This window comes from Pagrus major, chromosome 22, assembly GCF_040436345.1.
Source record: "Pagrus major chromosome 22, Pma_NU_1.0".
Taxonomy (NCBI): domain Eukaryota; kingdom Metazoa; phylum Chordata; class Actinopteri; order Spariformes; family Sparidae; genus Pagrus; species Pagrus major.
This window is the reverse complement of record NC_133236.1, coordinates 10,044,693-10,188,871: the sequence shown is the minus strand read 5'-3', so window position 1 is coordinate 10,188,871 and position 144,179 is coordinate 10,044,693. Positions and strand designations below refer to the sequence as shown.

The 144,179-nt window shown below is 39.9% G+C and overlaps 5 protein-coding genes and 2 long non-coding RNA genes across 7 annotated transcripts; all 7 read right to left on the bottom strand.

Moving 5' to 3' along the window:
• Positions 1 to 19,885: 19,885 nt before the first annotated feature.
• On the bottom strand, positions 19,886 to 51,546 carry clvs2 (clavesin 2). The gene is made up of 5 exons (XM_073492226.1): positions 51,158 to 51,546; positions 48,905 to 49,079; positions 22,263 to 22,373; positions 21,141 to 21,373; positions 19,886 to 19,979 (listed from the first exon to the last, which is right to left on the bottom strand). Exons 1-5 carry the CDS (start codon positions 51,544 to 51,546, stop codon positions 19,886 to 19,888), a joined length of 1,002 nt encoding a protein of 333 aa, XP_073348327.1.
• Positions 51,547 to 68,448: 16,902 nt separating this feature from the next.
• Positions 68,449 to 80,238, bottom strand: smpdl3a (sphingomyelin phosphodiesterase acid like 3A). Its single transcript, XM_073492536.1, has 8 exons — positions 80,014 to 80,238; positions 77,412 to 77,625; positions 73,965 to 74,109; positions 73,335 to 73,431; positions 72,507 to 72,670; positions 72,227 to 72,407; positions 71,570 to 71,694; positions 68,449 to 70,755 (listed from the first exon to the last, which is right to left on the bottom strand). The coding sequence occupies exons 1-8, from the start codon at positions 80,108 to 80,110 to the stop codon at positions 70,447 to 70,449; spliced, it is 1,332 nt and encodes a 443-aa protein (XP_073348637.1). The 5' UTR covers positions 80,111 to 80,238; the 3' UTR covers positions 68,449 to 70,446.
• Positions 80,239 to 83,493: 3,255 nt separating this feature from the next.
• Positions 83,494 to 85,139, bottom strand: LOC141017795 (fatty acid-binding protein, brain). Its single transcript, XM_073492537.1, has 4 exons — positions 85,067 to 85,139; positions 84,728 to 84,900; positions 84,229 to 84,330; positions 83,494 to 83,544 (listed from the first exon to the last, which is right to left on the bottom strand). Exons 1-4 carry the CDS (start codon positions 85,137 to 85,139, stop codon positions 83,494 to 83,496), a joined length of 399 nt encoding a protein of 132 aa, XP_073348638.1.
• Positions 85,140 to 92,986: 7,847 nt separating this feature from the next.
• Positions 92,987 to 95,740, bottom strand: LOC141018493 (uncharacterized). Its single transcript, XM_073493486.1, has 7 exons — positions 95,644 to 95,740; positions 95,077 to 95,415; positions 94,693 to 94,944; positions 94,511 to 94,552; positions 93,720 to 93,821; positions 93,586 to 93,629; positions 92,987 to 93,306 (listed from the first exon to the last, which is right to left on the bottom strand). Exons 1-7 carry the CDS (start codon positions 95,705 to 95,707, stop codon positions 93,223 to 93,225), a joined length of 927 nt encoding a protein of 308 aa, XP_073349587.1. The 5' UTR covers positions 95,708 to 95,740; the 3' UTR covers positions 92,987 to 93,222.
• Positions 95,741 to 99,237: 3,497 nt separating this feature from the next.
• Positions 99,238 to 100,710, bottom strand: LOC141017675 (uncharacterized). The gene is made up of 3 exons (XR_012180670.1): positions 100,636 to 100,710; positions 100,517 to 100,545; positions 99,238 to 99,348 (listed from the first exon to the last, which is right to left on the bottom strand). It is a non-coding gene; the product is annotated as an uncharacterized lncRNA (long non-coding RNA).
• A 9,186-nt stretch (positions 100,711 to 109,896) lies between these two features.
• LOC141018436 (uncharacterized) lies at positions 109,897 to 111,236 on the bottom strand. The gene is made up of 3 exons (XR_012180723.1): positions 111,141 to 111,236; positions 111,007 to 111,050; positions 109,897 to 110,689 (listed from the first exon to the last, which is right to left on the bottom strand). It is a non-coding gene; the product is annotated as an uncharacterized lncRNA (long non-coding RNA).
• A 29,368-nt stretch (positions 111,237 to 140,604) lies between these two features.
• LOC141017696 (uncharacterized) lies at positions 140,605 to 143,480 on the bottom strand. Its single transcript, XM_073492429.1, has 7 exons — positions 143,429 to 143,480; positions 142,990 to 143,322; positions 142,616 to 142,876; positions 142,468 to 142,518; positions 141,562 to 141,648; positions 141,446 to 141,474; positions 140,605 to 141,026 (listed from the first exon to the last, which is right to left on the bottom strand). The coding sequence occupies exons 1-7, from the start codon at positions 143,478 to 143,480 to the stop codon at positions 140,979 to 140,981; spliced, it is 861 nt and encodes a 286-aa protein (XP_073348530.1). The 3' UTR covers positions 140,605 to 140,978.
• Positions 143,481 to 144,179: the final 699 nt, after the last annotated feature.

Sequence of the window (144,179 nt, the reverse complement as noted above, 5' to 3'; positions counted from 1 at the left end):
ATCAAACCTTGTTTGAACACGCCCACACAGCCCTGAGGAGACATTACCAAGGCGAAATAAATAAAAACACCTGTGCGGGCGGACTTCAGGTGTAGGGGCTTCATGATGATGCCTTGTAGCTGCATATGAATGTCCCACCAGTCAATAGAAGTGATAATTGAATGAATGGAGAAACATGTTCAAGATTAAAACAATAAATTGAACTTGTATAACTTAAGCCTTCTATTCTGTCATAAAGCCGTGTTTGTTTACAGTCATGTTTGATAAATGATGCTTCTCGTTCATAGAGAATGGAAAGAGAGCGTCGCGTAAAGCCTGAGGTATTCAGTTAATTTCCACCATCTTTCCACGGGTTAACTCAATACGAACAGACATTCACTTTTAATGACATTAGCACCATAAGTGATTAGGATTTAATGAGATGAAGTGATTGAGAAGAGATTACTGGCCTTTCGAGCCGCCTTGAGTCATCGGAAGAGATTATGGCCTTTGATGAATAGAGCAACAATAATACTTAGCTGGATTGATTAAATCCATGAACCAGAACCCATTAAATTGGGGGTATTAGTGTTCTGTTCTTATTGAGTCATCCAGTGGAGTATAAACACCTCCCCCACTGCCCCGAGTGACTCCACACTTTCCAAATATTAATGTCTGACGCTGTAGCTTCTTTTTTTTTAAGCGTGTGATCAGAAATAGTTTGATTTTTCTGGCCTTCATCGCAGAAAAATGTATTTAAATGTTTTCTGTTTGTTAATGACATACATGAAGGAGATATATGTTGATTTGTAGAAAAAATATAACTTCACATTGTCTTTAACAGGTGAATGGAAACATAGACAGAACATCTCTGCGTGTTGTTTGAATGACACTTTTTCTCCTCTTTCCAGGCTGTCTTTCTTCCTACTTACATGCATGTGGACACTCATCATTTTCTCTTCTTTCTCTCTCACACAGACACACACTCACATACCGACAATATATAAATATATTTTAACCTATTTTTTGCAGAAGAGCCCCAGTCTGAAGACAATACTACAGAAAAGAAGAAACCTGGTAAGAGTTGCTGAAATTTCTTCGGACATTGTTTGAAAAGTTTTAATTGTAAGTGATGGGTTGTTACTGAGGGCAAGAAGCATCTGAATAGGCCCTGATGACTACTAATGACACTGTAATGACAGTAACACAACTAAGTAGTGGTTTCGTATAAAACATTTTCAAACCCTTATCAAAAATGGACTTAGGTGCATAACTTTTTTCATCGATTATCATTATTATTTGCTTTTATTGGATAGCTGACAGTTTCGGTGTGTTTTTGGCGGCCTTGCTGGCTTATAATAAAGCCACAACCATCCCCTCCACCTCCTGCTGCGACAGGTGGCTTATAATCATATAATGTGAACATGATATACCACGCTTGGTACTCATGACAACCTTTGACGTATCTGTGGTTTGCAGAAACGTTAACTGCTAACATTATATCCTGGAGACTGGGGTGACTTTCTTTTCCAGAGCAACCAGAAGTTTAGTTAAATTGTTAATATCTTGTTTAACTGTTATTATCTTGCTTAATACCAGTGTTAGTTTGGGTTAGGGTTCAGTTTAGACTCCATTCTCCTCTTTACTATCAGTATAGTCAGCCATCATCCCCTTTTATTTGAAACCATCCTGTTAACAGTCATGTATCCATCTCCTGCTGTTTTCACAGGACAGAGATACTTCCAGTGCATTTACGTCCCAGGTAAAAATGCACAGTACCCCTTACGACCTTTCACCCCAGCCATGTCCCCCGCCATGATGCCCCCTGCACTCAGGTCCATGCTGGAGCAGCAGAGAGCAGGGAGGACGTCGGGCCAATAGGACAACCTGAACTCTCACCTTATGTCTACATAGCACTGCATCTCCCAGTCCAGCAGGGAGCGATGTTTTAAATCTGTGAACTCCCTCAATTCTGAGGAAAACCACAGATAAGAGAATAAGAGTGGACAGAACTATTTTGTCTTTAATTTATTTGTATGTTTTTTTTCTCTCTGTGTGGTCGAGCTCCTGGGGTTCCTGTTCATATTTCACGATTTCCTTTCAGCTGATGCTTCACTAGTCGTCACTGCTTCACCTTGCTTGTGTCTGAGATATAATATAATCACCAACATCCAATATGTGAATATTCTTAACTCATTATGTAAATAATGCATATATTTGTAATTTAGGCTGAAATAAACATACACACCTTTGGCATGTTGTTTTTCACTTCACACAATCAAAGTCCAATTTAATACACACTCTATTTGATTTAAAATGTATACTTTAAGGCACTAGCACTGACAAAACAACTGTGCACAGTTAAACACATTATTTTTGGGGTTTTTAAAAGATACCTTTTTAAAGTTGCACATCATATGTGGAAAAAGAAAATAGTCTCATAAATAGGGTATCAAATGTTAATAAAAATTATTGAGAAATGAGAATAACAAATGGTTTTTAATGCGATTAAGTATTACTTGAATGGACATGTTGCAAATTTCAGCTTCGGTTACACTTATTAATAACCACCATCAATAAATGGGGAATTAACTGTTAATTAAACATTAGTTAACAGTTATTATGACTGGTGTTTATAGTACTAAATAGTAGTAAATACTGTGTAGTTCTATAAACATTGTTTGAATGGCCATTATAAAGTTGCAACCGATGTTTATAAACCTTTACAACTGTTTAATAAATGGTTTATAAAGATAACTATTAACTAAAGACTAATTAACTATAAATATACCTTTTTTTTTTTAGCTATTAGGGTTAGGGTTATAGCAATGCAGATAATAACATTCATACCCTGAGTTGTAACTTGAAAAGGTTTATTTCTACCCATAGATTTAAATCTGTGTATCATAACAAGTCAGTTGTGTTTTGCTGCTTCGCTGCATCTGCAACAGATTAGAATGTTAATATTTGGGGGTCAAATCCCAGGAGCTCCCACCGTTAATCCAAGCAGCCTCCCTGTCTCTGATCATAAACATCCATCAGTCTCATCAACATGTTGAATGTTGAGTGATGAATAATGACGAGATGTCTTAGATGATCTCATATCAGGCTCATTTCAGCAGTGTCAGCATGAAACTGCAGGACATGCGACTGTATGTAAAATCACCTTAACATGCCTCATTTAAAATAAAGGCACTGTGTTTTCTTATTTTAAAGACATAACTTTGACATGTTAAGTGTAATTGTTGGACTTTTTTCATTCCCAGACACTGAGACGTTTTGTTTTAATGTCTGTCTGTAGAAGAAGTCGCTAATTTAAAAGTGTCCTTAACTTCAAACAGGGCAAAATAAGGGCTTGAAGTTAAAGTTTACAGTATATGATCTTGATATCTGATACTTGAATTCTGTTATGTTTATAGAATTGGACCTTTGTTTCTAACCTGACGTGCCAGATGGTTTGTTACACAGAACAATCTGGAAAGGCACCATGAGAGACTGTTTAAAAAAAGGCAGGAACTTTCAAAAAATACTTTGCACTTGATTGGACGAACCATCTGTACATCACTGTCTAATTTCAACCAATCACATCGGTACTATGAGAAACTCTTGTCTTATTCCATCGAGAACCTTCAGTGCCGTTCTTTGCTCGTCTTTCAATGAAATAAACTCTCCAGTTCTGATATAACTGACACTAGCAGCAGCTATGCCAACCTCCTAAGGAGCGGCCATTGTTGTTTTCAAACGAACAGTCGCTTCTCTCACAGGTCGTCACATCTTAACCTGTAGCTGCCAGTAGTTCCTCATGAGATATTGATTGGTAACAAGTGCATAGCGTGAAGCCTGGCAAGATGGATTTACAAGATCTCGTGACTTTGTTCATTTTTACATGTAAACTCTTAAACCTGAAAAGTCCTTGATGACAAGACAGTTTCTTGAAGTGCAGTTCATGGCATCAGTGGATTAAACGTCATTTTTCTGCATGTTTGATCACATTGGCTATCAAACTGTCTTATTTTAACTAGTTCGGAGACAGGGAGCCTGTACAGAATGACTATGATGTGACCAACTAATGAGACGCTGTGATGTCTGCTACAGTGGATAAATGTCATTTTTTATCATCAGCTTATTTACTAAGCCTGATACTTTGTCATATTTTCAGTTACCTCACTCGCTCTGGTTTTGTACCTGACCAACAAGGCCTGATGACTTGTTGTTGTTGCAAAATGGCAATTTGCTGTTGTCTTACTGAATGAAAACTTCAGATGAAAAGAACCAAAAGGGGTTTTCACTCTGGGCTTAATCCTGGGATAAGACCCACATTAGTCCAGGGCCAGCTGTAGTGTTTATTCACTTACAGTCCCTAAGCAGTGGATAATCCCAGAGGTGTCCTGCTGTTAATTCCTCCATGTTTTTATAGTTCACTTTCACCTGAAAGTGACATGGTAACACAGAGTAAAGCACTTGAACAGTTTCCTAAAGTTATACCAATACCTTGTAAACTGACTTAGAGCTGTTAACTAACTGTAGACTGATGTTTGAGGTGTGGCAATAATGTCGGGGTACCACACCTTTAGTAGTCCTTGTTGTACTGCAGGTCTCTCCCCAGGAAGTCTTAAAGGTGTGTTCAGACTGAACCCTTGAACTGAACTTTCACAAGTGATGGACATGCAAAGTCAATGGAAAGATGTCAGTTGATATGACCTGCATCATTTCATCTAGGTATTGTAAACTAAGGTTTGGATGCATCTTAAAATGCTTCCACCAAAGGCAAAGTATCCTGCCAACACGTCCTTATACCTATACGATTGAACAGGTCGATTGCCAGTGACCTCCAAAACAACATACATGACAGCTGGACAGTACCAGCGACATGCGTACTGGACCTTTGTCATACTGTTGCAGTTTGGATAGTGTCCTGACACACCAGGTGATGCGTGTCTTTGGCCCTAGTTGTTGCAGTGCATCCTGCACCATTGACACTCGTCGGCCCTTGTCGGTGGCTTTTCGGCTGACTGAGGGTTGAATCGGTGGCAGAGCTGTTCAGCTAAGTGAATCAATGCACGAGTACAGTAACAGAAAAAGAAAGGGATGTCTTCTGTAACTCTTGATCTGAAACATCCTCTATTAAGGTGCTATATTAGTGAGAATGGTGTGAAAATCTTCTGGGTCCCCTTCTTGAACAATTATTACATTCTGCCACCACCTTGGGTTACAGAGAGTCGTACCTTATCATGCAGGCACAGAACCTATGAGCTCATTGGCTGCGGACTGTGGTCTTCGCGGTGTGTTTAAGGGCAGCTTTTTGGCTGAGACATACGTGGCAGCAGTTGGCTTTCTTCGCTGCAGGTTCTATGATGTCGGTTTGATGTGTATGGGCCAACAAGACTACTTGGTTAGGTTGAGGAAAGCATTGTGGTTTGGCTTAAAATAAATCTGTTACTTAAGTACCTTCAGTTACATCCATAACTCAGGTTACCTTATATACATGACATAAGTTAAGTACTTTATATAACTCACCATTAACTTATAGTTTCACATTTACTTCACCTGACTTCCTCCTTTGCTGCAGTAATAATTACTCTGGCCACTAGAGGTTGCCATCTAGACAAGAAACATAAATATGGGTCGTAATAAGCTGTTTGCATGGTTGACCTCGGTGATCATTTTGTAGTTGCATGTTCACTCTGAATGCACCTTTAAAGTCACTGGTGTGAATCTGGGTGAGAACCAACTGCAGTCCAATCAAATCTGAGTCAGTTCATTGCAGTTAGCATACTGAGCATTCTAACTACAGGCTTGGCTTTTTGATTTTTGAGTGTGAATATTTAACCCGAGGCTTGATGTGAACTCTGGGTTGATAAGTCTGAGTGTGAAATGAGGTTAACTAGACCCGGGCTTTCTGTCGGCCTGCAGGGTTTAGTTCAACAGGCCTAAGAAATCTAAGTGTGAAGAGTCCTCATGTTTCATGAATGAGATCAAATGAGTCCTGACAACCATTCACAGTAGCAACCTACTGTGTGTGTGGTTGCTGGAGTGGCATTTATAAAGACATCTGGTGTTGGTGTTTACTTCAGGTGTTGAACCTTTTGTTTGTCGATGAAAAATGTTTAAAATCAATCATATTCCAGTGGGGAGAGGCAGCAGTCGGTTTCTGCTCTGGAGGCCTCCAATGCCTGACATCAACAGACATTAATTACACCATACAGCTGGAGCTGTGCACTGTAATTATGCTCTTACTTTATCTAATCAGAGCTCACTAGATTGTACACAAGACGTTTCATAGCCTGTGTGAGATCCTAAAAAAAGTGGAATATTGGGTGAACTCTTCACTGCATCTGTGATTACGCCTTCTAAATATTGAACATTAGTTTGTGAAATGCTGTTGAGAGCAAGTCATTTTATTTCCTGCATGATGTCGCTGTACTGCAGCAGTTTTAAAGGGTACAGTGTATGCAGTTGAAGCAAAAATGTACTTCTCAGTATGTTTCTCTTCAGTTTTTCAGTAGTTTTAAGATTCACTGAACCACAGTTACAGAGGCCTTGTTATATTTGTTGATTTGTGCCTTCTCCTCAGAAACATTTTGGACTGGGTTTCCTGTATTTGTTGGTCAGTGACTTAGTATTTTTTTGTATTTTGATAATTGTTGTATGTTATCCACAAGTACCACATAGACTAATACTCTAAAAGACATGCTGCCATTAAAGGTTTCTTGTGGAGTTTTTGACCACTAGTGGTGCTGTAGAGCAAAGTTTCAGGGAGCTGGTCCCAGAGGAGGACGTACAAATAAACCTTCACATAATCACGGTAACAACAGCTGGCGGTGGTAAAGAGGTTACAAATCTAGAATTGCTGTACAAAGCATCTTTAACATACAAACAAGACTAGTCTGTTTTTGAACTTTCTTATTCATCTGCATCTGAATCTGAGATGGGACATTTTTGTTATTGTTCTTTTGAGCATTTAGAAAAATGTTCAACACTTTGACTCAACTTGCCGTTGAGCAATGTGCTTTATAGAAAGAGATAAAAGAATATGAATTTAAGTCAAATTTATTGACAAAATATAACAACACATCCTCATACTTAAACGACTCTATGGGTCAATTTGCCAGTGACTCCCAAAATGACATATCACTGTTCCCAAAGCGACACAACTGTTAAAGCGTACCAGCGACAGGTGTACTGGACCTTTGTCATACACTTAAAGTTTGGTTACGCTTAGGAAAACATTGTGGTTTGGGTTAAATTAACTATGTTCCTTATATAACCTAAATTACATGGGTTACATAGGTAGTTTCAGTTATGTTATGTATGTGTTGTAACTTAACTATGTTATTTTGTTAAAATAACTCACCATTGAATTTTTGTTGATGAATGTCTTGTGCTTGTTTTACCCGACCGTCCAAGCCGACCTCCTCTCTATGTTGACTATGCCGCTCTTTTTACTACTCCTCCTCACTTCCTCCTTTGCTGCTGTAATAATTAATACAGCCACTAGAGGTCACCACCGAACACGAAACATAAATATGGGTCGTAATAATTTGCTCGCACAGTCGACTTACATTGTTGTTTCTCTGATGAGGACGGGCTGCACAATAATGAAGTACACTAGAAAGCTATGTTAAAAGAGGCGAACCAGCAGTAAATGTTGGATGGTATCAGATTATATGGATCCTAATTTGCCTGAGCAGAATTCAGGTGATTTAGAACCAGGTTTATGTCTGGAGGAAGTTTCATACCTGCTGCAGTATTTCCAGTATTTGCAGTAAATGTTGTGAAAATACCTTTTAAAGCATTTGGGATGTTACTTCAAATACACCGATGTTTACTTACCAAACAGTATGATAGCCCTGGACTTGTTTTTGTGACTAAAACCTTGTCTGAAGGTTCAAGATTTAAAGTCAGTTGGAAATATGATGATTGAGTTGTAATTTCAACAATAACAGCAACAATAATTGCTACATTAATTTTGTTCTTGGAACATTTTATCTGCTGAACAAATATGGTTTGAGGGTGTTTGGTATTTTAGGGAGATCAATTATTTATTGTACATGATTTCTTATGTAATTTGCATGATGGTGTAATTTAAAAGGAAGATTGCACCACGTTTTTGAGTTTTCATTCAGGTCCACAAAAGAATCCCTCTCCAGTGTAAAATACACATCAAACAACAGTCAGTCAGATTGTGTATAAAGACTGTAGATTACTATGTTTATGTGTTAAACTCTGGAGACTGATCACCTCATCAGGTCTCACAGTGAAAGAGACAAACTGGTTACACATACACTGGTTTGCTCACAAAAGGATGTGTTTTGTGTTGTTCAGTCTCATTAAGTTTTTAAATATGTTATACAATGTAAACTACCTGTTGCATGTATTATAAAGCAGAGGTGTAAGTTGTTATCACACGATAAGGCTAGCAGCCTAAACCAATCAGTTTTAAGCATTTTAGGAGACAAATGTCATAAGTGACGGTTCAGGCTGCTCAAGTGGCACTGAAGGACTCTAGTGAGAATGTCTGCTGTGGTAAAATGTAGAACACAATCACCAAAATGCATTTTGTGAGTCATAATTTCAATAAATATTTGCAGAAAGTTGTGAGGTCATTGTTTCTTTCTTTATATGTATTACAAAATGGAGTAATTAGCAAAATGCCCTCACAGGTTGTATTCAATTTTGTTAAGAGATTTGGGGTTATGACAATATGGGATTAGAATTATTTTCATATCATGGAACAAAATCTCTCAATTATCAAATAAAACTAACTCTAGTCCCAATAGGGACTCACCCCTGTGTATATATTGCTCTTGAGGTAATTTGTCCTCTTTGCTGTTTCTGTTTCTGTGTTTGACTGTTTTTGAACAAAAGCTCTGAAGTATAGAATTATGATAATGAAACAAAAGAATGACCCAAAAAGCAAAAATACAAATTAAAATTTAATTCATAAGTCTCTTTTGACTACAACATGCCCCACTCTCATTTCAAGAGATATGACTCATTCTTTTCATTTACTGTGGTACTGCAGCACCGAGAACAAGCAACATTTATTTATAAAATGTTGTCTTTCTAGTTCCCTTTCATGCTGTCTTTGACAGCTGCCTCACTTCCAAGACACAGGTGATGGTGTTGATTTCCTGCATCTGCAGTTGATATTGTTACAGATATAATATGTAACATTTCTTCATTTAAATCACTAAAATGTCTAGACCCTTTGTTATATAAGTGTTCTAAGTGTGTTTAACTTACATTGTTATAAATGTGACAATGTTCAAACCCCAGGAAATCTGTAATATTGTACAAGGTAGCAGTGAGTTTCATTTTGTGAGGAAGGAAGTTGGCAAACGTCGATAAATCATAACATGAATGAAACTCTAAAAGCTGACCTCATTATAAAACAGCATTTGCCTGAGTCAAGTCAGATAGATTTACAATGCAGTCATGGTTGTTTAAAAGGTGCAATATGTAAGAATTTGAAACACTCAAAAACAACAATTATTAACAGAGTGTGAAGAACTAACAGTTTTGATCATATGTCAAAGAGTCAAGAGTATGTCAGTTCGAGTCCGGTTGTGCTCCGAGGTTTCTGCCTGTTAAAAGAAAGTTTTTTCTCAACACGGTCACCAAGTGCTTGCTCATGGGGGAAATGTTGGGTCTCTGTAAATAAATTAATCAATGAGTAGGCTATGGTCTAGACCTGCTCAATCAGGAAAGTGTCATGAGATGACTTTTCTTGTGAATTGGCGCTGTACAAATAAAGATTGATTGATTGAGATTGAATACAAAACATCTAAGTATTGTGTTGCAGAGATATCTACTGAAGCTAGCATGCTAACACTCCCCCAGTGCTCTAAACTCCCAGTCAGACAGTCAGCTTATATGAGTGCTAATTGCACTGGTAGCTAAGCTAACCAGCTAACAGCAGCTTTAGCTAGCAGAAGTTAGTGATTACTCTGGTGATATGCTGACCCCTTGTTTGTTTGACAATTCTTGACAAAGTATTGCATCTTTAACAATGAAGACAACAACTCCCATGATCCCGCACTGTTTACCTCTTTTGTTTTGATATTGAATCCCAGGGCCGCCCCTGGCCAAATTGGGGCCCTAAGCAGAATTTTATTTTGAGCCCCCCATTACAAAATGACTGTATCATGAAAGGCCATTTAGGTTTACAACCTTTATTAGTAGGAACAAATCAAATGAACAGCCTCTTTCAACAATGGAACAAGCCTTTTACCTTAGTAACAAACTTAAGCATTGACCCTGTTATGACAAGAAATCCATCATACAAGCAGATTATTAAGATTTGTTTTGGTCTTAATGGTAAATTACACAATGAAATTAATGTAAACACTAGCCTCACAAAGATTAAAATTAATGCAAATAATAATTATATTCATTATGATTTGATTTTATTATACTATTTTAATCCCACAAGGCGGCGCCCAATGAGCATTGTTAGGGGTCGGTGCCTTGCTCAAGGGTACCTCGGCAATGCCCAGGATGTGAACTAGTATTCTCCATTACTAGTTCACATCATACTTTTTTTTTTTTTTTGTCCGAGCGGGACTTGAACCGGCCACATCTGAGCCCCCAAGCCAAGTCCCTACGGACTGAGCTATTGCCGCTATTTGATACCTCTATATTTAAATATTTTTATATACTTATTTTTACATTTTGTACTTAGGTTCTATATTCCTATACTGCTGTTTGCTGCTGCAACGCTTTAAATTTCTCCATTGTGGGTCAAATAAAGGATTATCTTAAATTCACCAAGAGATGGCGACATTTTACCTCCATAAAAATAGCCCAAAACTTCTATTGATAGCATAGATTGATAGGCTATAAACCTGAGCCAACATACGACCACCAACTGGTCAATTAACCACTCCTTTTTCAACAGAGGTGAATGTATATGCAGTTAACAAGACATTCAATAAATGATAATCAGGGCCGCTGGAAAATTTAATCTCCAGTCCAGAATTATCCTCTCTTCTGTCTCATGATTAGCAGGCTAGCAGCTGGGGTGTTCCTCCTCTTGTTTTTACTTTGTCTTTCTTTTGCTTTCTCCCGATTCATATTGCCGTTTGGAGGCCATCTCTCCACCTGCATCCAACTGCCTGTCGGCGCATCTGACCGCTGATTGGTCAGATGCTGCGTGCTGTCAATCATTGCGCCAACGTGTGCGGTGTCAGATTACTCGTTTTTTTTTTTTCTCTCCTGCCTGGGGCTGACTTGGTGCTCTACGCGCGCCTCACGGCAGCGATGCGCATCCTTTGCGCATTTGCAGAGAATGTGTCCCCTTGCGCAAAATGGGCCCCCCCATGGATCGTGGGGCCCTACGCACAGCGCGTGTTCTGCGTGTAGGGAGGGGCGGCGCTGTTGAATCCCCTTAAATCCAAGAACAGGGGTCAGAAACCTGCGGCTCTGGAGCCACATGTGTCTCTTTTGCTCCTCTGCAGTAGCTCTCTGTGACTTTGACAAAAAATGACATGAAAATGAATGATGGATATTTTTATACACACAATGCTGCAGGCCCAGAGTGAGACAGAGAATACTATCTGTTCTAGCAAGTTGTAATTTCTGTCAGTGAATTGAATGACCCTGAACTGATATTGTTGTGCTTTATGCTCAGGCCTGAGGGCTGAACGCTGTGTGTGGCTGAGGAAAAAAGACAAGAGGATTATCTCACAATAAGATGAAATTTAGTCAGAATTAAATAGAAACTGGCCTTTTTCTTTTTGCTTTGTTTTTTTTTTTTTTTTTTTTTTACTTTTACTGTTTTAAAGCTAGGATGCTTATGTTTAATTTAACATAAACATTTCTGACATGTGCTACTTTTAATTTGATTCATTTTCACAGACACAGGGAGGATTCAAGTGTTCAGTTTTGTGTTTTGTTGGTTATAGCATCCTCCAATATAAAGAACATACATTTAAACTGTTGCACCAAAATGTGGTATTATTGTATTGGAAATGCCAAGTACATAATTAGCATAAATAGCCCACTACAGAGTAGTCACATGTGAAAATATTAATGATTGCTCATTAGGGCCTATTAATAACCTTGATGGGCCAATTTAGACATTTGAAGTTGTGTCTTGTGGCTCCAGACAGATTTTTTGGCAAGGCAGAGGGGCAAGAATGGCTCTTTATATAGTAAAGGATGCTGAACCCTGGCCCAGAAATTACATACTGTGTATTTAAATCTCAAGCACCAACTACCAAATACTGCATTATTGTGACAAGATCAGAAAAATGAGAGAAATGTGAGAAAATCTACGTGTGTCCATATTTATTTTGCTTGTTTAACATAATGCATTTCAGCAAATTGTCTTTGAGGACATGTATACATTTAACACCTGCTAACTGAACAGTTGTTGCTCCTATAATATACCGGCTTTCCTTAATAACTGCACAATTCAGTTTTGAGTTTGGTCTCCCTACAGCTCCTACTGTAACTATACAATCAAAGAACAGTGATATAAAAACAAATTAATAAATATAACACCAACTGAAGGGTATGCATTCATTTTCAGGAAATTATCGATCATTTAAAAAAAATGTCATTCAGTGTCCAAAATCCCCAAAGAACATATACTTAATAATAACAAGAAGAAATACATCAGAGTTTTAATGGAGGAGGAAGCTTTGGCTGAGATAAATCAAACATTAGTCAAAGTCAGTGAGAAATTAAACGTATTAATCTAATATACAAGAAAATAAATCATCATAAAGACTGTAGTACATCGACAAAGCTTGTGATGGAGGGTTTGATTCCATAATGATGTGTTATGTGAAGAAAAGCGAGTGAAAATCAATTAATAAATCAGGTAAAAATGACATGATTGATTGAATTTTTCATGTCATAAATTACTGGCAGAGCTGGCTACTTTTATCAGCTCACTTTGGAACAAAACTCTTGAAATACTGACTGATCTTTACAGCGCATGTACTGTCATTGGCGCCTGTTTTACATATCTGTCAATTTGAAACGCAGAGTTATGTTAATCGGAGTAGTTTCAGAGGGACGGGATAGCAGAGGACATGTACATCATCGAAACTAGACACTAAGGTCATATTTTCCCTTTTTTTAATAGCCATTTACTGTCAAATATACGAGCCGGATGAATGCAAACAGCAGAGGAAGAGACTCCAAGCATCAAGGCTCAGACTGGTGCCTTGACAACTGGGGCCTGATCTGGATACATGAGGTCTGGAGCTGATAGTTATGAGTTAGCACGCTCCATCTCATCATCTCAACATGTCTGCTCACCACAGCTGGCACCATTATGGAGGAGCATTACTGTCTCAACGTACCAAAATAAATTCAAAATGAAGGGTGATCATGCTTAAAATAAATAAACCTGTTCAAATACTGTTTTTTCATCATGTGTTAAAGAGCATGCACATCCAACAAAACAAATCACAGGTTCTGATCAAAATGTAAAATCTGGTTGCTGTTTTTCTCCCATACAAAGTGATCTTGTCTCACCAACAGGATGTGATGTCTAGTCCAGTCTAGTTCAGTTTGTTTTCCATCCACCTGTTTTATGAACATTTTCAATTTTGGCATTAAAAACAAGAGTGGAAACCCTGTGAAGTTAAATAACAATGTTAAGTTTTATGCTTGGCTGAGGTGGAACAGTTAGTGTTTTGATAAAGTAGTTACCGGTCTCGTACGTTACTTTTATTGTGGTGTGGCTATTCGGGCACTCACTAATTCCATAAAGTTTTTCCATTCAATAATAACAACAACAACGATCAATTCTCATCAAAAAGGTCACAAATACAACCAGGCCAAGTCCTCGGTTGGCTCTGAGAGGCTGTTTACATCAGTGTCGGAGATGGAGACACTGTTTGACTGCAGTAAGTCATGTTGACCAATCGACTATTCAGCTCTTCTGTGAAACCCCTTGTGGATATAAGTACTATTTATGTGATCATGTGTTGTGTTGGTTGGTCAACCTTATGGCTGAATGTTGAAATCAACACATTGGTCCGTTAAGATGCAGTTCCTCTAATGGTCACTAGATGGCTCCAATAACTTTATGACTGTATTGAAATTAGTGGGAAAACCCTCACATTGTCTCTGAATATAGAAAATATTTTTCCTATGAATGAATGTATTAAGGCTTTAAGCAGGCTACTGTATGTTCATGGGGAGAGTGTTTGATTGGTAGGCTGTCACACTGCTTAGTCACCACAAGAAATATAGATATGTATTATAGTTTTTTTGGCACAAAGGCTGCTTGTGAGCTCTGCTAATGGTGGACTGCAAATTGTGACAGCATCATATTTAACGTTTGAAACGTGAAAAATGCAGATAAATTCGTCCTTCAGGGCTCACCAGCATGAAAGTTGTTTTAATAAATGAAGGAAGTCAGAGTTAATGGAAGAGGAAATGACCTCATGCTGCAAATCTCAGCTGGAATGTAACTGGCTTCATGCTTCATTCATGTTTCCCTACAGGCTGCACGCCACTGTGAGATCTTACTTTGCATGGGAGAATAACAGTACGTAGGCTCTACACGTCCTTTTCCTGTGAGCCGGTGTGTTTACAACAAGACAGCATTGCTTAGCCTAATAAATACCATATTAGCTTGGACATGATGTACAGACAAACCCAAGTTTCAAGTCAAAACCAGCAGAGAAATGAATAATTTGTTTTCACTTTTGTTGAGATGGTTGAATCAAAAATTCAGAAAAAGGACGACTTAATCAATACTGGATTGAAAACAGGTTTCTGACATGTGTTCATCAATACTTTGTTCCAAGGACAGCAGGAAAGACATAACAACAACACAGAGAGAACATTCGAAATGCTGAATTTCTTAAAATAAAAAACAGACTCTAAGTTCATAATTCTGTTTACAGTTCATACAACAATCTGTCACCTGTGTAATAAACAAGGTAGATAGCAATTTTAATAAAATACTGACAAAAGGAAAACATTTAAAAATCTTAAATGTGTGGCAAAGCACGAAGCATCACCCGATAAAGTATATTTGTAATAAAATTAAAGTCTTTACTTGTGTGTTACTGTGTTTAAGTTCCTCTACATACAATAAGTTTTACAACCGAACAAAGTAGCCTCTGATTACCAACTTCTAATAACCTTAAAAATAACCTGCAGGATGTGTGAGATTCATTTTTGCTATATTCAAGCAGTATACAGATGTTTATTTAATGTAAACTTTGTATCCTAACAACTGGAAGCATCTACAGTGGCTGTGTGTGTGTGTGTGTGTGTGTGTCTGTGTGTGTGTCCCTGCTTATGGTACAAATCTGTGTTTTCCGTCACATTTCCTCCTGAATAACTCGGACTGACGCTGATACAGTAAAAGCTTTAAGTCGTTGCTCGACTGTATCTGTGTTTTTACTGCAAAAAATACATCTTAGTATTTACCGAACCAACCACTTGATGCACACGGTCTGACCCACAGTTTATTAAAGTCTCTCTGACGTGCACAAAACTGGCAGTTCTATATTTCCCCTATAATAAGTATCAGTGATTGATTTCAACTGGTCCAACAACCTTTCTGATGAAGCAGGAGGAGATGCCTGAAAATGGCTAAAAACGCAAATAAGATTTGTCAAAAATAATATTAATCTTGATGAAATTTTAGGGAAGCAATACAGTTGAAAAGTTGTCAGTTGCGACGCTGATAGACATTTGGATTCAATATTGCTAATGTGTTTTCCTGTTAATGACCGTCTTGTCACGCTAATAAAATAACATTCCTGCAACCCCATTTCTGTTTTTGACACATTTAAAATTTAACATTTTTAAATGACGTTGTAAAGGTCCAATATGTAGGAATTTTAGTTTAAAACGTCCCTAGTGAGCTAATAGGACTGCTAGCTGCAGGGCCAACATTTAGCAAACAGTTAGCAGCAGCCAGCTGTGTTGAAGGCAGCTCAACACTTGGTTGAAGATAGGAAAAGATCATAGCCATGTCTTAGTTTTATATCTTGCTACATCATGGGCTTGTGACTTGAATTGTCAGATGTATTAACTGTGTTCATCACATGACTCCCCAACCGATTCTTCAGGGCTCCTTTTTGTCAGAAGGTCAACTTTGGTCTCATATTGCAGTTTCAATTATTTTCATGGTGGAAATAAAGGACATGTGTTCAGCAGTTAGTAACATCGAGCAGTGAAGTTTCAGATTGTAGCCAACTGAACAGAACATTATCTAACCCTCCCATACAGTGGCTGCAATGAACACAGAAAACATGAAAGTCCCTCTCCAGAGTCTGTGTTTGGTTTGTCCTACTGTAGAATCATGGCTGACCAGTTTCCTCCGTAGATATAAAAAGCTCATACCAAGCTAACAAAAACACAGTGGTTCTTAGTTCCAGGTGATTTTACACAAATGAAAACATGATTAGGAATATTAAATTCATTTTTTGCCAATAGATCCTCCTAAAGCCTACGCACCTGACTTTAATAAGAGCTCTGGCCAAACAGATGTGAAAAGTTGCCGCCTCTAACAGAAAGAAATATTGTAGGGCTTTTCTTTAGCAAAATAAATATAGTAGTTAGTCTGGAACCATTTAAAAGTTGACAGTGTTAGCATCAGCTAGTTGTCATTAGAGTGTACAAAATCGAGGGTCATTGGCGAGAAAGAGATGTTTGCATGCTACTGTTGTAGCTTGACGGGTGTAGCAACAGCAACTAATGTGAGCAGGATTTAGCAAAAGGTCGATTATTATGTGAACTAAAAAGTAAGTACATTGTACTTTCCTGTTATGACTTACATAAGTGAGCAATTAAACAATCATAACAGATTTTCTGATTGGACTGTCTGATGAAATACTAAAGTAGAGAATAATATCACTGTCCAATGTGGCCGAGTGTCATGGAACAACCAGTGGGACCAGACAGATCACACTGAGCCTAAAGAAGGAACCACCAAGGCCACAGTCTAACTCTGCTCTGCACAGGGTCTGTGAGCCTCTGAGCTGTTGTGAGTGGGGTTGACATGTCATGTACGCTGGTGTGATAGTTTAACATTCCAGCTGTCTGCTCTCGTTGCAGCCGGCCACCTCACGCTTCCTGCCTGCCGGGCCTTTCTGTGATCTGCTCAGCTGCATGTTTGCCAGCCTGACTGGCTTTTCCTCTGCTGCTCTGCCCGTCATTATGGCAGTTTCAGCCTACTTAAAGTTCAGGGTTGTCATACCTATTTGCACTTCGCTTCATAAACCTGCAGTGAGTTGGTGATTTAGCCGACACTTTCGGCTAGTGCCTGTTTCATACGCAGAAGTATTTTTGGGGAGTCAGTACAGCCTAAAAAACTGCAAGTGGAGCAATCAGAAATAAATAAATAAATAAATAAATAAATAAATATTGTACTGTATCTACACTGCAGCAGTTGTGTGTCTGACTGTAAAATTTAAATAAGAATCTGACTGTAATTCTATTAATATACTGTAATTTAAATATATGAAATAATACATTTCTAGGATGAAACAAAGACAAGACAGCTCTGTACAGAAGATAACGATAAATGCTGAAACAACCTATTTACTGCCAGTCATGTTTACATTACTGCTAACTTAACACTGCCTGAGAATTTATTTGATCATTATCACTTCGCAGTTCATTATCACTTGGTGCGTTCATGTGCTCTCAGGAAGCTCCGACATTTGAGACTTAAACGTGCCCTGCAGAGTTTTCTCGTAAACAAACAAGTTATTTTTACATTCAGTGTTTTCACAAGGCCTCAACAAACAACACGTGTTGAGGGATTTTCTTTCCTTGTAAAAACATTTGCAAAGCCACATTTTTAATATTTTCACTGGTTTGCGTTGATGTTTGCTAGCCAGCAGTCTTCTTCTTCACTACCTCTGAGCATTTGAGCATTAGCAACTGTGCCCCCTATTGCATGTTTCTGCACTATGTCACTTCAGTTAGAGGGTAGTATCACAGTGTGTAACACTTTACAGCACTACCTATTAGTGAGTTTCATGAAACCGGACCATATTTTATGGAGAAAATATTTTATAGTTTTCCCTCTGATGTGCCCCAGTTGTTCTGCCTCAACTCTGTGATTTGCAGAGTTTCTTGAAAGCACACGACAAGTTAGCTCTATTAGCTCTGTTAGCTCTGTTAGCTGACTGCTGTCACAGCAGCTTCGAACCAGCGGGAGGAGGAGGTTTTCAGGTCCAGAGGTCGATAACAGAGATGGAGAGACTGAAGACGACATTGATGGAGGAAGCTAAGAAGAGAAAAAGAGGCAGTGACTAAGTGAGAAGCACGAGATAAGAGTACATTTCAGACTGACTTTTAGTCGTTGGCGATAGCTTTTAAGTTAAGTTATATTTGTCTAGCCTTGTGTTGTTGCGATGCTTGGCTGTGTAAGCTTTTGGTCATGAACCAAGTCGGTCCACTTCTACAGAGGTTTAGCTGTTAGCCTGTCACAGCCAGGTGTTATTGTCTGTGGTTCAGCTTACGTTAGCTTGGCATGCTGCTACTGTTCAGAGTTATTTGAATTTGAGCAAACTTTGACTGCCGCATGACAAAAATGCCTGACCATACATATTTACTTAAATACATAGCTGGTTCGGACATGCCCGGTTTTGTTTGTTTGTGATTTGTATGTATGACAGTTGTGTTGCACTTAGAGACGGTGGGGGCCACCAAATCACACGAAATACAAATTTCTACATATTGGTGCTTACTTTAAAAGAATCTGCTGCTAAAAAGCTCTGGAAAGACTCTGAAAATGAGTTTGCCTAAAGTAATTTCTTATTGAACGACGGCTCACAAATGAAATAAATAGTTGAATGTGAGATGTGTGGACCTTGAGTTAAGATTATAAAGTAATACATTAAATTGTGAAACACCAGTGTACTTAAATAATGCAGATTAAACAGTGTGATTTTCGATAAATTGTCAAAATCATGCAAAAAAAAATTGCCAGTGTGGCCTTTTAATGTGCGATTAAATCTTCTAATACTGACGTGTTTAAGAGCAGATGTTGTTAGTGTGGTAATGTTTCAGAAGTAAGATCCTTATTGCCAAAGCTATAACAAATGTGTCGCAGGAGAGGGTGATATGTTTACCCTTTCTCTGCTTTTAGAAAATTACATTTAGGCATATTCTTAATATTTATCTTCATCCAAACAAATACTTGACGATGTGAGACGTTTTTTGTATTTCCCTAATGGCAGAAGAAATAATCTATTCTATGACACACGGGTCAGAAAAAGAGAGAAAATGGCCGAAAGGAAAAATAATAATTCATAGAGCCGACTCTCACAGTAAAGGGGGGGTTTGCTTTTACCGAGAGATAACTGGAGCGAGACCGAAGACGCCCATTAACCCCCCGGTAAACTCCCAGTAAACCCAGTGCCTGCCTGCCTGTCTGCCAGTTTTGTGTCCAGGAGGTTGAACAAGCTCATTATTATCACTTCTGCTAATCCTGAGCCGGTTTCTTCAAATTACTGTACAAAGAAAAAAACAAACTGCTGCTCGGGGAGCGTGGCCCACAGCCCTCATCACCAGTATACTATACAACTGTAGGAAACACACAGATGTGTTCGTTCTCCTTTCCCCTGCTCCGTACTGAAGGGCTGGATTGTTCAAAGACGTTAATTTACAGTCGTTGGAATTGGCACTTGACAAATAACTAAATAAATAAATATATTGAACAACATCAGTAGCTCTTAAGATGCCCTTCCGTGTGACGAAACGTCCTTTTTGTGTCTCGGGGCCCTTTGTCTGCCTCGTTTGAGTTCAAGAGAAACAAGAATCCAACAGCAGCAGCAGCAGCGTTTTCCAGAGGAAGGTGTTTTCGGGGCGCGCGCGTTGCTTCCAGCAGGTGCACAGGTAAGTCAGTGTGTTTTACATGTGTATAAATATTGAGTCGGGTATGCTTCTGAGCTGTTGCTGAATGTGTGGTTTAGTCCAGTGAGAGCAGCGGCTGCATGTTGTCCTCTTCGCTCTTCACTTTGTCCGGTCGTTTCAGGACGCCCGGTTCCACCACCGACTGAGACCTGCAGGAAGCAAAGGACATGATGATCACTGTAAGTATGTGCTACAGCTTTAATGGCCAGTAGATAGGAGCTTCTATGCCAGTCCTAGAGCCTACAACAGCCAATGAGTAATCATATAGACATGTGACCCACTCTCTCTTCTTTTTCCTCTCTCTCCTGAACCACTTACATTCCAGCCTCTGGATTATCGATGCATCATGTAGCCAATGACATTTCAGTAATATTTCCAGTAATATATAGTTTATATTAGTTTTTTTAAGCCCTAAATTGCAAAATTATGCTTATGATTTATGTAGTTGTATGCGTTTTGCTCCTTACGTAGGCTATTTTTGCTATCATGAGTTTAATGCTCCAGTTACTCTCACACAGGAGTATTTGGGGGTCAGAAAATGCAATTTTTTTGCCAGGCGCCCAAATATTTTCTTAGAAAAACAAGTGTTCATTTTCAGTGATTGTTATTGAATTTGGACTATGTATGAATATATGATGTGGACCCATTGTGTTTTCCAACTAACAAGGGAAGTTATAGGTCACCTGCAGGCTTATTTTTGCATTATTCTTGCAGTCAAATGTTTAACTTCTCATAAGTCTGACTTACTGTGTCAAAGAAAAATTAATCTTGGCAGGAATGAGCTTCATTAGATTTACCCCATCTTGCATGGCAAACCGTATTTTTGCATGATCATACTTACATTATGCTCATACTGTAACTTCTTAAAGTTTGCAACTGCATGCAACTGAACCATCAAGTGACTTTGATTTTTAAAACACATGATGTAATTGTCAGATAATTCATGACTGACTTGTGATGTATCGATATATGTCAGGGCTGACAGGCCGCTGTCTGAGCTCATATCGTTGTTTCTCTTCCGCTGTCTAAATGTCTTTGAGTGAATGAGTCAGTTGGAGTTACACAGTGGTCAGATGATTTACTGTCACAGTGAATCATACTGCATGGTGGCCTATAGGGGGGAATGATACTGTGAAATGTCAAACATACTCACAGCTTTATGGTAACAAAGATACTCTGTGCCAACACTGAGCAAGACTGATGTGAATATACCTACATACTGTGTCCACAGGGTTTCATTTAACCAACATGATATTTGTTTTAAGAATGAAAAATAAAAAATAATGAAAGTGAAATAGTGCTGAGCTGACCTCTTCATGGTTTTCGGGGACAGGTTTTTCTCCAGGTCTCTCTCCAGGTCTTGTACCGACAGGGTGTACGACTCTGGACAGTAGTCGGTCTCCTCGTCGTAGGCGTGGTCCAGCAGCGTTCGCGCCCACGTGCCCATATCGTACGGCGGCATCATCCCGCCGAGCTCCGACGGCAAGATCTCAGGATGGATCAGCTGGTGGAGGCTGTTCAGGTTGTTACCGTGCATGAAGATCTGCAGAAGGAGAGTATACCAACAGAAAGACAGTTTAGATTGGCCACATGTTGGAGGAGGAACTCTTTCAGCGTCAGATTCAGATTATTTTTCAATATTTTGAGTAATAAAGAACATAAAGACTGAGAGGCTTAATTTATCTAGATCATATCGTGAATTTAAGAAGCTTTAATCTGGTGTTCTCACTGCCAAAAGGCTCTTACTTTAATCTTGAATATCTATGTATCCTAATAAGGCTTTGTAGCAAAACTTGGTATGATACTCACTTAACACATTAGCCTTGGTTTTAGGCACTGTTAACTTTATTATGGACTTCTGTGTCAGTCTATATGTCGCAAAATGGGTATTGACACTTCAAAGAAAAATAATAATATATGCACATTTCCAATAAAGTTAAATCTGATTCAACAGCAATTCATCACGATATAGAATAATACTGTATTTGTTGAACATTTCTTCACTTGTTTTTGATAAAAATCCTCCAATTCTTTCAAAACAGAAAGCTTTACTGGTGGAAAGCCTGTTGAAACCTGCCTTCGTTGATTTTTGGCCACTTTGGGGCAACAGAAACAAGGTGTGAACATTTTACATGGCAAACAGTTTGATAATATTTGCCTATTTTCACATCTAGCAGTTACAAAGCAACAGTATCACTCATTTGGTGTCCAACTGATGAGGGTGACTCCAATATTCACTCTCCATTTAGCTGTGTTTTGGTCTCCACCATCTTTTGAGGGAAATATCAGGAAGCTGGAAGATGTTGTTAATACCAATGAGCTGAGAGTCGGTTGATGATTTGGATGGGTTTATCACTATTACTGACCCATTTCATATGTAAATAATCATGTAGTCCATTGTTGATCTAGAATTATTGATTAACGCTGCTCACCCTCTTTCTGGTCTTGTCTTTGAGGAAGGGTCGTATCACGGTGTAGAGAGCGTGGATGTACCAGGGCTGGTTAACAAAGTGGATTCCTCCAAATCTGGCAGGAAAACTGTCCTGTTGGAAAAAGAAACAAAAAAGTTGAAAACAGGCAAACCAGGATAATCCCATCCAGTTCCAGTTTTGTCTTTTTGTTGAGTGTTTGAAAGGCTCAATGAAAGGGTGTCATTACGTACAGTTTTTCCTTCGAGAATTGCGTATCAACAACTGATATATTGTGCATCCTCTAGTATTTTGACACACAAGATGTAATTTCTGCTGCTCTGGAGGAGGGAATCAGGTTCAGAGCCAAACTTTCTTGAGTATTAAACACCCAGAGTCACATCCAGGCTGTTAACTGACGAGAGCTCAGAGATGAATTTTTAACTTTTGGGATTTAAAAGTGGATTTATCTTTCCTCCTGTTTATCAACCTGCCTGCAGCAGCGATCCATTTAGCTCCATTTTCGGATGTTTATGTTCTGTAATGTTGACTGCCGACTGGAGCTGGAGGCAAAATGTACTTTACTTCATGAACGTGACGTTACAGAGAGGAGCGGGGAGAAAGAAAAAAGAGAAGCAGAGTCTGTAGTGAGTTCACTGAGAGTTGACCTGGATTCAAACACACAGATGATACATCCTTGGTGTATGCCATTGCTCGTAAGCTAGCAGCTAACGTATTCTCACTCTCTCAAAGTATTTTTGACTGTTTGGAGAATAAACACAAGTAGGTGATGAATACACTGTTAAAATACAACCATTGCTGATGAAAATCTATCTGATCTGTATCTCTTTTGGAAAGTTATAGCAACCTATACCTTGATTAAACTTGTGGATTTCTCTGGGTTTGAACATTGTTGGTGCATTTTGGATAATATAAGTACACAAAGCTCAAGTCTTTTTTAAATACTGTAATGCAGAAATCTTATATATTATCATTAACAGACAACATGAGGAGACGTGGCCAGGTCACTATCTTAAAAATAGATGCAAATTCATTGTGGGCGACTGTACAGGATTTTCTTCCCCAAGGATACAGACACTTTAGACTATGATTCATGAACTCGCTCAGTTTTTTTGATTTGTATCACAAATAACAAAGAGGCAGTCTCAATCAAGAGGGCTTTTTCAGTCTTCCAGCAAATGAAAAATTACCTCTGTGGCTTTACTGTCCCTTTTCATTAGATTAGTTTCATAAATGGGCTCTAATCTCATAGTCAGTAGGAAATGGTCCGGTCTATTTTGGAGTCGCCGCAGCACAACGCCTGAGGGAAATGAGTCCTTGTTCATAGAGGTTAGTGTGGGCAGTCTGGGCCTGAAACGGACTTTCCTAGAACGCTGGACACAATTATGATAATTACACTCTGCTCTGTGTGTGTGTTCGTGTGCGTGTGTGTGTGTGTGAGTCGTAATTTGGCTGTGGTCCAGCAGTATGGTGAAATCATATTCTGACATAACAGAGCTGGCTGTTGAAAACGGCTCGGGGCAGACGTTTACATAAAAAAGCTGTTAGCAGTGTGTGGGAGAGGGCCAGACAGTGAGAGTCTCTGTGGTCAGGCCAGGTTTGTAAATTAGGGTTTGACCCGCATGAATAACAAAGAACGAAGTCACAGACTGTGGTTTAACTCCGCTTGCAGGGATGTCGGCTACCGGACTGTCCGCTTTGAGGAAGATACTGTATCTGGACATCTCTGGCTATATTTACATAAAATTTGATGTTAATAGTCACGATTCCAGGAGGATTTTTGGTGACCTGAACTTACATCTCGCATTTACCTTCAAAAGTGTCATTTGTAAAATATGGCCAGAATTCAAAAAAGGTAGCCCAAAAAAATATAGGGGGCAGCATATCACCAGAGTAACGGACAACTGCTTCTCTTTGCAAGCTATTCTTGGCTGTAGCTAGCAAATTAACTCATGGCTCATTTAGCCGTGGAGCCAACAGCATTAGATTTTGCCTGGACTAGGACCTCAGATCACAGGGGGAGTCACCTGGGGCAACGGAGGTCAGTTTGATAACAGGGGATACAGTAAGGAGGTGATTTACAGAGAGTCGGGCATCTGCGGCGGGTGGAAATAGCATTTTGTTCATTTATTGTGCTAAAAGAGACCTTGTGAAACATAACAAACTCACTTGCACACATCTCCCAGCCGAAAATGTGTGGGCTATCAGACCATCACCTCTTGAGGTACAAAGTGTTATTACGAGACAAGATGGACTGGGGCTAACTGGTTAGCATGCTAGCATGTAGACATATCTGCAACAGAATACAGTACATAGACATTGTTTCTTCACATTCTGTTAAAATTGTTCAGTCTCAATTTTAATGTTTTAAACAAAAATTCTGCTGCAGATATTTCCTCCAGCACCACCATCGGGGCAAAATATCTAAAAGCCAAAACCGACCCCAGCTGCTGTATGTTCACCCTGCTGCCGTCTGACAAAAGATACAAAAGCATCTGCTGCAAAAATGCTGCCAGAGTGCAATCTCCAATGCAATTTACATTCAGTCAGTTAGTTTTTCCACCATAACAAAACAAAAAATACATATGAGAGAATCCAGTTACTGAATATGCTGCAAAATATTGACTATCAGGAGGTTTTCCAAATATTCAGCAACAAAGAGGCTTATTTTGGGGAGTGCGCGGTCAGACAGCCCCTCCTCCTCTGACTCTGAGCCTCTGGCCTGCCCTCCGCTCGGACAGACATTTTCACTTTGATGAAGCGACCTGCTGCATTAAACATGAAACACTGGAAATGGAATATGAGCTGCAGGGGGGGGACTGAGGGAGAAGGAACAGGAGCTGAATGTTTGACCTGCTCTCACCAAAGTGATGTCTGAGGGAGATTGATACGAGGTAAAGGAGATCCAAGAGGGAATGGAAGACGTGGAGGAAGGTGGGGGGAAGAGGAAAGCGGCTTTGAAATTATCTTTGGACAACATTGTTTTGTTGTTTTATTGAAAGACCAGTCCAGGATTCCCTGAGACACATCTACTAATGATAAGATAACTGATGAATGATTTAGAAGAAGAAAGAAACACTTTTTAGATGCATCAAGAAGTAATTCAGAGGGTTTGGAGTGTGTGAAATGAACAGAATTGAGTCCAATGCAGAAATAAATTCAATATTTATATTCTCCCTCAATCTAAGGAGCAGATAAATCCTGCTGAAGGACTAATCAAGCCATGTTTGGCATCATATTATTCAGATTTGTATGAATGCTTCTCTCTTAATACACCATAAACCCCACAGTCAGCCCAATAATCCAATAAATGTCAGTAAGAGATAGAAAACAAAACCACAAACACCAACTAGGATATGGATCTGTCAAACAATCATGAAGGAAATAAAGCTTTAGAACCATTAATTGGTATTTGATGACGTCATCAGCAATCTCACACTGACAGGCTGGACACACTAGTTAAATGTCAGACTAATCTTGTAAATGATTATTCTGCTGATTATTCTCTCTATAATTCAGTAAATCGTGGTAAAAAATGTCTAAATCAGTTTCCTACAGCCCAATCAAAAAAAAGAAAATGCTGCAAATGCTATCTCTTCTTGCTACCAGTGTTTGGGGCATACTGATGTTTTAGGCTCATTCAATTATTGGTTTAGATTTATTGTCATAGTTCTAGACAGGTTTCATAAATCATTTGACCTAATTTTAAAATGATTTTATGACAATAAAATGTATTTAACTCTGACTTGGAGCTCATGTTGTGTTATTTCTTTGATGTTATTTGTCTTTAGTCCATTGTTATTGTTGCCGATCTTAACCAGGACATTCAAACTGCTTTAGCTTCATTCAAAAAGGTTATTTAATATGTGAACAAGACAGTTTAAACGTCATTAAACAGCAACAGCAAAAACAAACACAAGTTACAGGTTTAAGATGGCAGTATATGCTGATGATTTGACATTAATTGTGAAGAAACTTCATAGGAATCCTGTTTAGAGGGGATTAGCTTTGACACCTGTAGTGAGGGCTAGTTGGTAGGTAAACCGCTCAAATATTCATTAAATATAAACAGCCAACTCCAGAAACCAGCCACTCAAAACGGCTTCAACATTTTCTTTTATGCTTTTGTTGTTTGAGGGAACAAATGAGCGACTGATTTATTTTTGGCCTCTCGCTGCTGCAGGTCACTGCTGAGTGTGTTCAGTTGCAGCGAAAGGTTGAAGAGAATCGAAGGCGACAGGACAAAAGTCTGTCAACACGGACAGGACGACATGTGGAACTGACGAGTCATTTTAAAAAACACAATCGCCTTTAAATACAGACACATTGTGTTTCCACAAAATCTCCTTTAAACCCTCTGTCGCTTCATCCGTCACCTCCCCCTCCTGGGAGCTTGTGGCTTCACTGAAGAGGATAAACACATTAGAAATGATTTTCTCTCCGTAGCTTGGTTTGCTGGAGAGAAACTGCGCCCACCTCCTGCTTTGTGACACGAGGCAATCCAGCAGATTTTCCTCTAAATCTGACCCAGAGCCATAATGTGCTAAATGCACTGAAGAGCTGCCAATCTTGTTGGTGATGGTCTTTTTTTTTTTTTACTGCAGTAATGGATCAAAATGAATCTTTTTTATTGTATCAGAGTGAAGGGAGAGATGATTATCTTTTGTTTTAAAAATGCAGAAGCAGAACAGCTTTTCATATGGTACCAATAGTTTCACTTCTTCCATTGTCGCCACAAAGACGGCTGCTTCATTTCCTGACCTTCACTTAAATTACCTGGTTGAGGTGGTGTTGATTATTCATGTAATCTGACAATAAAGACACGTTTTGTAGAAATCTTGATATGATACTTATGAAATGTACAAATTTAATGTACTCTCTGTGTGCCGAAACGTACAATGACAACATTTTATGCTGGTGAGTTGGCCGGTGTTAGACAGCAGACATGGTAAACCTTACTCTAGCATCAGGATATAATACCACACAATCACCAGCACAAGCTTTTGTGATTATTTTTGGCGAGGTCTTTGAGTATTTACACGAAGGCTGCAAATAACAATTATTGTCTTTCAGTTGTTTTGTCTATAAAATGTCAAAAGATGGTGAAAAATATCGATCGGTGTTTCCCAAAAAACAAGATGGTGTCCTCAAAAGCCTTGAAATGCCAAAAGATATTCACATTTAAAAAGCTGAAAACTATCTATTGTCAAAATAGTTTCCGATTGATTTGGCATTGAAAGCTAATCGATTTATCGCTGTGGCTCTTATTTACACACACTCAGTTTTATGAGCAGATGTAACTCGAGCAGCATCGAGCAGCATGTGAGCTCAGCATTATGCTGCCTTCACATCATATAGGAGTTACCTTAATTACCAATTTCTGACTTGTAAATGCAGTTCATGTCTGAGTGGTAGTTACACCTGGGAATCCTTTTGTCCCTAAATAATGTGTGTTATTGTTCAGTATCTAGATGGCTCATATTTATTGTTTTACAGTAAAATATATACTGCAGTTTAATGATTTATATATCTTTTAATAACTTAAAGGAAATGTGGTTTGTAATCTGCAGATCTGGTTTGTTTTCTCCCCATTTTCTGCTTCCAGAGGCAATTTCCAAGCTGTTCTTACTACAGTGAAACTGCAGTGATTTATATCTCCTCGCAGCAAGAGACACACAAACTTTTGGATGCGTAGCGGCATTAAATATGGGTAAAGATTAGGCAAAAGTTTTGTTTAAATGATGAAGGAAACTAAAGCATGAGTGAGTGAAAATCTAAAAAAAAGAATCAGAGGGAGCTTTGGAAATGTGTGATATATATTGTGTATAATTTTAATCCAAATTTCAAAAGCCCTTTTTTGACTCTTACATGTGCATGACAAACTGTCAACTGTAGCTCAATAATAACTATTAATCCATTATGTAAATTAAACTCAGCAGTAGTATTACAGACTGGAATTTTCTGATGTGTGAAAGCTTTTCCCAACACTTGCTTTTGTCCCACGTGACCTGAACGCAGCATCAGTGTTGTTATCATATGTTGTTGGTGTGCTGCTGTTACGAAACCTCACAGATCCAGAGGGCACACACACATAGACAGACAAGCTGCCACTACCACTGTGGGTTAAACACTGAGAGTCTGTTGACACACACACGCAGACACACACACACTGAGCCGTCATGACATGTGACGTGTCCCCGCGACGGCTGAAGCAAAGAACAGATGAAGTCAGCCAATCGGAGGCCACAGCTGCTTCTTTACTGAAATGTCTGTCGGGCGGGATAAAAGCTGCTCTCTGGTTACTCTGAGCCCCCCGAAAAGATCCTCGATGTGTCCTTTAACAGATAACCACAAACACAAATTACAAGCTTTGCTCTGAGCATCTTTCACATTTTGACTCCAGTATCAATGGACTGCTGCATCAGGATCAGAACGGGCTGCAGAGGACAAAATAAAGAGCATTTTACAACTGAAACGGATGATTTCAAAGCGATAGGCGGTGTAGTGTGTTAAATAGTGAGCTTTAGGTGTGCTGGCAGGCACATTTTTACCTTTACAGAGCCAGGCTAACTGTTCCTCCATGTTTCCAGCCTTTGTGCTAAGCTAAGCTGACCAGCAGCTGGCTGATGTGAGGTTTTATTTCAGGTATTTTATAACCAGAAATATGAATGTCACGCACCAGTGACTATGACGTCATTATATAGACTGACCCCTCAGCACCTCCAGCTGTGAATCACTTCCCTGATAGAGGGGCTCGGGTATCTAGGGCTTCAGTTAAGATAAATAAAAGAAACCTGCAGGCATCAGGCAACTGAAAGCAAAACTCTTGCACGAACATGCCCGACCTGATGCAGGTGACCTAGTTGAAAGGGGACTTTTGATGGCCACTCATCCAGGTTGTGTAATGCTCATAATTTCCCTCAACTAGAAAGAACAAGGACAGCAAAGAAAGCTCAACTAGGGCCTGGACAGAGCAGAGTCTGGCTGACAGTCTGTTTGGATGAAGTCTGCACAGTGTCAACAACAGAATCAGAATGAGTCTGACCTGAGTGTGTCATTCCCCACCTCTCTTAAGCCTTCACAATAGGGCGTGGTCACACCCTGATTGGCTGGGAGGGGAATGCCTCAAGCTGCTTTTCACTCATTTATTATTAGGAGTCAGTCTTCACACCTGCAACAGGTGATCTGAATCCACGGCAATCAATGCAGGGGGATTTTGACATTCATTTGGAGGATGAAAAATAAAATTAAGGAATTTAGAAAGAAAAAAAAATGTCCCCACCACTTTTAATGTCATAAACACAGGAGAGAAAACAAGTTAGATCAGACTAAGAAAAAATCACTTCACCTGCCCCTCAGGGCTTCTGCATTTATCTAACCAACTAACAGTCAATAAAATAAAATCAATCAGGGCATTAACACATTTTCTTGCAAAATGTAGAATAAAGAATAAAAAATTCGACTGTGAAATCAATCTCAAGTAAAAGTGCAGCAGCAGCAGGAAACAGGAAGAAGAAGACAAAGACGACGTCTGTCAGGATCACAGCAGAGACGGCCTTCATGTGAAGAGGAAGACGGAGGGAAGCTGTTCTGTCTGTGATGTATGAAGTGTTTCCTACAGCTGAACCTGCTGAAGCTGTAACATCAGGTTGTACAGAAATTCAACCTGTGAGTCACCGGCTGCTCATTTATTATTTAGCTTATCAAATGGGAGCTGTGACAGCGGAGCGAGGCAGGATGGAACCAGACGACGGGAAACAGATCCACATCAGCCCCTCAGCGAGCCTTCATCATCCAGCCAGCCACAGATACAGCCGGTGAAATCACTGAAGACATTTGAGCAATACATGAGCTGAGCTGCCTCAGAATGTCTGGCTGGAATGACTTCATTTCAGTTTCCATCTCTACTGGTCACACGAACATGAGCCTCAAACATAGATGAGACCTGAGGCTGACTTTTTCTTTTTTTCCATGGAAAATAAATATAAATAAATTTGTCTTCTCCTTGGTTTGGGAGGGTCAATTAATGTCTAAGACAATATATAATGTTTTATTCTAACATGACAGAAATGTTGGCAGTAAGCAGTGGAGTCCACTATTTGCAAGTGAGGGACCTGTTTTCACAGCTTTAAATAGAAAAGAAAACTGACCCTGGCAAAACATTTTATTTTTCACCTTCAAAACTCTTCAACTCTCCAAACCATTTTTGTATTCACCTGTTTTCACAGATGAAAAAGAAAATCTCTGGGTCACCAGAATGTTTCTTCTTTGCCTCTAAGGGCTTCCTCACTTTTACTTGGAACAAAAAAAAAAAAAGATCTGGAAAAATATTAAGGGTTTCTAACATGGCAGAAATGCCATCATTTTATTGAATATTTTTGCTGGCAGTATGCGTGAGTGCACTACTTATTCACACAACCTTTGTGTTCCTTGCAAAACATTTTATCTGTAACTGTATCTCTAACCTTTTTATTAACCTGCTTTCACAGATGGGAAAAAAGAACAACTTAAAACTTACAGTGGATCTCCTGAATTCTCCTTACAACTCAGGGCTTGTGTACTGACTATTGGGGATAAAACTCAAGGTCTGGTGAAAATATTCTAGTTTTTTCTTTACAAATGAAAAAAGTGATAAAAAATACATAAATAATATGAATTGCTAGGTGTAAAAAATATCTGCGATCCATTTTATAAATCTTTCTCTCCCCTGATGTGTGATTTCTACAAGACAGACCTCAAACACTGCAAACTGAACTTCCAGCTTTTGGTTTGAATAATCTGTAACATCCAGGATTTCTGTGAGAGAGCGAGTCCATCAGCACTCTACCGGCACGAAGCTGATGTTACAACATCTGACATGTGTCGTCTACCGCTCTATATGTGTCGGGGTTGTGGTCATACATCTTCTCTCTCTCTGTCATGATTTTTCCGTCGTTCTCCAGCACATCAGGTTGATGAGCTCCCTCCACTCTGCTCTGTTCCTGTCACTTCCCATCCACCCAAAGATGAGTAAACGTCTCCTCCAGTGAAAAAAAAGGGGAAAACAGTGAGTTCAGAGAAAAGAGGAAGACATCCATTTGAGTGCTTTTCTTTGCAGGATGTAAAGTGTAGCCTGGAGTGATGACATTGTTTTGCTGCTGGCTTGTTCTTTAAAAGGCCACCTTAAAGAGGAGACTCTGACTGGAGTTAATGCTGGGCTTAAAAGAAGGAGGTAAATCAACAGTGAATCTAACTGTGTGTGACAGGAAACAGAGAGCAGAGCTGCTTCACTCGTCTCTGTGGGTTGAACATTTTTACCCATGTGTCACTTCTAGTCAGAAAATCCCTAAAAAATGTCAAAGACGAACTAGTTTATGTGATAAATTAGACCTTTGAGTTCACTTTTCCAAAGACGAATGGACTCTTCTTCCATCTTTCATCTGTGTCCACTCAGCGCTCCTCTTCCTCTTCCCCTTCCTCTTCCTCCTGCTGCTGCTCCTCCAATATGTGTCCATCTCTGCCCTCCTTTTCAACAGTCAGACCTATTCCTTTTCTCTCCATCGTCACGCTCAAATCATTTATCCCATCTGTTCCTTCAAATATCATTTCAATCATATCTTTTCTAAGTCTGATCTTAGTTAACAAGGAACTTACATTTTTTTTGGGTTTCCATGTGAGGTGTTAAAAAAACACCACAATGGTTCACGAGGGGTGAGCTGTCATTTGTCTGTCTTCTTCTCTGGCGCTGTAATCAGGGAAATAAAAGCGCAGCAAAGGAAAGACTCACAGACAGAAATCTTTCTATTTGATGAATAACAAGGCTGTGCAGACAATGAGAGAAAACGTTTCCATCCGTGTTGGACTTTCCTCGGTGCCGAAACGAGGCACGATGAGTCACCCCATATGTGGGTGACTCTACAGGTGCACCTCCGTCAGTCATCTCGGGCCTGATTGAACACACGCGAAGCTGACTGCCAGCAGGTCAGGTCATTAGAAACACACCAGAGCAATGCAACTCCACAGTAATGACACGTTCTCACACACATACTGACATAAATACTATAAATAAGCCACTAGAGTACCTATCTGAGTTCAAATTAGAGTAAAATGTGATCATTTCCTATCTTTTAATTTCTCTTCATTTTTTATATTTCATATGATTTAAATGTGACAACGTGGCAAAAGGTAAGACATCAAAGAATATGACAAGAAAAACTAAAGGAAAAGAGTCTAAAGTAGAAAGAGAGGGAGAAAAGAAAAAAGCATGGGAGGTCCACATGACAAACGGAACAGCGATGATAAAAATAACTATCTTCACTTAAATGATTGCCATCCCCACTGCACTACTGTAAGTACTGGAGGTGTCATGATTCTTCAACTCCATGATTCAGTTCCATTTTTGATTCAAACACTACGATGTCATTGTTCATCTGGATGTGTAAAAATCAACAGCTCATTGGGTTCATGTCCTGACAACTGGGATTTACATTTTCAAATTCTTCTTTAAATAGATTGGGGGTATTTTGCAACAACAGTTGGATTTTATCCTGGTGGCTTTTTGCAGGTCAAGGTCAGTCAAGTTCAAATAGTATTCACCAAAAATAAATAGTCCAGGGTTTAACAAAAAATACCACCCTTCAGTGATTCAAGTCTAAGCAACAGAAGATAGAAATCCAGTTTTAGTTTCTCAAGTGTGTCCTGAGTAAACCCTCGTCCCAAACAAATCAATAAAGAAAATAAACCCAACATCTCCATCGCTGTATCATCTCTGTGCACACACGATGAGTGCCTGTGAGTGCAGCTGCAGACTACCGGTAAGCTAGTGACCGCCAAATTCTGATCAGGTCATCGTTGAGTCCAAGTGGATGTTTATGCCAAATTTGAAGAAATGCCTCAGAGGCATAGAGATACTTTGCAGATCCTGCTTTTGATCTTGAAAGCTCCTTGCGATGGATTTTTGATTTCGAATCAAAATCGTGAAGCCCTGACTATGAACCATCCCTATTGTTACCTTATGATGGTGATAACACTGATACTAACCAGCAGCATATGCCCTTTATTCTCATTACAGCCTTCAAGTCCTCCATTTTATAAACTCACCTACAACATTGTAAATCCAAAAACGCTAAAATATCCGACTGCAGTAAAACTGGTTCACACTCAGACTGAAAGCTAATGACGGAGGAGCCACGAGCACAAATGTTTTAGTTGCCTTCCTCAGTGATCACCATCCAGCCTCATTTAAACAGGTAGACACTGCCAGGTGCGCATAATTAGACCAATCAGAGCACAGAGCAGATTGCAAGGAAGAGATGTGTCAGCACACATCGACTGAAGGAACAGCAACAGATGCCAAAAAATACACTTTCATCATTAAATTAAATGAAAGTAATGAGAGCGTAATCCCTCTGGGTCATTCCTGACTGCAACTCTCTTCCTTTCTACATCAGAAAACTGCAGGTTTGTCACATATAAAGAGACGTGAAAGGTATCAGAAGTGACTTTACAGTTTCTTTCCTGCCAGAGATTCACACTGAGAGTGAAGGTCACACCAATTAAACTGCAGCGTCTGCAGGCTAATATAATACTGGCAACTCCACTCAGGAGCTGAGAGAGGGAAGGAAGCAGAGAAATGAAGTTTCTCTCCAGCACAGAGATCAAACATGCATTTAAATATATGTGTGTGTGTGTGTGTGTGTGTGTGCATGTGTACTTAATATATGTTTTCATTTCAGCTGCCTGTGGAGTGTTTTGCTCGACCTGAACAGGCGTTCTCAACTTCCATTTAAGCTGAGCATTCATGTGTCTCTTGGCTTTTAGGTATGTTCGGTGATATTTAAAGGATAAGTTCGCCCGAAAATGTAAATTCAGTCATTATCTACTAAGCGTTGCAGCATTCTCCTAAACAGCTAAAGTAGCTGGGGACTTGTTTTAAAGCGAAAATCCTAAAACATGGTCCACACAAGTACTTAAACGCAAACGCAAACGACTGGTCCAGCTGGCACAGACGCATGTACCAGTGACAAAGTGTCATTAATATGCCGATGCATCCGGACATCAGCCAGAGCCTCATCAAACTGATAAGCAGTGGTTGTTTTTAGGAGAATTGAACCCAAACAGATCGCGTCAGCTTTTTTTGTTGTTTCATGCACCGCTCAGACTGCAGCTCCTGCTTGATTGTGTTAGGATTTTCAGGTGACGCACTCCAGAGCTCATAAACCCATGAAATCGATCTTATGTACATTCAAGCGTCTTTGTTCGTGTATTAGTGTGAACAGTGTTTCTGTCCAACAAAACCAACAGAGAAAACAAACAAAACAAAACATAAAACGATAATTACAAGCCAACAAGGCAGCCAAACAGGCAACCGTAGTTCGAGTCAACCCGCTGGGTATTTTTAAGGAGATTGTGAACATTTCCAGCATTGTTTTGGTGACGCAACCAGGTGTTTTTAAGGAGTCATGGAGACATCTCCATCCACATTATGGTGTCAAAACCGGATGTTTTTTTAAGAAGACCTGCGGACGTTTTCTGTTGTGGTGACTAATACTGGCTATTTTTCACGGGAAGTTGGTCCATATCAAACTGTGATCGTGGCGATCAAATCAGATACGGATACTGAGTCAAACCATGATGTTTTCCCAACCCTAACCAAGTGTTTTTGTGCCTAAACCTAACCAGAGCAGTGATGTGAAAATGTAACCAGAAAGTAAAGTTGCAACATAAAGATCCAGTTTTAATCTGTGGTTTTGCAGAAACGTACTTACCTAACATTGATTATGGCGACTGGGTAGGGAGACATTTCATGTTTTTTTTTCAGTTGTTTTTACGTTTTAAAACAAGTCCCCATCTACTTCAGTTGTTTAGGAGAATGCTGCAACACTGTTTTACTGTGAAGCTCCAGAAATGTTTTGTGGACTACGAATCTTCACCTGACTTTCCATAAATAGATAATGACTGGATTTAAATTTTTCATTCCTTTAAGAAGATTATGTTTTTAGATGTATTTGTCTGTTAGCACATTGTCTGAAAAACTAGCTCAAATGTCTCTGAACGAATGACAAAACCCTTTCCCCCCTCATTTATTGCAGTGTGTCTCAGCTATGCCAGGTTGCTGGCCCTCGTCTGTGTGTTCATCTTGTGTGTGTTTGCTGCAGTTGACCTGAGAGTCCAGATTGTGGGCCGGAGCTCAACAGATCTTGTCCTCCTGCCAAACACACGGAGGGAAGGAGAGAGACGCAGTGACGGAGGACAGAGTTGGCCGATCTTCTCTGTTTCATCACTGCATCATGATTCCTGAAGCCTAATTATACACCGAGTCAAAAGAGTCTCTGATTATTCAAATTCCTCCACCACAACACGTCTTTTCGAGTGTTTGAACAAATGCCGTTGTTTTCTGGTGAGGACGCTTCCAACTAAACAAACAAAAAAGCAGGATATTGGCAGAGAATATCGGCTGCTGGCAGCGTCTTTTTAAACAGGCTTCAAAACCTCATATCAGTCAAACGTCGTGTAATCCATTTTATTGAAGTGGGAGAGACGGCTGAGGTCTTCTTCCAGCTGCAGTTTCGAGATAAAGGAAACAGTGTCAATCAATACTGCAGTGTTTGTAAAGACAGACCTGGTCGTTCACAACAAAACTGTCTCATTTTCTGTTTACTGACTGTTATCTGCAGGTAAACTGGGAGGAAATCTGATGTAAAAAGGAGGAATTTGTCTAATGAAACACGTTAAAAACGAACATGTCTGAGATACAGTAGGTCAGAATCTACTTCATGTGTTTTCTGCAGATGCCGTTGGCACAATTTTCTCAGGAGTCCCAGTTATTCTGGAGGTGTCTGTATGTTACATAACGACGCTAATGCAGAGTAAATCCACAGAGGATCCACTGACTGGAGCTGTACTACTGTATATGTTAATGTGGTCTAAATATCTGCAGATATTCAGGATCTATACAGGGACATGTGCACTCATACTCAAAGAAAAATGAATAATCAATGAAAGCAAGGAATTGAGAAATGGTGTTTAACTGTGAGAAATAACTAGAGAGACATTGATTGTCTTCCCGCCAGGCTCGCTGAAACCCAAAGATATTAAATTAAAAAGGACGTACAACAAAGGAAATCAGCAACTTATCACACAAGAAGATTCAACAAGCTGTGTTTGACAATTTGGCAAGTGAGATGATTTAAATAATTAAATCGCTCAAAATGCCTATGCCTAAGTACTCGGCAAATTGAAATATGGCCTGATGGTGGCGCTCCAAAGTCATTTAGATTCATCCTCATGAAACTATGATTATCTGTACAAAATGTAGTGCCAATCAATCCACTTGATGTTATAACGTAAAAAAAACGTGACTCCCTGGTGGCACAAGATGAAAAGTCAGGTGATTATTCAGAAGGTACACATGAAGGTGGTAATCAACAATTCATCTTGTAGTTATTAGAGCATTTAATTAAAAAACAAAAAGGTCGACCTCGTGGAGGATGCTACAAAAACTCAAAGCTCAAAGACCACCTGTGCATACAAAGAAATGTTTGCAATTCTCTTTTAAATGGGCAAATATCCCCTTTTATAGCGTAAGAAGTCTTGATTGAGTGACATACAACTACTGTACATGTGGTTGTGCTGATTCTGTAGATGTGTAAAACTTGGCGATACTGTAAAAAAATGACAAAACACAAAAGTGTGCAAAGACAGAAAGGTCTTCATGTGGTTCTCTATTTAATTTCAGCGACAGGATTTTGTATTTAGTAATTTTTTATTCCTGGTCATTGCACAATTAATTATACATCACACATTTACAACAACACATAATAAATTTACAGTATTTTCTGGTGCGTTCACTGGCCAGCCAAGCAGCCGCCTGTGAGCGTCTTGGGAGTAGAAGAAGGAGAAGAGAGCGAGATGAAGAAATGTGTTTGCACACGCACACAAACGGGCAGACGCACAACAAAAGGGAGCCCATCTGGAGGAGAGGGCAGAGCAGATAGCACGGCAGTCCGACACGTTGCTGTGGCAACGTGGCGAGGGTGGGATGTGGCGGGAGGGAGCCGGGGAAGGGTGGAGGAAGACTGAGAAGGAGGAGGAGCGCGGGGGGTACGATGGAGCACACTGAGGCTTCTTAAAAATAAAAACAGGAAGAAGATTCTGGAGGATTTCTGTCACTATGTCTTTCATTTAGGATTGTATTATGTTGCTATGGAAATGACTTATTAATATTTCTCATAATTACTGTGATTATTTCTGATTATTGAACTCATTTTTAAAACAAAAAGATTAAAATCAGAAGCTGCAGTCTTTCAGAAGCCGTCCTGCTGCTTCTGTCTCTGTTGAACAACGATGGAGTGACTGAACTGAAAGAGGGAGAGAGGGGGGAGAGATAAGGGGGAAGGGGAGGATGAAGATGTTGCTAAAGAGAGAGGGGGGAGGGTAAAGAAAACAAAAGTGAAAGGGGTGGGGAGGCCAGAGGGGACAAGGCGGGAGGAGGAGGAGGAGGAAAAAAGACGTCCATGATATGGATTCTCTTTAAATCAATGTTTTAAGAGGAAGACGACGGTGTGGCAAAATCGATGAGCCCAGCTCCTTTGTTGCTTCAGACTGTGTTGAAGTGGAAGTGGAGGTCTAAGAAAAGGTCAAGATGTCAGTTGAAAGCACATTACATGACTACAAGACAAGACTGATGCACTAATGTTCTCTGCATTGAAGCTGTGCTGTACATTGTGTGGACTGTATGTGATGTTTTCATTGTATCTGGTGACACCAAACGTGATTTACCTGCCTTGGATGGACAATAAAGTTGTAAAGAAGAAGTTTGATGAAGAATTTTTTTTTTAACCAAAAAGCAGAAATATGAAAAGTTGTAAGATCATCACAGTCACTAGGGTTCATCCTCTGGGAAACATGATTATCTGTACTGATCATTCGAATCATTTTAAGCTGATCAGTTGACATCCACAGTTCTTATCAGCGTTGTTACTGTACGTACGAGTTTTAGTTGCATTCACTCGGCTAGAATGAAAACCTGCCGACTATTCAGCTCTCCTCTTTATGATTGGCCAACTTCTATCCTCTGACGTCACTAAAAATGTATAAAAGTACATTTTTGCACTTTTTGTTAGGAAGTCATGATTGCACACACAAAGAAGATTGTGTCACTATGGATGCCTGATAAAGGAGAGCGGCTCTTCTTAGAAATAAGCTGAAGTTACGGCTTTGAGTTAATACGCAGAAATCGGGGCAGTGAGAGCCTCGGTACTCTGTCAGTGTGTTGATGGTGGTGACTGACCTCCGGTAAGAAGCTTGTATGTAAAAGTTAACTTCAAACTAAAGATGTGTCTGATATTGTTAAATAGTCTGCTTCTTACACTCAATAGAATCAAAACACATTTTTATAACCAGACTGCACTTTGTTTGGTCCATCACAGCAAGGTTGAATCTTGTGCATAAATTGACCCCAGTATTCGTATTTAGCAGCTGTGTCTCTGAACAGGTACAGCCTGTAAAGAGACACAGGTTGCTGGTACAAATATTCAGTTTTTCACCTTTCAGTTATCCAGTACTAATCATCAGTGTTTGCTATATTTACATTTAGTACAACAGGACAAGTCAAACCGAGCCCCACTGATTTGCTGGTTGAGCTGTACCGTGCTGGTGATGGACCTGCTCTGGAGTAGGGCCAAGCTGCATCCCCCCCCCGCCTTTAAACAGGCTGCAGTGACGTCTTGCAACTCCAGCCAACCCGTCAAAAGCAGCCGTCTCCCCCTAAAAATCGATACTCAGCTCATGTCTCTGTTCAGCTCTCAGTTCTTTTGTAGCTTCTAACTTGTAGCTTCTCTTTAGTTTCTCTCGTCCTGTTTGTACTTCCAAACATCTGCTGTGTTTTACTGTTTCGTCGTGTTCGCTTTCAGCTGTTTCAGGAGTCATGTTTAGTTACTGCTGGAGAAAACACAACATTTCCTGTAAGAACTTTGTATGGTACTGACTGGAGAGAGACAAATGATTTTTCGATCCCGCTTGAATTGTGCCATGAATCTGTGGTATGACGTGTGTCAATTTAAAAGATCATTTTTTAAGTCAAGAAAGTCAAACTACATCGTCTCGCTCAACACTTGTAATGCTTTTGCCTGTTCTCCTCGATCGAGTTTCAATAAATGTTTCAGCATAATACATCCAAGTCTCTTCAGAAACACGTTGACCTTAAGAATCACCTCACAGTACTCAGGAGAGAAAATGTCCACTTTCACAGTTTTGGAGGTTGTATGTTTCACAGGTCTAAATCTTCAGACAGACCCGTGGAAAAGAAATCTCCCCTTACTGGGCATGAATTTATTTGCAGTAAACAGTAATAATGAGACCTGACTCTGGGCCAAACCCAAACAGACCCAAACAGAGAGCGAACAGTATCACTGGCAGCAGCCCGATGCTCCTACAGTTAACAGTCTGGGTCAGAAGAAGAGCAGCAATACATTTTAGTCTGCACTTCACAGTTTGCTCTTTCTGTCTGCTTTGAAAATTTTTAATGATTCACCAGAGCTGAAAGTTCAAACACTTCAACACACAGACCTGCGATCCACAACAAAACCACAGAACTGAACTCGGCTCGATTAGACTTAATGTAATTTGATTGGCTCTCGGATCCCAGACATCACGTCATGTGAAGATGAATAATGCATTTATGTAGCCTTGTTTTACATTACAGTGACTCGGTTTGCCTTTAATTATCTAATCAAGGTTGAACCTCATTATACTTCTGTTTAAAAAAAAGCACAGTGAGACAGCTCCTATGATCAGCACAGTGGGAAGCCCTATATGATGGACTTTTTCCAACGAGCATGTGAACGCATCATTAGACAAAATCCCAGATCCACATCACAGACACAATCAAATCAGCTGATTTCTGGGTCAAGTCTGATGTAACAATGTTAGTTCACACCGTTATTGAGACACTGAAAACAGCAGCTTTAAATGCAGGTTGCACGGATGAAGCTGCAGCGTTGACTCTATTGAATGACAGCTGTACAGTCAGTGAAGTGTCAGAGGTTGAGGACAGCTCATTCACCACTGAGTGGCAGGTATTTGATCCGAGGTCAGACGGTGTCAGGCTGTGACAGATCGCCTTAATGAGGTGATTCACATCTCTGATCCCCAGAGACAAGAGGGTGCAACTCAGGAGGCGGCTCAGGTCCACATCTGGCATGTTCACACAGATTGTTTATTTACAATCATAAAAATACTGCCAATATAACCCAAAAATATTAAAAAACAGAAAGATAACAAAAGGTTTCTATTGTTTTAATCATCATTTTAATGTTTTTTCAAGCTGTTTTTCTTTTCAATGCTCTGCAAATAACTCACCTTGGCTAACTACAAGATTGGTATTGTGCAACATTTTGTGAACTCTGAGCTTGTTAAAAATAAATGTATAGGGCTACATTTAAAGAAAGGTTAACTGTGAGATCCAGTCCAGTCCAGTCCAGTGGCATAAGGCAACAGCAAAAAACAAGAAAGCCAAAGATCTTTAGTCTGGTTGATTAAAAAATATTCATGAGGAAATAAATTGTGTGTGTGTGTGTGTGTGTGTGTGTGTGTGTGTGTGTGTGTGGTTTGAGTGACGTGAAAAGTAAGTCCCATTTTCTTTTTTTTATTGTACAAATTATGATGAATTAGGAGAGTTCATGTTCCATGAAATGACTCCATAAAAACACTGAAATATTCTGGAGTGAGAGGCTGTTTCACTTCAATGTGGTTTGACAACTTTTTGTTAAAAGCCTGAAAACGAAGGCAAGATGGTATTTTTTAGTACAACTTATTGAATGTTTTTTCAAAGTGATTTATGAATTTTGTTGCAGACGGTAGATTGGACAATGAAAGATGCTTTAGTTATTTTCCTCTCGTCTTTTTGGACTTTCTCTGTTGTTTGTAAAGGTAAACGCTGCACTTTGGTCCTGACTGAATGGCTATATGAAAAAAAAATGTAATTAATTAATTAATTAATCCTCTTGTATAAAATGATTAATACAAGTGTTATTGTGTTAAGAAGTAGGGCTGCACCTTATTGGAAAATACTGACATTGCAGTATTTGTTTCCTGCAATATATATTACAATATGAAAGAAAAAAATACAGACATTTTCACCTGAAGACTTGAAAAGCTGTATTTTGCCTTTGAGTGTGTGTGTTCCTGTAATCAGCAGCTCGTCATGCCGGGACTGGTTAAAATTTAAAAGTTCCGTATTTAATTTTTAAGGTAAATGTTGAAGGTTTTTCTGGTCTTTCAAAACCTTTGTGACTCACTTGAATGTCACTCGATTACCCTCTTTGCTCTTTACGATCTGCTCATATACGGGCATAAAAAGTGATGAATACATGTAAATTACTACAAAATCTTACATAGGGCCCCTTTAAAAATGGCTGATGTTATTTTCACAGAGCAGTTTAATGTGCATTACTTCCCTCTTTGAAAACATTTTCTAAACTTGTTTGGCAAAGGACAAGTCAAAAGAAGGTTTTGCAGACTTGAAACTTTAATCCCTCTGTAACATCGTAATCCTGGAGGATTATGACTGGATGGGTTTGTATCCTGCACACTGTCTCACCTCCTTAATATAATCTCTTTTATGAAAGCATAATGAAACCTAAGTGGAAAAGTGGAGCATGTACTGTACTCTGCTGACTGTATCTGAGAGGAAGAAGCACACAAAGCGCAGGCAGTACAGTCTCTGGCACAAACCGTCCGGCGGCACATTAACAGCACGACTACAGCGAGGGTCAACTTCAGGACACAAAGCTCTGTCAGGCTACCAATTCTGTCCCATTAGATTTTTTTCTCCGTCTCACTGTTTTCAGATAAATCACAACCAAAACGTCACAAAACAGACTTTGTTTTCCATCCTCGTAGAGGAGCAAAAAACATACCACTATAAACCAGTCCAGAGCAGGATGCTGTACCTTGACAACCACTGGATATCTGCACATAAAACTATATTCATGATACCCAGGGGATGATTCCTACAGCCAGACAGACTCCACAGATCCCACCCTTTGTCTAATTTTAGAACCAGGCTGTTGTTTGATGAGCAGTTTGAGGTCACAACGCCTGATTAATCAGCTGAATGGAGTTTCGCTCGGCTGTTCCGTGGTCAGACTTCCCCAGCCCAGCTGCCAGGATAAAATGTAGCCACTTAACGTTTCTGCGAACCACTGATACCTGATGGTAAGTCGGGACATCTCCAGCTGTGTTTGTGGCGACCAAAACAAGTATTTTAAGCCACAACATTAACAACCAAGTGGCTTTTGTGCCTAAATTTAACCAGAGCATTAGCACAGAGCACTAGATTATTCAGTTACAAAGCTGATGACAATGACACTCATACTCCCCAGAGGATGAACACTTTCCATTTCCAAGAGCTTTCCTTTAGCACCAAACCCACAATAAAACCTAGGATGGCACTCAGTAGAAATTATATGCTGCCAAGGCCCAACATAGACACCAGCCACCTAATACACCTCATTATTTTCATCAAGATCCATTCATCACTCCAAAAAAAACACCCTATCTCGTAATGTTAAAGAAAGTGAGAAGGAAATCCTGGATCAGTTCCTTTATTCAGATCTGCACCAAAAGGTAATGGGGTCTATTCTATACAGGGATGGTTGGGCGGTTAATACACTCTCCCAGGTGAACAAGGTCCAAGTTCCTAGCCAATTCTTTTTAGTGCCTTTATTGTGAAAATGTAACCGGACATAGCATGTTTGTTAACTTGACCACAGGAGAGACTGTGTTGTTTTCAACATGATAGGTGAGGCTAAACACGACAGAGACACGGTGGACCGGCGACTCTATTCGACAGTTTTGCATGATACCGGTTTGAATAGACATATTTTCATGCCATCATGCTGATAACTCCTGTACAGGTAGCAGCATTCAGGAAAAATGTACCAACGTTAGCATCATTACTGCCGAGTCTCCAGAACAGAGTTGTCAGTCTGCAGTTTTTTCTTTCAACAGTTGAAGAAGTGAGTCGTTAAGATGCTTAACACTTAAGTCACAACATCCCTGCTTCAAATCCGGCTGGGACCTTTGTTGCATGTTGTTCCCCACATTCTGCCTTTTGACTACATACTTAAAGGCAAAAATGCTCCAAAAATAATCCAAAGAAAAACAAACAAACAAACAAACAAACAAACAAGAAACTGTTGCATATTCGGGGGTGTAATAACCACTGAACCCTCTATGGGTGCCAGCAGGGATCCGCACTAACAGTCTTGTGATCTACGCTGCACACTGTGCTACAAATTTGGATCCCAAGACATGTGGCCTACATGCTATTTGTATTTGCTCAAAACTAAGATTGTCAGGGTTGCCATGACAAAGAGCAGATCACAATTGAGGCAGATTGAGCAGCATTAACATGGAGGACGAGGCAAGAGAAAGGCAAGCAGATGAGTCAGAGCAGCCAAAACTGGAAGATGAATAGAAAAACCAAAAAGGATTTTGACGCCTTGCATTGCAAAAGGAGCAATTCAAGAATGTCATGTCATCTTAATTTAAGATGTTTAAGTCTGATTCTCTCTTATGGAGGTTAAATTATTCTGTCAAGCTCAATTTGAAGCAGATTACTTAACTTAATTTGTTACCGTGACATCGTGACTCTTTGTCAGCTGATGAGAAACAAGTGAAAAGTGGATTAAATGTTGCAATGTTAAAGACAACCACGCAAGACAAAAATAACTTGAATAATCTGATATTTGAATAAAGAACGTAGCTGAATTTAATATTCTTGGCCAATATTAATGAACTGTGATGAGATTTGAGGCTGATATGAATAAGTTTCTCTAGTTTTGAGGGATTTTTTGCAGTGTAACTCGCCAAACTGCTGTCAGTTCAAATAGAAATCAGATAATTCAGCTCCGAGCGGCTTGAAAAATCTGTGGAAACAAAGAAAAACAAGGACAGCAGAGCAGAAGATATAAAAGCTGCTGATGCACACAGAAGTTAACTGAGTGATGTGTTCAGTGTAAATCAGCCATCAAACTACATCAAACCTTCATGCAGAAGAAACTCCGTCCGGCTGCCCTGAAGATGACTCTGACTCAGCTGCATTTAAACACTTACCGGTTTTCAGATTCCCAACTGAAACCTGTTCGGACTGAAGTGACTCACTGTGACTGCTTTAAAATATTTAGATCTCTGTGCGTGTGTGTGGGAGTGACTCAGCTCGACTATTCTCACATATTGTACAGAAGCTAAATCATAAATGTTTCATGTGCTTGCAGTTTATGTATTTGTTTATTCAACAGGGACAATAGGTTGACATTGTTTTTGTGGTGACCAATCCCGGCTATTTTTAACGGGAAGCTGAACAATCTCCAGCTGTTTTTTAAGGAGATCTGTAGACATTTTCAGTCGTTTTTGTGGAGACCAATCCTGGATATTTTTAACAGGAAGTTGAACAATCTCCAGCTGTTTTTGTGGAGACCAATCCTGGATATTTTTAACAGGAAGTTGAACAATCTCCAGCTGTTTTTGTGGAGACAATACCGGGTGATTTTTAAGGAGGCCAGTGGGCATTTCCAGACATTTTTGTGGAGACCAAAGCCAACTTTTTAACGGAGAGTCTGACCATCACCAGCTGTTTTTATGGTGACGAAACCGGGTGTTTTTTAAAAAGAGACCTGGGGACATTTCCAGTTGTTTATGTGGTGACCAGAGCCGGCTTTTGTTCTTGGGAAGTCGGACCATCTCCATCCGTTTTTGTGGCGACCAACCCGGTGATTTTTAAGAAGCCCTGGGGAAATTTCCAGCCATTTTTGTGAAGACCAAAATCGTCTTTTTGTCGCAGGAAGCAGAGTTGTATTTAGAGCGAAACCATGTTTTCCTAACCCTAACCAAGTGTTTTTTTGTGCTAAACCTAAGCGGAGCATAAGCACAGTGTTGTGACAAGAGAGAATTAGAAAAACTGAACCTTAACAAACATCAAGTCGCAACATAAAGAAATGTTTAAAGTTTAAACTTATTTGTAGTTTTGCAGAAATGCACATAGCTAAAATGTATTCTGGTGATTTGGTTAGATATTTAATGTCCTCTGACTTGTGTTTTCAAGCAGCATGGTGAATAATTATAAAAAGCCATATCGGTTTACCTACAAGAGCATTTCCTTTGTTGTCTGAGGCCATCTCCTCCTACACCTGCGATCCTGGAGCAACATTTATCTCACCTTTGACTGATGTTAGCTACATGAGACTATACTGTATATGACAAACGAGCAGAAGCATGGGTGACGAGGATAACAGAGGTTTAACCTCGCAGGGGCTTTTAGTATTAAACCCTCTATTTTATATATATATATATATATATATATATATATATATATATATATATATATATATATATATATATATATATATATATATATATATATACATATATATATATATATATATAGCCTTGTCCTCACACGTATGGCAGTGTCACACTCCTGGATCCTACTGTGGACAATAGATAGTTCAAGTTTAAAAAAGGTTCCGTAATTTCCTGAAGCAGCTGGCCATCTTAATTTTGAACAAACGCTACTCCAACAAGAGAAAATAGTGCATTTGTTTGTTGACAATAAGGAAAATAAAGATCATCACTACATATAAATTATTTCTCCCATCTTTGCATCAAGTAGAACATGCGCTTTAATTTATTGCCACTTTCTTGATGATTTTGTGTTTTGTGCGTTTAATCTATCAAATCAAATGACAATAAATCAGATCAAATCACCCTGTTACGTGTCTTTCTTTCCCTCTCTGCTCAAAATGATGAGCAGCCATTTGTGTGAGCAGTCGCACAGTTGGGAATGACTCAGGGCTCAGCTAATAGCTGCCATCAATTATTCAGGCTCTAATCTGTGTCTGGAGAGCCGTCAGAAATGTGTTATATATGGACTCGTCGCAGTGATGCACTGGTTGTTCCCTTGGCCTGAAAAAGGAGAAGGATTTTTCCCTCACCAACGCAACCACCTCGACTCCGCGCTGACACAGCAGAAAACTAACATTTACAGAAAGTGGAGGAGGTGGGAAGAAGTGTGAAAGCACCCTGCTGATGTCATGATATCATATTTATTGAAATATTGCTGGGGCTTAAGTAGAGGATGATTTAATTTTTTGTTCTGTTATTGAATTATTTTGATACTCAGGAACAGTTTAGTGATTCATTATCTTGAAAGCAAACAACTAAACGACGGATGGAAATTGCCCATTTCTCAGCTGACTGTTGTGTCTTTTGCTAACAGTCGATTTAACACAGTACAATAAAACAAGCTCCACTAATGGATGACTTTGAGACCTTTACATTACTGTTAAACAAGGAGGATAATTAGCTGTCGTTAATAGATTGATGGATGGATGTTAAAGGTACCTTGCAGAGTTTTTGGCCACTGGTAGCTCCATGGAGCCATGTTTTGATGAGTCAGCTTCTGTCTGTTGGTTTGTTTTATTGTGCCTGTCTGCATATACAAGGAAGAACAAGAAGAAGACTGCTTGCTAGCAAACCATGTAAACAATACATGATTTGAAACATTTTTTTAAAAAGTACCCCGGCCAATGTTTTATGAGGAAGGAAATTACCTAAAAATACACATGAGAAGAAAGCTCCAGTTTTAAATAAGGTTCGGAGGACAAGGGAAGCGGAAAGAAGCTCCTGTACATGTAATTTCATATTGTAATATTAATATATCTCATGATACAATAAATCATTTGGGAAATCAGCCTGCATGCAGATTGAAAGAGTTAAAATGAGTAGTACGTTAGGCAGTTAAAAAGAAGCAGATTTGAAGCAGATGAGTGGTTACCACTTCTGTCCACAGGGGTCTCCAAAATCAACAAAATATCAAACTTACTTGTAGTCGCTTTAAAGACTATTTCTTCACCTGTAACCAAATTTACATTTTACAACAGGTTGTTAAATCTTCCAAATTCCCTGAAATAAAGACGCTGGCACCGTCAGTGGCAGCTGTAGTCCTGGACCAGACACATCTTTGGTACTTGGCAGTTTTTGGTACTTGGACACATTTCATTTGGTAGCAAAAAAGTAATAAAATTTGATATAAAACTTTACTGCTTGATGTGGGCCCAGTTTAGAATTTGCATTTTTTTGATTAACTTATCCTGAAATATAATCACTTTCTTTTCCACTCCTCCTCTTTCAGCTTTAAAACTAAACTTTAGGATGTAAAACAAGAGTAAAATTCAAGGGAAAGCAACTGTGACAGTTTGGCATCCATCACAGGCACATCAGATAATCTTTTCGACCATGCTGCGTCTTACTCAACACTTCCCTCTGGAAACACTTCCCCTTAGATTTCACTTTGGCTAATGGAGCCCAGCACAAATTGGCAGATGATTCACAAGGATGTTGAGAAAGCAATAACAGCCCCCGACACACACACACACACACACAGAGAGAGAGAGAGAGAGAGAGAGAGAGAGAGAGAGAGAGAGAGAGAACACACAGGCAAGACGTTTCCTCTCGGGTTTGGCTGCTTACCAGAGGACAGCTGTACTGTGAGCTTTTCCTCCCGTATCTCATTTCAATTATGACATTAAAGGTGTCCTGAAGACGGAGAGCACTAATGCCTGTTAATGCCATGAAAAACCCTCAACACAGAGATACAAATCTAATGAGCACTATCACATTCATCTCATTTCTCTGTTTCCCACCCAAAAAACGAGAACGCTAAAGAAAACCGAATTGACAACCACTGAAAATCACTTTCTTCGCGTCGTCTACCTGCCAAACGAGCCTTGAAAAAAAGCACCCAGCAGTGTGTAATCAAAATGGAAATGTCATTATTCCTTCCACTGCTCTTTAAACAAGCTCACGGCTTTAACACGCTGCTTGACTTGTTCTTAAGTGGAACATTTTGACTGCAGAGTGGCTGATGTGAGCAGGAGCTGGAGGTTTGTTCTGCCACTGTCAGAAGGTCAAAAATAATCCTTCAGAGTCAAGTAAAGCCCGAGATTTTGCTTTTTCCTCTGCCAAAAATAACTTTGTTGAGTCAAGACTGCAGATTTGTAGATGCTGAGATAATATTAGGAAAATTTATGATCTAGATCTGCAACCAACATTGATTTTCAATATCAGTTAAAGGTGTAATTTGTAAGAAATGGCCAGAATTCAAAGGTAGCTACAAAACTATAAGGGACAGTATATACCCTAACCCTAACCCTAACCCATGGATCTAAGTGGCCCTTAGTCCCCAGGAAGTTTTCATAGTGGCCAAACCGTGTAATTACATCGTCACGTGATGCACTGCTGCCCAAAAAGACTTTTTCCCATAAGCTTTGAGCGTCACAACCCCCGAGACATGACTCGTTTGACTGTCATAACTGGAGCCATTCAGTCCAATAAATTCAGAAAGTCTAGAAGAGCCGCACGATTAAATTATTTTATCCCCATTCAAGTTCAGCCTCGGTCGGCAGAAGTCTCTAGTGTGCACGTTCTTTGCTCTTATGACTCATTTGGTGAGTGTTTGGTAAAGATCACAGTCATGGTTAAAAACAATGTTGACGTCTTGAGATGCAAACCACAGTCTCCGGTATCAAAGTCTGACACAGAACCAGTAATCAGCCATCATCATTATAATAATAAAAAAGCCTTCTGACAGCCGAGCGTCTTACCTGTAGCCCCTCGATGGCCAGCCGCAGCATGCTGGGAGTCAGCTTGGACGCCTGCTTGAAGGTGAAGTTACTCCAGTCGATGATGAGGATGAAGCCGTTGACCTGCAGCTCCGGATCTTCTATCATAGACTCCAGCGACAGCAGGATCGCCCTCAGTATGTCCACAAATGTGTATCTGGGAAAAGTGTAACAGCCTGTAACTCTCTGCTCATTCTGTCACACAATGACTTTGTAACACAGAGAACCAGCACTAAACTAAAGAAACAGTGACCCAATGATTAATTTTCTATCTAAAGTCAAACAAAAAGGAGTCTAAAGGAGATTCTCGATAAATCAAAAACTTGTGAACTCACAACTAAAAGTTAGAAAGATGGTGAAGATTAGAAGAACAGGTGGAACCTTTTACTCACTCATAGGCTGTTATCTGACAACTTTAATCACCAGGTAACTTTGAAGAATATACATATTGACTCTAAACATGATGAGCAACAGTTTGTAGTTTAAATCTGAAATTAAACCCAACCTGGTGGTCTTAAGATAAGTTACAGGATGAAAAAGAGGACGAAATATAAAGTATATTTTCTGACTTTTCTCTGTGGTGTTTTGTGATTCTGGATAGTTTGAACTCCTTTGCCTTATAAACAACGTTCAAATAAAAAGCTTTGAATGGAAATTCATTCTTTTGATGGAACTGCAAGTCACTGACGTGAGCTGCAATTATTAATAGATTAGCTGTCAACTACTAAATTATTTGCCACAGTAAACTGAATATCTTTGGGTTGTGGACAAACCATGACATTTGAGTCGATCATCTTGGGCTTTGGGAAACACTGATCGACAGTTTTCATTATTTTCTGACATTTTATAAACCAAACAACGTATCGATTTATCAAGAAAATGATCAGCAATTAAAAATGATCCATTGGTTGCAGCTCTATTGATATATCATTCATTTTAAAGGGGTAATACGTTGTAAAACACTGGTTTAAACATCTTAGGACTAACACGAGTTTACTTCCATTGAAATAAATTGTTAAATGCACGAGTTGTTTTGTAAATAAGTACATATGTCCACACGCTTGAGGTCCAGGCTGTTTGGACTCTACTTAGTTCGATAACAAGAGAAAATTAAAAGCTTCTTCAGACAAACATGTCCTTCCAGCTTTATTGCAACAGTCTGGTTTAGTTTAGTTTTTTGAAGAAGGGACAGCACAATTAATAAAAACACATGGTAATACATGAGTAAACATGACAGAATTAGCCAAAGGATTATTTTTCTTCTGTCGTCAGGAGCTACTTTTTACTTCCACTACATTAATTTGATAACTTGAGCTACTAGTTACTTCTCAGGTTGCAGATTAACTTATTTGATCAACAATAATATAAAAAAAATGATCACTGATAAACAGAGAAATGCTGAAGTGATTATCAGATCTTATAGTTGGCAATAATCAGACCCTTATTATATAATATTCACAAACATGTGCATACTGTATAAGTGTAATTTACTTTTACTTTTAATACTTCAGTACATTTAATATCAGATACTTCCAGACTTTCATTGAGGTACTATTTGTATGGGTGACTAAAATTAAAAGTAAAATTTTGAGGTAGTTGTACTTGAGTATTTCCAATTTCTGCTACATTACACTTCCACTCCACTACACTTGCACTTTCTCCTCCACTACATTAATTTGATTACTAGTTACTTTGCAGATTGCATGCTGCATCAGAGCCAAAGAAGCACATTTAAATTAAATTATCTTATCAGCAAACAGACAAAAGAAACACAGACTCAAAAGCTGAATATCGGATCTGATAATCGGCTAAATAATAATATAATAATCAGTATACATACATGTAAATATGTGTAATTTACTTTTACTCAAGTACTATTTGTATGGCTGATGGTATATCATCACACAATATCTTTACTTGTAGTATGACTTCAGGGTACTTTATACAACACTGCCTTATGTTTGGGTGTCCACAAACTTTTGGCCATGCCGTGTATTTTCCCCTCATTTGATTAAAGAATAAAGATGAGTTGGTTTCTTGGGGTTTTCAGTGATGTAATGGTGCTGAGTGGACAGCTCCACACACCAGACTCCATTTAATTTGAGTGGTTTTTTAACCCACTGACTCTCCTCTAGTCTTTGTGTCCTGTTGCTCTTTGTTTGTCTGATCAGATAACCTCACAACAGACTCCACAGCCCCATCACCACCAGCCCCAGCCCTCCACCTCTTTATTACCTGCTCTGGTCCCAGTTGGCTGCGAACAGCACCAGTATTTTCCTGCCGTATCTGTCCAGATTGGAGAGCACGCCGGGGAACCCGTCCTTCAGGGCCTGCTTGATCCCCGGGTCGGTCGCTTTCAGGTTCTTGAACATGTCCAGGTTCTGCTGTCGGTACTCAAAGTACTGTGCCAGCAGGCGAAACGCCTCGAAGTGGTTGAACTTCCTCGCCCGGAGGAATCTGAGGATGAACGCGTCGTCTGTCCTGAGGAACCCGATGTCCGGCCGGGTGATGATCATGTCCCGGACCTCCTGGATGTCCTGGTGTAAAGTCTCCGGGTTCTCTTTCAGCTCCACCTTGGCCTTCTCCAGGGTCTCTGGAGAGAGGCCAGCCTGTAAGTGAGTCATCTTTTGCAACAGCTGTCCCTCCGCGGGGGACCACAGCACCGCAGCTTCCAGTGAAACAACACAATCAAATGTTACCTGCAGCAACAGGGTGAAGTGTGTTAGTAAATGCCTTTCTCTCTGCCTCACCAGCTGACATGAGATGGAGGCCTGCTGCTCTGTAGACGTAATCCACCCTGAACTGGCACAGGCGCTGCTGCTATGATGCTCCTAATATCAACATATGGGCCGCTCACTTTTACGCACGCAAACATTTTAATTCCACCTGAAAGAATTCAACTTTGTTGTGATTTTCCCACAGCGTGTGTCATGACTCAGGTCCTCCGGGCTTCAGGCTTCAGCACATCCAACCTGCTGATCCGGGCGGCCCGAGCTCAGAGCCGACAGACGGCCGCTTCCCACCATGTCAGAGCCTCTCCTCTCTTTCTCTCTCTGTCGGAGGCACAATGACGACGACAGCATCACCGTCTCCCCGGCGTCGCTCGCGGCGGCCAGGCAATGCGGCACGACCCTGCAGCACCTGCTATATCATCATCATCCTCATCCTCCTCATCATCATCATCAGCATCCCTCCGCCTTCACAACGCATCTCCATCCGCCGACCGACTGATGCTGATGCTGATGCTGCTGCTGGTGCCGCTCCGCTCCGTCACCGTCAATCCAGGCAGATTTGGCCGCCTGCTCCCGCCTCTACATCCCCTGTCTCATCATCATCGTCATCCTCCACGATTTTTTTTGGGGGGGACGTGAATTCAGATGTTAAATCAGGCTTCACAAAGACTAAAAGAGGGGATCCAGCAGCACAGGTGTCCCGCGAGGCTGTGTTCCCCTCCTCCTGCCACCGGTTTCTGGGTTGGGTGGGGTGGCTCTGTGGGGGGATTACCGTCTCTGCTCTTCCTGCTGCCGCTGCTGCTGCCGCTGCTGCCGTCTGTTCGCTGGGAAAGTGACTGACAACAAGGGAGTCTGCGCTCCGGTCGGTGTATGGACGCCACCGGCTGGGGGGGTGGGGGAGGTGGTGGCTGGGTGGAGGGGGTGGAGTGTGAGATGAAAAGGCAACAGATGCAGGGAAGATGGAGATGTGGAGAGGCCAAAAAATGAAAGTGGAGGGATGGAGAAAGGATGGTGAAGGGAGGAGGTCTGTAGGATGAAGGTAGAAAGCTGAACGATGGGGGTGGACTCTGGGATTAGAAGCCTGAGGCAAAATCAGGGGCCTCAACATCACCTCTCTGCTCGTTTTCTTCCTGAAAGGACCACATGCTTGCAGGGTTAGGGTAAATTATTTCATTTTTGTGGACTATTTTCTATTACGTGCTTCAGAATACCACAGAGCAGGTGTGCCCAAACTTTTAACCCCAAAATTCAAACTTATTAGTGGACCACAGGCGAAAAGCAAGCACCTATTTTATTATTTTGTTAAGAGACAAGCAAAATGGAACTATAGGGAAGGCCAGTAGGAAATCTACTTTCTAAATATGATCTAAACTGTTTCTCTCCTCAGTTTACGACTTAAAGGGGCACTATGTAGTTTTGGAGAAGAAATTCAAACTCAGAATTTTAATATTTACAATGTAAATGAGGTAATAATTGGTTGATCGAAACAACAAAAAAAGGATAAAAAGCATAACGGACAGACTGAAACAAAATAATATTTGAGTGAAAATCATAAAGCAAAAGAAATTGTCAAACACTTGGTGATTTTGTTTACATATTTGAAAAAGAGTGTGAAGAATCATAAGCTTATTTCATCCCACGCCTGCTCCATAAGTCATTGAATGAATAATTTTCCCTAAACTTGTCTAAATATAATATTGATTACCTTTTGTCATACAAAAATATCAATTAATAACTAATATACTATCCTTATCAGAAAATATAAATTATAAATATACAGTAATATACAAATAATTCAAACTCAGAAGTATTTAATTTTTTCCATAACTGAGTAAACAGCCCCAGAACACTGTATGAAGGTAGAAAGGTGGCAGGGTCCGCCAAATATAAACAAAGTAAAACAGTATGAAACTGTGTTGTCTTTTAAGGTCAGTTTGTTTATTCAGTTTGTTTAGGCATAAAAAAAAGGAAAAGTTCATTGAAGATCTTTCTCTTCTACAAAAAACTACATAGACTAAAAGAGGGGGGTCCAGCAGCACAGGTGCTTTAAGAACAGGTGAAAATATCAGGATCATTTTTGGATAAAAAGTTAGCCTTTTCTTTTTTTCATTGGCCTCTCAGGGATTCCATAGAACTAGCACCTAAGTTCCCTTAAGTAACTCACCTCCTCTAGAAAGTGTCACTCAGCCCACCATGGTCAGATCATGAAAAATAATAATAGTTATGGATCCCACATCAGAAAAAAAACATAAACAGTGATTCATGTTTGGTGGAACAAATCAATCCTTTGATTTGGCCAACTTTGGCCATAATCCATAAGCGATAAGGCCTAAATTAAAGCGTCTTGATGAAGGTACCTTTCACTCCAGACTCTTAAAGGAAGACTTTACCCAGAAATGAAAATTCAGTCTCAGTCATATCGGGAAAGGCAGGTGAAGTTTCACAGCACAACAGTGTTGCAGCATTCTCCCGAACAACTGAAGTAGATGGGGACTTGTTTTAAAGCATAGTAAAACAACAGAAAATAAAACATAAAATGGCTCCATACAGCTCGTCCAGCGTAATCCAAGTTATCTTATCAAATATCATGATATTTTCACCAAAAACCTTGATATTGGTACTGCAACAGTATTGTAGGGATGACAACTGGTACTTTCATAAAACAGTAAAACAATGAGATTTTTTTTATAATTAATCATCGTTAATGTGGATATAATGACTAAGCAGGAAAAAGGGCAGTATTGGAACAAGTAGAACAGTCTGATAAGTACAGAAAATGACATCACTTTGCTGTAATGCAGCCTGTAAAACCAGGAAATACCATGATATTGTTTTATCTTAACAATGTATACAAGAAGTGAAATGCAGGATATGTTGTCCTTCTCTCATGCAGCCCCTTTACACTCAGTGATCCTTCCACTTCTTTTATTTGTTTGCCTGACTGTATTGATTGAGCAGAGAGCAGTAAAGGTAACCGAGCTGCATGTGAAGCTCACCGCTCAGACATGAGCAGCGACACAGTCGACCTCGAGAGAGATAAGTGGGCTGATACAAAAGAAATTAATTCAGCATGTTTAAGTGCAGCTGTCTGGTGACCACTGAGCAGGTGCCACTCCCTCATCCACCCCTCCACCCCTCCTCTCTCCATAAATCTATTCATCCACACACCCCTCCATTACACTTCATCCGACTGGCTCTCTAATGAATCTCTGTAGAATCTATGTCCTGTTTTACTGATTGAATCTTGATCTAATTGAGTAAAATCTGAGTGACGGTGGACAGAAAATGTCAACCCTTCATGTCCCCTCCTCCAAGTCTTTTGTCACTTTATCTCTCCTTCTCTACCAAGATAGGCTAAAGCAACACCAGTCTGGAGCCTCCAACAGACATCAGAGGTGGGAAGTAACAAATTACAAGTACTTAAACAGATTTTCCAGGTATCTGTACTTTACTTGAGTATTTATATTTCTGACAACTTTTCATTTTCAAAACAGGCTCGTTACTTTAGTTTGATGCATTTGAGGGGAATTATGGATTATTTTGCTTTTGCGTCATTACACGGCACCTTCCCCACATCGCAAGACTGATTCCAAGCTATCAGTGCACATCACGCACGGCAGACGTAGCGAGACGAAACAAAGACGTAAAAGATGTAAGAAAATGGAAACAGACAGAGAGGGACGCTGGAATGAGGAGAAAAGGTGAACCACCACCACTTTTGTCCACAGGGGCCATCAAAATCAACAAAATATTAAAGTCCCTTGTAGGAGCTTTAAAACACATGATCACACACACTTTGGTGTATCAATAGTTTGATATAAGACCAGTATAAATGTGTATATCCAACAATTTATCACAACACTTTCACATCAGGAACACCCACGCCATCCACCTACTCCACCCCATATCTCTAAAGTTAAATAAATAATTCAAACCAAATCATGGCTGACTCTTACAATGTGTTTTTAAGTAACCCAGACTGTGTCAGGCTTCAAGAAAGGAATTCATTTTTCCAGTGAGCACATTTGCTGCTGAATGAATCACAAAAGAAATGTCCTCCCACTCACAACAACACAGATCCAGGCACATATTTTCATATTCATGCTCATATTTTCTTTCTTCACACTAATTCAAACACACACACATACACACAAACCATTCTGTCTTTGTAAATACATCTAAAGTGCTGCAGGACATTTTGTCAACTGCACACCACTTTAGTTTTTAACAAAAAAATCACTCATGGTCGCCCATACAGCTTCTGCCTAAAGACCACAGTTATGATAATATCCTGGCAGTTGGGGGTGGGGAAAGGGGCAAATCCTGAATGGAGGGGGGTAGAGAGAATCCAACAGGGTCCCTGGGGGCAGCCGGAGGCGTTGCATTAATGCCCCTTAACTGTGATGGGCCAGTGTTGGAGCGAATTAAATAAATTGCGGACATGCATTGGAAATTACCTCCGGTCTTCAATGGCACAGCTGTCTTTTTGATTTTAGTCTCTGAGGGCTGAACGGCTGATTGAAAAAATGACGACTGGACATAAAAAGTTAGTGAGGACGTCCTGTGGATTCAGGGAGTCTGAGGCTCGGTTTACTCTGCAGCTCAACAGGAACAGTCCTGGTTTCCCCCCCAAATGTGTCAAATGTTTGTTTTTTTCATTAATTCTTTGACTGTTCCTGCCCTGGTACTCAGCTCAATTAGACACACATTTACACTCACTTGCCAGTTAATTAGCTACGCCTGTCTAGAACTAATGCAGCACTCCTGCAATAAATCCTCCCTTCATGAAGGTTATAATGTGTTGTAAAGTGTTTTGATTCAATTGTATGATCATTTCGGAGCATTATTCTAAGAGGTGTCTCTGTCATATGCCTAATGCAAACTGGCTGGACTGTAATTGCTCATAAAGTGTGTATGAGTATGTATCTCAGTCAGCAACCTTTTCAATTAAAGAATAATTACACCATGCACAAGTCAGTAATATTCAGAATTAATATTCAAAACACGACCGACTGTAATTGCTTCATAGAGCTTGGATGTAAGGAGTCAGTCTTTGTTTTTAAACTGCTAAACGCCTGGTAGCACTTCATCTCTCAATCAGTTATTTCATCCTGCTCACAGGGCAGCAGCTGACATTTGATGAAGTACGGGACAGCTGTGAGCAATGAGTTGTACATAAGGGGACATTTTAAACCTGTTTCTGGAAAACAAATAGACTAAAAACCAACACCACAGCTTATCATTTCAAGTCTTAAGGTTCTGAATGGAAAGATGAACTGACCCACCATGCATGTGATTACTAGGCAAACACTCCTGCACATAGAAATATTCAATTCTAATTCACTTGACTGTGGAAGAAACAAAGAAAACAGCTGGAACAAGCATAAACCACAGGAAGAACTAAAAACTGAACCTGTAATGGTCTGTGTGGATCCAGAACACTGATGCACTATGACGCCCTCTGCTGGTCACTGGCTTAAATGCACCTTTTGAGAAAAGATCTACTGAGACAGTGGCATGATTTACATGATTTTATTTTTAAAGAGCCTGAAACTGTTTGCTACCTGATTGTTTCCCGTTTGCACAGAGATATGTATAATTACTCATGATCCAGCTTAAAAACAAAAACAAACAAACAACAACAACAAAAAAAACCCTCATGATCCATCAAAACACACAGTTGCCTCCCTTGACAGCATCAGATAAAGAGGACACCAAACTGCAGAAGACAGAAGTCTAACAGGGTCAGAGATGAGCTCCTTCTCCCTCAACCTCTCTTAATTATTGGCAGGGCCTCATCACCTGATGATCAGGAACACCTGAGAGGAGAGAAGAGAGAAGAGGAGGAGAGACAACGCAGAAGGGGGAGCACATAACATACTAGTAGATTGTATCAGTGGCAGAAAATATTCAGATTCTTTACTAAAATAATTCACTCCAAGTAAAAGTCCTGCATTCAAATTCATACTTAAAGAAAAGTGCAGAAGTATTATCAGCAAAATGTTCCTGAATTATCAAAGGTAAAAAGCACTTATTATTCAGTTTTCAGGTGACTTTAATACATAATATATTATTGAATATGTATCACCTAAAAAAATATTAATTGGTTGAGTCTTAAAAGTCTTCTCCACAAAATTTTCCACAAGATTTCTGCCAGTGTAGCTGTTTTTTTGACCTATTTCCAACAGAAAACAAGTTGTTTGACTGAACTTTTTAAACGTGAGTGTGAGATGGCGGATTATGATAACGCTGTTTGTTTAACTACCAATACCAAGAGAAATGTCACATTATTCTAGAACATTAATAAAACGAGTTGACCTCGATTAAAACAGGTTAAAAGGATCTCAGTGGATAAGAAAATTAGACTTTTAGGACTTAATAATAGACACAAATTACTCTAAATTACTGATCAGAAAAATGTAGTGGAGCAGAAAGTTCAATATTTCTGTCTGAATTGTACAAGTACATCAGTGCTGTTCTTGTTAATTTACTTTACTTTACTTTGTGCTTATGAATGTTAGCATATGAGGTTTAAGTGAAACACTAAAGGAGACATTTATTTCATAGCCAACAGAATGTCTTGTGTGATGTACGAACAGCAAGACGTGAGTTAAAAGCACATACTGCACATGCAAGAATGATATTCTTATTTGTATTACTGCATGCAGAAGAAAAACAGCATGCTGTCTTGTAATAATTGCTATTTTGAACATTTCCGTTAATAGCCTTGACATTATGCTTCATGGACAGTCTCTCTCCATCCTGTCCTCGACTCCAAACCTCATCACCAGCCAACAGACTGAAGGAACAGCAGATGGCAGCAGTGATTCAGTTATTAACCCAGCTTGTCAAACTTCACCTGTGGATTTCACCACATGACCCAGTTTATAGTGGAAAATTTAATTCATTTATTATTGCAAACTGTATCATATGTTATTTGTTACCTGTGTTGCTTTAACACATTTTCTCACTTTCTACTAACACAGACCACAGTCTGAAATGTTTTTAATGTAAAAAAAAGTGGCAAAGATATGAGAGTTATCTTGCAGTCAATTTCTGCTAAGTGTTTATAAGACAGAGCAAGGCAACACTGGGCAAACTGTAGAGATACAAGAGGTAAAATGGAAGCTCTCATCTTTGAATACACTTTTAATGTTTCCTTTCTCTGTTATCTCTCACAGGTTCTCCATGAATCACCTCTCTGGCAGAGATAACTATAAAACCTTGTTGGTAAAGCTTTATATCAAGGTCCTTGCAATAAGCTTTAGTTAACAGGTAAATGATAAGTAATTATAAACCCCTTTAGATTCCTATCAGATGTTTGTTAACATTATGTGTCAAAAAGGCACTAAGTGATAATAACAGCATCATAAACACATTTATCATGAGGCTATAAGACATTTACGAGCACTTAGAAGTAACCTGCAGCAACAGTTTATTGAGTACTTCCAAACATTGATAAAAGCTTTAAGAGTTTCTTAGAATAGTTTATTACAAATTAATTTACTTATATTAAGCAGTTCTGTTGCTATTTCAATATTAGAAACAGACTTTATTATTCATTTACTAACTGTTAACTAATCTTTATGGAGCTACTGGATATAAAGCAAGAAATATACCCTGTTGTTAACTCTTAAGGAGCGCATAATAAAGCATTAATTAACCTTAATAAGGGATTGTTCTCGATTTAGATGTGGTGGCTGAAAAATGCTAGTTAACTGTTAATAAATACACAGATAACTGTTACTGGATGCATAATAAAATAGGTTTTAACCTTAAAAAAGCAACAACAAAGTTCAGTAAAGGCTGAACAATGACATAATAAGTACGTTAGTAAGACTTCTGATACCAATACATTTACTTTAATGCTATTATAAACAACATCAACGTTCTCTATAAACAAGTTTTGCAAGATTATTGTAAATACTTATAAATGTCTTATAATGTAGCAATAAAAATGTTAATTAAGCTATTATTAACACTTACACTGTCATATTATAACGTTAATAATAACGACTTATTGGCTGTTAACTAATATAAAACGTTGCAGCTGATGTATGGTTGCATTACTTTTGTGTTTACCGGGTTGCCACTTAGATAACAAATTGGAAACAATGATGGGGATAAAAATTTTAACATGGATTTTCCATGAGACGAGGATTTAATAGGTGAGGGAAAAAGGTTGGGAAAGACTGAGAATCTCTGCAAAACTTTCCCCATGCACCTCCACCGAGCCCCCGATGCAGTTGTTTCTCCCCTGGGGGTCGGACCACAAGGTCAGTACAGTGCTGATCAGGTGGAATAAAAAGGGTTGTAACCCCCAAAGTGATCAAAGACACTGGTGGACATGCCACACCCCGCTACCCCTCTCTTCCTGTACAAACCTCTCCGAGGGCAAACTCACTGACCCTGCAACCAGAGCAGGCAGGGGCGGAGGGTAGGTGGAGGGGGGTTGGAGGGGGTCTGGGAGATCCTGTGTGAGTCTACGATAGAGGGATGGATGGATGGAGGGACTGAGGAAAGAACATGAGAGATTAAGCTTTAACAGTCAGCTTATCCTCCTGGATTCCCCTCAGAGAATTATTGCTTGTCGCATGTCTTTGCAATAAGGCCAGTCTGTTCAGGAAAGAGACGGAGTAGAGGGAATAAGATCTGCGGAGGTTTAGTTGATGTTGTCATCATACTTAGTATTAATGAGTAGGACCGCGCCCATCTTTGAACTCAGCCTTTATTTTTTATCTCAGCTACGCACCTGTAAAGCTTTATGACTGCATCTTGCGGGTCTATTTGATATTGCAGTGTTGGTGCAGTTCCTAGAACAGGTCAGTTCCAATGATGGTCCTGGAGGAACATTTATTCCAGGAATATATGATATATGATATCAGATCATGTGTATCTTGTACAACTGTGATTCTATCAAAAATCTGTCTGCAGGCAGTTTTAAACTGCATCAAGTTGGAAAAAAATCAGACACACACTCAAAGGCTCTGTAAACAAATTTTATACAGCATGGACCCCCCTTCTCTTTTATGTTAAGCAACTACATTTCCAGTTCCAGAATGACATAGGCATATGTACTGTATATAGATATATGTTTGTTCTTTCTTTTTCTTTTATTTTCATCCTTGTTGGATGGTGGTGAGGACATGGTGTATTTTGGTGATGTTAGAAAGACCTCAGATCTTTCTTTGTGCGTGTATACAGGCTACCTCTGTATGTTAGAAAGGACTGTATAGTCTGACTATACAGACTGAGTTGACCTGTAAACATATGTACCAACATGTGTTTTTTTTGTTGTTTTGTTTTTGTTTCTTTCTTTCTTGTTTTGGGTCTGTGTGTGTGTGTGTGTTATATATGTTTTATTGTACTGTTATGTCCAGTTGTTGTATGTTGTTTAATTTCTACTAGGCAATTCAAAAGTGAAAGATTTGTGTAAATGTTGATCACACTGAAAACTCAATAAAAAAAAAGTTATAAAAAAAGAAGTTATATTATAATGTCCACAACAAACAGGTGGACAGACGGACGGACGGACGGACGGACGGACGGACGGACGGACGGACAGAGACAGGGCGAGAACAATACCAGCTATGCTAGAGTGATCAGGATTGACAGGAACTGGGTTACAACGATATGCAGCTTAAAACGAATGTGGGCCAGGGCCGTAAAGTGGGGGGACAATGGCCCCTTTCCAACTTCCTTCCTCCCCAGTACTGACCCCCCTGCTTGGACCACACCCATTTTCAAACTCTGCCCTCTTTTAGATCTCAGCTACACAAGTGTGAAGGTTCCTGACTGTATCTTACACGGTTGTGACACTGTTGCACTTATAAAATCGGTCAACAGACAGAAATAGAAACGCCTGGGAAGGTACTCAAAACGGACTTTGGTAGACTTGGTGGAGCAAAATTGGAGGGGTTAAAGCATTCAGTACCTTTATAAAAAATACATGTCTGTCTATATTTCATTGAGAGATTTCATTTAAAACCAATCACTGATCAAAAAGGAAAAACCTGTTTGTCCAGCGCTCCAGTTTTCAGATACCTTTGTGTTTAACCTCTCCAGCGTTGTTTCAGAACAGCCTGTCACACACGCAAAGACAAATTCCATAACGCTCTACTATAATGAGACCCTTTTTTTAATGGCTGCTATCTTTTGTGTCCATTCATAAATTCATCAGCACCACAATAATCAGAGCTTTGTGTTCTTATACAATAGATTTACTCCAGTGGGAAACGTACAACTCCCGTTTCTGGGTGAAATTTTAATTGGAAGTGGAGACTCAACCGTGCAGCCGGGATGTCAGTGGCTGGCTTCCTGCCAACTCATTCATACTGACAGCACACGCATGCACACATGCACACACACACACACACACACACACACACACATACCCTCATACTGACTCACAACCAGTTTTTCCTTCCTAGACAGCAGCTCTCTAGAAAGGCCTGTTAAGTAAGACATGTTGCTTTTACTTTTGTTTAACTTGACATAGTTTAGATTAAAGATATATGTTTTTTAGACTTTTTTTTTTGTCAATGGTGAAATTATGGCTGCATTTCATCCAAAGCGCGTTACACTTTGCCTTTCGTTCACCCATTTAAACACACAGATGGTGACAACTTGCACAAGCAATTTGGGATTCAGTGTCTTGCTCAAAGACGAGCTGGGAATCAAACTGCCGCCCTGGACTTCACAAGTTTAGAAAAACATCGTATGTACTTGTTTTGTTGTTGACATCAAAATATAAATATTATGGATAAACTGTGTTAAAATGCAGGGAACGGCCCACAGATGTCAGGAATTTTAAATAAAAGGAAAATATATCATACGCGAGGGTGTTACTAATGTCCAGATTTTGTTACATGACAGTGTTTAATGATGCAAATATACACATTTCAGTTATCCTAACGAATTGAATGATTGAGATTATTTATTAGAAATATAAAAAACAAATGACATAAACTGTATTTTTAAACGTGTCTTATAATAATGTATGCTCAGTGTCACCAGGAGACAACATATGTTTGTACAACATTTGCCAGAAGGATAAAACATGATAAATCCCAAGAGCATATTTCCATTGTGATTCATTGTGTATGTTTAACTGTTAATGTCACACATACATGAAAATTCAGTCATTATCTACTCACCCTCATGCTGATGGAAAGTATAGTCCACAAAACATTTCTGGAGCCTCACAGCAATACAGCGTTGCAGCATCCTCCGAAACAACTGAAGTAGATGGGGACTTGTTTCAAAACATAAGAAACAACCGGAAAACCAACATAAAATGGCTCCATACAGCTCGAAAGATTTATTCCAAGTCTCCAGAAGCCTGTAGATCCCAAATTGATTTGAAAAAGAAGTTATTTACACCCTCCACACCTGGTTGTGCTCATTCACCCACTTCAGATGGGGTGTGCGCAAACAATTTTGGATCTCAGGGCTTCAAGAGACTTGGATTACACTGGCCAAGCTGTTTGGAGCCATTTCATCTTCTTTTTTCAGTTGTTTTTTAAAAACAAGTCCCCATCTACTTCAGTCATTGTGGTGGTGATTGTAGATAATGACTAGACTTTCTTTTTTGGGTGAACTGTTCCTTTAACCTATACCCAGGCAATGCATGAATAACTAAAATCAACAATATGGTGATTTAGGAGCTGCTACAGCTGAAACAGTTAAATACTGTAGTTATATTTAGGTCCAGCTGCTAGTACGCTGTCTCTTTAAGGAGGACTTAAAGTTTCCTAGATGTTACTGGTGAATGTTGTGCTTTTATCACCCTAGTCATTGTAAGCCTGTTGTGCACCCAAGCACACTGCCAGCACTTTGTGCCAAAAAAATCAAACAAAACAAATGAGCCCTTCATTGACACAGAGCCTGAGTTATTCTGGAGTTAAAAATATTCTTGGGTGATTCTTTGGGACTGTTGAAAGTTGCAAAGTATTTATTTTCTTTTTATTTACAGAAGAGACTTTTTGTCCTTTAGTTGCGCTTTCCTGCTTTCTTCAAATTAGCATTTTTTGGGTGGATGCTGGTCCAACCCGACACAGCCACCATCAGAGAGTGAAGTAATGGGCTTTGTGGATTCTGATTGGCTGTTGGAGGAACTGCCTATGTGGGGCCATACAAAAGAGATCTGGGATACAAGAGGCTTACAGCAAACTCCAGTCTGAGACTGGACCCCCACTAGTGTACACACACACACACACACACACACACACACACACACACACACACACACACACACACACACACACACACACACACACACACACACACACACACACACAGACTCAGATTGGTTGTTGCTGTCTCCACTCAGTGATGAAGGAGTCCATTCATGCCCGCTGACAAATTACTACTGAAGCATGAGACTAAAGAGACCCCCCACCCCTCTGTCTGTGCGTCTCTCTCTCCATTATAGACTGTGTGAGACTTGGGTGTGAGAGAATATCACACGGGAGACACACCGGAGTTATGAAAGGAGCTTTATGCTAAACAGAACAATGGAAATTGTGTTTTAGTTCATGTAAAAAATGTAAAGTTACAAAGTTTCAAAAGTTGAGTGTGTTGGATTTAGTAGCATCCAGGATTGAGGTTGCACATTGCAACCAACTCTTCAATCAACCCTAAAGAAAAATCCCTTCATAGACACAAAATGTTCACTCTAAGATAAAAAAACCCCCCAACAATTCTTAGTTTCAGGTGATTATACACTAATGAAAACATGATTATGAATATCATACTTCATTTCTGCCAATGGATTACCCCAAATCATACACAATGGACCTTTAATAGTAACACACAAGTAAACAGAATCAATTTAAAAGTTCATATGGTGACGTGGAGAGGAGGGAGGGGGTTGCTCACTGCAAAACGGACAGGAAGTTAGCTAAAATGACAACAGCGCTTAAAGCAGCTTTGAAGGAAGTGAGAAAATATTCCTGGATCCGTCCCTTTATCCATATCTGCACCACAAGTTCACAGGGTCTATGCTGGGCTGAGGCCCATCCTCCATCCAAGTTTTGTGGAAATCTGTTCAGTAGTTTTTGTGTAATCCTGCTGACAAACCAACAAACCAGCAAACAGACACAGGTGAAACCAACCTCTTTGGTAGAGGTAATAATGGCCTAATTTTTCAGTCTCTAGCGCTTCCCTGCCTACCTTTTCAGTATACAAAGAAGACAGATTAAAGCATTTTCCTCACCTTACTAGACCTTTTAATGAGATCAGCTGCACAGTGATTAGCAAGCAATGCTAACACATGATGCAGGCTGGTGAGGGGGTGTGAGGAGGGTCTTAAGTTTTAGATGCAAGAAGGCAACAGTGAAATGTGGCATTCAAGGACGAATCAGCAAAATCAGCAACTCGCCTGCACTTGAAGTCAAACTGATATTGAAACTGTAAATGTGGCACAAAACTGCACCTGTAGGAAAACCTTAGTATAATGACCACTCAGCAACAAACTGCTAATCACTTCAAGTCCAATCCAGACAAAACAAGGGCTGATTTACACAAAAGGATTAGCCAAGTTCCACAAGGAGGGGGTCACCTGCGGTCACAGGCCACTGCTGACCCTGCATGTGAGGTGACGAGATGCCCAAAACTTGTTGTGTCGGCATTATGCAACAACCATCAAGGCCTTGAGGTGTTTAAATCGTAGAGAAATCCAATGCCAGGTTTCAAGTGGTTGGCGGTCAGATAAAAAATGGTGACCCTCTCATCATTAAGCCACGCAGTACCTATATGTGGGCCCCTGAAATCTGGCTATAATGTACTGTGTCACTACAACAGCTGCAACCATTTAAAGCATTCTGCAGCATGTATATATACATATGGAGTTACAACTAGGCGAGAAGGCTGGCAAGCAAGAAACCACTGTTCAAGATGGTGTTTCAATATTTGTCAGCGTGAATTTACTGGATATTTTTCACAAGAGATCACAACGTTTCAACATTTCCAGACTTAGAGAAGACCAAACCATAAGCACAACATAGTCATTAAAAGAGTAGAACAAGGAAAAAAGCTATGTACGTCCATCTAATTAGCAAAGGTTCAGAAGAGGTCCTAATTAGATACTTATATCTCTTGTGCTGTGGAAAGGCCACAAGAGGATCGACATTAACCCAAACGTTTTACTTCCTTTGTAGGGACTAAATTTATTGGAAAACATCGAGACATTTCATGAATATTCCTCCTGAGTGGGATCTAGTCACTAGATGCCACCAGACATCAGCAGTGAAGAGCTGAAGTCTGACTCTAAAACTGCAGGAATGAAACAAAGGAGACCACTGGCTGTTAAAAGAGAGGGACAGTGTTTAAAACGTTGAAGATGTTAAAGGGGATTAGGTGAGCTGGAGGCTTGAAGGGTAATGGTACACACACACACACACACACACACACACACACACACACACACACACACACACACACAGCAGAGATTCCAGCTCCCCAGGAGAGGGCAGTTGGATGGCTATACTGTCCTGACAGTAATCCTCAGATTAACTGGTTGTGGGGCTCCACCAGTCAGCCAACAGTCAGCCAGACAGACAGAGAGCCGGCCAGTCAGACAGTCATTTAGAAAGACAGACAGTCTACCAGCTTATAATCGTGTTCCCAAAGGTTTTCAGCCACTGGATCGCCTCTCTGACCCTTCAGCAGCTGTCTCTTTAGATTTTCTTTCATTTTTCAAGGAACATTTACTCAAATTCTGTTACTCAGGCCTCATTTAACGCCACTTTTAACCAGTTTAAACAAAAACTGACTCACCAAAAGTTGCACCTTCCAGATCCAGGTGTGTTTATACTAGAATGCATTGAAACCCCTTGTTTACACACATTACACACACTCATTATGTAACTGATTGGCTTCGACCAGCGATGATTTATACAAATAATTATTTTGGTACATTTCTTATTAACAAGGATCACTTTGTAGAAACCTGCTTTGATGTTGACATGAAGTCTTTTCATGTTCATGCAGATTTAGTTTCATATTATAATATAATCAACAAATATGTCATGATGTACTGTTATAGATTAAGATACAACTTTATTGATCCCTGAGGGGAAGTTCACAAACCAGCCAGCAGATAAACTAAAGAAGTGCATCAACAATTATAATCCAAATATGCCACTCAGCACAGTGAGTACTTTTACTTTTGGTACCTTAAATATAATTTAATGCTAATACCTTTGTACTTTTACTTAATTAAAGTTTTAAATGCATGACTTTTAGTATTTCCACACTGTGGTATTGCTACTGTTACTGTAAGTACAAGATCTTCAGGTACTTCTTCCACCTCTGGTAAATGTTCTAATTACCTTAATGATATACTCATAGGTAGCCTGTGAATTTTGGGGATCAATGGTCTTATTTTTTCTTTACCAATAATAATACATAACATTTATTTGTTGATTATGGTTTGTATTATTAATCTGAATCTGCAAAACAACTTAGTAAAGTTAATCAAATAAATGTAGTGTAGTATATACAATAACAGAAAATAGAAATACTCAAAGTACAAGCTCAGAAGTGTACTTGGTTAAGTTTACTCAGTTACTTTTACATCACCACCTTTAAAAAAACTACATAATTTCAGTCACTACTGAGATAGCATGTATAAAACTGCTTGAATTTTGAATAGAGTTTGGTGGAGAAGTAAGTGGCCTTTGCACAAGTTGAAACAGTGTGATAGTGGGGCTGTGGTGAGGCCTGTCTGACTGGCAGCTCAGCGGTTAACGGTGATCTCAGAGATGGATTCAGAGGAGCTCTGCTGCCGTTACCGTGGCAATGGAGTCCTCTCCATCGCCATGCTCACCAGCAACTCTGTCTCCACGGTTACGTTCTGTTAGGCACCGAGTGGAGGGAGGCGAGTCGGGAATAATAATGGCCAACGGGGGCACATGAGGCGAAAGATTTTAACAAACACACACATACAAAGTACAGATTTACTGATCGAGGCTTAAAGGGGACGCTCTCTCTTTTCTCAGAAGTTTTGAACACGATAAACATATAGTGACACGGTGAAATATATATAAATTATCATCACTGTCATCAGTTTTTCTGCTTCCCAAACTGTTTGGCTTGTGAGTATGTTGCATATATGTTCGAGTAACTTTTCCCTTCAAGTTTGGTTGATTTGAGTGACCTTCTGAAGTCTGAAGAGATAAAATGATCCAGTGATTCAGTAAAGATGAGAAACAGGTCTACAGATAAACTATATATTTTTTTTTTACGTAGTTGTGTTTTAATATCTCATGTCTGCTGAGATTTATCCTGCAGCCCCTTGTGTGGGAACCACTGTTTCAGAGCCACGATTTAATTCAAGCATAATACAGCAAGTCCAACATTTGGCTCATTTCTGTTGCAGCCCAACTTGTGGTGATTTGGTCCGGTGCATTTTTACATCAAAAAGCCGCCAGTGGAGCTTTAGGAGAGCTGTAATCAACATTTGTGGAGGGAGGACAAAAGAGCTGGGAGGGTGGAGGGGCGAGGAGAGGGGAGGAGAGGGGCAAATGCTTGAAGTGGTGGCCGAGGAACAAGAGGAGTTTCTGGAAAGTTTGAACAGGAGAAGAATGAAATCAAGGGGCTGATGGAGGGAGGGTGTGAAATTGAAGTGAGGGGGTCAGATGAGGTTTGTTGCTGTTCCTTTGCCTCCCCTGCAGAGACAAACTAGCCCGCACAAGTTTTTACCGCGGCTTATAAGTTAGCAACTCTTACAGCATAAAGACAATACATGCTTTATTAAACTCCCTCTGAAACAGACGAGTTGGTTTAAACACCTTCTTTGAATCAACACCTTTATTGAGCAGAAAAATAAGTGATTTGTAACATGATTGTGCTCTCTATTCATACTTCATCTCAATATAACAGCACACAGTTTTATTTGTAACAAAGTTATCATTCTTTCACACTGTACACAGGCTAACTGTTGCTCTGGTACATATAACTGCACACATTTCATACTTGGAGTTTTATATTTAAAAAGGTGTAACTTATAAGAAATGGCCAGAATACGAAGGTAGTTCCAAAACTATAGGGGCAGCATAACAGCTAACTGCTGCTCACTATACTCTTTTCTGTAGCTATGTGGTTTAAGCGACTAGCTGCCATTAGAAGGTAGCTGAGTAAGCTGGACACCAGGCGATTTGAGGTGTTCTATTTCGTTATATTTTTCTGTTTAGTCAGGAAAATAGGTGTAAAAATATCTCCTTTCTTGACATTTTGCTGGTTCATTTTGTCGACTTATTAGACTAAGTAGCAAACTAGCTGCTGCATTCATCTCCCAGCTGAAATTACAGGGGCTGTCAGACTATCAACTGTTGGTACAAGGTGTTATTACGAGACAGGATGGGCCGGGGCTAGCTGGACATCTCTGCAACACTGTGCATAGGCTTCTCCGATGATATAGCAAAGCATAGTACAGCATAGCATAAGATAGCAACACTGTTTTTTCTTCATTCTCTTTTGATAATGTTCATTTTTTGGATGTTTTAAACAAAGGTTCTGACCACATCTTACACATCTGGAAACTCAAAGACCGAGCAACCTTTAAAAACAAATTAAAATGAAAAAAATAAAAATAAATGTCCCAAGTTCTGAACCTGCCTCCCTGTTTTAAGCGTCCAGTTATCTAATGCCAGTTATGTGTTGTTACAAGACAATCAAACATACTGCCGTTATCTGTAGCAGTGGTTATATCACTGTTTCACTGTTTGTGTGTGTTTATGTGCTTCTGTTTGTTTTCTTTTAATGTCTGTATATGCCATCAACCTGCCAGGGACTGCAAAAGAAATGTACTTTATTGGCTAAATCTGTCACATTTAAATGATGGACCCATGTGCTCATGTTAATTAATGTACACTGACACTCCTTAAATAAAATAAGCATAAACGTAGTTAACCCTGCCTAAAATACTAAACAACATTTGATCATTGGACTCTAGCTAGCAGAGGAACTTCAATATGAAAAGGTAAAAAAAATATTCGTATTTTTTATTCATCCTCCTGATCTAACAGCATGGAGGTTTGTGTGAAGGTCAACAGTCCTCTGCAGTTCTACATTGCGCTGGTTTTCCACCAATCAAATCTAAAGGATCTGATTTGAATCCTTCTTGTAACTGAACCCTGCTAACATATCTCGTTTCAGAAATACGTCACATTACAGAAGATAAAGACGCTCAAACTGCCTGTGACTGACTGCGGCTTACATTCTGTTCAGTATTCAACATTAGTAAACACCATCAGCTGAAGTGGTGGTCGACATTTGGCAGCAATTAGATCGTTCCGGAGATTAGGTGTAATCCATTAGTGCAAGAAGGGATAAACTTGGTGATGGAGTGAGGAGCTTCAACTCTTTCATTTGAGACAGAATACTACACCTTACTTTTTTAGAAAAAGCTACCACGCTTAAATGAATTCCCTTATAAAGCCTGCACCACCCTCAAAACAGACCAATTAGAGACACATTTGATATGCTTTGAGACAACAGAGATCAGGCGACTACAACTCAGTATAATCAAGATGTATTGCATCAGTGTATTTTCTCTCTATTTTAAAAAAATCTTTCTAGATTTACTGTGAAATTGTGAAACTTTTGATGTGAGGAAGAAATATCTTAAACGGAGATGATGCAGGTAGAAAAAAGCACAACAGATTAATATTTAGCAGCAGCAGAATCAGTGCATAGCAATTTCCTTTTGATTGAGTAAAAAAATAAAAAATCAAAGTGTCTCCTGAGACAAATCCCTTGAGAATCCTCCATTTTGGATCCACCTTCATGTTACCATTCTCCCTTATTCATCATACACTTGGAGTAGGACAGCTGGTCCAGGTAGAGCACAGCACACACCTGGTTGACCTTACAGTCTCCGTCACAGACGATGCTGCTGTTGTAGCCGACCATGAAGTGACTGAAGTACTTGTCGAAGGCTTTGGTCTGCGGCAGCCTGAAGCTCAGGCCCAGCTGGAGCAGGCTTTGTGGCTGCAGGTCAGTCAGTCCAAAAGCCTCAGTCATGATATATTCAAGCCTCCAGTCAGATCTTTGTTTCTCATTGGCTTCCGTCAGATTCAAATAGTACTGCCAGATATCCTTCAGAGGGGGAGAAAAGCACCAAAAGAGAGCGAGAGGGGAGAAAGAGAAAACGTCTTTGAGTCTTTTTTGAATGCCAGAAGCTGTTTTTGTGCGCTGATTGACACCGTGATTAATCATCAAAAGGGAATTCTTTCTTGTTCTTTGATCAGCCAGATAAAAGTTAGAGTGGGACATTTTTAGTCTGACCTGAATTTGTCAGCATCAACCAAATCTCATCTCTTCTGAATCATTCTGAGGTTTTAAAAAAACATTTTCGGGGTTTTGTTGTGCACTAAAATCAGGGCTTTCACTCGAGGCTTTAACAAAGAGCAGGTCCACATCCATTAAAAAGCTTCACATTGTCTAACTTGTCAGACCAGGTTTCAGTTTGCCAGGTATTATTTCAAGATAACAGCCTCCGCTTTATGTTTTATTCATTTACTTTACGTGAGACAGCCGTATAAGAGATGCATGTGAGTTTAAATAAAGGTAATATAATACAAATGTATGATCTATTGTCTGAAAGTTTTAAAATCCACTATATGGTGGCGGCGACAAGGGAGATGAAGAACGAGAAACAGTTGAAGGACAAGGAAGAGGAAGAGGAGAATGAAAAGAAGAAGAAGAAGACGAAGGAGAAGACAGAGAAAGAGACGAAGAAGAAGAAGAAAGAGATAAAGACGAAGAAGGAGATGAAGATGAAGAAGAAGAAGAAGGTGAAAGAGATGAAGAAGAAAGAGATGAAGAAGAAGCTGAAGAAGAAGAAGAAGAAGAAAAAGAAGAAGAAGAAGAAGAAGAAATGTAGCCTGTTGTGCAGCATCGAGCGTCTTACCTGCAGAGTGTAGTCCTTGGTGTTGTATAAGTACATGCGGAAAGCCGGGTTGTTCGAGTATGGCTCCAAGATGTGTTTGATTGGTGTAACAGCCGGTGACACAAACAGAGAATTCACTGGTTTACCTGCAGAACAACAAAGCCAAACATTAATATGATATAATTCAGTCGCACAAAATATTCACACATACTTTCCTCTGAGGCTGGATGCTTCTTACAATTTCTCAAAGCTGAAGTTGTACTGGACATCAGGAAAAATAAATAATCAGCACATGATTAGTTAGACTAGTTTCTAGTCAGCGATTCATTATTAAATGATAAGGATGAGTTTTTTTCTTTAACAGCAAGGTGTCTACATAAGATGATTGTCAAAAATGTACTTGAGTTCTGAGTTTTGAGTCAGAATTCCGACTTTATTCTTGTTCTGAGAATAAAATCTGAGTTCTGACATTGAACTCAGAAGTTCAAACTGTAACTCTGACTTCAAAGCAAAGCAAAACAAAAGAAATAAGTGAAAGGCAGTTTTTGATCAATTCTATCTACTGTTGGAAGCATTGTGTCCTATCTGAGGAGGTGAAACCAAGGTTAACCTGCCATTTTTAAAGTCAACTTCAATAGTCACACATATTTGTGCCTCTTGTGTTTTTATATTTTTCACCTTGTTGGTCCAACAGCACCATGATACTGTCACGGTGGGTGTGGCCGTAGAAATGTCCGGCAATAACGTGACTGTACTTCCTGCAGATGGCGACCAGCCTCTCGTTGTGGCTTCGTCTTATCGCAGTGATGTTTCTGACAAAGGGCAGGTACCCCACTGGGACATGAGCTATGATGAACACCTGGAGGAAGAAGCGAGCCACATTTAAGGTATGAGAATTCATTTCATGATAATATCCTGACTGTGAGGTGAGTCAAAGGTTCAAGAAGACATCTCAGACCTTCTCCAGGCTCTGAGCAGCTTTCTCCAGAGTTTTCTCCAGCCACTCGAACTGTCCTGCAGGGTCTGTCATGTTAAGTGTGACTTTATCAGGACCGTAGTACAGGATGGTGTTGAGACTAATCACCCGCAAACCAGGCTTCACCTGCTGGGAGTAGAAACCACCTGCAGGATGAGAAGAAAAACACAACATGACGATTATTTGATGCAGAGAAGAACAGAGCGTTAGCATCACATGCGACAGCTTTATTTGGACTATATTAGAATATCACACCAACACTAAATGTTACATATTGAACGCCGAACATGCTCACATTAGCATGCTAAGAAGCTAAATGTTACATGCCAACTGACATTTATAGTGTTTAGATAATTGGTCCATTTATAAATGAGTCAATCGGCAGAGATGAATCACCCACAGTTTTGAGAATCAATTCATTGTCCAGTCATTTATAAAGGCAAAAATACCTAATAAACACTAGTGCCAGCATCTTAAATGGGACGACTTGGAAATTTTCTCTTCTATTAATTTAATTTGAATATCTTTGTGCTGATTCATGTCATGTGATGACTTCAGATACATGATACACAAGGGTTTTTCATGGTCAGATACAGAGAGGATGTAGCAGTTAGGAAATGTATGTCCTGGGTCGACCAATCTTCAATATGCAAAGTAAAAAAGTTGTTATTTAAATGTTTGTATTCGTCGAGTATAATGTCCAAAGTCCAAATATAATGTCTGAAAGAATGCTATGAAAGTGCTGTCAGTGTAATATAATAAAACCTGTAATAAAATATTAAAAGAACACAGAGAGGCTGCGATACTCACCCTGTGAGAGTGTGAGCAGAGCTTCAGGCTCCAACCAGAGTTTCCACAGCTGGGCAGCAGCTTTGTAGATGGCGTTGGTGGAGGCCGGCATTTGGTCCTGAGAAGAGCGATGCAGAAAGCACGTTACATGACAACATGAAATGCAACACTGCATATTATACAATCGTCACACAAACAATTCACACACACACAAAATCAAAGAACAACAAAGCAATGGTGGCAGAGACCAATAAGTTCCTAAATCTATTGGTCCTGCATCTTGGCAGCTTTTATCTGCGACCAGATGGAAGAACTGAACCCACTGTGCAAAGGTCGACTTAGGTCTTTGTGTGTCACCTGTGAGAGGTCGGTCATTAATGAGGCTATACTCACACTATCTGTCATTTAGTGTTTGTGCCATTGAATCAAACGCAGCTGTTAGAGGCTTTTCTACCTGAAAAACATCAAACTCTGACATTTCTTAAAATTTAAGTGCCTTGAAAATGCTTAAATTCATGTATATTCATTAACACTGGCACAAAATTTCACCCAACCACCTAAATAAGTCAAACTGATTCTGAGTCTGTGCGTCAAAAAGACTTTTGAATCTTTGTCCTGTATACATCATCCTATTTCTGTGAGCAACGTTACCTGCGGCCAGTAGTCGTGGTTTCCCAGGGCGGGGTAGACTGTCATGTTGGGGAAGTGTTGTCTGATGGTCTGCGTCATGTTACTGATCACCTGGACCACCATGTCTGTAGTGAGCTCGTCTGGAGGGACATGAGGTGGACTGTCACTGTTAGAGAGGGAAAATAAGATCCAGTGTCAGTAAACTAGGTCAAATAAGCCACAGAGAAGCTAAACACTAGGAATACTGTACATGTGTGCAGCTGAACCAGTCTGGAGGCAACTTTTACCCTCCGTACTTATCTATCTTGTGTGCACACAGTTTCCCTGCGTGATGAGAGATCATCACCAGCATTTCAGGTGTGCTGACTTTATGTACTTCATTAAATGAAGTTGCTGAGTCAGTGTGTGAAACTGTTGGCTACTTATGACCTGCCTGATTGTCAGACTGCTCCAGTTTCTTTCCCCGTCAGACTTGTTTTGGGAGTGCAGCTTGTTCTCCAGTTTCACAGCACTTAACTACGTCAGTAGTTTTGTTATGACTGAGAGAAATCACTGCCAAAATTCTCAAAGTAGTACCCAACTTGTCACAAATAAAAAGTTGTGTTTTAAGGAGGAGAAAGCATAATCGTTATTGATTATTCTGTAGATTATTTTCTTGGCTAATCAATCAGTTGTCAATAAAATCAGAGGACGCTGAAAAATGCTGATCAACGTTTCCTAAAACTCAAGATGACGTCCTCAAATGTCTTGTTTTGTCCACAACCCAAAGATGTTAGTTGTCTTTCAGAGAGGAAGAAAGAAACCAGAAAATATTCACATATAAGAAGCTGGAATCAGAAGATTTTTAGTTTTTTTTCTTAATAAATTACCCAAATTGATTAATCTTTTCACAGGCAAAGACTTCAGAAAATAGATTAAATGACTTTAAATGTGAAGTAACTGCGGTAAGAGATCAGTTACCACTCAGCACCACCGGTAAGAATTGAGAAAAAACCTTAATCCTCAACACTGACTGTATTTCCTGTCCCTCACATGACAGCTGTTGACTGTTTTGGCTCAGCAGAGCTGGACTTTACTGCACAGTGCAGCAGAAATAACAGGAATTCCACTGTACAATGGATTTCCTCTTTAAGTAAAAAGGCAAACTCATGCTACAAAGTCCTTTAACAATAGCATAGAGCAGAAATCTGCCTGCAAAGAAACTTAAAACCCGAAAAAGGACTCCCTGTGGTGGAGGATTACGTGGCAAGGCCTTCTCTTAAGCATGTCTAATAAGCCTATGAATTCCTGGATTAGCTGATTAGCTCCTGATTAATAGAGAGCTGTGCAGGGGAACTGATGCTTACAGTTTTTCCTGTGTCATTATCACAGTGAGCGAACGTTAGTTTCCAGTGCCCTCAGAGAATACAGAGCGGTTCTTTAAGCTACTTGTCATGGTGAGTGGATAACTCCTACTCATCTTTTGAGGCCTGAAGTGGTGCTTCAGTGCTCCAGTGGGTGTTAGGACTTTATTCACTGCATTTAAATACATGGTGCACTGTCAGTCTTGCAGACACATGCTGGGCAGGTTACTGATTTATTGTTACATCACGATATGGTGCAAGTGTTGTCATTTCCTGGTTTTAACGTCTGCAGCACAGTAAAGTGATGTAAATTTCTTAACTTAACAGACTGTTCTGCTTGTCCTTATACTTTCTTATCCACATTACTGATGATTACTGATCAGAAATGTCAGTGTTAATACCAATAATCATCTCTACAATATGTTGCAATTTTGATATCATCATATTAGGTCAGATATATCATTCATAAAGTGTTTTTGATGGCATTTCAAAATATCAAAATATGGATATCGAAGGTTGCAATATTATCTTATGGCCATATCACCCAGCCCCATTGCTTAATCATGTGAACAGCTGAGTGCTAAAACATGCAGAGAACCGAGAGAATAAAATAATGGTTAGTTGCAATCTGAACTCTGCTAAATTCTGATATTGTGCAACAGTTATTCTGTTATTTTGGACGTTTGTGAAATAGCAGGTTTTCATATCAGAATGGATCAGACAGCACAGGACGAAGTGTCACTTCTGCTTGCTGACACAAACATAAACACACACAGTACTGTACTTCTTACGGGAACTCGCCATGACAACTGAGGGTTAGGGTTATGCTGAGTTTAAAATATTTCCTCTTAAAGGGTAACTCCACCAATTTTACACATTAAAGTGTGTTTACAGGTCTCGGGGAGTACTACTGCATGTGTGAAAAAGTAGCATAAAGCCTTTTGTGGCTCCAGAGGAAGCTGCAAATAAATAGTCTCTAGTGATGTCACTCAGTGGCTGAGTTGCATTGTGGATAATGCCAGGTTTCGAAAAGTAGTCCATATCAACCTAAAAACAAATGATCAAAATCAATACAGCAGAACCAGAGAAATCTTTATTCCACACATTCTTCTTCCTTTTCAAAACCTGGTGCCTACACTACCCACAATGCAACTTTCACAATGAATGAAGTTGTCCTGTTGTCTGCTGGAGTCTGAGCTGACACATAAAAAAAGTCACCTCCTTTTTTAGCTTTGCACTACTATAACTCATGACGGACAGAAACTGACGCTACAGAACCAATGTTATCATCAAAACCTGGCTCCTCCATCCCACAATGCAACACCGACCACCGGGAAATTCAGGTGTGTTGGTCTGGTAAGCTCACTTCTTTCTTGCTCCACACCAGCAGATTTTTAAAAACATTTTCAAACTTGTAGTCCTCAGACGCTGACTCAAGTGACATCACGTGAGGCAATTCATGAGACTGCACACAGCTCCCTCTGGAGACACTTGGACACCTGGAAACGGTATATCTTGGTCCCCTTTAACGCACACTGTCAGGGTGTAACCTACATCGCTAACTAGCTACTGCTAATGTCTTTGTGTAAGCAGAGTAGTGCTTTGAGCTAATTAGCTAACACTAATGCCAGAATGGCAATGCTAACATACTGATGCTGAGCAGGGAGAACTTTTTGTTTTAGTTTGTAGGGTTAGCGTGCTAACATCAACACAAACTACAGCTGAGGCTGATGGGAATGTCATTATTTTTGCAGGTATTTGGGAATAAACCAAGATACATTTTGTCTGAAGCAATTAGAATGAACATCTATCTTGTTCATCTCTGTTTTTAGCCTGGAAAAAAATAATTAAGCATGACACACTCCCTTGAGGAAGTGTGGACACTTAATCGAAACTACCCCATTCTTCAACTTTAAAGTGGTTTGGTCCACAAATCACATGACTGCTTTGAGAACAGGATATGAAACAACTGTAAAGCCACAGATATGGTTTCTATGAGCTGACTCTTGATCCTATTCATGCGATTAAGTTATTCAGCGTTCAGTTCCAGTTTTTCATCAAAGACAAATTCTTAAAGAAGAAGAAGAAGAAAGCTGGAAATCATAACCCTCATCAATGTACCGACCCGGTCCATATGATGAAGTCCTCTGGCTGTGTGAGCGGCGCCATGTGAGCGAACGCTGACTGGATGAGGCGGTAGGGAGAGTCACACAGGAAGTCCCCAAACATGCCGGCATGGGTGGCAGGGACTCCTTTGGAGGAGAAGCACACCTTGGTGGGGTCCTTGGCCAGGTGATAGGTGGGGTCCAGGTGGAGGTCTGTGATGTGCCAGAACCTGCCTGGATGGACCGAGGGACAGATAATAAGAAGATAAACGACAGGTTTAGGGACAAGGAAGAAAGAGACAAGATGAAAACCAAAAATATATTTTGAGGGGCAGACTATATATATATATATATATATATATATATATATATATATATATATATATATATATATATATATATATATACATACATATACATATATCAGAAATCAGAAATCCTTTATTTGTCCCGCAAATGGGGAAATTCCTTAGTCACAGCAGCCAAAGGACAGTATCACACTTAAACAATAATAAAAAGTAAAAAATAAACAATATAATAGAGATAAGAAATAGAATTAACTCGTATATACATATTATTTACAATATGAACTTGGTATTTACAATATGACATAGTATTTATAATATGAACAGTGTAAGTATAAGCAGTTTTGTATTTTATTTACAAACATTAAATAATAAATATGGGTATTAAAAAATTGTCCAATTAGTGCAAACCAGAAAGTGTGTGGATATGTGTAGAGTTTAGTATTGCACAGTGCACATGTGAGGTCTACTGGGAGCAGTGCTGGTTGTATAGTCTGACAGCAGCAGGAAGGAAGGACCTGCAATACCTCTCCGTCACACACTTGGGATGTATCAACCTGTCGCTGAAGGAGCTGACCAGTGCAGTGATAGTGACCTGCAGGGGGTGGGACTCCTTCACCAGCAGCGATGACAGCTTGTCCATCATCCTGCTCTCTCCCACCACCTGCACTGGGTCAAGAGGGCATCCCAGGATGGAGCTGGCCTTCTTGATAAGTTTATCAAGTCTCTTCCTATCTGCTGCCGAGATGCTGCTGCTCCAGCAGACTACTCCATAGAAAATGGCTGATGCCACCACAGAGTCATAGAAAGTTGTCAGGAGTGCCCCCTGCACCCCAAAGGACCTGAGCTTCCTCAGCAGATGGAGTCTGCTCTGACCTTTCTTGTATGTTGATATATATATATATATATATATATATATATATATATATATATATATATATATATATATATATATATATATATATATATATACATATATATATACATACATACATACACATATATATATACATACATATATATATACATACATACATACACATATATATATACATATATATATATATATATATATATATATATATATATGCTTGCTTATATATATATATATAGCTATGTGCACGTTTAGAGAAATTATGATGGGAATTTCCTCTTAAAACTAACTTAAATACACAACTCAACAGTCAAGAAGACTATATTTTGCTTCTACATCCAAAATTATGACCTGTTGAGTACTGTACATGTCCAGGAAGAGAGGTGTGAAATGTGACAAAATAATGTGTGTTTGAGGATGCAAATGTCTTTTTTGACTGGGGGTTAGTGTTTTCAACTCATTTCTTCTTTTGCATTTAGTTTATTTTTAGGCTTGTAATATAAGCTAGGGCTGATATGTTCCCTTTTTGGCTACACAAGTACACATCCTCTAATTGTTCAACTTTGTTTTTTATCCTACAGTACAGTCTTTCTTTTCAATGTCTATTCTATAATATTATACGTCTTATTTTATGCTAGCCCATACAACAAACTCCAATCAGTAGCCCCAATAAATGACACCTGGGAGTGCACCATTCTCTGAAGACGTTTGTGCCTGAACTCCTTCTGATAATCTGCCAATTTATTAGTTTTTGGTCATCTGTAAACAAAGTGTAACGTTTACAGCAAAATTGAACACCTGATATACATCCAGAATGTCTCAGGGTAAATTCGGCAACAATGATATCAACTAAGCAGGTCTATTTTTAAGAAAATATCCACTTTTAGAAGGCAATCTCAAAACGTTCATTTTCAGCAGTTTGTTTTTCTTGGTGTAGTTTCTAATAATATTCAAATCTTATTTTGTGCTAGGTCATACAACAAACTCCAAACCTGTGTTGCAGTTAAAGTAAGTGACTTACAAAAGCCATAAAAACATCAGTAGCCCCATCAAATGACACCTGGGATAATGCGACTCTGAGGCGTTTTTGCCAAAACTCCGTTTAGAAATCTGTCACTTTATTAGTTTTTAATGATCTGCAAACAAGATGTAACTTTCACAGAAAAATTGAACACTTAATGTACATCCAAAACGTCTTGAGGTCAATTCGGCGATCATTTCACACAACTATCTGCACACATGTTTAAGAAAACATCCACTTTTATAGCTGAACCTCGTGTTGTTCATCACGCCAAGTGTAGCCTAGCAGACACGTCCAACGTAAGGATTCACGCTGTACGTTTAAGCCTGTGTGGTTGCGTTAATAGTGACACAGTGTAGCAATAAACTGCTCGATTGTCACCTGAGTTGTCATCACCGAGAGCTCCCGGAGTTTCCACTCACCTGTACCCGACAGGTAGCTGCTTCCAGTCGGTCTCGCCGCGACCGGAGCCGCGCCGCACAGCAGCAGCACGACACACAACAGGTATATCATGTTCATAGTGCTAAAAACCGACAGGACGGTGTTTCACACTGTCTACATATTACCTAACCAACCAAAGTAACGTCAGGTCATTGTCCGCTGAACTAAACAGGAAGTACGATGGTGAAATGATCACGTGACTCTGTGTTTTGAAGCTCAGCAGGAGGAACTTGTGAAAATGAAAACAGAAAGTCTGCAGCGTGTGAGCTGAGACATGGAGGGCACTAACACATACTGGAGGCCAGTGAAGGATTGTATTTATACTCTGAGGTTACAAATAAAGACTTTACAGTAACACTTTATAATAACCATCACTGACACAATTCACTGTTAATAAACAACGAATGTCTTAAAAAACATTTATTAAACAACTGTTTATTGTAAAGTTGCAACTGATGTTAAGAAAACTTTGTAAATGGTTAATAAATACAGTGTAGTTCATCAGTAAACATTATTTGGATGGGTTATAAAGTTGCAACTGATGTTTATAAACCTTTACATTTCCTTTTTTAACAAACTTTACATGAAAAATATGTGATGATCCTATAAAATAAGATGCATTATTGTAGCTTTAACTACTTAAACATACAAACATGTTCAAATTAGCTCCACCTCCACCATCAACAACATTACAATAAAATAAAATACTCCTTTTATATGAGTATTTTTAGGGTGTGATGTTGTTACTTTTACTTAAGTAAATGATCTGAATCCCACATGATGAAGCCCTTAATGATGTAACCATTCACTCTGTCCTAACACACGTTCCCCCAAATCTGAAGGTTATTAACACAAAGCTCCAATATCTTGAGTTTCCTCATTTTGTTACACCATGAAGACATTTTAGCAGAGAGTTTTATTTTTTAAGCCTGTCAATGGTCCAATTACACCATATCCCCCCCAGAGTCATCTGATAAATATAGTGAAATAAACATTAAATCAACTGTTCGCAACCTTTTTTGGTTTATGACCTATTTTTATGAGGCCAAATGTACATTTACCTACCACAGGTTACGCATTTCAAACAAAGAGTGTTTTTTCCTTAATCGATTGTTTTAATTTTAACACTTTTTAGAGAGCCTCAGAGGGACCATTACCCAGTACCTCACAGACAGACTCACAAACATTTTGTGTAATGAATAAGGTTCGAACTTAAAGGGTCAGTTCACTGAAAGTTGCACATTTTCTGGTAATTGTTGACGGTGAGATCTGTGGGTTAGCCAGGGTAACGGGAACACTGCTCCTAGAAAGACCGACTGCTGCTGAATACCTAAAAAAGCTGGGACATTGAAACCAGGAGTGTTTGCATGGCTCAGTACCACTAGAGCGGGGGTGTGCAAACTTTTTCCCTTGCAGGGCAAAAAAAAGCACCCATTGTATTGTGTTGTTGAGATGTAAAATAGTAGGATCCCACTTTCAGCACAAATTGTCACTTTGCCTGACGTGTTCTAATTATCAATTAATAATTTGGGATCCAAGAACATTTTTAACCCCACAAGACAATAAAAACATAGAAACTAGGGAATGATAGCCTTTAGTCATAATGCAGTGGCATCAGAGGTCAACACCAGATAAGGACTTCATAAAAAAATAGATTTTTGTACAGAAACAGATCCAGCTTCCCTTTGAACGTTCAGTAGAGACAGTCTTTCTATCAGTCCCAGGCTGCTGCTTCCACCCTCAAACCTCTGGAATCAGGCAAGATAAACATATCTTTTCATCTATAAATCCTTTATTGAACATTCATCACCCTATAACTAAAAAGCATAACTATGGTTTAAGTCCTGCAGGTTTATTCTGATCTGGGAAAATCTGCCTTTAGTTTTTTAAGTGTTTTCACTGAGAATTGCTCTTTTAGAAATGTTTTCACTCATATTCTTATTGTTTTTTTTTCTTTCGACATCATCACAAATGAGGGAAACCTGAATGATTGTCGAGGCTAGAATTAAGTTTTTTATGACTTGACTCTGGGGTTTAAACTTGAGTCTTTTGGTTGTTTGAGGAATGAATCGTGCTGGATGATGGAGCGATTACATCAGAGAAGAGCACTGAAGAAAAGTAACTTAGTACATTTTCTCAGGTACTGTACGTAAATGCAATTTTGAGGAATTTGTTCTTGAGTATTTCCATTTTCTGCTACTTTATACTTCCACTCCATGACATTTTGGAGGCAAATATTGCTTTTACACCTTTATTTGACAGCTTTAGTTACTAATTACTCTGATGATAATCAGGCATGGAATCATCTGTAGTAAATATACATACACATAAAAATATGTCAAATGTACTTTTACTTGTACTTTTGATGCTTAATATTATATATTTCAAGACTTTTACTCAAGTACTATTCATATGGGTCACATCCACTTTTATCAGAGTAATGTTACTTTATTTAAGTATGATGGGGTACTTTTTACAACACTGTACTGTTGTAGCTACTTGAAGTGGAGCTCATTTGAACTGTTTCAGTGGCTGTTGGGTGGTTTAATCCGTAACAGTATATGAAATTTATAAAGAAACTACTGTACCAACTCAAGCTGATACCACTGATGGAATGTAACTAAGAACATTTATTAAAGTGCTGTACTTATGTGCAATTTTGAGGTATTTCTACCGGAGTATTTCCGTTTTCTGTAATTTTATACTTCCACTCCACTACATTTGGCAGGCAAATATTGCACTTATACACATTATTTGATTTGGTTTAGTAACTTTGATGATAATCGAGCCAATAATATAGTATATATGCATACATGTTAGAATACATAAGATTTACTTTTTCTTGTACTTTCAATACTTCATATTATATACTGTAAGACTTTTACTCAAGTACTATTCATATGGGTGCCTTTTCGTGATTCCATTTTATGCTACTTTATACTTCCACTCCACTACGTTGGAGGAAAATATTGTACTTTTTACTCCACTACATTTACTTGATAACTTTAGTTACTTGTAACTTTACAAGCTGCATCATAGTTATAGTAGCACTTTTTTAAATTGATCTATTTTAGTGACAATCAGATTAAAAAAGAAGACTTTTCCTCAAGTACTATTCGTAAGGGTGAGTTTCATGTTTACCAAAGTAATATTTTAACACGATATCTTCACTTTTACTCACTAAGTATGACTTTTGGGCACTTTAAACAACACTGGAGAAGAGACAAACATTCACTCTGTGTTTTTTTATTTCATGTTTCACACAGGGCTGCAAAGACGATCCATCCATCATGACAGAAATGTTTCCTCATATATAAAAAAAAAAAATTCTTACAAAACATGTGCAGCCTGCAGGCCGTGTACATGTGGAGGAGGATGAAGTGCAAAGAGAAGCATACAGTCAATAATAATTAGAAAATCAACACTTCTTGGCCGGTTTGGGATGCTGTCAGTCTGAGCACTCATGCCTTCTCGTAGCTGCGCACCGCATGGATGTCTTCAAAGGTCAAATTCTGTAGGGAGAGAAGACAGTTACCATGACGGGGGATTCAGTGTTCCCAAATATTTCATGTCACCAACAAAAAAAACTTTCTTTTAACTTTTTCTACAACTAGCAGGAAGCTTTTGGGCAGCTGAATACAAACAAGCTAATTTGACTATGAATGCATGAAAGGGGCACGCAAAGCTGCATTTTTTGAGCTTAAGAAAGACAATAAAGCTGTCTGGAGAGTGATTTGGGACTTTTTATCACAACATCTTTGATTTTAATGTCCTTTAGGAGCCCAAAGAGATGATCTGCAGAATGTTTTCCATACAAATGATTCACGAATAATATCTAACAAGCTGCATATTTTCCATTACATTTCCTGATTCACCATGACTTCTGAGATATTTATTTTTATTTGAGAGCAAACAGAAGAGTGAACGACTTCCAGTGGTAAGACATTTATCTGATTATTGGAAGTACTGTCTACTAAAAGGTCCTGAAAGCCCAGGAACATTTTATAAAAACTAAACATTTCTTGGTGCTATAACTCCGCACAACAGATTTCTCTGATGATGATTTTACCCTCTGTATCTATCTTAGGGCTACCTAACTGTGTCCCCTTCTGCTTTATTAATAATTAAATTAACACATTTCAAGTCAAACAGGACAGGAAGTAGAAGCACGTCTGATCAGGGTATCTTCGGCTTACCATGACCATCTTGCCGTCCTTGATTTCTCTGACGAACTTGGTCTCTTTGCCGTCCCACTTCTGGACGTGGACCAGCTTGTCTCCATCCATAGTCACTATGGCCTGAAAGACAGGAATGTTTTAAACGAGTCAGATACTGCCAGATGTTGGTCTGTTTCTGGAGGTCTCAAGATTCAAGTCAATTTTTGTCATCGAACCACAAATAGAAACAAAGGAACTCAAAGTCCGATCAGAACAGCACTTGGAAAAAACTCTTTTTAACTTAAAATCTACTCTTCACATGGAGAGATGAGTGGTGATAGTGGTAAAAATGAGATCTTGAATTAACAAGTTTATTTATTTAATTTCAGATAAACACAAGTTAGACACCTCTCAGAAACCTCTCAATCAGGACTGAAGAAAGCATGAAAAATGCTTGATTTAGCCTCCGACCAGTCTTTGTTCTCCTCTTTAACACAATGTAGACATGAACTTTTGAAAAGTTTTGTGTTCAACCTACCTTGCAGTTCCTGTCATCAGCGGTGGCTTCATCGAACTCCTCTCCCAGCTTGAAGGAGATCTCCGTGTTCTTAAAGGTGCTCTGGGTGCGAATCACCACCTTGTCGCCCTCCTGGCTGATGATCACGGTCGGCTTGGTCACATTACCAACCTGCCGGGTGGCAAAGCCCACGCCTGACCAGAGGACACAGGTGAAATATGACTGTTAACTCTGTTTTACGACAACCTCTGAACATTTCATTTAGAATAAGCAGAAAAAAAGTTATTTTTCTGTCTTGATTTATTGTATTTGTGAATGAAAAGAAACAAAATTTAAAAGTTAAAGAAGGCTGTTACTCACCAAGTGCTTTCATATACTCATCAAAATTCTCACTGTCAACCAGTTTCCAAGTGGCACAGAAGGCGTCGACCATGGTGAAGGTTCTCAGGGAGGCAAAGTAATCTCCAAAGCACACTGAGCAAGCTGCAGCTTCTGTAGGTTTCCCCCCTTGTGTTATTATTCTGCTCCTTATTATTATGCATGCAGGTGGGTGGCGCCATGCATCCCATTGGCTCAGGAGATTTTCTCTGAGTTTTTATTGGATATTTGAAAATGGGTCATGGTCTTATGGACCCTTGGACGAGGAGAAAAAAAGCTTAATTAGCCCATTTGTATGCCTAATGATGTAATTACTCTCATTCATGGGTGTCAGTTGGGTTTGAGGTGAAGTTTGGTGCCACATCTCAGAGTAAATCCACGTTTAGGAGAAAACGTTACCTTTTTTTGCTTTTCACTGTAATAACACCTCACAGGGAAACATTTAACACCAGAGTTCCCGCTAAACTTGTCTGGAAAAGAGTAAGAATCTGTGCAAAGATGACAAGACAGCTTCCTCAATCAGTTAGTGAGTTTGAGGAGCTAACTCATCTTTATGTTTTAATTGATTTCCTCATCTTAATCCCCCGTTAGCCTTGTGTCAGACAAGCCTTCTTGTGTGTGGAATGTGTGCTGTCGGGGGGCGTCATTGAAGCAGAATCAGTTTGTTTGACAGCCCTTTGTCCTGAGCTGCATTAACAACCCCCCCAACTGCAATTTCTTCATGCTCAACACACACACTAATTACTGTCTATAAACGTGTGTGTGTGTGTGTGTGTGTGTGTGTGTGTGTGAAAGAAGGAGAATATGTGTGTGTAGGTTCTGCTTTCTCACACAAAGTAAATGTATGCTATGGTATCATATCTGCGTGAGGATTTGCACTACAGGAAGTTTGTGTTTCTTGTTGAGTGGTGATTAAAGGAACCAAACTTCTATTAGATTACAAGTAACAACTGATACTGTCAACACAACCCTCATTTAAAGATGGTTTATAGACATTTGTAGACGGAGTATCATTACTTTATTACGGTGCTGATGAGTACATAAGCCAAGAATGGCCATGCTTACAATTTTTTTTTTTTTAATGGATTTAATTATCTCATCATCTTGAGAAAATTAACTCTAAAAGATGATAATCAAACCGATTAGGAGAGATTTCCCAGCATGCATAGATGGCATCTTGATAACTGCAGGAACTGATTTAATTTGAGGAGTAACACTATTTAACAACACATCAGACTAGTTCACTCTTATTTATTTACATACATTTTTTATTATGGCATAACCACACCCATCACTGTGAGAGGTTGTTTTTTTTTTTGCCATAGAGAATTATTTTGGGTGTAGCCAACTGGACAGTAACACATCTGCTTGAAGTTGACCACTGTATTCCACTTTTACTCCAAGATATTTGTTTTAAACAATGGTAAAATGGCTAAAAATAGGCAATTGACACCTTTCACAATTCCAGGAGACAGGTTTGCCTTTCAGTTTTTACTTGTGTGTCACATCCGTCTTTATAAATGCACCAGAAAAGCAGGGAACAGTAGAAAGCATCCAATCATATACCTGATCGGACACTTGTTATAAAAAGTCTTAATCAATAACATTCTGAATTACAAACATAGTTTAGAGCTGATAACAGAAGTTGGAGTGAGACATCTGGCTTCTTTCTCATCTCTGTTGAGAGTTGTACATATGCAGTACCAACCAGGCAGCTGAATGCCGACTATACACATTCACTCTGAAGACAAAAGCCAGATGTTAGCCTGTGCTGGTGGGTTTTATGTCAAGCTCTGTTATCTCAAGATATGGAAATAATCAATTAGTGATCTTGAAATAATGGAATTAAAAAAATAATTGCCAGCATGGCTGTTCTCAGTTTCCATACCTGAGAGCTTAATGCACTGAAAAACAAGCAAATCAAGAAAACATTCCTTTCAGGGGACACTAAAAGTGATGAACACAACTAGGACACAATTGTTGTTGCCATGGTTTGCATTATTAGAGTCGTTTATCCATAAGTGGTGTTGGATAATAAGCTAAAATGTACGTTTTTACATGTTTATTTCAAATCATATTATCTGTCCTCCTTCCTTACAGAATTATTTGATTGAATCAGTGACAGAAAATATCTGCTCAACTTGATTTAGATCGAAAATTATTGTTGCTGCACTTCTTTTATCTTTGCTGCATTCGTCTTTCTCATCCTGATTTTTGTGATCGGAGGATCACAAGGCCAAATTTTTGGTTGTAAAATTACAGTTTTGATCATCTTTAAGCAGTTTAAGATTATTATTCTATATGTGATATGTCGATAAAGGCTGAAAATACACAAGTCAGTTGGTTCATTATTGATTTATTGAGAGATATAGATGTTAAAATGACTGCATATCAAACAATAACAGGAGATACAAAAATAACAGCAAAAACTAACACATCTTTAACTAAAACTCAACATTAGCATATTAACTTTTGCAAAACAGTGCCTTGGAATGTTTTGCTCATGATTTATTGATCACAAAGCAAAATACAAGTGTGACCTCTGTATTCTGGTTCATGAAATGACCTGGGATCCTCAGAGCACCTATTTTCTGATACCTACACTCCAAAGCCAGAAAAATGTACCATATATTATGTAAATTTACATTTCAAGCAGCCACATAATGCTGTGCTAATGTGCTACTAGTTAACCTACTGCACCCCGTACTGGATAAAAGGCTTGTTACAGCAAAAAATCCTCAAAAAGATCATCAAGCATTCACTAAAATCCATTATCAATGTAAAACAAGTGTATCAGTACGAGCTGTGGCTACACCGTGGCCTCTTATTTCTTTGGTTTGTTGACGGTGGCGTACAGGTTGCTGGGATCAGCAGACGCTCCAGCAGAAAGAGAGGAAGCTTTGATGGTGGTGTAGGTCACTGCTTCATCATCATCATCATCTTCATCTTTTCCTTGAACCTGAAAACAATAAACAAACAACACAACAAATAAATCACACAATATTATATTATACAGAATAATGCAAGTAAACACAACCTTATGAAATCCAGCAGCACATAAACACAACACGATGAAATAACAACAACACAAAAGTGATTCAGTTTGAAGTCTGAAGATTTCCTGTTTTTCTTACCCGATCTCTCCTGTTGGTGTTCCTGGTGTAGCTGACGGAGGCGTAGCAAACACCATCTCCAGGGTCAGCCTGCACAGAGAGGACAACATGTAGATTTAATCTGACTCACACTTCTCACTTTATTCTGTTCTAGTTTGACATTATTTTACATTCTTTTAATTCTGCCAACGTGCTCATGCTATCTCTCATGTTTCAAATGACGTGTCAACATGTTGTGTAGCAGTTTATCTGTGGTGGTTTGACCTCTGTTTGACTACTCATGCTCTCCTCTAGTGTAGTCCCCTGTGTCATCTTCCCTTTTTATCTTTATCACACAATCTGACACCATCAAGATGGTAGTGTGTGATCTCACCGTGCCCTGACTGGTTTCTGGAGCAGACTGAGTCACTGCTGGGTTTGAGGTCAGTCCCTGAATAAACACAGTTTGATCAAAAAGCATCTTACAGTTCACTTAACACACATGTAGTCAGGGTACAATAAAAACACCTGTGTAACATATGCAGTACATCTGTGCAGGATATTATACTCACAACATTGTCCTCCAGCCGTGTTTTGTTCTCTGAAAAGACAAAAAAGAGAGTTGACTTTAGCTTCCCCAAAAAAAATCCAGTTTTGTTGTAACATCTTGTTTAAAAAAGTTTTCTCTGTGCTCTCACCTTCAGCTCTCTTCCTCCTGATGACTTTCACAACAATTATTAAAAGTGCCACTAAGACCACAGCCAGAATGATGAGCAGCCACCGCCAATCTGGAAACATAATGAAAATATTTGAAGCATGTTGGCTGCAGCTTCCTGTTGAAGAGAGTTACATGTCATTTTAATTTGAGACTTTTAGTACAAAGACTGCATCCAATGTAAACACAATCTGAATCTACTTTGACCAAACAAGCAAACAAAACACATTACCCACTTAACTCAATGTCTACTTACTGATTCCTTACGGAGCTTTCAGCTGTACGTTGTAAGCACAACAATAAACTTATAATACAACAGAAAGTAATTTAAAATGTAAAAACATTCATCCATTTACTAATGAAACAACATGAACCAGAAAACAGAGACATAAAGTGTCTGTCAGCATCTAACAGATTGTAGAAGCAGATAAAAATGTTCACTAACTACCCTGTGAAGCATCATCGGTCCCAGACCCTGTTGCAGTTGTTGTTGTTGTTGTTGTTGCTGCTGCTGCTGTGTCCTCGCCTGAACAAATAAACACAACTCAACAAACTGTTCAGTACAAAACGTGTGATGTAACATTTAAACTTCAAATCCCTAAAATTAACAAACATCTTCTGTAATTATTCACATCAGTTTGAAGATCAACATATTCTCACCTGGTTTCTTTCCTGATGACTGAAGTCTGAAGGGAAACAGCTGCTGCTCTTTGTTACCATCAGTCACTGAACAATTCAGAAGTTTAAACCTTGACTTGTAAATGCGATGATAAGTCAGAACATGCACAGAGGCAGAGCAGAGAGACTGTGATGTAGTTACATCTTGGTTATCTTTTTTCACCTCTTTACCCTCATACAGCCACTTCACTGTGTGTGTACATCGTCCATATGTCGACACAGAGCAGTTTAATGTCACCTCATCATCGTTCTGATGTTCAGTCACTGGTGAAGATGGAGATATTGTGAGAGAAAGACAACAAGAGTGAAATTAACTTCATCACTGTGATCATAATTATTGTAATGTTTCACAGTTTGATCTGAAAACATTATGATGTAAATACTCACTGGAGACAACAGACAGATAAACCTCAGAGTATGAACTTAATGGAGCTCCTCTTGATTTATACTGCTGACAGTTGTAACGACCAACATCCTCAACTGTGACATTCTTCATAACCAGAGAACAGTTCCCTGTAACACTCAGTCTGTCTGATTTAGCTTTGGCATTTTCACCAATCTGTCCAAGTATAACCAGCTCTACTGCTGATGTGCTTCTTGAATCACTGAAGGTCCAGGTAGTGCTGTCACAGTGTTGCTGTTCCTTTATCATATTTTCACAAGGCAAAGTGACGTCATCTCCAACTCTGACAGTGAAGGAGGCTGGAAGGTTTTCAGCTGCTCCTGTTTACAAGATCAGAGAAAAATATGGAAAATAAACTGAAATGAGAAAAAATCTGTGATATTTCTTTATCCTTGTTTTTAAAAGTTCACTAAACTCACCATGTTGTAAACAAACAACACATTTTGTTGTCTTACTTCAATCAAATATATTTAATAAAGTACATTATTGCAATGCACCTTCCATTTCTATATGTGACATACGTCTTCTTACCTGTGAACTGAAGCATCGCTGTAAGAAATAAAGACATTTGAATCCATTTGAACTCGACCATCATGATTCTCTGTCTCTCTCCTTCTTCTGTCTCTGTTCTTATGATCATCTGAATTTCTAAATTTGTGCTTTAGTCGAGAGAAGCTGCACCTACTTCCTGTGGTTTGTATGATGTAACTTCCTCATTCTTAATCTTAGTCTGTTCTAGATTTTTATCTCACTGAATTTCTTGTAACTGTCACAATTTCCACTTTTACAGGTTTGAAATGTAGTTTTCTCTCATCCACAGTGACTGACAGCAACCACAAACTCTTGATCAGCAACATGAGATGCAGCCATCAGTGAAGAGGTCAGAGGTCAGAGGTCGCAGCAACCCGACAAAGATCCTGTGAAACTGGAATGAGCGAGTGAAGAAGACAAAGTCACTGATTACAAGACAAAGGAAAATGTTTGAGTCAATCTAACACTGTAACAAACAAACTATATGAAGACTCTTATTGAGTCTCAAGTTCACACAGTGTCCAGTCCCACGGTGTATTTGTGACACTGACGTGTTTCACACATATGTATGTATAAGTGTTTTGATGAGAATGTGGGTACAACAGCAGCAAAGCTCTGCAGGTGTGATCCTCTAATGATGAGCAGGTAACATGAGAAACACACGAGGCTCACAGGAACACACAGTCCACACTTCATTAGGACAGAAGACAAAGAGGCGCTTATCAAATTCTGTTGAAAACCACTTGAACTCCTGGAAGGTTTGGACTGACTGAGACTAGTTACAACAAACGGTTCATTTGTCATCATTTAATTATAGAAACTTGTGACATCCTGCATTTAATATCACAGAGGCAGGTGAGTAGATAATCTAAAGTGCATGAATTCATGGACTTGAGAGGGACATAGAGCTGTGTATCATCTGCATAACAATGCTGGAAACAACATGCTTCTGGATGATCAGGCTGAGAGGAAGCTTGTATACAGAAAACAATACAGGGCCCAGAATGGACCCTTGAGGGACCCCACAGTTTAAATCTTAAACTGAGGAACTGGATTTTTCTATATGAGTGTATATGTGTAATATGTAATTACAAGGGAAAATATTGTCATACAACGGTTCAAACATACAATATGTAACTTCTGCCACTAGGGGCGTCTCTATCTGAACAAATCAAAGGATTCAGAGTGTTGTGTGGAGGGCCGGGTGGAGTGGGAGCTGCTACAGCTGGCTAGAGAGTCCAGATTAGAGCCAGACCCTCTGGAGAATAAACACCAGGAGTCACTTCAGATTCTGCTCTGATCGGGAACCATTTACTGAGAGGAGGAGATCTAAGAGATTACTTTTAAACTTTCGGGATTACAAAGTGGATTTATGTTCACTTCTGACTGCAGCAGCGATCTGTGGAGCTGACCTCCATTGTCAGGTGTTTATGTTGTGTAATATTGACTGCTGACTTGATACAGAGAAGAGGGGAAGAAGAGGAGAGAGAAGCAGAGTCTGTGGTGAGTAGGCTACTGAATTCACAGAGGGTTGTCCGGAATTTAACCTCACAGACACACACCTAGTTTACAGTAAAGTAAACTGGCATGAGTAAAGCAAGTAAATACAAATGTTCCTGCTGTCAAACTCGCTTCACTGTTGATGAACACACCATTAAACAACCACCACTGCTGATGAAAATCTATCTGATGTGACTTATAGGTACAAATGTTTCAAGATGTTTAAAATTTTATTCACCTTAAATTTAGTCTTGTTTGCAAACTTCCCTTTCATGGAAGTAGCAGCAGCGACAACATTGTTGAAAACATTTGGGATGATGTACTGTAAGTACACAACTCAACAAAATATATAACAAAGTTGTTTTTAGACATTTTGATTCAGAATTCTTACATATTATACTTTTAATTGTTACAAATAATGAAACAGGAATGAGCTACATCAATGATAAAAATCTTTTCGTTGCAAAAGGGCAATGTTGACTGTATACAGTATGTATAAACTGAAGTTTAGATGTTTATTGTGCTGTATGCTCAAAAAATGGAGTCATTATAACTAAGGTTCAGGAACTGGACCACGCCACTCCTTCTGGATGATCTGTCACCCAGGCCCAGCCAACCAAACCACCCGTGTCTAATCAACCAAACCACCCGTGTCTCATCAACCTAACCACCTGTGCATCATTAACTCAACCACCCATGTCACCCTGATTCAATCACCTGTGAAATCTAGATAGGCAAGCCTAACTCAACTCTCAACTCTACTCAAACCCCCCTCTTCATCCACCAACCTCGACCCGCCCTTTCTCCATCCACCCACCTCGACCTGCCTTTTCTCCATCCACCTACCTCGACCCCTCCTTTCCCTCATCCAACAACCCCGACCCCTTTCCTATCCTTTTCAAAATCTTCTACCAACTTCAATAAACTACCTTAACATTAAACTGTGGCTTGGTCCTGTTAGTGAAACACAGAGTAGAATAAAGTGGTGAAGATGTCTTTATTTGCAGATGATATTGTTCACAGATATAATAAAGAGAAGACGGTTACTGACTCCATTAAGGCTGAAAACACATTCAAACACACACAAAAATATGTGAACAACAATGCTAAATGAAAGTGAGTTAAAATGAGTTCTTCTGCACACAGAGACATGAAACTGAGCTCAAGCTGCTGCAGCTTCAACAACAAGCAGGAAATCTTCAAATCAGCTCTGAACTCTTCAGTGCAGTCTGACAGAGGCAGAAGTGTCTCCACAGTTTTCATATTTCACCACACCATCATCTTCATCTTCATCATGATCCACCTGTGAAACACAACACAAACAAACTGTCACTCTGAAACACTTTAACTGTCAACTTTCACATCATTGACCCACATTTAACACAAGAAATAAGAAATAATCTGACAACACCTGAATGCACCATCACTTACTGTTACTTGTATATATATTTATATATGTGTGTGTGTATATATATTATCCCAAAAGTGCTCCAAATGTTCCTCCCAGCTGACTGTTGATGTTTATAAACTGAGTCAGCAGAACCTGAATGCACCACCAGCTCCTGTCTGATATGATCTTTACCTGACTAGCTGCTGCACGTGAACGCCTCACTGGTCTCTGGTTCCCTGGAAAATAAAGCACAGAGTAACATTTCAGCTCTAAACTGACAGTTTGTGTTCATCAGTCCAAACAAATGTTGGTGTGAATTTTCTCACCTCCAGCTCTGATGAGAAGAACAGTAATCACAGTAATTAGGACGAGTTCAGCCACACGCAGAACCAACATGATGTAGTTGACAACAGGACAATCTGTACGAGCTGTGGAGCAGAAACATCATGTCAGAGAACAAAGTCATCATCAAACATCAGGAGCACAACACATGTATTTACTCATGTCAGTGACGTGGCTCTGGGGATGGAAATGTCAGGCGGTCGCTGACACACTGTACTAAGATAACAGCTGCAGACTCGTCTCATTAATGATAAATGAATGAAAAAATGAAATGAATAAATGTTTTTGATCTGTGAAAATCTAATTCAAGTGATTCATGGAAATAAAAATGGCTTCTCATGTTAGAAACAACATTCTGGCTGCAGCTTCCTGTTTAGTTCCAAAATCATTTCCCTAAAAGAGAAGAAGATTACAAGTGACTTTCAGAAGTGTTTAAATAATCATTTGATAGTTTTAACTCTTGACTACATGGCTGAAGGTTGATCAAATCCTTCAAAACATTTTGTCTTACAAAATGTTTGTTTGCTTTTGTAATTGGTTGTGTATGAATGCAAATATTTCAAAATAATATTTTTCTACAGCCACTGTGTCAAGCATTTCATAACATTCAACCATTTACTGATGAAACAACACAAACCAGAAAACAGAGACACAAAGTGTCTGTCAGCATCTAAAAGATGTTAACTGTGAGTTTAGTGGTCAGAGAGAGAGACAGAGAGACAGAGAGGGAGGGAGAGGGGGGGGGGGGGGGGGGGGGGGGAGAGAGAGAGAGCACCTAGTTGTGGTGGAGTGTCGTCCTCTGCAGATGTCTTGCTTCCTTCATTGTTGAATAGGACATGAAATGATAACACATCACAAATGATAATATGATACCTGGTGTTTACCATCCAAAGAGACTCACTGAGAATTAGTAACGTCATCTTAAAATTATGATTCATGAAATCAGACCAAATGTACCTGAGTTATCATTCCACAGCAGTGTTTGTCCACTCTGATCATCTGTCACTTCACACTCAGGTAACTTGTAATAGTTAAACTTCTGATTAAGATGAGGAGTTTTAAATGTCACCCTGGCAGAACAGCCAAGCCGTACTGTCTCCACTCCATCCATATTATCATCATACAGCCACTTCACTGTGTGTCCACACTCAGTATATGACAGCACATAGCAGATCAAGATGTCTCTACCATCCACCTGGTGTTTCTCCACTGGTGAAGATGAGACAGAAAGACAACAAGAATAAAATGAACCTCATCACTGTAATCATTAGTTTTGTAATGTTTAGTATTTTGTTCTAACAAAACAGTTTGATCTAAAAACATTAAGATTTAAATACTCACCGTTAACAACAGACAGATGAACCAGAGCATCTTCACCTTGTTGTTTTCCTGATTTGTTAAACTGTCTGCAGTTGTAACGACCAACATCCTCCACTGTGACATTTTTAATAACCAGAGAACAGCTTTCTGTCACCATCAGTCTGTCTGATTTAGATTTGGGAATCTCACTTTTACTGATCCGTCCGAGATTAACCAGCTGTTTTGCAGATACCCCATAACGATTGGCAAGCCAGGAAGTACTGTCACATTTGTCCTGATGTTTGATCACATTGTCACAAGGCAGAGTGACTTCATCTCCAACTCTGGCACTGATGGAGGTGTGATTCAGTCCAGTTACTGCTGTTGAAGATGAGAGATAAATATAAGAGAAACTGGTGAAATGAGAAAATGTTTATGTTCATTGTTCGTGTGATGATTATTTTTTTATCCTTGTTTCCAAAAGTTCACTGAACTCACCACATTAACGACAAATATTAACAGATTTTCTTGTCTTAGTTGAATCCAATGTACCCAATAAAGAAACTTCAATGCACCTTCCATTTCTATATGTGATATACGTCTTCTTACCTGTGAACTGAAGCATCGCTGTAAGAAATAAAGACATTTGAATCCATTTGAACTCGACCATCATGATTCTCTGTCTCTCTCCTTCTTCTGTCTCTGTTCTTATGATCATCTGAGTTTCTAAAGTTGTGCTTTAGTCGAGAGAAGCTGCACCTACTTCCTGTGGTTCATATGGTGTCACTTCCTCATTTTAGTCTGTTTTTTGTTTTTATTCATCTGAATATCTTGTAAATGTCCAAACAGCCAAAAACTCTGTCACAACTTCCACTTTCAGAGAATTGAACAGTGAAATGTTTCACCTCCAGAGCAGAAGAAGAAGGAGAAGAGGAAGAAGTTGACCGTGTGAAGATGGTTATTTCAGATAAATGTTTGCTGTTTCTTGAGATAGTGTTTATGATAAAACAGACAGGATTCATGGTGATGTTTGACAGCACACATGGACAGACAGGTGAAGAGTCAAACTCCTCATCCAGCACAGTTTGACTCTTGATGTCCGTGGTTTCATATGGTGATACTGTAGCAGCTGGAAAGAGCACAGATAAGATGATATGTTAGTGGACTGAGGCCTGTTGGTTCCTCCTTCTTTCTCTGCACTTGTTTCTCTCAGAGAAGTGAAGGGGAAGTGTTTTGATGAGAATGTGGGTACAACAGCAGCATCAAGCCTCCACAATATGTGCTGTTCAACTGGACACTTACAATACTTCACCTGTGGTCTGGAGGTTTTTCATGCTGTATGCTCACTGCAGACACGACTAGTTGGACATTTAAGATGTGTGAAATGTATTTACATCATTTTAGGTCAGAGTAGCTGTCATGTGCATCCAAACCTTCTGAAAGTAGCCTGAGTTATTAGATTTCTGGACATTCTCAGCTCACTTTGGCTGCATTTCTATCTGTATTAAGACATATTTTAGTGTCCAGAGAGAACAGAGCTGTTCAAGCCACCAGAGGGAAGGTTTACTACTAGTAGAGTCAAGACATTCATAGTAGAGAATATTCACTTTCCATTATGACTGTTAGTACATGAAGGAGTCACAAAACACAGTGTAGAGTGAAGTGGTGAAGATGTCTTTATTTGCAGATGATATTGTTAACAGATATAATAAAGAGAAGACTGTTACTGACTCCATTAAGGCTGAAAACACATTCAAACACACACACAAATATGTGAACAACAATGCTAAATGAAAGTGAGTTAAAATGAGTTCTTCTGCACAAAGAGACATGAAACTGAGCTCAAGCTGCTGCAGCTTCAACAACAAGCAGGAAATCTTCAATCTTCTGAACTCTTCAGCTGGAAGACGATTTAAGGAAGTGAACAAGACTTCAATGATCTTTCCTGTTAGATGAAGTTGAAATCCAGCTGCTGTGTTCTGAACTGGCTGCAGAAAATCAAGATTTCACATGATGCAGGAAAGTGTTGAAGCATCTGTTTTCCTGTCATTTATACTTTAACAGAGACACATTGAAAGAATCTTCTCAAGAACTTACAGCTATTAGTTCCTTTTAAGGAAGTAATGAGAAAGTTATAGGAGCCGTGCAAGTGTGACTAAGATTTTCTAAAAAGAAAACAACAATGCAGCAGCAGAGGAGGAGCTGTGGTTCAGGGTGGAGTTAAAGGAGCCACTGATGTGTTTTCAGATGAGTTCACAGACGTTTTACCTGATGCACTTCATTTCACCTTTGAGTTCATCTAGTGCACCTGTGGTCTTTTGTTTCTTCTAGTGAAGCCTTATAAAACTCTGGGCCTTTCCTTCTATTTGTGCTGAAAAAGAGATTTGAAGCGCAGCGACATCTGGTGGTTTGTAGGACTTACAGCATCTCTTCAGTCCTGGAGCTGAAGCACTGCAACACCTCTGTGATTTTAGCTGTTTTTGCAGCAGCTGATTTCACTTATGAATTGATGAAATTAGAGTTAATGTAGTAATATTAGCAGAATATCAACACAACATTTCACTGCACTTCAAAACTGCAATTCAAACTTTGAAATCTTTGGCTCCAGAGGCTTTAGAGAATATTATGTCGAGGCAAATCAGCACTTTATTTTCCACCATACATCCTCCTCTCACGAGCGGCGAGCACTTCTTTTGCTCTAAACAGAAAACATGACACAAATTGTGACGTATTATGAGTAGGGCTGACATTCAGGGTGGCTGTGAGTCCCACAAATCCAACGAAGAAGGAATGTCTTCTAAAATAGAAATGTTTTAATGCTATAGAGCGCGCCAGGGACGATATATTTTTGTCGGCTGACCTTGATGTTAGCATCGTATGGAAGAGGATTAGGGCCACAGAAAAAACCTTTTTGGGTTCTGACTTGTTTTTCCACAATTCTGAGTTTCATCTCAGAATTCTGTCTGATGTTTCAGAGAAAAAAGTCAGAATTGTGAAAAAATCAGTCTATCAATCTAACTAACTTACTTGAGTGTTTATTTTTCTGACACCTTTTCTCTTTTCCTCTCTACATCTGAACACAAATATCTATACTTTCTCCTCCTTACACTTTCAGAACAGTCTCATTACTTTAGTTTGATGCATTTGAGGGGAATTATGGTTTATTTTTATTTTGTGTCATTGCACATCACCTTCCCAACATCGGATCAAGACTGATTTCAACCTATCAGTGCATATCACGCACAGCAGACGTAGCGAGATGAATCAAAGACGTAAGAAGACTAAGAAGACAGAAACAGACAGAGAGGGAGGCTGGAATGGAAAGAAAGGCGTGATAGTGTCTTGTATCTGCAGAGACCCTGCAGCCCTCTGCCTGGATTTTCTTGTTTTCTCATTTTGTTGCTGCTCGGGACGCTTTACCAACCCAAAATGTGGCTATTTGACGTCCTGGGAATGAGACTCAACAATCAACTGTCTTTGTGGTGCGTTCAAGAACAGCTGGGACAAATCCTACTGATTCTACCTTTAAGTTTAATAGTCTTTGAATAATATTAATAAAACGTGAGCTTCAGATACTTTTTACTTTGATACTTTGAGAACATTTCAGAGCCTGTACTTTATTACTGTTACTTGAGTAAAGAAGTTGAAACAGTACTTCTGTCTTTTCTAAGTATCTGTACTTCTGCTTGAGGAGAGAATGTGTGGACTTTTGCCACCTCTGATGTGCTGTTTCTTATCACAGCATCTACTTCCTGTGATAAGTAAGAAGTCACTTCCTCATAATGACTTCAGTCTGTTTCTCCACCTCAGTTTGCTGCTGAATTTGTGTGTGATGTTAGATTTTGTCACATTTGAACTTTTACATTCGATGCATATTTGAAGATTGTTAGTTGAGATAAATATTTGCACAAATGCAACTTATTTTCTTTATATACTTTATTGTAAAACAGACAGGATTCATGGTGATGTTTACAGCACACATAAACAGACAGGTGAAGAGTCAAACTCCTCGTCCACCAGTTTGACTCAAGCCTGTTGGTCCAGCTCAGACTGAAACACAAATAGCTTGGCACAGAAAACACATTTGTCACATTAATGAATAAAAACAAATACATCCAGTCTAACTGTTAAAAAGATGTTATGATTCTATTGTTATCTACTCATGTGAAATATGATGAGATGATATTTAACAGCAGTGGACTCGTTTCTATGATGAGTTGATGTTGATGATCAGCGGAGTCTGACGGAGGCAGACGGCTCTCCGGTGTTTTCACAGATCACTGTACCATCATCTTCATCTTCATCATTATCCTCCTGAGGAAAACACAACACTCTGTGTGAAAATGGAGCAAATAAGTGTGGAAATACAAAGCAGCTCCAGAGAAACAGTTGAGTTCAGTGTCTTGCTAGAAAGAGCATTATTAATTCACCTTCCTAACAAACACTCAGGAAAAGTTCAGAGACTCAGACATGTATTTTGTTTTTCAGATTACAATCACAATTCTCTGACTTTCAGGCTTCCGGTGCTCCACGTTTAGCACAAGGAAATCCAAAATAATGGTTTACTTTAAGATTCACTACCTGACGTCCTTATCGTCTCAAAAAACAGCGAGCCCAGTCGCCAGGATAAAATGATGGCAGTTAACGTTTCTGCACACCACTGATACTTTCACATTTGTGTGCATCATAAAGCTACTTACAATACTGACATTTCCACTAAATCGCTCATATCACATTCACATTACATTCTAATGGTCAGACTTTCATATCTGGAAGTCCCAAGGAGATCAAGCTGGTGTTTCAACATTTGTAAGCGCAACAGCACTGGATATTTTTTAGGAAGCCTTGCCACAAGTTCCAGTTGTGTTTGAGGCGACAAGAATTGGTGTTTTAAGTCAAAACGGGATCTTTTCCGAACCCTAACTAAAAGTGGTTTTGGTGCCTAAACCTAACCAGAGCGTTGTCAACACATTCTCACTTCCAGTTCATGAAATTTAGTAGCTTGATCAGTGGCCTTAAACTTTAAACTATGACGCTCTACTGTAGCTGCTGACAAACACTTCACATGATCACATTATTACATACTTTTTCTTTTGGACTGTTATCAATGTCGTCAAATGGTTGTGGTTTCCTTAGGTCTAGGCACAAAAACGATTTGGTTAAGTTTAGAAAGAGATCATACTTTGGGTTAAAATAACTACACTCAGTCCCTTCTTAATTTTTCTGACAGGAAGTTGGGACATCTCTGGCCCAGTTTGTGACTACCAGAACAGACATTTTAAGCCAAAACATGATCTTTTCCAAACCCTAACCAAGTGGTTTTGGTGCCTAAACCTAAACAAAAAATAAAAAAATAAAAATGACAAAGGAACCCAAAGAAATATAAAGTTGCAACATAACAAATTTAAAGTTTCAACACATTTGTGGTTTTGCAGAAACGTAAATCGCCAACAAATGTTCAGACAGTGAGTTTAAAACTCACCCTGTTTTCTTCTCTCTGTGTTTTGTTCCCTGAAAAGACAAAAAGAGCGTCGAGTTTAGTTTCCACAGTGAAAGTCCAGGTTTATCAAAGCTTCCTGTTTCATCTGTGGTTGCTCTCACCTTTAGTTCTCGTCCACATGTTGACTGTAACAACACTTATCAAGAGTGCTGACAAACCCACAGACACAATGATGAACCGCCACCAAACTGAGAAGAGAAATTAGAGGAGTTAAATATAATCAGAGGTGTTTTGATGATGAGCTCTTTGGTAATGGCTTCTTTTACTGTCTCTATACCTCTGATATCTGAAACAAGACAGTGTCTTTTGCATTTTTGAACTGAATGTAGTTCTGATCAGTCTCTACCTTCTTCTTTAATTCCAACATTGTTGTTTGTAAATGTTTTTTTAACCTTCTGATGGTTTAATTTTCACTGATGTACATTTATTACCTCTTGTTGACACCGTGGTTGTTGTTGCATCATCACCTTAATCAACACAGAATGCAACAAACTGTTTAGTTAGAACAAACAATCATCTGCATAAAATGAATGACAAAGAATGATGTAAGATTAAAACCTGAAATCTAAACAAACATTAAAAAAAAAAGAATGAGTTAATTAGTTTGAAGTGATTTTAATCAGCTCATCACCTGTTTTGTCTCCTGAGGACTGACGGCTGAAGGTAAACTGTTGAACGTTTCCAGTGAAATTTTCAGTCACTTCACACTCAAAGGACTCGTGATGCTTTGACTTCTTGAGATCAGAGGTATGAAATGTCACAGTAGCTGAGCAGTTAGACTGTGATGTCTCCATGTCTTTATCTTCATCCACCTCTTTACCCTCATACAGCCACTTCACTGTGTGTCTACACCATCCATGATACGACGCAGAGCAGTTTAAAGTGGAATCATCAGCCTCCTGATGTTCAGTCACTGGTGAAGATGGAGATATTGTGAGAGAAAGTCAACAAGAACAGTTTGATCTGAAAACATTATGATGTAAATACTCACTGGTGACAACAGACAGATAAACATCAGTGACTGGACCTTGTTGTTCTCCTGATTGGATCTGCATGCAGAAGTAGTCACCACCGTCTTGGGTTGTGATGTCTTTGATAACCAGAGAACAGTTCTCTCTAACACTCAGTCTGTCTGATTTAGTTTGGGCTTCTTTGTGAATCTGCCCACGATCAAACAGCCGTACTGCCTTTGTTGAACCAAAGAAGATCCAGGTAGTACTGTTACACTTCTCCTGATTGTGTTTCACATTTTCACAAGACAAACTGACTTCATCTCCAACTCTGACAGCGACGGAGGGATATTTCCCTGTTACTGCTGTTGAGATAAAGAGAGTGAAAAGTCAAATATTAATAAATATGAGTTTCACTGTTACGCTCACAGCTTTTGTGATGTTAATTTTAGATACAACGTCTCATTTTCAGTGTCAAAGAGTTCATTGAACTCAACATGTTACAAACTAAACTTGTCCGTCTCAGTTAAAGGAAGAATACATAACAATTAGTAATATGAATGCAGTTTTGTATCCTTACCTGTCAGACTGACCACCAGCATCAGAAATAAAGAAAATGTAATCCACCTGAACTCAACCATTGTGTTTCTCTCTCGGTCTCACACTCACACTTCTGAAAAGTTATCGCAGCATCTACTTCCTGTGATGAGGAAGAAGTCACATCCTCATACTGACTTCGGTCTGTTTCATCACCTCTGTGTGCTGTTGAATTTGTGTGATGTTCCACCTTCTCCTTTGAATCTCTTGTGGGAACCTCTGTAACATTTTAAACTTTACATTTAATCAGGAGCATAGAGAGCTGAAGTCACGCCCAGTTTGTTGTAATTAAAGTAAAATATCATCTAGTTTTGTGTGAAGCCGCTCAGTGAACTACATCGTCTCTCTCAACACACGTCACGGACACCAACATGGCCGTCGCCTTGGCACAGAAATAGTTTCAACAGAGGTGAAAATCACAATAAAACTGATCATATTGACAACTGCAGTGATGTGAAAGTGTAGTTCCTCAGTTCTGTGAGCTGCTAATATACAGGAGCAGTTTTACAATGTTTAAGTTACGGGTTGTGGTGAGCGTTAAACCATTCAACCAACCGTTTCCATCTTTCTAAACTAACAAACATCTGCATTTGATGCATATTTGAAGATTGTTAGTTGAGATAAATATTTGCACAAATGCAACTTGTTGTCTTTATATAATTTATTGTTAAACTACACAAGCCCTGAGGGGCAAGTGAGAGTTTTTGTTTTTTCTAGTGCTCCATTTTCTAAGTTCTTAAATGTTTGTGTGAAAACAAAAAAAATTCAAGAGGAATTTGATTCTCATATTTTGTTTCTTTCTGTTGTACTCATTTCGACCACAAGAGGCTGAAGTGACCACTACTCATGTCCTGACTAAGATGAAAAGCATCCATGTTCCTCCAGGAGAGTTTTAATTCCTCTCTGCACTCTGAACACAAGATGCATCTATTACAGTATATGTTAGCAGGTTATGTAACATGACTGAAGTGCAGAAAGTGCATATTTCTGGCACAGAAAAACAGTTGTATGTGTCTGAGATGGAGGTTGGAAAACACTTATTAATTCTTCCATTCATGTTGTCCTGCAGCACTGTGAGGACAGTGAAAGTCTTTGCATCCATCAGCATTACGCACAACTGTAACCACAGTAATGCTATGTTTACAGCGATCACACTGCCTGCTTCACGTCACATATAAAGTTTAATACATGAATACTTATTGAAGTGTAGTTACAGTGAACTCGGCCTGCATCATGATCAGGACTCACAATGAAAATATGGAGTGTAACGATTCTGTGAGGCCTGTCACTGACTTTAGTTACAGACTATGATAAATCCATATACTGTACATAAGTCCATATGAGCAGGTGGTGAGGATGTTCCACATGAGCTGACTGGTGAAGGTGCAGAGACTGCACTGCACTGCACTGTTTGTAATACAAAGCAACCACCACAAAAACACAGACACAAGCAGAGAATATTTGATTTGAGTTTTCCATGCTGAACTCTGTCAGAAAAACTTTAACACTGCTGTGATTAGTTGTTTCAAGGAACTCATCGCTGTAGAACATGTACAAAAATAATCCTCTTCCCTGCAAGTGTCCAAATATCCCACTCACAATACATGAACATACTGTATTACAAAGTCTACTCGGCAGATATACACATTCTCCTAAAGCACAGGTGACCATTAACCCTTATTATGACAGTTGTATGCTCCCCCTGCTGGAGCCTGCTGGTAACTACTACTGTTGATGTTAAAATGGCATTTTGAAGATAAAACATGAGAAAAACACAAACACACTTTAATCTACCTGCTGAAACTGACAGTGAACACTATGACCATAAACTATTGTGTAGCAAGAAAATGCTCATATATCAGAATTTGAATAAAATTACACATGAGGTCATAAAATGTAAATCCTTGATCTGGCTCGCTGATAATACACAATATTCCAGCTGTGACACTAAGAGCAGATTAGTGTCAAGTATGACATATTTCTGACCAAAAGAAAGACATGACAGTCATGTTACATAACCTGCTAACATGTACTGTGATAGATGCATCCTGTTTTTAGAGTGCAGAGAGGAAATAAAACTCCCCTGAAGTAATTTCCTCTTGTAAAAGACATTTCTTGTGAAAATGTTTTTTTTTTCACTCGACTTTTGATCATATTAAAGCAGCTTAAGATGAAATGTATTATTTTATAGATGTTTCTCTACAAAACATAAATTGTTTGATGTTTATGTCGATAAAGGCTGAAATTACACAAGTCAGTTGGTTCATTTATTGATTTATTGAGCGATATAGATGTTAAAATGACTGCATATCAAACAATAACAGGAGATACAAAAATAACAGCAAAAACCAACACATCTTTAACTAAAACTCAACATTAGCATAGTATTTTTTGCAAAACAGTGCCTTGGAATGTTTTGGTTATGATTTATTGATCACAAAGCAAAATACAAGTGTGACCTCTGTATTCTGGTTTATGAAATGACCTGGGATCCTCAGAGCACCTGTTTTCTGATACCTACACTCCAAAGCCAATCTGGCATTTACTCTTTTTACAGATTATCATATTAAAGCACTAATGTGCTACTAGTTAACCGACTGCACCCCGTACTGGATAAAAGGCCTGTTACAGCAAAAAATCCTCAAAAAGATCATCAAGCATTCACTAAAATCCATTATCAATGTAAAACAAGTGTATCAGTACGAGCTGTGGCTACACTGTGGCCTCTTATTTCTTTGGTTTGTTGACGGTGGCGTACAGGTTGCTGGGATCAGCAGATGCTCCAGCAGAAAGAGAGGAAGCTTTGATGGTGGTGTAGGTCACTGCTTCATCATCATCATCATCTTCATCGTTTCCCTGAACCTGAAAACAATAAACAAACAACACAACAAATAAATCACACAATATTATATTATACAGAATAATGCAAGTAAACACAACCTTATGAAATCCAGCAGCACATGAACACAACACGATGAAATAACAACAACACAAAAGTGATTCAGTTTGAAGTCTGAAGATTTCCTGTTTTTCTTACCCGATCTCTCCTGTTGGTGTTCCTGGTGTAGCTGATGGAGGCGTAGCAAACACCATCTCCAGGGTCAGCCTGCACAGAGAGGACAACATGTAGATTTAATCTGACTCACACTTCTCACTTTATTCTGTTCTAGTTTAACATTATTTTACATTCTTTTAATTCCGCCAATGTGCTCATGCTATCTCTCATGTTTCAAATGACGTGTCAACATGTTGTGTAGCAGTTTATCTGTGGTGGTTTGACCTCTGTTTGACTACTCATGCTCTCCTCTAGTGTAGTCCCTTGTGTTATCTGACTTCCCTTTCTATCTTTATCACACAATATGACACCATCAAGACGGTAGCGTGTGATCTCACCGTGCCCTGACTGGTTTCTGGAGCAGACTGAGTCACTGCCGGGTTTGAGGCTAATCCCTGAATAAACATAGTTTGGTCAAAAAGCATCTTACAGTTCACTTAACACACATGTAGTCAGGGTACAATAAAAACACCTGTGTAACATATGCAGTACATCTGTGCAGGATGTTATACTCACAACATTGTCCTCCAGCCGTGTTTTGTTCTCTGAAAAGACAAAAAAGAGAGTTGACTTTAGCTTCCACAAAGAAAATCCAGTTTTGTTGTAACATCTTGTTTAAAAAAGTTTTCTCTGTGCTCTCACCTTCAGCTCTCTTCCTCCTGATGACTTTCACAACAATTATTAAAAGTGCCACTAAGACCACAGCCAGAATGATGAGCAGCCACCGCCAATCTGGAAACATAATGAAAATATTTGAAGCATGTTGGCTGCAGCTTCCTGTTGAAGAGAGTTACATGTCATTTTAATTTGACACTTTTAGTACAAAGACTGCATCCGATGTAAACACAATCTGAATCTACTTTGACCAAACAAGCAAACAAAACACATTACCCACTTAACTCAATGTCCACTTACTGATTCCTTACGGAGCTTTCAGCTGTACGTTGCAAGGACAACAATAAACGTATAATACAACAGAAACTAATTTAAAATGTAAAAACATTCATCCATTTACTAATGAAACAACATGAACCAGAAAACAGAGACACAAAGTGTCTGTCAGCATCTAACAGATTGTAGAAGCAGATAAAAATGTTCACTAACTACCCTGTGAAGCATCATCGGTCCCAGACCCTGCTGTGTCCTCGCCTGAACAGATAAACACAACTCAACAAACTGTTCAGTACAAAATGTGCGATGTAACAATTAAACTTCAAATCCCCTGTTCTTTTCCCCTTAGCCCCTGATGTTCTTGAATCCTAAAATCGCCCCTGCTCACTACCCTGTGAAGCATCATCGCTCCCAGACCCTGTTGTGTTGTTTCCGTCTTCTCTGCTGTTTTCAGTTAATTTAGTTGTTGTTGTTGTTTCCTCACCTGAACAGATAAACAGCTCAACAAACTGTTCAGTGCAAAACTTGTTGTGATGTAATATTAAAACTTAAAATCCTTAAAATAAACAAATATCTTCTGTAATTATTCACATCAGTTTGAAGATCAACATATTCTCACCTGGTTTCTTTCCTGATGACTGAAGTCTGAAGGGAAACAGCTGCTGCTCTTTGTTACCATCAGTCACTGAACAATTCAGAAATTTAAACTCTGACTTGTAAATATGATGATAAGTCAGAGCATGCACAGAGGCAGAGCAGGAAGACTGTGATGTAGTTACACCTTGTTTATCTTTATCCACCTCTTTACCCTCATACAGCCACTTCACTGTGTGTTTACATCGTCCATATGTCGACACAGAGCAGTTTAATGTCACCTCATCATCGTTCTGATGTTCAGTCACTAGTGAAGATGGAGATATTGTGAGAGAAAGGCAACAAGAGTAAAATTAACTTCATCACTGTGATCATAATTATTGTAATGTTTCACAGTTTGATCTGAAAACATTATGATGTAAATACTCACTGGAGACAACAGACAGATAAACCTCAGAGTATGAACTTAATGGAGCTCCTCTTGATTTATACTGCTGACAGTTGTAACAACCAACATCTTCGACTGTGACCTTCTTCATAACCAGAGAACATTTCTCTGTAACACTCAGTCTGTCTGATTTAGCTTTGGCATTTTCACCAATCTGTCCAAGTGTAACCAGCTCTACTGCTGATGTGCTTCTTGAATCACTGAAGGTCCAGGTAGTGCTGTCACATTGTTGCTGTTCCTTTATCATATTTTCACAAGGCAAAGTGACGTCATCTCCAACTCTGACAGTGAAGGAGGCTGGAGGGTTTTCAGCTGCTCCTGTTTACAAGATCAGAGAAAAATATGGAAAATAAACTGAAATGAGAAAAAAATCTGTGATATTTCTTCATCCTTGTTTCTAAAAGTTCACTAAACTCACCATGTTGTAAACAAACAACACATTTTGTTGTCTTACTTCAATCAAATATATTTAATAAAGTACATTATTGCAATGCACCTTCCATTTCTATATGTGATATACGTCTTCTTACCTTTAAACTGAAGCATCGCTGTAAGAAATAAAGACATTTGAATCCATTTGAACTCGACCATCATGATTTTTTGTCTCTCTCCTTCTTCTGTCTCTGTTCTTATGATCATCTGAGTTTCTAAAGTCGTGCTTTAGTCGAGAGAAGCTGCACCTACTTCCTGTGGTTTGTATGATGTCACTTCTTCATTCTTAATCTTAGTCTGTTCTAGATTTTTATCTCACTGAATTTCTTGTAAATGTCACAATTTCCACTTTTACAGGTTTGAAATGTAGTTTTCTCTCATCCACAGTGACTGACAGCAACCACAAACTCTTGATCAGCAACATGAGATGCAGCCATCAGTGAAGAGGTCAGAGGTCACAGCAGCGCGACAAAGATCCTGTGAAACTGGAATGAGCGAGTGAAGAAGACAAAGTCACTGATTACAAGAAAAAGGAAAATGTTTGAATCAATCTAACACTGTAACAAACAAACTATATGAAGACTCTTATTGAGTCTCAAGTTCACACTGTGTCCAGTCCCACGGTGTATTTATGACACTGACGTGTTTCACACATATGTTAGTGGTCTGAGGCCTGTTGGTTCTTCCTTCTTTCTCTGCACTTATTTCTCTCGGAGAAGTGAAGGGGAAGTGTTTTGATGAGAATGATGAGAACAGCAGCAGAGCTCTGCAGGTGTGATCCTCTATTGATGAGCAGATAAACATGAGAAACACACAAGGCTCACAGGAACACACAGTCAATACTTTATTAGGACAGAAGACAGAGACGTTTATCAAATTCTGTTGAAAACCACTTGAACTCCTGGAAGATTTGGACTCACTGAGACTAGTTACAACAAACGATTTATTTGGCATCATTTAATTATAGAAACTTGTGACATCCTGCATTCAATATCACAGAGGCAGGTGAGTAGATTATCTAAAGTGCATGAATTCATGGACTTGAGAGGGACATAGAGCTGTATATAATCTGCATAACAATGCTGGAAACAACATGCTTCTGGATGATCAGGTTGAGAGGAAGCTTGTATACAGAAAACAATACAGGGCCCAGAATGGACCCTTGTAGGACCCCACAGTTTAAATCATAAACTAAGGAACTGGATTTTTCTATATGAGTGTATATGTGTAATATGTAATTACAAGGAAAAATATTGCCAAACAACTGTTCAAACAAACAATATGTAACTTCTGCCACTAGGGGTGTCTCTATCTGAACAAATCAAAGGATTCAGAGTGTTGTGTGGAGGGCCGGGTGGAGTGGGAGCTGCTAGAGCTGGCTAGAGAGTCCAGATTAGAGCCAGACCCTCTGGAGAATAAACACCAGGAATCACTTCAGATTCTGCTCTGATCCGGAAGCATTTACTGAGAGGAGGAGATCTAAGAAATTACTTTTAAACTTTTGGGATTACAAAGTGGATTTATGTTCACTTCTGACTGCAGCTGGATCTGTGGAGCTGACCTCCATTGTCAGGTGTTTATGTTGTGTAATGTTGACTGCTGACTGGAGCTGGAGGGGAAATGTACTTCACTTCATGAACGTAAAGATACAGAGAGGAGAGGGGAAGAAGAGGAGAGAGAAGCAGAGTCTGTGGTGAGTAGGCTACTGAATTCACAGAGAGTTGTCTTGAATTTAACCTCACAGACACACACACCTAGTTTACAGTAAACTGACATGAGTAAAGCAAATAAATACAAATGTTCCTGCCTTCAAACTCGCTTCAATGTTGATGAACACACCATTAAACAACCACCACTGCTGATTAAAATCTATCTGATGTGACTTAAAGGTATAAATGTTCACAGATGTTTAAAATTGTATTCACCTTAAATTTAGTCTTGTTCGCTGACTTCCCTGTCATGGAAGTAGCAGCGGCGACAACATTGTTGCAAACATCTGGGATGATGTACTGCAAGTACACAACTCAACAAAATATATAACAAAGTTGATTTTAGACATTTGATTCAGAATTCTTATATATTATACTTTTAATTGTTACAAATAATGAAATAGGAATGAGCTAGAATGTAAACATATTAGATCTACATCAATGAAAAAAATATTTACTTTGCAAAGGGGCAATGTTTACTGCATACAGTATGTATAAGCTGTGGTTTAGAGGTTTATTGTGCTGTATGCTCACAAAACACAGAGTGAAGTGGTGAAGATGTCTTTATTTGCAGATGATAATGTTAACAGATATAATAAAGAGATGACTGTTACTTACATTTAGCAGATGCTTTTGTGCAAAGCGACTTACAGTAATTTATACATACATACACTGATGGCGGTGGCTGCCATGCAAGGTGCCGACCAGCACATCAGGAGCAGTTTGTGGTTCAGCATCTTGCCCAAGGACACTTTCACATGCAGACCAGGGGAATCGAGCCAGCGTCCTCCCGATAGCAAGATGCTGGCTCTACCCCTGAGCCACAGCTGCCAGTGTTACAGACTCCACTAAGGCTGAAAACACATTCAAACACACACGCAAATATGTTAAAAAAATAAATTGTCACAAAATTAAATACAAATCGCGTCCTACACATGTAATGAGAGAATGTACTGGAGTGAGTGAGAGAGAGAGAGAGAGAGAGAGAGAGAGGTCAATAAACTAAACGATGTGGCTCCACTCCCCGCTTGTCCTGACTGACCACAAATTCACATTACCGACAAAAATACATCCGTCCACTATAAAGTACCACGAATAAACTATAAAGATAATTTTAGCTGTCCACAAATATTGAAATTACCAAAACCTGTACTTATTGCCTGGCCATAAACAAACCATATGTATAAAACTGTAAATAATGTAAATATTCTTATCCTTATTCCTTATAATGAACTTAAATTATTCTATCAACAAGAAAACTGCATTAAGGCTCCTACAAATACTAAATGAAAGTGAGTTAAAATGAGTTCTTCTGCACACAGAGACATGAAACTGAGCTCAAGCTGCTGCAGCTTCAACAACAAGCAGGAAATCTTCAAATCAGCTCTGAACTCTTCAGTGCAGTCTGACAGAGGCAGAAGTGTCTCCACAGTTTTCATATTTCACCACACCATCATCTTCATCTTCATCATGATCCACCTGTGAAACACAGCACAAACAAACTGTCACTCTGACACACTTTAACTGACAACTTTCACATCATTGACCCACATTTGACACAAGAAATAAGAAATAATCTGACAACATCTGAACGCACCATCACTTACTGTTGCTTGTATATATATTTATATGTGTGTGTGTGTGTGTGCGTGTGTGTGTGTGTGTGTGTGTGTGTGTGTGTATATATATTATCCCAAAAGTGCTCCAAATGTTCCTCCCAGCTGACTGTTGATGTTTATAAACTGAGTCAGCTGAACCTGAACGCACCACCAGCTCCTGTCTGATATGATCTTTACCTGACTGGCTGCTGCACGTGAACGCCTCACTGGTCTCTGGTTCCCTGGAAAATAAAGCACAGAGTAACATTTCAGCTCTAAACTGACAGTTTGTGTTCATCAGTCCAAACAAATGTTGGTGTGAATTTTCTCACCTCGAGCTCTGATGAGAAGAACAGTAATCACAGTAATTAGGACGAGTTCAGCCACACGCAGAACCAACATGATGTAGTCGACAACAGAACAATCTGTACGAGCTGTGGAGCAGAAACATCATGTCAGAGAACAAAGTTATCATCAAACATCAGGAGCACAACACGTGCTTAGTCATGTTAGTGATTCAAGTGATTCATAGAAATTAAAATTGATTAAAAATAGAAGGTTGATAAAAACCTTCAAAACATTTTATGTCTGACAAAATGTTTGTTTGCTTTTGTAATTGGTTGTGGCTGCCCAATATGTGTCAACACACACACACACACACACACACACACACACACACACACACACACACACAGGATATAGAGGATATACTGTATATATAATTAATGTAAATCAATCTTGGTGTTGTGTTGGTGTTCATGTTGTTGTTTGTTGTGTTCTGTCTGAGTGTTTGGACAAGTTGTGTTTTGATGCTTTGGCAAAATTGTTGCTGAAACTTTCATGCCAATAAAGCCCCTTTGAATTGAATTGAAAATTGAGAGAGAAAGGGAGAGAGAGGGAGAGGGAGGGAGAGAGAGAGAGAGAGAGAGAAAGATAATTTGAATTTTAACATACTTTATAAAAAATTCAAGATATTTTAAAACCACAACAACAAACAAGATACAAAACCAACACGGTCAACAATTCAACATTCACAGAATTCAGATCATCTCAGTAAACTTCCAAAGAACAGCTCATCATCAACAACACAGCAGAGCACATGTTTCTAACACCACGCACTGGAAAACTTCTCCAAATCTTTCATCATTCTGTAATAATTAAAATCTATTTTTAAACGAGCTTTCAACATTTTTACAAACATGAAAACAGCATCATCATCCACAGCTTTCTCTATTCTGTTTCTTCTGCTCAGATACACGGTCTGTCCCAGAAGAAGTCAACAAGAAGAGCCTGGATCTTTGACAGCAGATCAGGTGGGGGGTCAACACATGACAGACGATGCCATAAAGTGGACAATACCAAATTGTCAATGATGAGGACTCGACCTCTGTAGGACATTTTGGTTTTAATCTGCTTCCACCTTGTTAAACAACCTTTGACCGTTTCGAGAACATTCTCCCAGTTATTAAGAACAAACAAAGGATCACCTAAAAACCCTCCTGAGTATTTCAGCCCCCCTGTCTTCCAAATCAACCCCCCAGTTAAACTGAGCTTCTTCTCCAGTCCACCAACACCGAGAGCTTCACGTTTGTCCCGGTTAACTTTGGCTGAGGATATTGAGCCAAACTGGACGACATCTTTTACCAACACATCAATATTCTGCTGGCTGTCCACCAGGATGACCACATCATCTGCATAGGCTGACAATTTTAAAGGTGCATTACAACCTGGAATAGTCAGCCCCTGAAGGTCAGCTCTAAGTTTGTGCAACAAAGGCTCGATTGCTCAAGAGTATAACATGCCAGAGAGAGTGCAGCCTTGTCTAACTCCCCTTTGAACCTGAAAAGGAGCACTCAAACCACCATTCATTTTCAGGATGCTCTGAATGTCACAATACAAAACCCCTAACTTTATCAATAAAACCAGGACTAAAACCAAAGCAACTCAACGTGAGCCATAAATATTCATGCTCAACACGATCAAAAGCTTTTTCTTGATCCATTGATATGATGCCAGCTTTGAGGCCAAACAGCTTACAGATCTCTAAAAAGTCACAAATCAAAATAATATTATCAGAAATCAGCCTGCCTGGTACACAGTAGGTCTGATCACACTGAATCACTTGTTCATCACTCTGCTCAGCCTGGTCGCCAACACCTTGGACAGCAGCTTATAATCAGATCAGAGCAGTGACACAGGCCTCCAGTTTTTGATGAACTGCAGGTCACCATTCTGAGGCAGTAAGGTAAGGACTGTCCTCCTGCAGCTCATACTTTGGTGTTTTTTCCAAAAAAAGACAAAGTTTCTCTGAAGTTTTTATCCTCCAGTAAAGTCGTGTTAAAATGCCAATAGGCACTGTTGGGTTTTACACATTTTATAAAAACAGAAGGTGTCACAAGTGAGTGATCAGAGAAGCCAACAGGGCTGATAAAACAACTTTTAAATGCATTCAATGATGTTAAAACAACAAAATCAATCAAGCCTGGTCATAGACAGTGAGTTATCTTTAGCGTGTGTCCAGGTATATTGTCTCTGTTTATTATGAAAGCCTCTCCACACATCACACAACTCCTGAGCCTCCATGAGATGAAGCAGACGAGTGTGAGGCAGCGTGAGGCTCTGCATGGTTCCTGTCTAACCTACTGTCCTCAGTACAGTTAAAGTCTCCACAGATAAATACATATTCCTCATTATTACATTTATCAATCACTTCATTTAAAACATCTAGAAACATCTGCTCTCTCCACTCTGTCCTCCAGTCAGTCTCGTTATCAGAAGTACTGTGTGTCTCTTGTACCAGAATAACATCCAGCTTTTTGAGAGAACACAGCTTGAAAAGTGAAGCCCTTTTCCCATCATCCCTTGCTCCGTTTAAATTCAAGCTGCCTATTCTTATGTCTCCCATAGCAAAGAAATCAAGGTGTAAAACAAAAGCAAGTGAACAAAGCAGGGAGAAGAGGGAATATCTATTAGACTTATTCATCATCATCTAACTGCTTTTTGACCTTTTGAAGCAGTTTCTTCAGACGGTAAGTCTCCTGGTCAGTGAAAGCTTTCTCCTCCAGAGCTCCAGGACTTCTCCTAAAAGCCTTCACTGAATCAAGGAAGAGCTGTAAATCAGGGAACACTTCCTCAACTTGAACATTTCTGGCTCCCTTAGTGTTCTGCAGGAACTTCTTAATACTCATTAAAGAGTAACCACTCCTGTTGTGAGCCCGCGTCTGTGAGGAAGCTACAGACTCCACATCGCTCTCCTCATCATCTTCACTCACCTGACTGCAGACACTCACTCTGAAGAGACACTTTCTTCACTTTACCAGAAGACTGACACACGTCACTGCTCACTTTCCTCTTCATGTTGTCTTTAAAGGTGTCTTCATCTATCAGCATGTCACCTTCCTCCTCCAGAGAACATTCTGCCTCCTTTGTTTCAGTCTGTGTGTCGACTGTGTCGCTGTTAGTGTGTGACTGATCAATCACCTCCACAACAGTACCTGAACCAACAGAAACCGGACCAGCTGTACCTGAACCAACAGAACCCAGATCAGCAGCATCTGGATCAGCAGCACCATGATCATCAAAAACTGGGCCGACAGCATCTGAACCACCAGCCTGTGAACCATCAGAACCTGAACCAGCAGCCTGTGAACCAACAGAACCTGAACCACCAGCCTGTGAACCAACAGAATCTGAACCACCAGCCTGTGAACCATCAGAACCTGAACCAGCAGCCTGTGAACCATCAGAATCTGAACCACCAGCCTGTGAACCATCAGAACCTGAACCAGCAGCCTGTGAACCATCAGAATCTGAACCACCAGCCTGTGAACCAACAGAATCTGAACCACCAGCCTGTGAACCATCAGAACCTGAACCAGCAGCCTGTGAACCAACAGAACCTGAACCAGCAGCCCCTTGATGCTCAGTTTCAGTCTGTTGTGTGCTCTGTGTGTCTTCCTGCTGTGAACTCTGCGTGTGTTCTTGTTCTGGACTTGGTGCTGCAGTCTCACCATTATTTGTCCCAGCATCTTGTTTCTGTAGACAGGTCTGGATGAGGTGACCCTCCACTCCACAGCCAAAACATTTCATCCTCTCAGAAGACGCATAAACAATGTGATCCAAATCATCCACTCTGAACTTCAACATCAAGTTGAACTCGTCAGTGTTGTTCTTCAGAACCATAAAGACCTGCCTTCTGAAAGAGACAATGTGATTCAGGTGTGGACATTTACAGCCCAGAGGAATCAGTTTGATTGAGACATTAACTGTCCGTGTCTCGTCAGTTCTCTCTGCAACATGTCATCACTAATGAACGGAGGACTTTGGACAAAATGATCTTTTTGGCTGGATTAACCAGCGGTACCACCTGAACAAAGGTGTCCTGGATCACTACACCTCGTTCAACAACCATGCTCACTTTATCAACGCTGTACAGGAAAATGACGATTCCATTGTTCATCCTAGATGTGGACTTTATACCGTCATAACCGACCATTTCTCCGATTGCTAAACTGCAATCCTCCACAGAGCAATTAACAGTCGGACAGAGTTTAACTCCGTGTCGGCGGGTGAGCTTCTCCAGCCCCACGCCTCTGACTCCATGAGTCGGCAAGACTTCCAGCCGAGGCCGGTCGTTACCGCTCCAGAACCGAACCGCTTTAAACTACAGCACAAAATACAACTGCAGTAATAAATCTAACAAACAATCAAACAAACATACAAAAGTTAGAAACACACACTCGCTGAAATGCTCACCCACTCAGAGAGAGAGAGAGACAGAGAGAAAGAGAGAGAAAGAGAAATGAGTGCTGACACAATACCTTGTGTTGAAGCATCATCAGTTGTTGTTGTTGTTGTTGTTGTTGTTGTCTCCTCACCTGAACAGATAAACACAACACAAAAAAATGTTCAGTACGACACTTGTTGTGATGTGATATTAAAATGTCAAATCCTTAAAATAAACAAATATCTTCTGTAATTATTCACATCAGTTTGAAGATCAACATATTCTCACCTGGTTTCTTTCCTGATGACTGAAGTCTGAAGGGAAACAGCTGCTGCTCTTTGTTACCATCAGTCACTGAACACGTCAGAAATTTAAACTCTGACTTGTAAATGTGATGATAAGTCAGAGCACGCACAGAGGCAGAGCAGAGAGACTGTGATGTAGTTACACCTTGGTTATCCTTTTTCACCTCTTTACCCTCATACAGCCACTTCACTGTGTGTCTACATCGTCCATATGTCGACACAGAGCAGCTTAATGTCACCTCATCATCGTTCTGATGTTCAGTCACTGGTGAAGATGGAGATATTGTGAGAGAAAGACAACAAGAGTAAAATTAACTTCATCACTGTGATCATAATTATTGTAATGTTTCACAGTTTGATCTGAAAACATTATTATGTAAATACTCACTGGAGACAACAGACAGATAAACCTCAGAGTCTGAACTTAATGGAGCTCCTCTTGATTTATACTGCTGACAGCTGTAAAGACCAATATCTTCGACTGTGACATTCTTCATAACCAGAGAACAGTTCTCTGTAACACTCAGTCTGTCTGATTTAGCTTTGGCATTTTCACCAATCTGTCCAAGTATAACCAGCTCTACTGCTGATGTGCTTCTTGAATCACTGAAGATCCAGACAGTGCTGTCACATTGTTGCTGTTCCTTTATCATATTTTCACAAGGCAAAGTCACGTCATCTCCAACTCTGACAGTGAAGGAGGCTGGAGGGTTTTCAGCTGCTCCTGTTTACACGATCAGAGAAAAATATGGAAAATAAACTGAAATGAGAAGAAATCTGTGATATTTCTTTATCCTTGTTTCTAAAAGTTCACTAAACTCACCATGTTGTAAACAAACAACACATTTTGTTGTCTTACTTCAATCAAATATATTTAATAAAGTACATTATTGCAATGTACCTTCCATTTCTATATGTGATATACGTCTTCTTACCTGTAAACTGAAGCATCGCTGTAAGAAATAAAGACATTTGAATCCATTTGAACTCGACCATCATGATTCTCTGTCTCTCTCCTTCTTCTGTCTCTGTTCTTATGATCATCTGAGTTTCTAAAGTCGTGCTTTAGTCGAGAGAAGCTGCACCTACTTCCTGTGGTTTGTATGATGTCACTTCTTCATTCTTAATTTTAGTCTGTTCTAGATTTTTATCTCACTGAATTTCTTGTAAATTTCACAATTTCCACTTTTACAGGTTATAAATGTAGTTTTCTCTCATCCACAGTGACTGACAGCAACCACAAACTCTTGATCAGCAACATGAGATGCAGCCATCAGTGAAGAGGTCAGAGGTCACAGCAGCCCGACAAAGATCCTGTGAAACTGGAATGAGCGAGTGAAGAAGACAAAGTCACTGATTACAAGACAAAGGAAAATGTTTGAGTCAATCTAAGGCTGTAACAAACAAACTATATGAAGACTCTTATTGAGTCTCAAGTTCACACTGTGTCCAGTCCCACGGTGTATTTATGACACTGACGTGTTTCACACATATGTTAGTGGTCTGAGGCCTGTTGGTTCCTCCTTCTTTCTCTGAACTTATTTTTCTCAGAAAAATAAAGGGGAAGTGTTTTGATGAGAATGTGGGTACAACAGCAGCATCAAGCCTCCACAATATGTGCTGTTCAACTGGACAGTTACAATACTTCACCTGTGGTCTGGAGGTTTTTCATGCCGTATGTGTCAGGCCTGGACTTAAAGAAGGACTCAGATGCAGAGGGTTATGCAGATCAAGCAGGTTTTATTTCTTTGAATTGCTTCACGGCTCTTAAGAAACGAGTGATAAACAAAACCGGCTATCAACTTCAACTTCTCTAGGTAATTAACAGGGAGAACAAAATAAATAACAGAAAATCACTCCGAAGAGGAAACAAAAACCTGAATAAACTAATCTACTCTTTCGAGGATTCTTAGCTATGAAATCTCAAACAACATAAAGCGCTCCACACAAGGGAGGTTCAGGAATTTACAAAACTTTATTCTACTCTAAATCTAGGAAACAAAAAATAAATACTATGAACAAAAAACCCCTCAAGAGAGGGAAAAGAAAAAGGCTATAAATCAAGGCTATCTTAATACTGCTTAGAAAAAAACTACAACTCAAAATCACTCTTCTTAAGAGGAGGAAAGAAAAACAAGAATACCAACTTAGACTCTGTAGAAGAACACTTGACGTAGACATGGACCATGGGAGCTGGAGACACACGAACGAACATGATACTCTGGCACAGGACAACATGCAGACGCAGACTTTAAGCACAAGAGGGTAATTGGGGACCAGGTGAAAACAATCAGGGATCAGGGGAGACGTCAGACCGGTGACACAAGAGGAAGGGCAAGTGACCTGAAACGAGAGGAGAGTTACTTTTCATGAAATTCACAAGACAAAAATCCCCAGACGAGACACCCCTCACCGCGGTGTGACAGTACCCCTCCCTCTAGGGCCGACTCCTGACGGCCCAGACTGTTCAGAATGGTCTCTATGAAAATCATCAATGAGGGTGGGGTCCATGATGTGTCGAGAGGGGACCCACTGTCTCTCCTCCGGTCCGTAACCTACCCAGTCCACTAGGTACTGTCTGCCCCGGCCCCGGTTGCGTACCGCCAACAGCTGCTTAACCTTGTACACCGGGCCCCCATCGACTACCTCGGGTGGCGGGGGGGGCGTGGCGGCCGGAACCATAGGGCTTTCTTTGAATGGTTTCACCTGGCTGACATGGAAGGTCGGGTGTACGCGGAGGGACCGGGGCAGACGGAGGCGTACTGCTGCGGGGCCAATGACTCTGGTGACAGGAAACGGGCCCACGAACCGTGGTGCCAGCTTCTTGGAGGGAACCTTCAGGTGCAAGTCCTTGGCTGAAAGCCACACTCTCTGTCCAGGCTGATATGCGGGAGCTGGCCGTCTCTTTCGGTCTGCCGCCTTCTTGACCCGATCTCCCTGTCGGATCAGCACCTGGCGGGCTGCTGCCCAGATGCGGCGGCAACGTCGGACCATGGCATGGGCGGAGGGGACCGATACCTCCAACTCATTGTCTGGAAAGACTGGGGGTTGAAAACCATAAGCACATTTAAAGGGAGAGAAACCTGTGGCAGATGTTGGCAATGAATTATGTGCATACTCAACCCAGACCAGGTGTTTGCTCCATGTTGAGGGGTTCTGGGAGACCAGGCACCGGAGGCCGGTTTCCAGTTGTTGATTTAGGCGTTCGGTCTGGCCGTTGGCCTCCGGGTGGTAGCCCGAGGTCAGGCTGGCCTTAGCTCCAATGAGCCCGCAAAACTCCCTCCAGAACCGGGACACGAACTGGGGCCCCCGGTCAGAGACGATGTCCTTAGGGAATCCATGAACCCTGAAAACACTGGTCATCATGATTTCTGCCATCTCCTTGGCGGAGGGCAGCTTAGGCAGGGCAATGAATCTGACCATTTTGGTAAACCGGTCCACTACTGTGAGGACCGTGGTATTACCTTGGGATACCGGGAGCCCCGTGACGAAGTCCATGGATATGTCGGACCACGGTCTGGAGGGGATAGGGAGTGGCTGCAGTAGGCCCATGCGGGTCCCGGAGGACGTCTTGTTTCGAGCACAGACCGAACATGCCTCCACGTACTCCCGAACCTCGGCTCCATGGATGGCCACCAGAACCGCCGAGAGATGGCGAACATCGTCCTCCGAACTCCCGGATGGCATGAAAGCAGTGAGGTATGAGCCCAGTGGATCACCTGTGGGCGCAACTCAACGGGGACAAACAAGCGATTATCTGGGCACCCACTAGGTGACGGGTCTCCACCATTAGCCTGCTTCACCTCATCTTCTATCTGCCAAGTCACCGCTCCAACCACACGGGTTAGTGGAAGGATGGTCTCAGGCTCCTTGGCAACAGGCGCGGGGTCGAATAGTCGAGAGAGGACGTCTGGCTTGACGTTCCGGGACCCCGGCCTGTAAGAGAGGGAAAAGGAAAAGCGGTTAAAGAACAGCGCCCACCTGGCCTGGCGAGAATTGAGTCTCTTAGCTTTTCTGATATATTCTAAATTCTTATGGTCCGTCCAGACTATGAATGGATGGTTGGCCCCCTCCAGCCAATGTCTCCACTCCTCTAGGGCGAGTTTCACCGCCAACAGCTCCCGATTACCGACATCATAGTTCCGTTCAGCCTTGGACAGTCGACGCGACAGGAAGGCGCAGGGGTGCATCTTCCCATCCTGTTCCGAACGTTGAGAGAGAATGGCCCCAACCCCTTGATTGGAGGCGTCCACTTCTACTACAAACTGGCGTTGTGGATCTGGCATGGTGAGGATGGGAGCAGAAGTGAAACGCTTCTTGAGGTCCTGGAAAGCCCTCTCTGCCTCTGGCGACCAGCGGAACTGCACCTGGGTGGAGGTAAGAGCATGGAGGGGAGCAGCTATTGCGCTAAAGCCTCTGATAAACCGCCTGTAAAAGTTAGCAAATCCCAAGAACTGCTGAACCTTCTTGCGGCTATCTGGTGTAGGCCACTCAGCTACAGCGCTAATTTTAGCCGGGTCCATCTGTACTCTCCCAGGGGCTACAATGAAGCCCAGGAAGGAGACGGTGTCGGCATGAAACACACTTTTCTCTGCTTTGACATACAGATTGTTCTCTAACAGTCTTTTCAGAACTCTGGTCACGTGGTCTTGGTGTGTGTCAATGTCTGGGGAGTAAATTAAAATGTCGTCTAAATACACGTAGACAAAAAGGTCAAGGAAATCTCTCAATACATCATTAATCATGGCTTGAAAAACGGCAGGGGCGTTGGTGAGTCCGAATGGCATGACCAGATACTCATAGTGGCCACTAGGGGTGTTGAATCCAGTTTTCCACTCGTCCCCCTCTCTTATGCGAATCAGGTGATAGGCATTGCGGAGGTCTAACTTGGTGAACACCTTGGCCTGCTGGAGTTTGTCAAAAACAGAAGACATGAGAGGGAGAGGGTAACGGTTCTTTATTGTAATGTCATTGAGAGGACTATAGTCTATGCACGGTCTTAGGGACCCATCCTTTTTGTCCACAAAAAAGAATCCGGCACCTGCTGGCGATGACGAGGGACGGATTAGCCCTGCCTTTATGGAGGTGGTGAGATATTCTCTCATGGCCTCTCTCTCCGGTCCGGAGACTGAGTACAGGCGGCCCTTGGGTATGGTGGAACCTGGAAGAAGGTCAATGGCGCAGTCGTATGGCCGGTGTGGAGGAAGAGACATGGCTTTGGTCTTACTAAAAACCTCACGGAGCTGATGGTAGCAGGAAGGCACCGAGTTTAAGTCCGGATATTCGGCTTCTGTGGCAGGGTTGACAGAAAACAGGTTAACCTCAGCTACCTTACTGCTCTGGGCTAGACTAAAAAGACAGTCTTTAATACAATCCTCCCCCCATCCTAGGATTTCTCCAGTCCTCCAGTCTACCTGGGGGTTGTGGCGAAAAAGCCACGGTTGTCCCAAGATCAGTGTGTGAGTGGAGGCTTTGAATAAATAGAAGCGAATATGCTCCCTGTGGTCCTTAATCTGCATGTGGAGAGGTTCAGTGATATGAGTGATGGAAAACAGTTCTTTCCCATCTAGAGCTCGAGCCCTGATGGGCTTAGCTAAAAGTTCTGATCTTATGTCCATTTCTTCGGCTAACCCCCAGTCCATCAAACTCTCATCGGCTCCTGAGTCTATGAGTGCCCCAAGATTGGTGACAGTGTGATGCAATAACTTCACTTTGGTGAGAGTGCGTGTGACGGGGCCTGAAGCCGTGATTTGACTCACCGTCTTGGGTCGCTTGGCTGGGCAGGTTATGACGAGGTGACCCGCCTCCCCGCAGTAGAAGCACCTTCCTTCTAGTTGCCGTCTCCGTCGCTCCTCTGGTGTCAGTCTGGCTCTGCCCAGCTGCATGGGGTCCCCTTCTTCCTCCGCGGGGGAGTTATTACGCGGCTCCGACGGGGAGCGGTGGAGAGCTGGCCAGCCTTGTGTTTGCGAGGGCGGGGCTCCTCCGGTCATCACAGTCCTGTCGCTCCGGTGTCGTCTGAGCTGTCTGAGTCGGTTGTCCGTCCGGATTGCGAGAGCGATAAGATCGTCCAAGCCTGCGGGTAAATCTAGAGGAACCAGGAGATCTTGGATCGGGGCTGCCAGCCCCTTCAAAAACACATCATAGAGAGCCGTGGAGTTCCACCCGCTTTCTGCCGAAAGAGTGCGGAAACGGATGGCGTAGTCACACACAGAGTCGCTGCCTTGTCTCAGCCCACTCAGCTCCTGTGCTTTCTCCCGGTCGTCCGTCACGGGATCAAAGGTGCGTTTTAATGCCGCCTGGAAATCTGTGTGGGAGCTGCAGATCGGAGAGCACCGGCCCCACTCTGCCGATGCCCAGGCTTTGGCTCGCCCAGTCAGGTGCGAGATCATGAACGCGATCTTCGACCGATCAGTAGGGAAAGCATGGGGGGTTAATTCGAAGTGAATTGAGCAGTCTATGAGAAAAGTTTTACATAGTCCTGGTTCACCTGAATACTGCGCTGGTGGAGCCAACTTACTTCCTGCTCCGGCATGAGGCGTGGGCGGAGCAGCTACGGGAGCCGGGGTGGTGGGTCGAGGAAATTGCGAAACCAGCTCGTGTAGTTGGGACGTGAGTTGACCCATATGCGCAGCCATAGCCGTCTGGAACTCTTCCTGTCGGGAGATGCGGGCTTCCTGAGCTTGCAAGAGCCCTGTCAGTTGTTCCGCCTCTGCTGAGTCCATACTGGCCAGAATATACTGTCAGGCCTGGACTTAAAGAAGGACTCAGATGCAGAGGGTTATGCAGATCAAGCAGGTTTTATTTCTTTGAATTGCTTCACGGCTCTTAAGAAACGAGTGATAAACAAAACCGGCTATCAACTTCAACTTCTCTAGGTAATTAACAGGGAGAACAAAATAAATAACAGAAAATCACTCCGAAGAGGAAACAAAAACCTGAATAAACTAATCTACTCTTTCGAGGATTCTTAGCTATGAAATCTCAAACAACATAAAGCGCTCCACACAAGGGAGGTTCAGGAATTTACAAAACTTTATTCTACTCTAAATCTAGGAAACAAAAAATAAATACTATGAACAAAAAACCCCTCAAGAGAGGGAAAAGAAAAAGGCTATAAATCAAGGCTATCTTAATACTGCTTAGAAAAAAACTACAACTCAAAATCACTCTTCTTAAGAGGAGGAAAGAAAAACAAGAATACCAACTTAGACTCTGTAGAAGAACACTTGACGTAGACATGGACCATGGGAGCTGGAGACACACGAACGAACATGATACTCTGGCACAGGACAACATGCAGACGCAGACTTTAAGCACAAGAGGGTAATTGGGGACCAGGTGAAAACAATCAGGGATCAGGGGAGACGTCAGACCGGTGACACAAGAGGAAGGGCAAGTGACCTGAAACGAGAGGAGAGTTACTTTTCATGAAATTCACAAGACAAAAATCCCCAGACGAGACACCCCTCACCGCGGTGTGACAGTATGCTCACTGCAGACACGACTAGTTGGACATTTAAGATGTGTGAAATGTATTTACATCATTTTAGGTCAGAGTAGGTGGTCATGTGCATCCAAACCTTCTGAAAGTAGCCTGAGTTATTAGATTTCTGGACATTCTCAGCTCACTTTGGCTGCATTTCTATCTGTATTAAGACATATTTTAGTGTCCAGAGAGAACAGAGCTGTTCAAGCCACCAGAGGGAAGGTTTACTACTAGTAGAGTCAAGACATTCATAGTAGACAATATTCACTTTCCATTATGACACTGTTAGTACATGAAGGAGTCACAAAACACAGAGTAGAGTGAAGTGGTGAAGATGTCTTTATTTGCAGATGATATTGTTAACAGATATAATAAAGAGAAGACTGTTACTGCCTCCATTAAGGCTGAAAACACATTCAAACACACACACAAATATGTGAACAACAATGCTAAATGAAAGTGAGTTAAGATGAGTTCTTCTGCACACAGAGACAAATCTTCAAATCAGCTCTGAACTCTTCAGCTGGAAGACGATTTAAGGAAGTCAACAAGATTTCAATGATCTTTCCTGTTAGATGAAGCTGAAATCCAGCTGCTGTGTTCTGAACTGGCTGCAGAAAATCAAGATTTTCACAAGTGATGCAGGAAAGTGTTGAAGCATCTGTTTTCCTGTCATTTATACTTTAACAGAGACACATTGAAAGAATCTTCTCAAGAACTTACAGCTATCACTTCCTTTTAAGGAAGTAATGAGAAAGTTATAGGAGCCGTGCAAGTGTGACTAAGATTTTCTAAAAAGAAAACAACAATGCAGCAGCAGAGGAGGAGCTGTGGTTCAGGGTGGAGTTAAAGGAGCCACTGATGTGTTTTCAGATGAGTTCACAGACGTTTTACCTGATGCACTTCATTTCACCTTTGAGTTCATCTAGTGCACCTGTGGTCTTTTGTTTCTTCTAGTGAAGCTTTATAAAACTCTGGGCCTTTCCTTCTATTTGTGCTGAAAAAGATATTTGAAGCGCAGCGACATCTGGTGGTTTGTAGGACTTACAGCAGCTCTTCAGTCCTGGAGCTGAAGCACTGCAACACCTCTGTGATTTTAGCTGTTTTTGCAGCAGCTGTTTTCACTTATGACTTGATGAAATTAGAGTTAATCTAGTAATATTACCAGAATATCAACACAAATTTTCACTGCAGTAAAACTTGTTGTAATCTTTGGCTCCAGAGGCTTTAGAGAATATTGTGCCCTGCAGCCCTCTGCCTGGATTTTCTTGTTTTCTCACTTTGTTGCTGCTCGGGACGCTTTACCAACCCAAAATGTGGTTATTTGACGTCCTGGTAATGAGACTCAACAATCATGCATTTAAGAACAGCTGGGACAAATCCTACTGATTCTACCTTTAAGTTTAATAGTCTTCGAATTATATTAATATGATGTGAGCTTCAGATAGTTTTTACTTTGATACTTTGAGAACATTTCAGAGCCTGTACTTTATTACTGTTACTTGAGTAAAGAAATTGAATCAGTACTTCTGTCTTTTTTAAGTATCTGTTCTTCTGCTTGAGGAGAGAATGTGTGGACTTTTGTCACCTCTGATGTGCTGATTCTTATCACAGCATCTACTTCCTGTGATAAGTAAGAAGTCACTTCCTCATAATGACTTTAGTCTGTTTCTCCACCTCAGTTTGCTGTTGAATTTGTGTGTGATGTTAGATTTTGTCACATTTTAACTTTTACATTCGATGCATATTTGAAGATTCACAAATTCAACTTATTTTCTTTATATACTTTATTGTGAAACAGACAGGATTCGTGGTGAAGTTTACAGCACACATAAGCAGACAGGTGAAGAGTCAAACTCCTCGTCCACCAGTTTGACTCAAGCCTGTTGGTCCAGCTCAGACTGAAACACAAATAGCTTGGCACAGAAAACACATTTGTCATATTAATGAATAAAAACAAATACATTCAGTCTAACTCTTAAAAAGATGTTATGATTCTATTGTTATCTACTCATGTGAAATATGATGAGATGATATTTAACAGCAGTGGACTCGTTTCTATGATGAGTTGATGTTGATGATCAGCGGAGTCTGGCGGAGGCAGACGGCTCTCCGGTGTTTTCACAGATCACTGTACCTGCATCTTCATCTTCATCATTATGCTCCTGAGGAAAACACAACACTCTGGGTGAAAATGGAGCAAATACATGTTGAAACACCAAAGGAACACCTGGACATTAGTGCCTTGTATAGTGAACCTCAGTGAAGGTTGTGAATGCAACCCAGGTAGTCCAGCAAGACTCCTCCCTTAGCTCCTCCCCCTGCCCAGGTGCAGTGTAAAAGGCCTCAGCTGGCCCAGTTTAGCCTCTTGCTGGTTCCTGGTGGTGGTTGCCTGCTGAAGGTGCTGAGTAGGGTCCCCATTTTTGTTTCTGGTTGATTTAAAGTTGTTTTTCCCCTCCACTAACATGTGCCTTTTTGTATTTTAGGCCCACCTGCTGCTGTTCTGCTTTGGTTTTGTTAACTTTTTGTTTTCTTTGTTTCAGGAAGTTTCTTTTTGTTCCTTTCTTTGATTTCCAGTGTGGCCTGGGTGTCATCAGGTGGGAGGCTAGGCACCGTGGGTAGAACCTCACTCCTGTTGGATGCAAGTAGGGACTACGGCACTTTTAGCGCATGTTTTGTTTGTAGTTTCTGTAGTGTTGCGCCCCAGACTAGTGAGAAGGGGCACTTTCCCAGTTGTCTGCCTCCCACTGAGGCCCCAGCCCACTGATTTTAGTTTTCCGTTATAGTCATTAGAGTTTTAGTATTGTTATAGCCGGCTTTTTAGATTGTTTCTGTTAAATAAAAATGTTTGCTTTATTTATCTACTGTCTCTGCCTCATCAGTCTTGACCCTGTGCCCTTATATATTTTTTGCATCATCCTGGTTTATTTTGGTTTTCATATCCTGGGGTGCAAGTCCCCAGGTGGCGTTGTTGGTCCCCAAGTTAGTTTCCTTCCCTCCTTAGTTATCTCTATTATACAATTGAAGGATTCACTCTCTGGTAATAGTTTCCAAAAGCACCCTGAACGAACCATATGTTCCTCCCCAAGCTGACCCAAATGCAGGAGACGGCAGACAGCAAGTGCAATGGATGAAGTTTTATTTAGGATCACGACACACAAGGAACAGGCAAACGCAACGGAACATCAGGGAAACACAACAGATGACAAAGACTGAACTACAGACTGGACATGAACACAAACTAAACTAATGAGGGGATGAGGTGCAGGTGGAGAGCGGTGGACAAAAACAGGTGAGGGGAATCACCTTGAAAAACACCAGGGACAGGGAAGGAGATGATGGGCTGCAAAACACTAGGATCAGGGCAGGGGCAGAGGGAAAACAGACTGTGGAGGAACACAGGGAACATGGCTGGGCTAATAAGACTGGTGCAAGATAGGTGAGGACGGAAAAATCAGGCTGGTGAGGAGCACAAGGAAGGACACAGAATACTGGGAACAGAGCAAAGACACCACAACAACCTAGAAAGCACATGAAACACTGGAACATCACACTGAAATGACAGGACCATGACTGAATGTTGGTGTTTTGAAACAGTTCATACTTAAAACTCACCCTGTTTTCTTCTCTCTGTGTTTTGTTCCCTGAAAAGACAAAAACAGCGTAGAGTTTAGTTTTCATAGTGAAAGTCCAGGTTCATCAAAGCTTCCTGTTTCATCTGTGGTTGCTCTCACCTTTAGTTCTCATCCACATGTTGACTGTAACAACACTTATTAAGAGTGCTGACAAACCCACAGACACGATGATGAACCGCCACCAAACTGAGAAGAGAATTTGGAGGAGTTAAATATAATCAGAGGTGTTTTGATGATGAGCTCTTTGTTAGTCGTTCTTGTACCGTCTCTTTCATTTCTGGATCAACTGTCTCATTGTTGTTGTCAGTAAATGTGTTTTTACCTTCTGATTTCCTTCAACTTATTACCTGTTGTTGGTGACACTGTGGTTGTTGGTGGCACTGTGGTTGTTGTTGCATCATCACCTTAATAAATCCAAAATGCCACAAACTGTTTAGTTAGAACAAACAATCATCTGCATACGTGAATGACAAAGAATAATGTAAGATTAAAACCTGAAACAATTATTGTAATTATTATTGTAATTATCCAGTTATCAGTCTGAAGTGATTTTAAGAGTAAATCATAATCTTACCTGTTTTCTCACCTGAAGACTGACGGCTGAAGGTAAACTGCTCCACTTTTTTATTGCGGAGGTCAGTCACTTGACATTTGAATAACCCATGATGCTTTGACTTCTTGAGATCAGAGATAGGAAATATTACAATAGCTGAGCAGTAAGACTGTGATGTCGACATGTCTTTATCTTCAGCCGCATCTCTACCCTCATACAGCCACTTCACTCTGTGGTTACACCATCCACGAGGTGACACAGAGCAGGACAACGTCCCCTTATCATTGTCCCTTTTTTCAGTCACTGGTGAAGATGGAGATATTGTGAGAGAAAGACAACAAGAGTAAAATTAACTTCATCACTGTGATCATAATTATTGTAATGTTTCACAGTTTGATCTGAAAACATTATGATGCAAATACTCACTGGAGACAACAGACAGATAAACCACAGAGTCTGAACTTCTTGCATCTTCTCTTGATTTGTACTGACTGCAGGTGTAGTGACCACCATCCTTGACTGTGACATTCTTCAGAGCCAGAGAACAGTTCTCTGTAAAACTCAGTCTGTCTGTTTTGGCTACGACATCTTTAAGCAGCAGTATTAACCCTTCTGAAGCGCTAAAAATCCAACCAGTACTGTCACACTTCTCCTGATCATTTGTGACATTTTCACAAGGCAAAGTGACGTCATCTCCAACTCTGACAGCGAAGGAGGCTGGAGGGTTTTCAGCTGCTCCTGTTTACAAGATCAGAGAAAAATATGGAAAATAAACTGAAATGAGAAAGAAATCTGTGATATTTCTTTATCCTTGTTTCTAAAAGTTCACTAAACTGACCATGCTATAAACAAATAACACATTTTGCTGTCTTACTTCAATCAAATATATTTAATAAAGTACATTATTGCAATGCCCCTTCCATTTCTATATGTGATATACGTCTTCTTACCTGTGAACTGAAGCATCGCTGTAAGAAATAAAGACATTTGAATCCATTTGAACTCGACCATCATGATTCTCTGTCTCTCTCCTTCTTCTGTCTCTGTTCTTATGATCATCTGAGTTTCTAAAGTCGTGCTTTAGTCGAGAGAAGCTGCACCTACTTCCTGTGGTTCTTATGATGACATTTCCTCATTCTTAATTATAGTCTGTTTTAGATTTTTATCTCACTGAATTTCTTGTAAATGTCACAATTTCAGTGGGGAAGAAGACTTCTTCCCTGTCATGTCATATTATACTTTTAAGTGTCACAAATAATGAAAAATGAATGACTAGAATGTAAATATATTAGAGCTACATCAATGATAAAAATCTTTTCGTTGCAAAGGGGCAATGTTTACTGTATGCACTATGTATAAGCTGTGGTCTAGAGGTTTATTGTGCTGTATGCTCACAAAACACAGTGTAGAGTGAAGTGGTGAAGATGTCTTTATTTGCAGATGATATTGTTAACAGATATAATAAAGAGAAGACTGTTACTGACTCCATTAAGGCTGAAAACACATTCAAACACACACACAAATATGTGAACAACAATGCTAAATGAAAGTGAGTTAAGATGAGTTCTTCTGCACACAGAGACAAATCTTCAAATCAGCTCTGAACTCTTCAGCTGGAAGACGATTTAAGGAAGTCAACAAGATTTCAATGATCTTTCCTGTTAGATGAAGCTGAAATCCAGCTGCTGTGTTCTGAACTGGCTGCAGAAAATCAAGATTTTCACAAGTGATGCAGGAAAGTGTTGAAGCATCACTTTTCCTGTCATTTATACTTTAACAGAGACACATTGAAAGAATCTTCTCAAGAACTTACAGCTATCACTTCCTTTTAAGGAAGTAATGAGAAAGTTATAGGAGCCGTGCAAGTGCGACTAAGATTTTCTAAAAAGAAAACAGCAATGCAGCAGCAGAGGAGGAGCTGTGGTTCAGGGTGGAGTTAAAGGAGCCACTGATGTGTTTTCAGATGAGTTCACAGACGTTTTACCTGATGCACTTCATTTCACCTTTGAGTTCATGTAGTGCACCTGTGGTCTTTTGTTTCTTCTAGTGAAGCCTTATAAAACTCTGGGCCTTTCCTTGTATTTGTGCTGAGAAAGAGATTTGAAGCGCAGCGACATCTGGTGGTTTGTAGGACTTACAGCAGCTCTTCAGTCCTGGAGCTGAAGCACTGCAACACCTCTGTGATTTTAGCTGTTTTTGCAGCAGCTGATTTCACTTATGAATTGACAAAATTAGAGTTAATCTAGTAATATTACCAGAATATCAACACAACAACTTTAGAGAATATTGTGTCGAGGAAAATCAGCACTTTGATACTTTGAGAACATTTCAGAGCCTGTACTTTATTAGTGTTACTTGAGTAAAGAAGTTGAATCAGTACTTCTGTCTTTTCTAAGTATCTGTACTTCTGCTTGAGGAGAGAATGTGTGGACTTTTGCCACCTCTGATGTGCTGTTTCTTATCACAGCATCTACTTCCTGTGATAAGTAAGAAGTCACTTCCTCATAATGACTTCAGTCTGTTTCTCCACCTCAGTTTGCTGATGAATTTGTGTGTGATGTTAGATTTTGTCACATCTGAACTTTTACATTCGATGCATATTTGAAGATTGTTAGTTGAGATAAATATTTGCACAAATGCAACTTATTTTCTTTATATACTTTATTGTGAAACAGACAGGATTCATGGTGATGTTTACAGCACACATAAGCAGACAGGTGAAGAGTCAAACTCCTCGTCCACCAGTTTGACTCGAGCCTGTTGGTCCAGCTCAGACTGAAACACAAATAGCTTGGCACAGAAAACACATTTGTCATATTAATGAATAAAAACAACAAACATTCAGTCTAACTCTTAAAAAGATATTATGATTCTATTGTTATCTACTCATGTGAAATATGATGAGTGATATTTAACAGCAGTGGACTCGTTTCTCTGGTGAGTTGATGTTGATGATCAGTGGAGTCTGACGGAGGCAGACGGCTCATAGATCACTGTATCGTCATCTTCATCTTCATCTTCATCTTCATCATTATGCTCCTGAGGAAAACACAACACTCTGGGTGAAAATGGAGCAAATACATGTTGAAACACCAAAGGAACAGCTGTACATTAGTGCCTTGCTCAAGAGGAATTCAGTGATTAAAAAATGTTTTCAAATTACTAGACAGATTCTGTGATTTTTAGCATGAGGAAATCAAAACAATCATTCAATTGAAGGATTCACTCTCTGATAATAGTTTCCAAAAGCACCCTGAACACACCATATATGTTCCTCCCAGCTGACCCAAATGCAGGAGACAGCAGGCAGGAAGTGCAATGGATGAAGTTTTATTCAGGATCACGACACACAAGGAACAGGCAAACACAACAGAACATCAGGGAAACACAACAGATGACTCGACAAAGACTGAACGAAAGACTGGAACTAACGAGGGGATGAGGTGCAGGTGGAGAGTGGTGGACAAAAACAGGTGAGGGGAATCACCTTGAAAAACACAAAGAACAGGGAAGGAGATGATGGGCTGGAAAAACACTAGGATCAGGGCAGGTGCAGAGGGAAAACAGACTGTGGATGAACACAGGGAACATGGCTGGGCAAATTAGACTGGTGCAAGATAGGCGAGGAGGAAAAAATCAGTCTGGGGAGGAGCACAAGGAAACAGGAAGGACACAGAACACTGGGAACAGAGCAAAGACACCACAACAACTTAGAAAACACATGAAACACAGTAACATTACACTGAAATGACAGGACCATGACTGAATGTTGGTGTTTTGAAACAGTTCATACTTAAAACTCACCCTGTTTTCTTCTCTCTGTGTTTTGTTCCCTGAAAAGACAAAAAGAGCGTCGAGTTTAGTTTCCACAGTGAAAGTCCAGGTTCATCAAAGCTTCCTGTTTCATCTGTGGTTGCTCTCACCTTTAGTTCTCATCCACATGTTGACTGTAACAACACTTATCAAGAGTGCTGACAAACCCACAGACACGATGATGAACCGCCACCAAACTGAGAAGAGAATTTGGAGGAGTTAAATATAATCAGAGGTGTTTTGATGATGAGCTCTTTGTTAGTCGTTCTTGTACCGTCTCTTTCATTTCTGGATCAACTGTCTCATTGTTGTTGTAAGGAAATGTGTTTTTACCTTCTGATTTGCTCATTTTCACTGATGTCCCTTTATTTCCTGTTGTCAATGTTGATTCAATGGTTGTTGGTGGCACTGTGGTTGTTGGTGACACTGTGGTTGTTGGTGACACTGTGGTTGTTGGTGGCACTGTGGTTGTTGTTGCATCATCACCTTAATCAACACAGAATGCAACAAACTGTTTAGTTAGAACAAACAATCATCTGCATACATGAATGACAAAGAATAATGTAAGATTAAAACCTGAAACAGATATTGTAATTATTATTGTAATTATCCAGTTATCAGTCTGAAGTGATTTTAAGAGTAAATCATAATCTTACCTGTTTTCTCACCTGAAGACTGACGGCTGAAGGTAAACTGCTCCACTTTTTTATTGCGGAGGTCAGTCACTTGACATTTGAATAACCCATGATGCTTTGACTTCTTGAGATCAGAGGTAGGAAATATCACAATAGCTGAGCAGTAAGACTGTGATGTCGACATGTCTTTATCTTCAGCCGCATCTCTACCCTCATACAGCCACTTCACTCTGTGGTCACACCATCCACGGGACGATACAGAGCAGGACAGCGTCCCCTTATCATTGTCCCTTTTTTCATTCACTGGTGAAAATGCAAATATTGTATGAGAAGGACAATAAGACTAAATTAATTCAATTACTACAATCATAGATATTGTCATGTTTCAGTATACTGTTTTAACAAGACAGTTTGATCTGAAAACATTATGACATTATTAAATACTCACTGGTGACAACAGACAGATGAACATGAGTGTCTGGACCTTGTTGTTCTCCTGATTTATACTGTCTGCAGGTGTAGGAACCACCATCCTCGACTGTGACCTTCTTTATAACCAGAGAACAGTTCTCTCTAACACTCAGTCTGTCTGATTTGGCTTTGCCTTCTTTGTGAATCTGCCCATACTCAAACAGCAGTACTGTCTTTTTTGAAGCACCAAAAATCCAAACAGTACTGTCACACTTCTCCTGATCATGTGTGACATTTTCACAAGACAAAGTGACTTCATCTCCAACTCTGACAGCAACAGAGGGATGTTTCCCAGTTACGGCTGTTGAGAAAAGGAAAGAGAAATGTGAACATGTGTGTGTTTGTCACAGTGACCAATTGGGTGCCCTAGGCAAGATTTTAGCTGGCGCCCCCTTGCATCGCAGTCAATTTCACAATCAATTTTCATACACTCACACAGAAACTGCATGTATGTATTCAAGATTTTATTTCTTTTAAGTCAAAAATATCACAACAAATAAAAACTGAAGAAAGAAACAAGTGATAAATGAAAAATACAATATAAATAAGGTAGTGCACAAATATATTAAAGAATACTGTCACGCTGGTGTGCTGAGGTAGAGGGGACAAGAGCACCTGATGCTGTGTTACTGGCAGTGGTGGTGAAATATTTTAAAAGTGCCTCTGAAGAGAGAAGAGAAGTACATGTGACCACTGGATGTTACATTTTAATAAAAAACAGATGCTTGGTGTGTGCTATACATGAGACTAATATAGACTAATAATGAAAATATGATGAGATTCATTCAACTTTATCCTCATTGCAATGCAATTCAATCTGACCAGAGTGCAAAAAGCAGTAAAGTGCAGTGATATATATATATATATATATAGTATATATATATATATATCCTATGAATGATATGGGAAAGCTAAGGTATGGAGTATTAACAACAATACACTTTAACACTGATGTAAACTTTAACATAAACTGTGACACAATAAACCAAAGGCTTACAACTGCCCTATTACTTATAAAGAGGATGGAAAACTAACAGCATTTTAACTGACATACAAGCAGGAAAACACAGCCAACAGGTTAAAATAACACCTGAACAGGCCTGACGTTAACTTTCCAAATGTCCCTGATGAATTTAAGGTGGAGTAACATTAACTTGCGTCGACTCAGCTATTTACTGATTATTAAACAGTGCTACTATCGTCCGAAGTGAGCGAGCAAGTTAACAATCTGCTGCAATAATGGTAAATACGATGCATTAAATTATTCATTTCATTCACTTCATCACATTGACGTTACTGTACCTCTTTCTTTTTTGCGCATTTCTACCTCTTCTTTCCTTCTTTTCCTTCCCTGGGCACCGAATGGTTTCAGTCTTTTGGACATTATGGTTCTGCTACAGTATCAATAAATCTCTCTCTTGGTCTTGGGGTCACAGGCTGGTCAGATTCAGGCAACTCACCTCTTGACCCCACCATTTTAGACACAACCAGAGTTTAAATGTGCCTCAGTTTTGGTTTCCAAGCGTTCACTAAACTCATCATGTTACAAACAAAACTGGGCAGTCTTGGTTAAAAGAAGAAATGAGGAGATATGAAGTTATTATGCAGTTTTGTATCTTTACCTGTCAAACTGAACACCAGCATCAGAAATAAAGGAAACATAATCCACCTGAATTCAACCATCATGCTTCTCTCTTGGTCTCACACTCTCAACTGTCAAAGTCTTTAATGTGCTGCTTCTTAAAAAACTGATATAGCCTCTGCTTCCTGTGATAAATAAAGAAGTCATGTCCTCATAATGACCTCAGTCTGTTTTCTCACCTCAGTTTGGTGTTAAATTTATCTCTGAGCTCAGCTTCTATTCTCTGAAATTATTGTTGTGTTACAGTTGTAACATTTTAACTTTTACATTTGATGCATATTTGAAGATTTCCAGGTCAAATAAATGTTTGCACTTTCTTGGAAAATGTTTTCTCTGGATACAGACAGGACATGAACAGACGGGTGAAGGTTCAAGGTTGAGTACTCGAGGTGAGAAAACAAATGGTGGCCAACTGAGCAGAGAAAACCCTGTAGTGTGGTCTGTGATATTGTGTTGTGGTCTCTCTTTATGTGTGTGTATTTGAGTATGAAGTCGGTTTCTCACAATGACCTCAGCCTGTTTTCTCACCTGAGTTTGGTGTTAAATTTATCTCTGATCTCAGCTTCTATTCTCTCAATTTATTGTTGTAATATTTCAATTTTTACATTTGATGCATATTTGAAGATTTCCAGGTCAAATAAATGTTTGCACTTTCTTGGAAAAAGTTTTCATGCTGATGTTTGACAGCAAACACGAACAGACAGGTGAAGAGTCAAACTCCTCATCCACCAGAGGTTAGACTATTCTCAACGCACACATCTGTTACCTGTTGCCTTGAATGTGAACTTTGATCCGGACCCTGTCTCCCTGGACTCTGCTCCTTCTCATCTGTCCCTCTCTTCCCCCTCTGGACCAGCCTAGATCTGCCCCTAGCTCCCAGCTGTTTACTCAAACAAACTTTTACACGATCACACCTGTCATCTGGGTTCACCTGCATTGCTGCCACGTAACAATGTGTCTTTGAGAGAGAGACAGAGCCACAAAACAAAACAACACAAACACATTGTAAAATTGAATATAAGTCATTTTTTATTTGCATATTATGTTATCAGACACGAGAAAGAACAGATTGTTCATTAAAGCTCCAAAATGTTTCAAATTGACGTAAATCACAATCAGATCCTCTGTACGCTGAGGAACAAAAGTCATGCAAAAATATCTGCATCTTAAAGAGTAACCTGTAAATCTTAAAGGAACAGTTCACAAAAAAAGACAGTTCAATCATTATGTACTCATCCTCATGTTGATGGAAAGTCAGGTGAAGATTCGTAGCCCACCAAACATTTCTGGAGCTTCAGAGCTTCACAGCATTGTAGCGTTCTTCTGAACAACTGAAGTAGATGGGGACTTGTTTCAAAATGTAAAAAAGACATCATCTGGCGTAATCCTTGTGTCTGGAAGCTGGAGGATCCCAAACTGACTTGTAAAGACATTTGCACCCTTTTTTAAGCTAAAAACATTAGCGTGCACCCCATCTGGGTGCTCGACCGCATGTAGAGGGTGCAAATAATGTGAATAAAATTAGCTGTGTGGAGCCATTTTATTCTATTTTCCTCTGTTTTAAAACAAGTCTCCATCTGCTTCAGTTGTTTAGGAGAATGATGCAACTCTGATAGGCTGTGAAGCTCCAGAAATGTTTTGTAGACACCTAATTGGTGTGAGGGTGAGTAGATAATGACTGAATTTTAATTTTTGGATGACTTGTTCCTTTAAACTCAAACTAGCAGTTGCAATGTGAAGCCAAATCAATAGAAGACAAAAATCTATTTACAGCAGTGAAGCAAACAAGAGAAACAATATGGAAATTATTTGACATATAAAATCAACTGTCAAAAGGAAAGTACTGAAAAAAGTTGTCAATGTCATGTCAGAACAGGACCGACCAACTGGCATGTGATAAGACGTGGTGGTGTGTCGGTGCTTAATCAGTTATTACTTCCTGTTTGTAGCTTTAATTTGCATTGAAAGAATCTTGGGTAAGCTTTTGGCACAAAGGCTGAATTGAGTAATATTCTTCAGATCTCCTCAGTTATGATAAACACCAACTGACAGGCAGCTGTATTCACACTTTTAAGCCAAGAAAAGAAAAAACATGACCAAATTCTAAATCATTCATGTAAGATGCTGCATTTCTTAACCATCTTCTTTTTTTTTGGTTTGTTGAACATAGCGTAGAAGTCACAGGGACTGGTGGAGGCTGCAAGAGACGAGGAGGAAGCTTTCCCTGTGCTGTAGGTCCCAGCATCACCTTCATCACCATCATCACCCCGAACCTGCAAGGACAGAGAAGAACACATAAATAACATACACTTAAACTTGACGCAACATACCCTCAAGGAAGCTCTGGAACCCAATAGCCAGAACAAATGCTGGCAAAGCACACGGTTCTGTCGCCACAAACACGGCTGAAAACTGTCCCGAGGTCTTGTTAAAAACATTCATTCATTCAGCATCGCCGCTATAATCCATCAGACAGCTTACCTGTTGATGGTTGGTCTTCCTGGTGTAGCTGATGTTGACGTAGAGATCACCATCTTCAGCCTGCACAGAAAACAAAATGGCCGTTCAGTAAAATGCAGATTTATACTGAATTGCATTCAAATCTGTGATTAGAATGAATTCTTCTTCTCTCTAGCAGGAGTCAGTGAGTCTCACACTCTTTTTAGACCTTCACAGTTACACAGTACATAGTGAACAACAAAAACTACACACCCTGCTTCAATGTATAGAATAATATGTGTATAGACGTTTAATTATCTGGTTTTAAAACTCACCATGTGTTCTTCAGTCCGCTTTTTGTTCCCTGAAAAGACAAATGACAGTCGAGTTTAGTTTCCACAGTAACAATCCAGATTCAACACGACTTCCTGTTTATAACAGTTTCAACTGTGGTTGTTCTCACCTTCAGCTCTCTTCTGTCTGATGACAGCCACAAGGATTATTAAGAAACCTGCTAAACCCACAGACACAACGATGAACCACCACCAACCTGGAAAGAGAATTTACAAGTCTCACTTATAATCAGAATAAACAAAGTGTTTTTTCTGTATATTCAGTCACTACCTTCCTGTTTTGTTCCATCACTGTTGTTTGTGGATGCTGTTGTCTCGAACAATGTGCTCATTTTCACTGATGTCCATTTATTTCCTGTTGTTGGTGTCGATTTATCTGTTGTTGGGGATACTGTAGTTGCTGTTGTTTTTTCATCACCTTAGTGAATACAAAAAAAATGCAAAAAAGTGTACAGTTAGAAAAAAACACACAGAACCATTTGTGTAAAACAGATGACAAAGGAGGCAACCTCGTATCTAAACAAATATCTAGCTCATTGTGTTCCCACCTGTTTTCTCTCCTGAGGACTGACAGCTGAAGGTAAACTGCTGCTTGTAAATGGTCACTTCACATGTGAATAAGTCACGATGCTTTGACTTCTTGAGATCAGAGGTAGGAAATGTCACAGTAGCTGAGCAGTTAGACTGTGATGTCGTCATGTCTTTATCTTCATCCACATCTTTACGCTCATACAGCCACTTCACTGTGTGTCTACACCATCCACGAGACGACACAGAGCAGGACAACGTCACCTCATCATTGTCCTTATGTTCAGTCACTGATGAAGATGCAGATATTGTATTGTGAGAAAAAGACAACAGAGAGTAAAATTAACTTCATCACTGTGATCATGATTAATGTTTCAGTATATTGCTCTAATGATCTGAAAACATTATGACATTATTAAATACTCACCAGTGACAATGGACAGAAGAACATTAGTGTCTGGACCTTGTTGTTCTTCTGATTTATACTGCCTGCAGGTGTAGAGACCACCATCCTCGACTGTGACCTTCTTCAGAACCAGAGAACAGTTCTCTCTAACACTCAGTCTGTCTGATTTAGTTTGGGCTTCTTTGTGAATCTGCCCATACTCAAACAGCGGTACTACATTTGTTGAATCACTGAAGATCCAGGTAGTACTGTCACACCTCTCCTGTTCATGTTTCACATTTTCACAAGACAAAGTGACTTCATCTCCAACTCTGACAGTAACCAGGGAATGTTTCCCTGTTACAGCTGTTGACAAAAACAGAGGTAAATATGAATAATAAACAGAAACATGTAAATGACTGTTTGTCACTTTGTATGACTATAATTTTAGACACAACCAGAGTTTAAATGTGCCTCAGTTTTGGTTTCCAAGCGTTCACTAAACTCATCATGTTACAAACAAAACTGAGCAGTCTTGGTTAAAAGAAGAAATGAGGAGATATGAAGTTATTATGCAGTTTTGTATCTTTACCTGTCAAACTGAACACCAGCATCAGAAATAAAGGAAACATAATCCACCTGAATTCAACCATCATGCTTCTCTCTTGGTCTCACACTCTCAACTGTCAAAGTCTTTAATGTGCTGCATCTTAAAAAACTGATATCGCCTCTGCTTCCTGTGATAAATAAAGAAGTCACGTCCTCATAATGACCTCAGTCTGTTTTCTCACCTCAGTTTGGTGTTAAATTTATCTCTGAGCTCAGCTTCTATTCTCTGAAATTATTGTTGTGTTACAGTTGTAACATTTTAACTTTTACATTTGATGCATATTTGAAGATTTCCAGGTCAAATAAATGTTTGCACTTTCTTGGAAAATGTTTTCTCTGGATACAGACAGGACATGAACAGACGGGTGAAGGTTCAAGGTTGAGTACTCGAGGTGAGAAAACAAATGGTGGCCAACTGAGCAGAGAAAACCCTGTAGTGTGGTCTGTGATATTGTGTTGTGGTCTCTCTTTATGTGTGTGTATTTGAGTATGAAGCCTGTTTTCTCACCTGAGTTTGGTGTTAAATTTATCTCTGATCTCAGCTTCTATTCTCTGAATTTATTGTTGTAACATTTTAACTTTTACATTTGATGCATATATGAAGAAAAGTCCAAATGCCGAAATGCAAACTTGAACCTCCACCTCATGATGTGAAGTCAAGTAATAAACATGAAATGGGAACTTGGGACGCCACACTTTTTTACAAATGTCAATATGGCACATGGCCGATGACATGCACCAACGTATCTGTGGTTTGCCAAAACATTAACTGCTATCATTTTAACCTGGCGACTGGCCTGTGTTACAGCAGACTGCAGTCAGGTTAAGACCCTGGTGAATACGACAACTACGCAGAAGAGCTTCCCTAAGACGTTTGTCAGATAATCTTGCCAAATTCTTAAAAATAACTCTGAAGACGTATTATGGTAGTGAAATGAACATCCAGCCAGGAAGGCCAAACGCACATTCACTCAAAACTTGCGTCATCTGTGGTACTGGTTTGTGTGTTAAAACTGTATATTTTCAAGACCTATTTAAGCTCAACATCAGATATGGATACAGATGGAGCCTTAAATCCATATTCTGCATTAATTTAGTCAAGCTGTTGAGTGAGCATGAAAACTTTTCATTCAGCAAAGTGGATCAGTTTTGCAACACTTTATCTTAGAACAGGTGTTTGCAGTATTAAAGGTTCCATGAAACTGCAAATCAAGTGTTATTTGCTTTGCCACAGTTACGCACTACCTGTAAAAAAAGACAGTTAGCCCCCCTCAGTGAAGCTAGCTGTCTACCGACTCTGGCCGGGCTTCCAGGTGCCAGTGAACATCGCCGGATCAGGATGGAACAATGCATCCTTGGAAGAGAAGACAGACACTAGTGTTGGATGACTGTTTTGAGTCAGTAAATAGGACCACTGAACTCGCTGCACGGTGTCACAGTTCATCAAAAAAAGACCCAAACAGGCAGGCAGGTTGAACAACAACAGGCGAGCTTTAATAACACAGCTGAGGTCCAAAAATCCAAAATCGGGTAACAAAAACGCATCAAGGACAATCAGTATTACATAAACAGGGGATCAATCAAAAAGTCATAGGGAACAAATCACGAACACAGGGAACATATGAGGACCGATGAAAACAAATGAGCCCATGATGAATAAAGGAAAAACACAGACTTACAATACTTAATACACAAGGGCTAATGAACAAAAGAGAAACAGGTGTACACAGAGAAAGGGCAGGAAGACAGACAAATACAGGAAGTAGAAAGTAAAACATGACACATGGGGATAAATTTTCAACTTAAAACAGGAAATCAACTGAAGTAAAACCAAGGACCATGACACACAGCTAACTGTGCTAACTAACTAATGCTAGCTGCATATAGCAGCAGTTAGCGGTCACTTTTGCAACAAAGCTTCATGTAAACTTCATAAATCACCTCCAGGTCTCCAGAAACAAGCCACCTGGCAGTGTCTCTCTATTTATACAGCCATGGCAACATCATAAAAATTTAAAATGCATTTAATGGACGAAATTAGTATACACCCTGGAGTGCAGGATGAGTCTTCAACACTATTTTTGATTGCTTTCCAAGAGATATACTCTTTATAATACCATTAAATATACCGAAAAATCAACTTTTTAGCCATTCTTGGGCCTTAAACTGGCTTACAGGTGAGATATAGAGCAAGAGATGAGATGACATCAATTTTGACTTCATGGGAAGGTTTAGAATCAGAAGAGAAAACTAGGACATACATAAATACACTTGAATAAAAAATACACATGTAATAACCAAATATACAAGTACACACAAAGCTATATGCATACACACTGGCACATTCAGCTGCTCTCTGAGCCTGTTTAGTTTGCAGAAGTGTTGACTGTCAAGACTGATTCTGATATCACAACTTATTTTCTACATCTTCATGATGGAAACACATCCAGTGCCTAACACCTAAGCAGGTGTCACATCTCAGTTCAGGTTGAAGCTAATTTGGCACAAGCTGAGGTTACAGCAGTGGCTGGCAGGACGTCCTCTCCCTCAGTGCAACGCAAGCAGTGCTCACACTGTATGGATGTTGAATTTACATGTTTTCATATTCCTCTGTGCCATCATCTTCATAGTTGTTCACCTGTGGAAAAAGTTAAGAGAGAGAATTTCTGGATTCATGAAAAGGAATAGTATTAATAAGAGGTAATAAAATAAAGATATGTAGCTGTAGAAAGATATGGGTTTTCTTAGGTTACTTAGCAGTTCCCAGGGCGATTGAGACAGTCATTACAGTTTAGTGAGAAGGCTGGCAAGCCAGAGACCACTGTTCAAGACTGTGTTTCAACATTTGTAAGCTTGAAACCACCGGATACTTTTAACGAGACGTTCAGACAATTTCCGGCCGTGTTTGCGGCGACAGCACAAGGTAAGCCAAAGTATGATCTTTTCATAACCCTAACTATGTGTTTTTTGTGGCTAAACCTAAGCAGACTAAAGGCAAAGTTATGTTACAACATAAAACTGTAACTTGTAAAAATGTTATTCAGCTTTAAAACTCACCACGTTCTCAGCGATCTGGGTTTTGGACTCTGAAAAGACAAAAGACGGCCAATAGCTTACACAGGGAAGATCTACATTTATCAAATTTTTTCTATATAAAAGTTTAATGTTCTCACCTTTGGTTCTCGTCCACATGTTGACTGCCACAACAGACGTTATGAGTAATGCTAAACCCACTGACACAGTGACATATCTCCACCAGACTGGAAAGATAATAAAAATGTTAAAAATGTTTTGGCTGCAGCTTCCTGTTCTGCTTTAAATCAACCCAGTCTCACATTAAAAGGTGTAACAGCTACATTGGTCCACAGCACAAGAAGTATTAGTTGCACAGTAATGGCCACCGTTAGCTACTTAGCTCAGTTAGCGGTGCAGCTAGCGATCTGGACAAGGAGCTTGGAGCACTGGGGGAGTGTCGGTGACGTTAACAGTGCTAACACAGGAGCTTTGGACAGCGGGGAGGAGAAAGTTTTCAGGTTAGGGACGGAGAAGACCCAGAGAGGAATGTTGGTGGGGAGCGACGCCATAACAGTGTAGCTACTGTTAGCTTGTTAGCTCAGTTAGCTTGGAAGCTAGCCAGACTTTTGGTGTTCACAGCACTAGTACAGGACTTTTGAAAGGCTGGGAGAAAGAGGTTTTCAGGCCAGCTGGTTAACACGCTAACTTCAATAGATATCTCTGCTTTGCCATAACATCAAAACTGTTATTTCTTCACATTCTGTCGATAATGTTAGTTTTTTTTAATAACATTTTTAAATGTTTCAAAACAAAATTCTTGCATATTGCACTTTTAAAATGGGCATAAATAGCTATTGCATAATTTGATATGACACTAGGTTATTTAAATCCTGAAAAGAGGAACATGTGGTCAATAGTTTCTTTTTTTTCTGTTGGTTAAACTACATCCGCAAGTAATGCATCATGTACAGTGGAGTGTATATTAGGTGTCAGTCTGACATTCATACATTTGACCTCAACAGCACAGACAAAAAAGAGAGAGATGCTAAATATTCAGTCCCTACCTTTTTCTTTTGGACTCTCGTCTGTTGTTCTCACTGTTGTCGCATCATCACCTGGACAACAAAAGGCAAAAACACAAGAGCCTCATGTTTACCCTCAATCAGAATAATATAAATCTTGAAATCAATGAACAGCTCATCAGATTCTCACCTGAGGACTGAAGGCCGAAGGTAAACACCTGCACTCTTCCAGTGTAAACATCAGTGGCCTCACACATAAGTGATCCAGACCCTGATGTGTAAATGTAATGAGAAGTCTTAAAGGTCACACTGGTCGAGCAGTAAGACTGCCTCGTCTTCACATCTGTGATGTCTTGACCCTTAAACAGCCACTTTACTCTCTGTGTACACCATCTATATGTCGTCACAGAGCAGGAATAAGTCACCGTATCACTGTCGTTGTATTCAGACCCTGGTGGAGATATTGTGAGAGCAATCATCACTCTAATCATAATTATTGTGATGTTTCAGTATTTTGTTCTCACAAGACGTTTAAGATGAAAACATTAAGCTGTAAATACTCACTGATAATAACAGACAGATAAACATGAGCGTCTGGACCCTGTTGTTGTCTTGATTTGTTGAACTGTCTGCAGCTGTAACGACCGACATCCTCGACTGTGACTGTCTTTATAACCAGAGAACAGTTCTCTGCGACACTCAGTCGGTCTGATTTAGCTCCAGCATATTCCCCAACCTGCCCGAGTGTGACCAGCTCTACGGTTGATGTGTTTCCTGCACCGGTGAAGAGCCAGCTTGTATGTTCACACTCATTCTGGTTGTATGTCACATTTTCACACGGCAAAGTGACCCTGTCTCCATCTCTGACAACAAAGGCCGTATACTGTCCAGTTACAGCTGTGGAGGAAATGAAAGAGAAATACGAACAGAAATAACTGTCCATCTTTGGTGACCAAATGTCTTGTTCTGTCTTGAATAACTGCATCTTTAAATACTGTCTTACCTGTCAAATGAAGCAGCAGCAGATACATATGAATCCCTCTGAAGGCAGACATTCTGCTCTCTGTCACCTTCAGTGCTGAATGATCTTTCGTTTCCTCACAAATGAAGTATTCTTACTTTCTGATGAAATGTATGTGTCATTTCCTCCTGGTTGCATAACTTAACTTCTGTCAGTGAGAGAGGGGGGGTTTATGTGAAGGCTTGAATGAGAGATCTAAACACAAACAAGATAAAAAAATATATGTCAAAAAGCCTCAAAAACAAAATAAAACAACTTAATATTCAACCAAGACGGATCACCTGCTGGCAAGCCTTCACAAGACATGATGGCGTTTTAGTGCTTTGTGGGCCGATTACTCCGTCGTCTTTCTTAGGAAGTTACTTGCAGTAACTTAATGATTTTGCAGCTTTCATTTCCCTTTTTTGGTGGGTCTGCAGAAAAATAAATAGTTTTGGAGACGTAACAGCTTCCTTTTTTTCCTATTTTATTTTTTAACATTCAGACGAGTGACACATTTAAAGGAAATGCCAACATGCAGCGTCTTAGTAAGGTGTTGGGTCACCACGTGCCACCAAAGCAACATTATGTAACGTTTTACCTTAAAACAACAGCTTCAGAATCATGTTGATGGTACACTGTCTTGTAACAGGGTGAATGGTGTCTCTGTCACTTGTTTCTGCACTATAACTTCAGTGAGAGGGAAGGATCACAGCGTTACATACATACAAGTTTTCAACACATAACATTGTTC

Excerpts from the sequence above, each read along its gene's own strand:
- clvs2 (XM_073492226.1), bottom strand. The coding sequence starts at position 51,546 with ATGACTCACTTACAGGCTGGCCTCTCTCCAGAGACCCTGGAGAAGGCC. Across the intron at positions 49,080-51,157 it reads GCCAACTGGGACCAGAGCAG|ATACACATTTGTGGACATAC; the intron begins GTAATAAAGAGG and ends CACTTTTCCCAG. Across the intron at positions 21,374-22,262 it reads AAGACAAGACCAGAAAGAGG|ATCTTCATGCACGGTAACAA; the intron begins GTGAGCAGCGTT and ends CTCCTTCTGCAG.
- LOC141018493 (XM_073493486.1), bottom strand. The coding sequence starts at position 95,707 with ATGATGGTCGAGTTCAAATGGATTCAAATGTCTTTATTTCTTACAGCG. Across the intron at positions 94,553-94,692 it reads GCTGTGGAATGATAACTCAG|GAAGCAAGACATCTGCAGAG; the intron begins GTACATTTGGTC and ends TCAACAATGAAG. Across the intron at positions 93,822-94,510 it reads CGACACTCCACCACAACTAG|CTCGTACAGATTGTCCTGTT; the intron begins GTGCTCTCTCTC and ends TCTGCTCCACAG.
- LOC141017696 (XM_073492429.1), bottom strand. The coding sequence starts at position 143,480 with ATGTCTGCCTTCAGAGGGATTCATATGTATCTGCTGCTGCTTCATTTG. Across the intron at positions 143,323-143,428 it reads GCTGCTGCTTCATTTGACAG|CTGTAACTGGACAGTATACG; the intron begins GTAAGACAGTAT and ends TTTCCTCCACAG. Across the intron at positions 141,649-142,467 it reads CGAGAGTCCAAAAGAAAAAG|TCTGGTGGAGATATGTCACT; the intron begins GTAGGGACTGAA and ends TTATCTTTCCAG.
- LOC141017795 (XM_073492537.1), bottom strand. The coding sequence starts at position 85,139 with ATGGTCGACGCCTTCTGTGCCACTTGGAAACTGGTTGACAGTGAGAAT. Across the intron at positions 84,901-85,066 it reads TGAGTATATGAAAGCACTTG|GCGTGGGCTTTGCCACCCGG; the intron begins GTGAGTAACAGC and ends TCCTCTGGTCAG. Across the intron at positions 84,331-84,727 it reads CTGATGACAGGAACTGCAAG|GCCATAGTGACTATGGATGG; the intron begins GTAGGTTGAACA and ends CCTGTCTTTCAG.
- smpdl3a (XM_073492536.1), bottom strand. The coding sequence starts at position 80,110 with ATGAACATGATATACCTGTTGTGTGTCGTGCTGCTGCTGTGCGGCGCG. Across the intron at positions 72,671-73,334 it reads TCTGCTCACACTCTCACAGG|GTGGTTTCTACTCCCAGCAG; the intron begins GTGAGTATCGCA and ends CTCATCCTGCAG. Across the intron at positions 72,408-72,506 it reads CTGCTCAGAGCCTGGAGAAG|GTGTTCATCATAGCTCATGT; the intron begins GTCTGAGATGTC and ends TTCTTCCTCCAG.